The 142,400-nt window shown below is 30.9% G+C and overlaps 16 protein-coding genes, 1 long non-coding RNA gene and 2 other non-coding genes across 23 annotated transcripts; 12 read left to right on the top strand and 7 right to left on the bottom strand.

The window, feature by feature from the left end:
* Positions 1-5,804: 5,804 nt before the first annotated feature.
* LOC115698767 (uncharacterized) lies at positions 5,805-7,973 on the top strand. The gene is made up of 3 exons (XM_030625941.2): positions 5,805-6,108; positions 6,667-6,964; positions 7,721-7,973. The coding sequence occupies exons 2-3, from the start codon at positions 6,691-6,693 to the stop codon at positions 7,798-7,800; spliced, it is 354 nt and encodes a 117-aa protein (XP_030481801.2). The 5' UTR covers positions 5,805-6,108; positions 6,667-6,690; the 3' UTR covers positions 7,801-7,973.
* A 95-nt stretch (positions 7,974-8,068) lies between these two features.
* On the top strand, positions 8,069-14,905 carry LOC115698963 (SNF1-related protein kinase catalytic subunit alpha KIN10). Its single transcript, XM_030626178.2, has 11 exons — positions 8,069-9,252; positions 9,346-9,536; positions 9,629-9,811; positions 10,047-10,178; positions 10,253-10,438; positions 10,700-10,789; positions 10,875-10,949; positions 11,034-11,138; positions 11,450-11,614; positions 11,777-13,546; positions 14,707-14,905. The coding sequence occupies exons 1-10, from the start codon at positions 9,072-9,074 to the stop codon at positions 11,888-11,890; spliced, it is 1,422 nt and encodes a 473-aa protein (XP_030482038.2). The 5' UTR covers positions 8,069-9,071; the 3' UTR covers positions 11,891-13,546; positions 14,707-14,905.
* On the top strand, positions 13,395-18,551 carry LOC115699018 (SNF1-related protein kinase catalytic subunit alpha KIN10). Its single transcript, XM_030626228.2, has 11 exons — positions 13,395-13,546; positions 14,707-14,905; positions 15,406-15,590; positions 15,677-15,859; positions 15,957-16,088; positions 16,410-16,595; positions 16,892-16,981; positions 17,052-17,135; positions 17,264-17,401; positions 17,591-17,833; positions 17,931-18,551. The coding sequence occupies exons 2-11, from the start codon at positions 14,710-14,712 to the stop codon at positions 18,042-18,044; spliced, it is 1,551 nt and encodes a 516-aa protein (XP_030482088.1). The 5' UTR covers positions 13,395-13,546; positions 14,707-14,709; the 3' UTR covers positions 18,045-18,551.
* Positions 18,552-19,618: 1,067 nt separating this feature from the next.
* LOC115698954 (ethylene-responsive transcription factor ERN2-like) lies at positions 19,619-21,388 on the bottom strand. Its single transcript, XM_030626168.2, has one exon. The coding sequence runs from the start codon at positions 21,067-21,069 to the stop codon at positions 19,813-19,815; it is 1,257 nt and encodes a 418-aa protein (XP_030482028.2). The 5' UTR covers positions 21,070-21,388; the 3' UTR covers positions 19,619-19,812.
* Positions 21,389-27,342: 5,954 nt separating this feature from the next.
* LOC115699469 (CSC1-like protein HYP1) lies at positions 27,343-33,893 on the bottom strand. Its single transcript, XM_030626896.2, has 10 exons — positions 33,444-33,893; positions 33,198-33,350; positions 32,037-32,100; positions 31,738-31,947; positions 30,878-31,063; positions 30,007-30,305; positions 29,377-29,653; positions 28,807-29,085; positions 27,904-28,137; positions 27,343-27,778 (listed from the first exon to the last, which is right to left on the bottom strand). The coding sequence occupies exons 1-10, from the start codon at positions 33,722-33,724 to the stop codon at positions 27,617-27,619; spliced, it is 2,145 nt and encodes a 714-aa protein (XP_030482756.1). The 5' UTR covers positions 33,725-33,893; the 3' UTR covers positions 27,343-27,616.
* An 874-nt stretch (positions 33,894-34,767) lies between these two features.
* LOC115698851 (pentatricopeptide repeat-containing protein At5g15340, mitochondrial) lies at positions 34,768-36,898 on the top strand. The gene has a single exon (XM_030626051.2). The coding sequence runs from the start codon at positions 34,907-34,909 to the stop codon at positions 36,815-36,817; it is 1,911 nt and encodes a 636-aa protein (XP_030481911.2). The 5' UTR covers positions 34,768-34,906; the 3' UTR covers positions 36,818-36,898.
* Positions 36,899-37,464: 566 nt separating this feature from the next.
* On the top strand, positions 37,465-37,537 carry TRNAA-UGC (transfer RNA alanine (anticodon UGC)). Its single transcript has one exon. It is a non-coding gene; the product is annotated as a tRNA-Ala (tRNA).
* Positions 37,538-38,751: 1,214 nt separating this feature from the next.
* TRNAA-UGC (transfer RNA alanine (anticodon UGC)) lies at positions 38,752-38,824 on the top strand. Its single transcript has one exon. It is a non-coding gene; the product is annotated as a tRNA-Ala (tRNA).
* A 147-nt stretch (positions 38,825-38,971) lies between these two features.
* Positions 38,972-42,154, bottom strand: LOC115701150 (pectinesterase 31). Its single transcript, XM_061102231.1, has 7 exons — positions 41,920-42,154; positions 41,623-41,880; positions 41,431-41,535; positions 40,668-40,745; positions 40,331-40,518; positions 39,986-40,159; positions 38,972-39,353 (listed from the first exon to the last, which is right to left on the bottom strand). Exons 2-7 carry the CDS (start codon positions 41,869-41,871, stop codon positions 39,191-39,193), a joined length of 957 nt encoding a protein of 318 aa, XP_060958214.1. The 5' UTR covers positions 41,872-41,880; positions 41,920-42,154; the 3' UTR covers positions 38,972-39,190.
* A 3,192-nt stretch (positions 42,155-45,346) lies between these two features.
* LOC115701425 (uncharacterized protein At5g39570) lies at positions 45,347-47,539 on the top strand. Its single transcript, XM_030629223.2, has 2 exons — positions 45,347-46,498; positions 47,159-47,539. The coding sequence occupies exons 1-2, from the start codon at positions 45,530-45,532 to the stop codon at positions 47,345-47,347; spliced, it is 1,158 nt and encodes a 385-aa protein (XP_030485083.2). The 5' UTR covers positions 45,347-45,529; the 3' UTR covers positions 47,348-47,539.
* A 779-nt stretch (positions 47,540-48,318) lies between these two features.
* Positions 48,319-51,342, bottom strand: LOC115701031 (transmembrane emp24 domain-containing protein p24delta7). The gene is made up of 4 exons (XM_030628714.2): positions 50,906-51,342; positions 49,666-49,875; positions 49,025-49,101; positions 48,319-48,645 (listed from the first exon to the last, which is right to left on the bottom strand). The coding sequence occupies exons 1-4, from the start codon at positions 51,113-51,115 to the stop codon at positions 48,501-48,503; spliced, it is 642 nt and encodes a 213-aa protein (XP_030484574.1). The 5' UTR covers positions 51,116-51,342; the 3' UTR covers positions 48,319-48,500.
* A 4,913-nt stretch (positions 51,343-56,255) lies between these two features.
* On the top strand, positions 56,256-56,868 carry LOC133030084 (uncharacterized). Its single transcript, XR_009683978.1, has 2 exons — positions 56,256-56,464; positions 56,578-56,868. It is a non-coding gene; the product is annotated as an uncharacterized LOC133030084 (long non-coding RNA).
* An 875-nt stretch (positions 56,869-57,743) lies between these two features.
* LOC115699756 (phosphate transporter PHO1 homolog 9) lies at positions 57,744-76,932 on the top strand. 4 transcript variants are annotated; one of them, XM_030627298.2, is made up of 12 exons: positions 57,744-58,502; positions 58,731-59,085; positions 59,288-59,336; positions 59,422-59,493; positions 59,589-59,718; positions 59,783-59,903; positions 59,978-60,236; positions 60,316-60,420; positions 60,748-60,942; positions 61,511-61,786; positions 61,900-62,036; positions 64,669-65,269. In XM_030627298.2, exons 1-12 carry the CDS (start codon positions 57,890-57,892, stop codon positions 64,769-64,771), a joined length of 2,415 nt encoding a protein of 804 aa, XP_030483158.2. In that variant the 5' UTR covers positions 57,744-57,889; the 3' UTR covers positions 64,772-65,269. The 4 variants fall into 4 exon arrangements, with proteins under 4 accessions (XP_030483158.2, XP_060958213.1, XP_030483156.2 ...); XM_061102230.1 differs by lacking the exons at positions 58,731-59,085; positions 59,288-59,336; positions 59,422-59,493; ... (6 more) ...; positions 61,900-62,036; positions 64,669-65,269 and adding exons at positions 73,154-73,523; positions 73,908-73,956; positions 74,041-74,112; ... (6 more) ...; positions 76,315-76,451; positions 76,536-76,932 and having other exon boundaries at positions 57,763-58,502; XM_030627296.2 differs by lacking the exons at positions 57,744-58,502; positions 58,731-59,085; positions 59,288-59,336; ... (7 more) ...; positions 61,900-62,036; positions 64,669-65,269 and adding exons at positions 71,865-73,019; positions 73,154-73,523; positions 73,908-73,956; ... (7 more) ...; positions 76,315-76,451; positions 76,536-76,932.
* Positions 76,933-77,686: 754 nt separating this feature from the next.
* Positions 77,687-79,850, bottom strand: LOC115700481 (SPX domain-containing protein 4). The gene is made up of 3 exons (XM_030628023.2): positions 79,380-79,850; positions 78,675-78,840; positions 77,687-78,465 (listed from the first exon to the last, which is right to left on the bottom strand). Exons 1-3 carry the CDS (start codon positions 79,674-79,676, stop codon positions 78,008-78,010), a joined length of 921 nt encoding a protein of 306 aa, XP_030483883.2. The 5' UTR covers positions 79,677-79,850; the 3' UTR covers positions 77,687-78,007.
* A 5,725-nt stretch (positions 79,851-85,575) lies between these two features.
* Positions 85,576-88,872, bottom strand: LOC115698867 (cystathionine gamma-synthase 1, chloroplastic). Its single transcript, XM_030626074.2, has 11 exons — positions 88,123-88,872; positions 87,909-88,012; positions 87,644-87,717; positions 87,366-87,534; positions 87,225-87,284; positions 86,927-87,130; positions 86,745-86,831; positions 86,446-86,553; positions 86,243-86,338; positions 86,003-86,121; positions 85,576-85,898 (listed from the first exon to the last, which is right to left on the bottom strand). The coding sequence occupies exons 1-11, from the start codon at positions 88,601-88,603 to the stop codon at positions 85,775-85,777; spliced, it is 1,626 nt and encodes a 541-aa protein (XP_030481934.1). The 5' UTR covers positions 88,604-88,872; the 3' UTR covers positions 85,576-85,774.
* A 1,852-nt stretch (positions 88,873-90,724) lies between these two features.
* Positions 90,725-92,743, top strand: LOC115725716 (uncharacterized). The gene is made up of 2 exons (XM_030655313.2): positions 90,725-92,239; positions 92,542-92,743. The coding sequence occupies exons 1-2, from the start codon at positions 90,943-90,945 to the stop codon at positions 92,574-92,576; spliced, it is 1,332 nt and encodes a 443-aa protein (XP_030511173.2). The 5' UTR covers positions 90,725-90,942; the 3' UTR covers positions 92,577-92,743.
* Positions 92,744-100,171: 7,428 nt separating this feature from the next.
* On the top strand, positions 100,172-102,802 carry LOC115700505 (probable protein phosphatase 2C 38). Of its 2 annotated transcripts, none has more exons than XM_030628049.2 (5): positions 100,172-100,658; positions 100,950-101,499; positions 101,593-101,975; positions 102,071-102,307; positions 102,407-102,802. In XM_030628049.2, the coding sequence occupies exons 2-5, from the start codon at positions 101,169-101,171 to the stop codon at positions 102,611-102,613; spliced, it is 1,158 nt and encodes a 385-aa protein (XP_030483909.1). In that variant the 5' UTR covers positions 100,172-100,658; positions 100,950-101,168; the 3' UTR covers positions 102,614-102,802. The 2 variants fall into 2 exon arrangements, with proteins under 2 accessions (XP_030483909.1, XP_030483910.1); XM_030628050.2 differs by having other exon boundaries at positions 100,212-100,658; positions 101,608-101,975.
* An 18,898-nt stretch (positions 102,803-121,700) lies between these two features.
* On the bottom strand, positions 121,701-124,084 carry LOC115701410 (transcription factor MYB106). Its single transcript, XM_030629198.2, has 3 exons — positions 123,717-124,084; positions 123,476-123,605; positions 121,701-122,712 (listed from the first exon to the last, which is right to left on the bottom strand). The coding sequence occupies exons 1-3, from the start codon at positions 123,847-123,849 to the stop codon at positions 121,806-121,808; spliced, it is 1,170 nt and encodes a 389-aa protein (XP_030485058.2). The 5' UTR covers positions 123,850-124,084; the 3' UTR covers positions 121,701-121,805.
* A 7,594-nt stretch (positions 124,085-131,678) lies between these two features.
* On the top strand, positions 131,679-136,312 carry LOC115699123 (transcriptional regulator DEF1). The gene is made up of 4 exons (XM_030626367.2): positions 131,679-131,901; positions 133,155-133,463; positions 133,877-134,155; positions 134,890-136,312. The coding sequence occupies exons 2-4, from the start codon at positions 133,158-133,160 to the stop codon at positions 136,039-136,041; spliced, it is 1,737 nt and encodes a 578-aa protein (XP_030482227.2). The 5' UTR covers positions 131,679-131,901; positions 133,155-133,157; the 3' UTR covers positions 136,042-136,312.
* The last annotated feature ends 6,088 nt before the right edge of the window (positions 136,313-142,400 follow it).

The following is a 142,400-nucleotide window of genomic DNA, read 5'->3' as shown; positions in this document are numbered from 1 at the left end:
AAGTGTGCCTATATAACTAAAATTCTTGGTTTATGAGAAATTCATGGGTGACTTTTTATTTATATTTAATAAAATAATAAAATATTATTTATATATAATAAAATAATAAAATAAAAATAAAACAAATCCCATTTAAACTGATATTTAATATTTGAACTGATATTATTTATATATATATATAAATAGATATACAATATTATATATTGTTCTCATGTGATATTATTTAAACCATAAATTTTCGCTCTCCCTTCAATTTCAAAAGATTAATAAAGATTAGAAGCTATAAACTCAGTGTTATTAATATAAATGTGATACATACATATATACATATAACTGAATTCCTTTCTGGGTGTTACTTCCTTCACTTTTAATATATACATATAAAGTTAAAAGATATATAATAAATTCATTTCAATTATAACCTTACGTAACTATCTCTCTATATGTACCACAAAAAATAAAACTTACCATAAAAAAAATGAAAGGTCACAATATTTATGAATGATTTTTTTTTTTTTTTTGCATGTGTATACAATTTATAATGAGAGGCTTTTAATTTTACCTTCAAACTATATATATATATATATATTCTATATAAAATGTGCCTATATAACACAATTCTTGGTTTATGAGAAATTATTGGTGCCCAATAATTTAAAAGCCTAAATTTTCTCTATTACTATCCTATTTTATATTTTTGTACGTATATCTCTCATTTTTTCTAATTTTTTTTTATTAAAGTTAATTATTTAAGTAAATAAAATTCCATAATAAAAATCTAATTCCTAAATTTTCTCTATTACTATCTTATTTTGAATTTAATTAAAACCAACAAAATATAGGTACGTAATCTTGTACGTATATCTCTCATTTTGATTTTCTAATTTTTTTTATTAAAGTTAATTATTTTAAATAAATAAAAATTCATAATAAAAATCTAATTCCCAAATTTTCTCTATTACTATCCTATTTTGAATTTAATAAAAACCAACAAAATATATATACCTAATCTTGTACGTATATCTCTCATTTTTTCTAATTTTTTTTATTAAAGTTAATTATTTTAAATAAATAAAAATTCATAATAAAAATCTAATTTCTAAATTTTCTCTATTACTATACTATTTTAAATTTAATTAACAACAATAAAATATATGTACGTATATTTTTCATTTTTTTAATATAAATTTTCTATATACATATATATATTTATACAAAAAAATAGAGATAAAAAATAGTAGTGAAGAGATCCAAAAAATTTCACATAAGTTTCAAACACACTCTAAAAAAAGTATCATTTATAATTCTACATGCAACTAATTTATTTGTTTATTTGGATGATTTTAGTCTATATATCTCAAATTATACTTTTTAATTTTTATAATTCGGTTATAGCAAGTAAGAATATTTAGGTTGATGTAATCATAACAGTATATATATAGCTTTAGTTGAGCATGAATTGTCCATTTGATTTTATTTTAAGTTTAGATTTTACAATTGTATTTGAATACTTAGCTATAAATATATATGTGTGTGGATCTTGAGTTTATCGGGTTAATTTGTTGAAAATATATTTACTGATTTGCTCAAAACAAATATACATAAACACATATATTTTGTTGAGTCTATCAAGGAGTGCTATGAGATTGATGAGAGGCTTCAAGAGAAGAATGAGATTATGATGGCTGCAATTCAAGTTTCAAAAAAAAAAAAAAGTCAGAAGTGGCAACTTGCATTGTGAAGAAAGCTGGAAGCCCAACTGAGAAGAAAGTTGGCCTAAATCTAAATATAAGGTTATGATGTTATAGATAATATTAAGATAAATTTGGAGAGCATTGCTTTGTTATAATATTATTTGGAAGCTATCATATTTCTTGTTTTTTATATTCTTTCTTTCATATGTCCAGTTATATGTATGCTACCTCTATTCTTTATAATTTTATTATTACCGGCTCGAGTTAAGTATCCATAGTAAGTGTGTAGCATTATTATTTTTTAAATATATTTCAAGCTAATCTCCATTCTCCTCTTCTCTTTCTGCAAATTTTAAATTTGACTTTTCACTATTGATTTTCAAATAACCCCACACACTAATTAAAATTAGTTTTTAAACTATTTTAAATTATATGATTATTTATTAAATCTTTCTCAATTAAATTATAGAGCACCTAACATAAAACTAAGTATACGTGCTTTGCACGTAACTTTCTTCTAGTGTTCAAAAATATACATTAAATAATATATATATTTTTTTTAAAAAAAAATTATAGCAGTTACAATATTATTTTTATAAATTTTTTAAAAATTTCAAATCGTGGTAGATTAGAATATCAAAAACTCTATTTTTAGTATTATAATTTATTCAAATATTATTGTAACTATAACAAATATCGTTATGAAAAAAAATTAAAAAAAAATATTCTTCCACGTAATTTCAAAAGTAAAAATTAATTAAAAGATTGTAATTAGCAACTAGAATTGTAGATATTTATATACATATTTGTACACATGCTTTCACATGTATCTTGAATTGTATATAATTTGTTTTCTCAACTTTCTGTTTGATCCACTTTTTCTTTAATGAATTTGTTGAGATACATGCCCTGAAACTGAACTGACCCAAATCAAATATATATGTATATAAATAAGAGAAGTGTATATATTTATATATTTATATATTATATGTATGTGTGTTGTTTTGAGGAGAGACATAGCTCATGCAAATGGAGCAAAAAAGGTATAGTAGCTGAATAAATTTTGTTGATTAATATTAAACTCCTGCTGGGAAGCTTCAATGTTCATAAAATATTTAACTAATTTAGTTTGGGGCAACACACAAAACATCATCATATTATTTATAGGGTTTATATATCTATTCTATATAAAGTGTGCTTATATAACTAAATTCTTGGTTTATGAGAAATTTATGGGTGTGACTTTTTATTTATATTTAATAAAATAATAAAATATTATTTATATATAATAAAATAATAAAATAAAAATTTAAACTGATATTTAATATTTGAACTGATATTATTTATATATATACAATATTATATATTGTTCTCATGTGATATTATTTAAACCATAAATTTACTATCCTATTTTGAATTTAATTAAAACCAATAAAATTTATTAAAGTTAATTATTTTAAATAAATAAAAATTTATAATAAAAATCTAATTTCTAAATTTTCTCTATTACTATACTATTTTAAATTTAATTAACAACAATAAAATATATGTACGTATATTTTTCATTTTTTTAATATAAATTTTCTATATACATATATATATTTATACAAAAAAAAAAAATAGAGATAAAAAATAGTAGTGAAGAGATCCAAAAAATTTCACAAAAGCTTCAAACACACTCTAAAAAAAGTATCATTTATAATTCTATGTGTAACTAATTTATTTGTTTATTTGGATGATTTTAGTCTATATATCTCAAATTATACTTTTTAATTTTTATAATTCGGTTATAGCAAGTAAGAATATTTGGGTTGATGTAATCATAACAGTATATATATAGCTTTATTAGTTGAGCTTGAATTGTCCATTTGATTTTGTTTTAAGTTTAAATTTTACAATTGTATTTGAATACTTAGCTATATATATATGTGGATCTTGAGTTTACCGGGTTAATTTGTTGAAAATATATGTTTACTCATTTGCTCAAAATAAATATACATAAACACATATATTTTGTTGAATCCAAATATACTTAAACACATATATTTTGTTGAATCTATCATGGAGTGCTATGAGATTGATGAGAGGCTTCAAGAGAAGAATGATATTAAGATAAATTTGGAGAGCATTGCTTTGTTATAATATTATTTGGAAGCTATCATATTTCTTGTTTTTTATATTCTTTCTTTCATATGTCCAGTTATATGTCTGCTACCCTTATTTTTTATAATTTTATTATTACGGCTCGAGTTAAGTGTCCATAGTAAGTGTGTAGCATTATTATTTTTAAATATATTTCAAGTTAATCTCCATTCTCCTCTTCTCTTTCTGCAAATTTTAAATTTGACTTTTCACTATTGATTTTTAAATAACCCCACACACTAATTAAAATTAGTTTTTAAATCATTTTAAATTATATGATTATTTATTGAATCTTTCTTAATTAAATTATAAAACACATAACATAAAACTAAATATACGTGTCTTGCACGTAACTTTCTTCTAGTATATATATATATATATATATTTGGTGTCATAATTATTGTGGCTTAAAATATGATTCACATTTAATAGTCAGTCTTCCATTAAAAAAGCAGATTGTTTAAAAAAATATATGAAAACAACAAAAAAAAATTACAAAATATAGTTATACAAAATTTTAAATATTGTTATACTTTTTAAGATTTTATTTACATAAAATATATTATTTTGATATATTTTTATGTTGTACTCTTTTTATTTTATTATTTATATATTATTTTTATGTTATTTTATATAGTATTTTTATTATTTTTGTGTTATTTTTATGAATACTGTAAAAATGTAAAAAAAAATTGGTAAAAGTGTAAAAAATTTATTAAAAATAATAATTTATATAAATTTTCCTTAAAAAAAGTCAGGCCCAATTACAAGTACAGACCAGCCAACTAGTGAGTGGCCCAAGCTCCCTTAAACAGCTTTGAGCCATATCCCATTTGCTGACTTAGTAAGGCCCAATATGAGCCCATAATACAAGGGAAGGCCCATAGGAGACTTTAAGTCTTCCTTTAGTAATTGACAGTTAGAATTTTAGGTAAATGTTTACAATTTTATCCTACATGAAATTTTTATAAAAATACTATCTTTTTATAAAACAGTAGTAAAATAGAATAATTAAAAACAATCAACAACTACAAAACATTCGTAGAACAAAAGTGAAAACTTAACACAGTAAACATTCCAGGATTTAATCGAGTTCAAAGCATAAAATAACAAAAAAAGGGGGTGCATTGTAGAATACAAAATAGATATTAACCAGTAACAAAAATTGAAATTTAATATTGAGTGATTCTACAATGTACTTCCTTAAAAGGGATGTACTGATGCACCCTTGACTTGTTTCGGCATCCAGAAGAATTTTTTAGTTTATTTTTTTTCTTCATATTCACGTACGTTATAGCTATTTAAGATAACTTACAAAATTTTGAGAAATTCAAAATAATTTACAATATAGAAAACAATGTTCAAACAGTCTATTTTACACGCGTATAAAATAAAATAATTACAGGTGCAGTACACTGTTTGAACGTATTTTTCGGTGTGTTAAACTTTTCTAAATTTTTTAAAATTTTTCAAGATGTCTTAAATAACTATAACATACATAACCTTTAGAAAATATTTGACTAAAAAATTATTTTGGGTGCTAAAATAAATATAAATAAGAATGTATCAATATATTTATTTTAAATGGTGTATTGTAGAATTTTCATTTAATATTTAGGGAAATTCTATAATGCACTCCCTTAAAAGGGATACACCGATACATCTCTATCTGTTTTAGTATCCGAAATAATTTTTTAGTCAAATTTTTTCTCATGGTCATGTAAATTATACTTATTTAAGACATTCTGCAAAATTTTAAAAAATTCGGAAAAGTTTAACACGCCGAAAATTGCGTTCAAATAGTGTGTTGCACGCGTGACTAATTTATTTTATGCGCGTGTAAAATAGACTGTTTGAACATTGTTTTCTATATTGTAAATTATTCTGAATTTCTTAAAATTTTGTAGGTTATCTCAAATAGCTATGACGTACGTGAATATAAAAAAAAATTAGACTAAAATTTTTTTTGGATGCCGAAACAAGTAAAGGGTGCATTAATATATCATTTTAAGGGGTGCTTAGAATCACCTTAATATTTATACACTTTTGTTTATTTTTTATTTTTACATCCCAATTGAGTAAAGAATCTTCAAAACTTCCAACTAATTCTTCTTCTCCAATTCCATGATCTGCTAAACCCAAATATTGTTCTTCCCCAATTTCATACCAAACCCTAAATTTTTTCTCTACCACCGCTCCAATTGGCTTCTCCCCCCAACCCACTTCACCACTTCTCTGCTCTCTCTCCCATTCGTCGCTGCACGACTGCCAGGTATCTCAATCATTAATTTTCCATTTCTATGTGTTGATTGGAAATTGATAAATGTAATAATACCGAGCTTAGATTCTTGCAACTAAAAATGAAATCTTGATTGTCATTCTCTATACTTGTTTTTAAATCAAAATTCTTCCTTGGCTGTTGAAAAGTATGGTTTTCTTGTTTTGGGTGTTTTTATATGTATAATTGGTAATGTAAAGATCCATTCTTTCATGTCTTTGGAACATAACTACACAAATTCACATTCAAGAAAACATGATTACACAAAAAGAACTTTTATGGATTGAATTGTTATTGTTGCTTTATCCTGTTTTAGCCTTAAAATCTAACAATGAGTTTGCTTAGAATCTAAATGCTAAATTTTCACTACAGGTGTTACTTTACATTTTTATGGATTGAATTGCTGTTACACATCAACTTACACAAAGTCACATTCAAAAGAACATATTTACACAAAAAGAACTTTTATGGATTGAATTGTTGTTATTGTGCTTTACACTTTAACTTGTTTGTTTGAGCCTTAGAATCTAAATACTTAATTTTTCACTACAGGTCTTTACTTGACATTTGTTGGGCATGGCAACAAAACGCAGTGTTCCATATAGCCGTCTTCCTACTGATGACAATTATAATGATTATGGTATTGGAGGACAACGTGACCGTAGGTTTGATTACTCTCCAAAAGCATTTGACAAAATTCCATGGAAATCCATACTCTTGGCTCTTTTCCTGCTTTTTCTTGGCTCAGCCCTTCTTTTTCTTTCTTACTTCATTTTTACTGGTCACATGGGAGGAGAGCGGTCCCAAGCCTATGGCCTCTTAGCTCTAGGTATTCTAACCTTCCTCCCAGGTATGAAAGCAAACACTTTCTCTTTTCTTACTTGTTTCTCATTCTAATATAATTGAAGTGTGAAGCTAATTTAGTTTTGAAGAAATTAGTTGCTTGGATCTTTTTTGGGAATCCTTAAATTTGTATTATAGATATTCTATAGTTTGTACTTTTGAGCTGGTGCACACTAGGCTAACAATAAAAGAAGATTAAAAGGTCTTTATTCTATTATTCATTAACGTAAAAAAAGTGAAGGGTATTTAATTGCCAACATTACATAAAATGTGATGTAAAAGTTATATTTCGAGGGATATTGTTAATGAGCCGCATACTATAAGGAGCACAACTTGGTAGTCTAAAAAGTTTAGGGGCAAAAATGTTAATTATTCTAACTTTTTTATAGATTTGCATAATATGTCTTGTCAAAAAAAGATTACAAAATATTTTAAAGAAAGAGTTACCATAGTCTCACTGTGGTTGAATTTTATAAAAGAATCTGTACATGTGACATCATTGAATTTGTGCCTGTGAAATACAGCATATTTTTTATCTCTTGTAAAGGCAATGATGTTCTATTTGCTTTGTTCTTCAATGAATAAGCATTTGATTTTTTTCTCTAGTATCTTGCTTTATTTGAAGTGTTTTGCTTGTGGGGCTATATTTATACCAATGGACCATGTAGTACATATGGTTATGGATTCTTAGAAAATTTTGAACCAAACATAAGCTTGTTCAAAGCTTGATCTGACTGAAATGTTCCTCAACTTGTGGCTGCAGGCTTTTACGAGACACGAATTGCATATTATGCGTCCAGAGGTGCCAACGGTTATCGTTTTGCTTCCATCCCGGATTATTAGAGTTTTCCTCCTTTGTAATCATCCTTCTGTTTTTTTCTTTTTCATAACATGTAATGTACCTTTATAGCCATTTTTGGTTTTGTTTCTTGCATTTCTTATTCCTGATTTCCTTTGTTTTGCCTGTAAAATATGTTGGAATATCAAATATATAAATACTATATTTTGTTTTTCAATTGTAGCAAATTGGCTCTAGTAAAACACCACTTCATCATGGAAAAGTTAGCCCATTTTGCAAGCCTATCAGCCTTGTAGAACAAACACAGAGCACTTAAACAACTCTATATGTTTAAGGGTATAATTTCATGTATTTATTATTACACAGAAACTTCATGGTCACCAAAACACAATCTAAGGTAGCAACAAGGGAGCTAAATATAATTTGTATGTATTTGGGTTGAGTAGAGTAGTGCTGCAACTACCAATTGGGTATTTTGACATGACATGAACTTGGCCCGAGCTTAGAAGGTACGAAAAAATATAGGTATAAACATAATACAACATGATGCTAGAAATAAGTACAACACCACATAAAAATACCAAGTTTATGGGCTTAACTTTTAAAAATATTGGCATGGCTCGGTATGATTCATATTTTTTTATGGCAGGTTCTATTTTTTAAAAGTATAGAAAAATATGAGCCGAACTAGCACGACATGCATGAATTTAGAGCACTAAAGTAAAATAGACCTTTACGGTGAGATTTTAACTTCTGTTATGGAAAATGTTAAAGGGTACCTTAAAGTGTCAATCACCACAAGAAGTGGTATATCGTTATTGGTGTAATTCAATATTAGTCATACATATTTTCATTTAATAAATAGTATAAAAAACTGTTAATTAGTTACAATGCGCCACATTAGTATAATATTAAGCATTTTAAGTTACTTAATAGCCATATTCTTCTTTTATATTACAATACAAAAATAAGATACTAAAAAGTGAATAAATTTGAAAAAGAAATAATATACTCAATTGAGTTTCCTAAAGAATATATATATAAAAAAAACATAGTGGCTGTCAATTTTAGAATCCAAACAACTTATAATGTGGTCCATCATGTCATTAATCCTACTTGAGGATTAAGATAATCCCATCTTTGATATCTTTTTATTCCCATCAAAGACAACCCAAAATTATTGAAAAAAACAAAATTAACAACAAGAGGACGTTGCACTCGAAGATCATTATGTGTATAAAAAAGAAAAACCAAGTAATGGAAATATGTTGTTAAGTGGTCTTAAATAATCTTAGCAATTAAGATTAGTGACTAAATGGAAGGATCAAGTAAAAATGGAGATAATATGTTGTTACAAAATTACAAGCTTGGAAGAAGACTTGGTTTTGGTGCCTCTGCTACAGTCAACCTTGCAGAGCATGTGTTGACTGGTCTTAAAGTTGCTATTAAGATCATTAACAAGGCTCAAATGAGAAACATGAACATGGAACAAAAGGGTTTGTGTATATATATATATATATATATATGTTTAGATATGTATGTATGTATGTTTGGTTGATTATTCATGATATGAGTTATCTATTTTTCAGTGAGAAGGGAAATGAAAATAGGAAGATTGTTAGTGCATCCTCATGTTGTAAGACAATATGAGGTTATTGAAACATTTACACACATCTTTATTGTTATGGAGTATGCTGAGTTTGGTGACCTCTTTGAATATGTTACTCTTTATAAACAAAATAGGTTCAATGAGGACGAAGCTCGTAGTGTGTTTCAGCAGGTAATGAGTGGAGTAAATCATGTCAAATTTTATCTTTGTTACTTAATTAGTACTATTTGATTTAATAAAATTGATGTTTTTGGTTGAGGCAGATCATTTTTGGTGTGGAGTATATTCATAGAAATATGGTTGTTCATAGAGACCTTAAGCTTGAGAATTTGGTTTTGGATTCTAATTACAATGTCAAGATTACTGATTTCGGTTTCTGTAATGTAATGCGTGATGGCCATTTTCTTAACGCTCGTTGTGGTAGCCCTAGCTATGCTTCTCCAGAGGTACATATATTTGTATTAAGTAAGGAATATTTTCATAAATATCCAAAATAGTTCAAAAGACTTACAAAAATACGGTTGTACATAATTTTAAATATTTTTATGATTTATAAGTTTTTATTTACAAAAAATACGAATAATTGATATTTGTATATTATTTTTGTATTATAACTTTATTATTTGTATATTATTTTTCTGTTACTTTCATGTGGTTATATTTTTTTTCATTTCGAGCTAGATTTTATTTGGTAAGCTGTATGCTGGGCCTGAAGTAGATGTTTGGAGTTGTGGTGTTATTTTGTATGCTCTTCTTTGTGGAAAACATCCCTTTGATGAAGGAAATATTTCAGACTTTTATAGAAAAATAAAGGTATTGCTTAATCTACTTAGCTTAAATTCATCATTGAAGAAAATATTAGCTTATATTATATCTACATATTTCAGCATGGCATATACAATCTACCAATGTCTTTACCTCCTGGTGCAAGAGATTTGATTAGAAGGATTCTTGTAGTTGATCCAACGAGACGAATGACTATTCCTCAAATTTGCCAGCATCCATGGTTCAAGGCTCGTCTTCCTTGCTACCTAGCAGTGTTCCCACCGAGCACGAATCAGCTCGCGAAAAAGGTCACCTTTTATAGTATATCATGTGAATTGCTATCATAATCTGATATCCTATAATTAAGCTTAAATTGTTGTTATCACCAAACAAGTGGCCTAGTGGTAATCGTTGTTTTCCTGAGGCACGAGGTCAAGGGTTCAAACATGAGTGGCTCCCTCCAAAGACTCGTGATAATGCCTAGAGGGGAGCCACACCGGTAGCCCCCCTCCTCCCCTTTCTTCTACTGAAGAAGAAAGCTTAAATTGTTGTTAATTATGTCTATGCAGATTGATGAACAAATTCTTCAAAAGGTGATTGATAAGGGGTTTGACAAGAATCAACTGATTCAGTCTCTTCTCAATAGAGTTCAAAACAAGGTTTGGTTCTTGAAAATCACAGTTCTTTCTTATATAAAATCAACTACAATTCTTTTGTCATTGTCTCAACATATCATATCATCAGGCCACTGTTGCATACTACTTGCTATTGGATCATCAATACCGCAATTCAAGTCCATATCTTAAAGCTGAATTTCAGGTCTTTTTTTCTTCTTTTTTAATGCTTGGAGTTAGTACAATTTATACAGGACTTGATCAATTGCCTTCTGTTTGTTTGAATTAGGAAAGTGGTTTCAACCAAATACCATTACCAAGATATATGAATTATCAAGAAATAGGCCAAAGGCCAGAGTTTCCCCTAGAAAGAAAATGGTCTCTTGGACTTCAGGTTAAGTAATTTTGTACTATTTTTGGGCGGTGTTTGGACGAAAGTAATGAAATAGAATAAAACGAAATGTATTGAAATGTTATTTCAATGGAATAATTTTTCTATCATTCTATTTCGAAATGGAAGGAAAAACGATTTCAATGCATGATGAGAAAAAATTTAATAATTTTTTTTATGCGTTTTAAATTTGATTCTATTCTCATTCTCGTTCCTTCCAACCAAATATCACCTTATAGTAATTAGTTACTTACTTCTAAGCTATGAAGTGATTTAATAACGTTTTTATTATTTATTTCCTTGAATTTCAACAGTTTCAAGCCAATCCTCACGAAATAATGACAGACGTGCTTAAAACTTTGCAAGAATTGGGAGTTTGCTGGAAAAAGATCGGTTACTATAACATGAAGTGTAGATGGATACCTAGAATCCATGCCACTGCCATGAAGCCATCCAATGTGGTCAAGTTTGAAGTTCAAGTAACTCTCTCTTATACACTTCTTCTTGCCTAATTTACAATTTTACAAACACTACACTCAACTTTTGGACCCAATGTTATATGATATGTTGTTATAATGTACAAGTTTTGTTTTGATATGTTTTCTAATTTGGAAAGATGTTATGATGTTGACTGTATACAGCTCTACAAAACTCGAGAGGAGAAGAATCTACTAGATTTGCAACGAGTCCAAGGTTCACAGTTTTTGTTCTTGGATCTTTGTGCTGCTATTTTTGCCCAACTGTGTGTGCTGTGAAGGAATGGAAATTGTTTAGTGTGACAATGGTGAATAAAAAAAATGAAAGAAATAAGAATATTTGATGAGCTCCAATTGCAATTGGGGTTCCAACATTTTGTACATAGGCACTGGTTAGCTCATAGTTGGGCTTTTAAAGGTTGTTTTTGAGTATTTTAAGCTCCAAAAGTATTTTTGCTACTCGTTAGGTAACCAGTGAATTTTAGTTTTTAATTTTGGAAAAATTCTTTTAGTAGAAACCACTTTTAATAGTTTCTCAAGAAAGGCCAAACAAGTCATACTACACACTTTGTGATTTTTCTTTTGACATTTTTTTTATGGGTTTGTGTACATTAAAGTTTCTTTTTATGTGTTACTAATTGTTGGAAATTTTATGCAGCTTCCATGATATGCTAATGTAACTTTTTAACTAAGAAAATTTACATGTAATATAATATGCATATATAATGGAGTTTATATATTTATACTCCAAATATTATAAAAAGCTCTATTTTCAAACAATTTCTTATTACAAATTTATCTTTCAAAAAAAGAAAAAAAAACCATAATTCTCTTGAGAGCTTTAAGCTTGATTAAAAGAACAACAATGGCAGCAAGTATCTCTTGAGTTGAGACCAATTTTCGGTAGTTCAAGCATTAGGTAGTTAGTGATAATGGTTTCTTCATTTAGTGTAATTATTAATGATTACGAGTTTGTTTTTTCAGTTACAAAAGGTTTCTATTTTTTATTTTGTTAAATGATCATTAAATGGGGTGGTTTATAGTTTTGTTAGAGTATCTATTTTTTATCTAGGTGGTGAGTTAAGTTTAAGGCCTGTCGGTAACCTTTTTGCTTTCTATTTTTTTAAATTTCACTTAACAAAATCTTGTAATTTGTTTACAGTTTTTGATTAATTATTTAAAAAATTGATTATATAATTGTTAGCAAACAATACCTTAATTTGTGAATGTCTCAATTAATTTTGTTAATTTGTTTGGTAAACAATATTGATGTTTAATAAAAATTTGATTTTCATTAAAAGAAGTTTAGTTTATCCTAAAATAAAATTTAGTGGTTATATTAATATTGGATGCATAGCAAAATTGTTTAAACAAAATTTGCCTAGGGTTATTTTTTTATTTTTTTTTTGGAACAATTTGAGTAGAGTTAGTTGATAAAGAAAGTTTTAAGAAAATGAAAGTTCAAAAATTACCATAGAGTGAATTTATATAATAAATAAGTAGTAAATATTATTTTTTTTTTTATATTTTGTAAAAATTATTAATTAGATATTTTATTTTATCAAATCACAAAATATAACTTAATTAGATAGTTGAGAATCCGGACAATTTGATTTATTTTGATTGGCGCCTCGTCAGTGCCAACCAAGCAGTTATGATTATCCCACATCGGAATTAAGTTATCCTTTCTACGGATATATATATTCCCATTCCCATATATACGCACTCATTTTTTATTAATAAAAATAAATAAATAAATAAAAATAGATTAGAAAGCTTACGATGAGAACGATGTGGTCGAAGATCGTCTGATAACAACACTTGAAGAAGAAGAAGAAGAAGAAGAACAAGGAAGACACCTCATCGCCGTCGCCGGCTTCTCGCTCTTTTTCTTTATCCGGCGACTATAACACTCATTTCCTCAAATTCCTACTGGTCAGTTTTTTTTTTGTTCTTTTGCTTAAGATTCGTATTTGATTCTTTCCGTGAACCCTAAATCGTCTTTATTTTTCCAGATCGGTAATTATCTAACTTGTTTTCGGCTCCTACTGTTTCGGTTTTTTTTTTTTGCTATTGAGTTACGATATCGGATGTCGAATCTTTGTTTGTTGCTTTGCAATTTTTGTGAATTTGTTATTTTTTGTTGTTTTTGAAAAGGTAGATTCAGTTTCTTGTCTGGCTAAATTTCATATTTTGTTGATGTGTGTGAAATTATGTCTTTTTTCTAAATGAAAATTGAAGGCTTGCAGATTTGTAGTAATGGACCGGTTAGGTTTTAAGATAGAGCGAGTAAATTGCAGGATTGGATTTTTTGGTAACTTTCAATGGAAAAAAGAAGCGTTTTTTAATGAAACAAAATTGGATATCTTAGTGAGCTTGTTTGACCGAAAATTAATTATTTTTTAAAATTATTCTGGTTGGTGAATTAGAACAGTCCTGCTGTTAAGCAGATGAAGTCAGAAACCAAATTACGGAGAAGAACTTAATAAGAACATGTAATGAATGAGGAACCAATACTTTGTACTAGTTAATAATGGAGGTAGCTAGAATAAGAATCAACGAACTGTTTCCTTTTACTATTCATTCTGATATAAGTTTTGGGAATCTTTTCTCATAATTAGTGAAACTGTGAAAGGGATGATCTTTATTTTTTTAAGCATTTCATTCTCATTTATCTGACAGTTTTCCTGCACGATTTGATTAGTTACAGATAAGTGAAGATGCCCACGATTTTATCTTTTTTCTTTTTGGCCTTCTTTTTCATATGCATGTTTTCTCTAAGTTAGGTACACAATGTTGGATTTTAGAATTGCTCGAGCTCATTTGTTTCCTGTTTTCAGATGTTTCTATCTAAAACCGTGGGATTTGGGATGCTGCTTCCATCTTATTTTAAACCCAGATAAATAATATTTTTTAGATGAATTTATATGCTTGAGTATTTTTTAGTAGATTTCTAACATTTATTGGTTATACAGACTCAGATTCATTCACTGACTAAGATTCCAGAAAGTTAAATTCCAAATCTGTTTGTGTTGTTGAATGCATCCAATCTTATATTTTTTTTAATTTAATGATAATTATTATTATAATTTCAGGTAATGAAAATGGATGGATCAACTGGCAGAGCAGGTGGCAATGTGGATATGTTTTTACCAAATTACAAGCTGGGGAAAACACTTGGTATTGGTTCCTTTGGGAAGGTCAAAATTGCAGAGCATGCGTTGACTGGTCACAAAGTTGCTATTAAGATTCTTAATCGTCGGAAGATTAAGAATATGGAAATGGAAGAAAAAGGTTTGTATTATTTCTCCGATGATGGCCAGTAGTCTATATGATAATATATGTCTCGGTTAATTGTTTGTGCTTGTGATGTCCGTTTTATTTGACATTCATATTCTAGCATGGTCATAATGTCTTCTTATTTTAAATTACTGGATTAGGAGGAGCATTCTTTTTTTATTGTTAAATGTTAAAAATAATTCTTTTTATGAAGATCATGGTTTTCTTCGACAATCATATTTTGGTATGGTCAGTTGGTCACTGCTAATAAGTACTCATTTTTATTCATTCTATTAGGAGTGATCTGTTTGGAGTTTTAAATGTTAAGAGTTTTTTTAATGATGACCAAGAGTTTTCTTCAAACAAAGAAAGTCTGCCGTAGAGAGTAAAAGTAAATTAGTTATGTATGCTTTCTATATGGTTATTGCTGCTTGATTGCTGATAAGCAGTCTGTGCTTAGTTTGGTAGTGGGTTACTGCCTTCCTTTTTTATTTTTTCCCTTAAATTCTATGCAGTGAGAAGAGAAATTAAAATATTGAGACTGTTTATGCATCCTCACATTATACGACTATATGAGGTCATAGAAACCCATTCAGACATTTTTGTGGTAATGGAGTATGTTAAGTCTGGAGAACTCTTTGACTATATTGTGGAGAAAGGTCGGTTGCAGGAGGACGAAGCCCGTAACTTTTTTCAGCAGGTACCTTTTAGTTTTCCTCACTTGACTTCACATTATCTCCTTTCTTCTCGCAAACAATTACATGGCCAATCTTTTGCCTGAGGCAGATAATTTCTGGCGTGGAGTACTGCCACAGAAATATGGTGGTTCATAGAGATCTTAAGCCAGAAAATTTGCTTTTGGATTCCAAATGCAATGTGAAGATTGCTGATTTTGGTCTGAGTAATATAATGCGTGATGGCCATTTTCTGAAGACAAGTTGTGGAAGCCCAAACTATGCTGCTCCAGAAGTATGTAGTTTTTGGCATTTTCTGATTGTAATAGATATATTTTTGTAGTTTTGCCTTTAATTAATCTCCAAGGTAACATTTTTTGTCATTTGATCAGGTTATCTCTGGAAAATTGTATGCTGGGCCTGAAGTAGATGTCTGGAGTTGTGGGGTTATATTGTATGCTCTTCTTTGTGGCACACTTCCCTTTGACGATGAAAACATTCCCAACTTATTTAAGAAAATCAAGGTATTGTTATTCAGCTCGGATTTAACATCAAGCTTTTCTGATCTGATCTACAGCTGGTAGTAGATTCTGTTATTCATTGCTGATACCTAGTTAGGAATACATAAAATTATAATGATAACTATGCTTTTGTTTTTCTGACCGGGTAATATTTACTATATTTGATGTCTTCTTTCTTTTTTTCCCCTCTTTTCTTACCAGGCCAGTCCAGGACACTTATCACTTTTCTTTTTCTTTCCTGTCTATTGTTTTGCTTCTGTCTATATTTCACTGTATTTGAATGTGCACTAACTCAACTCACATAAATATATATTTGTTTTCTAGGGTGGGATATACACTCTGCCGAGTCATTTATCACCTGGGGCAAGGGACTTGATCCCACGGTTGCTCATTGTTGATCCAATGAAGCGAATGTCCATTCCTGAAATTCGCCAGCATCCATGGTTCCAGGCTCATCTTCCTCGTTATTTAGCTGTGCCCCCTCCAGACACAATGCAACAGGCGAAAAAGGTTTGTTGCCATATCAATTGCAGTTTTTCTTCTCTATATGCCATATGGAGGTAGCTGTGCATGTGTGGTTGTCAATTTTATAGCAAGTGAAAGTTAGGAATTATCTTATTTGCGTCTGATGCATGTTTTGTTCCAAATGAAAGTTAGCTATGTTTTATTCCTCCTCTAGCCCATCCTTTTACTGTTTAATGTATAGAGAACCATGTCGATTTCTTGTATGCCACTTTTATTTTATTTTCATATAACATCGGCCTTTATTAACATAATCAGTTCAATTTTTTGCCATGCTTACACAGATTGATGAAGAAATTCTTCAGGAGGTGATTAAGATGGGATTTGACAGGAACCATCTGATTGAATCTCTTCGCAACCGAGTACAAAATGAGGTTTGAACCTTGAAACCACTCTCTCTTAGTTGTTTGCAATGTTTTTCTCATTGTGTGAAGCATATCACAGGCCACTGTTGCTTACTATCTGCTATTGGATAATCGATTCCGCGTTTCCAGTGGTTATCTCGGAGCCGAGTTTCAGGAAACAATGGTATGTTTCATTTAGCATTATTTTTTTTTTATTATTTTAAATGTTTGGTATTGACCATAAGTATTGTATCAAGTCCATTTGTTCATAGTTGGGAGTGATATTAAGTAGTGTTTTTTTTATTTGAACAGGATAGTGGTTACCGAATGCATCAGGGCGAGCCTGCTTCTTCTCCTGTTGGGCATCGGCTTACAGGATATATGGATTATCAGGGGGCAGGTCTGAGACCACAGTTCCCCGTTGAAAGAAAATGGGCTCTTGGACTTCAGGTCAACTTCTGTAATCTTAAGTTGTACTGTATTTTTAGATGCCTATATGCTTCGCTATGCTCCAAGTCGGTATCTTATACAGGATTGGTTCTTTAATGATTTTTAATTGTTTTTATCCATAAATTACTTAGTGTTGAATCCATTAAGGTACGAAATATTGCTCATGTTTTTTGGCCTTCATTTCTGCAGTCTCGAGCCCATCCTCGTGAAATAATGACAGAAGTCCTAAAAGCCCTGCAAGAACTGCGAGTGTGCTGGAAAAAGATTGGGCACTATAACATGAAATGTAGGTGGATTCCTGGAATTTCTGGACACCACGAGGGCATGAGCAACAATGCTGTGCTTAATAATAATTACTTTGGTGATGAATCCACTATTATCGAAACTGATGGTGTAATGAAGACACCCAATGTGGTCAAGTTTGAAGTGCAGGTAAAGTTGTTTCTGCTACAGTTTATTTAGCTATTCTAAAAAGTTATTTCGAAATGAGCTAACACTGTCACTGCTTTTTTGGGTGGGGTATTAACAGCTCTACAAAACTCGGGAGGAGAAGTATCTTCTCGATTTGCAGCGGGTTCAGGGACCACAGTTTCTCTTCTTAGATCTTTGTGCTGCATTCCTTGCCCAACTGCGTGTCCTATGATAATAGGGAAGTAGCAATGCCCAGACTACTGCTCATTTCTTAGTTAGTGGAAATTACTCTCACTCTTTGTGAATAAAAAAAAAAGAAAAAAAATGAAAAATGAAAAAAATTGCTATGTAAATATTTATCCATCCTTTGGTGTCAGGGTTTTTTCCAATATTATTACCTGATTTTATATGGTAATAGTTGTCGAACTGACTTTCGACGCTAGCACTTGGTTAAATCACTTTCTCTCTCGCTTGGTCGGTCGGTCGGTCTGGGTTTTACACACACATCTTTGGTGCTTTTCTGGTGTTTGTGGAAATGAATTTCCTTTATACAGAAATTGACAGCCTTTGAGATTATTTTATGTTGTTATGATAACCAACCTTAGTTTCAATTTTTATTGCTCTCTTTGACTGTATCATGATGTATTTTGTTCAGTTGATTAGCTTTTTCCATAAAAGAAATATCTGGATATTAATTAGAGTCTTATAATGTTCCATAATTAGGGTTTATTATTGTTCATTCTCAAATGTCTTTTGATTTTATGTTTACTAGGACTGGAGAATAAATGAGCTTGAATTGATATTATTACATTCCTGGTAAAAAATATTTTTGATACTTTATTTGTTTGGTAAAGTTCTTTTTGCACTATAACCAACTATTGCAACTGTAACTTTTCTTGGATTGTATTTTGTTCATTTTTCAATTTCTGGCATAAGAAGTTAGGGATATAAGGAATGTTCTAAATGGCCTGTTTAAGAGTGTACTACAAAATTGCTTATGAGCTTATTAATACTATTTTTGTAATTTGGGTTCTTTCTTTTTTACAAAATCAATGAATTTTGGCAAGTGAAAGAAATTTGGGGTTTGAACTAACTTCTAACAAGCTGAAGCAATATTAAGGCTAATGGTTATGAATGTAATATATTAAGGCTAATTAGGTTTTTATTTTTTAAACTTTGACATGAATTGTACGCTATAAATTTTTTAGCTCGTTAAAAATTTACCTTCAACTTTTGAGATTTTTGAATTTAAAGATTTCTATCAAGTTATGTTCAATTTTATTAACGTTGAGGTTGTCCATGTATCAAATTGCGCTCACAAACTTTGATATGTGTCATTTTGTACCACTGAACTTTGACATATACCACATCGTACTCATTAAACTTTTATCCACTTTAGGCATCCAATAGCAAAATTAGATGAGAGTTTTTAAATCCAACATTCTCAATAGTTAGAGAGAATTTTTAACAACTTAAAAAATTTGGCGCATGATTTAGTATATGCAGAGCCGACCCTGGACATAGGCGGGTTAGGCCCGCGGTTAGGACCTACTCATTTTAGGGCCTAAATTAAAAAATTGCCTTATAAAAAAGATACATATTTTTAAAATAATTTTTAAAAATACTATTTATCTTTATAGTAAGAGTCTAAAAGTTTTTTTTTTTTTGCCTATAGTCCATTTCAACTCAGGGACGACCCTGAGTGTATGTCAAAGTTTCGAGGACAAAATTTCTAATTAGCAGCATATGAATGAAAGTTTTAACTTTCTTTCCTTCCTCTTTTCTTTTGTACCAAACATAAGCTTAAAAGAACAAGTAATTTCATTAAGCTGTATCGTAAATAAAGTTTCTAAAAGAAAAAAAGTGTACATTTTTCTTATTTGCTTAGCATATATAAGAAAGAAAGATCATGTTGCAGAAATAATCTTGAATTGTATTGTAAAGCCTTAATTTGAATGGAATAATGGAATGAAGATGTCAAAGGTGAAATTGAATGATTACTAGTTGACAAAACAGATAGGTGGAAGATCAAGTGAGGTCCAAAGTGACATGAGCTCACCATCATCACTAAAATCAGAGTCAATAATAATATTTGAGCCCTCTAGTTCTTCATGATCATGATCTTCTTTCTTCTCCATCATTACTTGTACATGTTCTTCTTCATCCTTGCTCATAATAATCTCTTCTTTGTTTTTGTTACAAGCATTTTTAAGGCTCCTTAGTTGATCAGAATCAGACATTGCTCCAATCTTTAACTTTAAACACTCTGGTATTCCATTAAAGGCATAGAGAGAAGCAGAGAATTTCCTCTCATATTTCATTCTCTTCATGGCCTCTCTAAGCATTGAAGGCTCATCCGAAAAAGTCTCTGCAGCTTCTTGATCCATTGGCTCCTCTATCACCTCAGCAATCTCAAAAGGAGAATAGTTACAAGCTTTATCATTCATAAATTGGAAATCCAAGGCACTAAGTTCATGGTAACAAGTTCCATGTTCCTCTCCATCTTCTTCTTCTTCTTCTTCGCCACTCGAAGTCTGTCCTGTCTCATCATGCTCTCTTTCACTGCAATCTTCCCTTTGGTGATCAGTTAAACATGACTCAAAACTTGATGTCATGTAGTCAATGGTGGCTGAGCTAATGTTATTGTTATTATTGGTTGTGATGTAATAATCTTCAGTGTCATTGAGAAAATCAGTGAATTGGGTATCTGAGAAATCCATTGGTTCCTCATGATGATCATCAATTTGCTGTTGATTTTGTTGTTGATAGTTGTTGTTGATTATAGGCACAAAACAAGAAGAAGAGACTAAAGTGTTATTGTTGCTGCTGTTGTTATTGTTGTTAGTGTTGTTGTTGGTGATGTTGTTTCTTGCTTTGAGTCTTTGGAGAAGAAGGTTTGTGATCTTAGAAGGAAGAGCTGGAGATGAAGAAGATGAGGAAGAACAAGGCCAGAAGTTTGTTCGAGTATTGGCCCCGCGAAGCAAGCAAGCAGCCTCATCATAGGCTCTTGCAGCTTCCTCAGCAGTATCAAATGTGCCTAACCACACCCTTATCTTTTGTATGGTGTCCTTAATCTCAGCCACCCATCTCCCTGATGGTCTTTGTCGAACACCAACAAAGCGCTTTCGAGCTCTTCTAGCAGCTCCTCCTCCTAGTGCAGCAGCTTCCTTCACCATCTCATCCCAAGCCATAGTTTCCTCACTAGAGCTTTTGTCTTCCACTCCTTCACTTGTAGTTGCTTTTCTCTTCCTTCCCATATCTCTTTTCTTTTAGTGTTTTTGTTTGTTTATTTATTTGTAACTTTAATTTATGTTTGAAGATGTTGTTGGAGATTTAGGTGTTGTGGTTGTGTTGGTTGTGTTTGAGTGTATATTTATATGAAGATCCCTTTAAATGAAAGTGAACCTTTGAAATGGTCTTAGTACTTGTTCTTATTTCTTTGTTGTTTTTAATTTGAGCTTCATGTCAACCAAAGCCATATGGAGTTTAGCAATTAAATTAAGTTTTCTTTGACTTGGCCAAAGATGCCTTACCATCTCTCTTAGTGCAATCATTTACATAATAATATTTTAATATAGGGACATTTGAGTAGTAAGTCTTTTAACTTCTCTTCTCATTTATATTTTGTCAAGTTTATATGATTCTTCTTATGCAAACAAGTAAATTTTTGTCAAATTTCTTGTTTTATTAACAAGAGCATGAAAACTATTGAAAGTATTTATCTACACACACCATATTGTATACTACCAAGAGAGTTAATATTAGGGTTGTATATAATTTTTTTTAAAGCGTCTAATTCGAATAACTTGGTCAAATTAAATCGAAAAATTCGACAAAAATGTAACTCACCCAATTTTTATATCGAGTGAATTGAAAATAATACCAACCCAAATTAACCTAATTAACCTAATTAAGAGATTATATATACATTTGTTTTTCTTTATATGTAATATAATTTATATGTTTCTTTCATAATAGTAGATTTAAAATTTTGAATTTTATCATATATATTTATCTCATTATCACAATTAATTAAAATTTAATAATAATTGAATGTATAAAAAAAAAATATTAGTGTCGGTTTGAGCGAGTTAACTCAACCAAACAGACTAATTCATTGGGTGGGTTACTATTTTTTTTAATTGGGCGGATTGCACTTTAATTTTTGCAACCCGATCTTTATATTAGATAAATAAAATGTAATATAAACCGACCAATATATATATATATTCCTAATTAATATACTTATATTTATATATATATATATGATAAAAAGTAATTTTTTGGATTCCTAAAACTAAAACTAAATATGAGAGATAAGTGGCTTAAGTACTTTTTTATAGTATTCCATGTGGGGTTTTCATATCATACCAACCTCCTTAATTATTATTAGCAACACAAGTTACACAACAAACAATCACATAATTAGTTTGTGTCAAATTTTGGGGTAAAAAATGAATAATGTATTATCAAATTATAGCCTTTGTTTCTTTTAGTGAAAAGCATGAAAAAACGGCCTTACCTTTTTTTTTTTCTTTCTTCATAACATTGTTAATGTAAACAAACCAAAAACCCTACAAGTACCTTTCACCCCAACCATTTAAGAAAGGTTAAAGAAAATGTTCAAATAAAGAAATGCTTTGCATAATTAACCAAAAAGAGTCTATTTATCATTATGTAGTTGTATTCAATATGACCAAATAAGCAATTACACCGATTTCTCCAAAGCACCCATCCAAATGAGAAGTCTATTCCAGCTATATATGTGATGCTCTATATAACTATTTTAATATATAATCTTTCATCATTTGTTTACTTCCAAAACCATAAATAACATATTCTATTAATCCATTTGTTACTAAAATATTTATTTCATTTAAGTTTATTTGTTGTTATAATCTTCCTTTTGGTTTATTATATTTGGTGAGTATTATGTCACCCTACAAAGGTTAGACAATAGACAATGATATCCTTGGACTTTAACTATGATTGCTTTTCTCTTGTTAATGTTTCTAATTATTACTTTCAATAATGGCTATATATATTAACTCTCTAGCTAGCTAGATAGCTTTGATAATTTCCAACTTATTTTCTTCAAATTGTCCTAAGTAGTAACAAAGGGTTTTGATTTTGATTTTTATTTACTATAAAGATGTTTTGATATAATCGCTTTGGCATATAGTATAATTTTTAATTAATTTATTTTTCATAATTATAAACGCTGCGTATAATTTTTTTAAAATTTTAAATAATTTATAAAAATAAAAATAAAGTTTAAATAACTTTTTACCACTTGTACAAAAAAAGACAAACATACATGTAATAGATTATTTAAACATTTTTTTCTACATTTTTTAAACTATTCGGAATTATCTAAATATTTATATGTAGTTTTAAATAACTACAACATCTATTATTATTAAAATATTTTTTTTAAATGTTAAAATAGATAAAAAAAAATGTACTAAACGTTCATTTAAAGTGGTGTCTTACAAATTTACCATTTCTTTTTGTTTAATTATGTGTGAAAAGAAATTCTCCTCTCTTTCTAGAATAATAAGACATGGAAGAAGTCATAATACAATATTTGTGGTTATTATTATATTAAAACAGTCTTTTCGGGAATGCATTTTTATAATAGATTAAATGTATCTATTATACATATATATTATAATATTAGGTTGATGTTATAATTGGTTTTATTTTTAGTTAGGTTTACTAGATGATATTAATTGTAATGTTTTAATTTTTTTTTAATTAGGTAATGGATTTTTTTTTAGCTATTGCGGCTATAATAGTGTTCTCTTTGAATCAGAGCTGGGTGTGAGCTAAGGCAGGCTAAGCCTGCGTCTAGGGCCCACCCAGTCTAGGGTCCAAAAAAATATTTTTCATTTTTTTAGTAAATTTTTAAAAATATCACATGTTTTTTTAATAAAAGGCCCAATAATTGTCTTTTTCTAAGGCCCACCCAATCTGCCTTGCTTTGGATGCGATTTTACATGTACAATAAAACTCAAGTGGGATATCGTAGTGAATCGTTGTGTGCCCAATTGAGCGAAATTATCTCGTATTTTAATTCAAAGTTAAACCAACAAACTTAAAAACATAGTTAAAAGTATCTATAATATTTTAACTATTTTTAAATTTAAATTAAAATTTCCTTATATAAAATATTTACATAATTTAAATATATATAATAATATTATAAAATTAATAAAAATATTTTGTTAACTAATAGTATATACATAGATAATTAAAAAACCATAATTAAATTAAGAATTCCATTACATAACTACATTTTATATAGATATATAAGTTTGTTAAAGTATATTACATTATTATTATTATTATTATTATTATTATTATTATTATTATTATTTCCAAAAACTTCATGTATATTACATTTATACATTATTGAGTACCATCAAATGAGAAAAATCAACCCTCCCGACAAAAAAATTAATAAAATCAGAAAATTTAACCCCAAGTTTACTAGCTAAGAAATATTTAAAAAAATTTATTGATTAAATTTAAATAACTGTTACGAATGAGATATCTATAAACTAGGAAAAGTTTATAGAGATGACAACATCATGGAAGACAAAGTTAAAATAGTTAAAGATTAAGAGAACAAAAAGGAAGAAACCAAAAATGGTGTCAAATAATATGATGAGAACCAAAATCTAATAATAGAGTTTGCACGTACGGCTGCAACAACAACAAAAGAGACAAAGATGTACAAACGGTGGTGTTACTCTTTCTAGGAATTGCTTAAAAATAGGATACCCCATTATGCTTAACTCAATTATTATGGGTGTAATCAAGTATCTATTTTTTTTTAATTATTTGTAGTGTTATGCTATTACAAATAATACTAATGTCTAATAGCAATACCTGTATATATATGTAAATGTGGTGATTAATACTTAAGATAATTACTCCGAAAAAATTCTTTAAAATTAAAGTTATCAATCGATACTTAATTATACTTAAGATAATTACCTGTATCTAATTTTTTTTTAATTATTTGTAGTGTTATGCTATCACAAACAATACTAATGTTTAATAGCAATATCTTTATATATGTCAATGTGGTGATTAATACTTAAGATAATTACTCTGAAAAAACTCTTTAAAATTAAATTAATCAATCAATACTTAATTATATTTGAGAAATGCTAAAAATTTTAGTAGTGACCAACGCTACCATAATCATCACTATTGATCTAATTAAGTATCGAGTCTCACGTATTTTACATTATTAGATCTCATTTGGTAAATCATATAAATGTTATATTGTATTAAATAACGTAACACTCCGCTCGGATAAAATATTGTATTGTATTAATTATTACGACCATAAATTTTAATTCAATATGAATCATATTATTTAATATATAAAAAAAATGATACGTATTAGCTCGTATTATAATATTTATAATGAGTCTAGAGTTGGAGACCCGACCCCAGACTCGGCTCTCGTCCTGAACCCCAACCCAGCCCCGGACTCTGACTCGATCCTGACCCCGAAACTCGGACTCTGGCCCCAGACTTCGAACCTAGCCTCGACCCCGAACTCGGACCCCAGACTCGAACCTAACCCCAAACCCTAAACCTGAACCTAAGCCCCAGACTCAGACCCCAGACCCGAACCCGGACCTAGCCCCAAATCCCAAACCTAACCCGAACTCTGGACTTTGGCCTCGAACCTGAACTCGAACCTGGCCCCGTCCTCAAACTCAGGCCCCGGACCTCGAACCTTAAACCCCAGACCCAAACCCAAACCCAAACCCCAACCCGGCCCCGAAGCCCAATCCCAACCCAGACCAGACCTTGACCTTGGACCCGACCTCGAACGTTGGAGTCTTGGACCCTAAAACCTAAAGTCGGACCCTTGACCTGGACATGAATCCCAACCCGAACTCGAACTCAGATCCCAACCCCTAAACTAGACCCCAACTTAAACCTTGAACCCTCAAACCTAGACACAGACCCTAGACATGGACCCCGAAACTGGACCCCGGCTTGACTCCAGACCTTAGACCAAATCCCGAACCTGGCTCTAATTCCCGAATGGGAGAGAGTTGAGGTTGAGTTTATGATAAAAGATAATATAATTTTACACACCCTTTTTTTTTTAAAAGAATTTACACAAATTATCAATACAAATTAATACCAAATATAATATAATATTAAATAATATCTAATACAATACAATACAAATCTATTTACCAAAAGAGGCCTTAGTGCCTAATAATAATTTGTGTAACTTACTATTATGAAATGAAAAACGCCGGTGGGTATGTACTATGTAAGCCTACATTTCGTTTTTATTTACCTTCTAGTTTAGATTTTGGAATAAAAAGCTCAACATGGATTATAATTAATGGGTGTAAGCAATAATTTTTTCCAAACCATATTTATTTTATAGATAAAAAGAACCCATTATTTAAGAAAACAATATCAGTATCACACATCACTTTCTCTAAAATTTTAGTGCATATGCATAAATCAATCACTCTTTCAATATATAAATAGCTCTTAAATTAAACTTATTTCCTTCTTTTGGTTATAAAAAAAGAATGGACGTTGTCTATTGTGTAGCTTGATGTTTGTGGTGCTGCCATGTGTGTTTGAACTCAATAATTAGTTTTCAATTCTTTTGTCTACATAATATAACATACAATAAGTATCTTCACTAGCATAGGCATTAGCCAAAGAAAATTAATATTCAGAGACTAGGCAAGGCAATTTTTCTACCTGGAAAATGTCAATCATCATTATGGTGACTCCACGTGGAGGTTTAACTACAACATAATATGTATTTTCTGATTCAGCAATATATATTTATAATATATATATATATATATGTGTGTATTTCTGATTTTTTAGTGTCGGTAGAATAAGTAACACAAAATGATATATGTATATTCTAATTTCTTTTGTCTGTAGTGTAGGTAGCATTGTCTAGACAATAAACAAACCAACCCTATCTATCTAGCTGAATAAGCTACAGTAAATATAAGGTTTGAATTGATTAAGTAAGTCAACTAACTAGTTAGTCTTTAAAAAAATAGGGATACATAGGTTTATTATATCATCAATTAGAGCTTAATCAAATGCCATTTGTTGTATAGGTTATAATATATAATATATCTTATAATAGATGTTTGTTTTGACCCAAGTAAGACCCAAATAGCAGAAGTATTATATTATCAACATTTCTTAAACTAAAATGAAGATTAGGACTCTACTATGGCAAATTATATAAATGAAAGTAAGAAAAATTTAAAGTGCTAATTAGGATTTTTGCCCTAAACCCTAAACCAAATCAAAGTTTAGAAAACTTGATTTGATAGATATCAAAATTCAGAAGACATGATTTAAAATATTAACGTGTTAGTAAAATTGATCATAATTAAACAGACGTCCTTGAATTTAAAAATTTCAAGGGAATAATTTTTAACGGCTTAAAAAATTTAAAAAACATTATTTGATACATGTTAAACTACGGGGCACAAAAATTATAATTAGCATAAATTATAACAAATAACTTATCTGCCATGAAAGAGAAGAATCAAACAATGTGTTATCTGAGAGCAAAAATCAAGTCCTTATGGAGAACTTATGACCTAGACAAATACAATGTTACACAACAAGCTTCACTCTAATGTTAAATTTTGTTTCTTTGGTATTTCTGGAAAAAAGAAAACTCATCAACAACATAGCACACTGTACAGTAAGTATAAATAGGTAGTAGAAAATCATATAATGATACAGTACCGTAGGGAATATAAGCTCTTTTCAGGCTTCGGCAGAATGAAGTAGAGGAGAGGTGTGTTCATCGCCATTTCGTGTATATCGAGTAGACGACATAGATGGATCTTTGTATGCATCTACTAGCTTATCATAAAATTCGTCCCTAGCAGGATTATTCTGGTCCTCTTTATCTTTCTTAACCAAACTCTGCGTAGTACACAAAGTTTGAAGTGCAATAAGATATTTAAATAAAAAATACAGTGAAATTCTGTTACTAGAAAAAGAAAAGTGCTAGTCATATAATGAATTCTGCTGTTGTTATATTGCAATACCTCAACAGGATAGGCTTGGAATATTGGCACAAATCTTTTTCGAATGTACTCGTTGAAAAGAAGTGTTAGGATTGGAAGAGGAACAATCAAACTGGCAGCCAGTGGAACCTTTTTAAGGCCGAATAGACCAATTGCAATGACATGCATAAGTATCAGAGAAAAAATTGTTGAGTAGTGCATGATTGGCCAAAACTTGCCTCCAGTTTCATATTTGGGAGAGTATACATTCAACAGCTGCCAAAATAAGAAAAAAAAAGGTTGAAAGTTATCAGAATGCTAATAGTCAAATCTGATAAAACGAGGGACAAATTCTGTTTTCAAGTTATAGTCTATAAAGATACCATAGAAGCCTCGAATCGGTTCAAATCAAGTTCTCTAATCAATTTATTATTCTCCTGATCAAACATATTAGCCTCGAATCGGTTCAAATAAGTGTTCTGTTGTTTTTCTCAGTTTACGTGTGATAAATGAAGTAAGAGACCATACAAATGCCCTTTTATCCTTCGTTGTATTAAAAATCATGAAGACCAATCGATTATAAGTCAAACACTTTATCCTCAGAAAATGACCAGATCAATAGACTACCCATAATTCATTCAATTTATACAGAGTTATTATAAGTCAAAACACATCTATCCTCAAAAATGACCAGAACAATTAACTACCAATAATTCATTCAGCTTATAGAGTTGGGCCTGTCCACGTTATGTGTGAACTAACATGGGAACCATTTGTGTATATCTAAAGATCCTAACATGCTTTCAATTTTCATGAAAATGCCATCACCAAATGGAAAGCATTAATAAACTAGGAAGATTCATCTAGAGACGTTTTGCAGAAACTGAGCCTTGTTTTCATCCAAAACAACATCAATGATCAGCCAAAATCAGGCACATTACTAACCTGGTTTCGGTAGATGACGTATCCCATACAATAGTAAACCAAAAGAAATGGTAGAATAAGTGGAGCTAGGAAGAAGTATGTCACACCCAAGAGTCCAAAGAAGAGGAGTCTGGGAATTTCACTGTGATATGAAATTGATGGAACCTCAAATTCATCATCAGACTTTCCTGCTGCAAATACTCTCTTTATATAACTGCAAAGCAGGGGCATCAGCCGGAAAAGTTCTGATGATACACTGGTCCATCCCGAAGTAACAACATACGCAATGAAAAATGCCGCCTGCAGTCAAAACACATAAACAATGGTTACAATATTTGAAAAAATCATTTTGTACACATAAACGTAGCGTATCCATTATATGGTTAAGAGTATGCTAAGCCTAATTTGCATTCTATTTAGTTTAATTTCCTCAGGAAATCTAACACTTAACTCAGTATTATAAAGGGACCCAGCATAGAAATCATAAAGCAAAATACTTTCTTGTATGTATAAAAAAAGGGAAATTACATTTGAGAATTTGGGGTCCAATGGAAGTATATCGGAAAAATGTTATAATTGCTTAAAACTCACCTGGGCTGGTACTGCTTCAGCAAGTACTTTAGGAATATTTTTAGGCTCAAGAAAGACATTGACCTGATAGAGAGCTGATCCAGATAGTACATTGGCAAAGAAAATGTTCCATATAGTAAACCAGAGTACCTTCTTACAAGCACTATTTTCTATCTGACTAAATGAAATATATCCTTGGATGGAAGATAAGATTATCATGGTAGGTGGCACAAAAGATAAGAACTGCTGAAGAATAAGACTGGGAAGGTATCCTGTAATGACTTGACTAACAACCGTTCTGCAATTTGAAATATAGCACAGATTAATATCATGCTTTACTCAAGAGCAAGCTGCATAAAATCAACAAATTCAATCTACACTGGCACAGATACCTACAACTTGCAATTTAATCAATACCTACAGCCTGCAAGGAAGAGTAAGAAGGAAACTAGCAACATATAAATCTAAATAAAAGAGACACCTCCTTAAACCCATTAAACCCATTCTACACAAAGATATCAAATTTCTATATATGGTCATCTTTGCCAGTATCTTTAAAAGAGTCTTTGTTGAGGATCTCATTGCATGGTTTTGATGAAAGTATAGTATAGTTTTAATTAAAGTCAAAATGAATTAAAATCTTCCACTTACAGTTTCAGTATGCCTTTTAGAAAAGGGAACCAGGTTTCTAACTGGTCAAGATGAGTGAGACCTTGAACTAAAACTACAGGAATAAGGAAAAGAATCGTAAGGGCAACACATGCGACAATCACCACAAGCTTGCTGATCCATCTCTTTAGGAATGATGCAGAAAAAAAGGGCCAGTGAACATCTTTGGGTTCTGGAGCTCTCTCAGTGATCCATTCAGTGGGATTTTCACTTTGTGGAATGTGCAGAGCTACTGCAGCACCCAGTCGTGACTTAAATGAAACGAAAGCAGCATGAACTTCCTGTTGGATTCGGAAAATATGTAAAAAATCAAAATGCCCAATAAATAATGTCTACTATACAAAATCAATTATTTCAGTAATAATAGGTAAATTTAATACAAGAATACATGTCTAATTTACAAACTTCGAAGGTCAGAAAGTTATTGAGTACTGCAAAAGAAAAAAAGAGAGAGCTCTTAATGTGAACTTCTATGTATCATAAGTATATGTAGATTTGGGACATTTATAACACAAGTAATTCTAGAGAAATTAGATTGTGGAGTCCACATGTGCATTTCTCTACTACAACAGAGCAGAGTTTTTGGGATGAGTAGTGAAAAAGTTCGCATATTTTTCTGATCATTACATTTATATTAGTTTCTTTATGTTTAGATTGAGTACCATTTCTAGCATAACTTTAATTTGAAGAAAACAAAACCACTAATAGCATTCTTATATATCACACTCTTAGAAAGAAAAAACAAATTAATTAAAAAACAAAACCACTAACACTATGTTTGGTAGAAGGGAGAGATGGGGGAATGGAGAGGGGTGGAGAGAGAGTGATGGAAGGAGAGATTAAAGTGTCCCACCTTTCCTGCCAATGAAGACTGCTCCATTCTTACGTTATCTTCCAAATCTTCCAACTTCTTTTCATATTTATCCAACTGGTCAACTTTTCTTCCAAATATCCCCATAAAGCCATCGCGCTTTAACCTGTGCTCAGGTTGAGTGAGTTTTAGATTGGCAAGCTTTTTGTACATCTTCTCAGCGTCACTCTACAAAACAAAAGAAAAATGTGTTGTGACATCTGACCTGTGAGAGACAGTATGAATAAATAAATAAGTGATTGCAACTTAATTACCCAGGTAACAACTAAACAAAGAACTTGCAGTTTGCAGTACTTGTTACTATTATGAGCCCTCTACAGTACATGCCAGAGCAAAATCATGAAATGCAATATAACATACTAATTTTGCCAATATCAAGGTGGAATTCTTTAAGCTATTTTCTACGATAAACAAGTTTTTAGAAGATTCATGGAAAGAAAGAACATATAATAGAAGCATCTAAATTTTCATGTACCATTGTAGCAACGGTATGTAGTCCAAAGAGATAACTTATGTGATATATTGTTACGCTTATGTTATGATAGTTCATATGTACACAGCACTGTTAAGGATTTCCTGGTAATGAACTTCAATATTGCGAAACCCAAAGCCCTACACAATCAGGCTCAATAAACCACACTGAAAACCTGATCCAATAAAACGAAAGAGGGAAGAAGCCATATATAAATCAGGAAAATATTATATCATATATATTCCCCTATCAATATAGTTCCGGCGAAAATGCTGATGAAAATCAAAAAATTCCCACCTACATCAGATCTAAAACCTGCACATTCCTCCCCCACCTCTAGAAAAGATAAAAGTTCATACGAAATGCTTACTATGAGACCTTGAAGTTTGCCAGTTCGACGAACTACTGCATGTGAGAGATATGTAGAAGGATGATACTCCGTAAAAAATCTCTCAACAGTTTCACTACAGCTGCTCTCAGATGATACAGGAATAGCTCGAACTAAGATTGTAAATTGATTAGGCTTAGGTTCAGATGAATAGAAGTAAGCAATCCTTTTCGATGAAATATAACAATGCTCCTGCATACATATACACATTAGTCAAATTTTATTTGCTAATATAATATATATTACATTAGTGATGGATACAGAGACAGGGTATTACTTACATCATAAAGAAAGTAGCAGACAACTCCAGTAAAAATATATGCAGCACAAAAGTGAACCCATAACCTTGAGAGAGAAAAATTAGAAGAAACAATCAGAGTTTCTACACTAAGCACACTTGCTTGCTTAGAATTTAAGACAATAAAGGCACAATACAAACATATTCTAAAAAGGATTTCAGAATAGGCTGTTTGTAAAATCCACGGTAAACTTAGAGCATAATATACACAAGAAGACTAACATAAAGTCTTCCAAACCAAAAAAGGAAAAAAAACATCTTTCGACCATTTACAAGTATATTTAGAAGATCGTGATAGGATAATCTTGGAGTAGAAATATTCTATCAAATATTTCCCAAAATAAACACCAGTAATGAATTCCTCAAGTGATCTTTATTCTGAAAAACAGACACAAAGTTACAATATCGAGCTTTCAAGAGGCTCGTCTCTCTAAATTCCCAATCTTTCAAGAGGATTATTCTCTCCACAAAGAGTCTACTGTTTTCTAATTCCAAGCTAGTTGAAACTTGAAATGAATACCTCACCCCTATATTTATAGGGTTCAGTCATAGTACAAAAAGACAACTCAGCCCCCTAACTTAAAACAACCTCAGAACCGCTATTACAAGAATAGGGAAAAATTACTAAAAGACCAGAATACAAGATAACTCCCTGCCAAAGCCATTCCCTCGGTCTCCTAGAGTAAACAAAGTGTATTGGGGCTTATCAGATCATCTTACCAACATTAAAATCCAATGCATTCAAATTCATTTGGCAAAAAACCAGCAACTTCAGTCCATCAATTATAATATTATTTTACTCATTTACTGGTCACTTGCAGTATGTCATAGAAATTAATGGGTATCCCTCTCTTCTAATTTGAACTTAAAAAGCACAAAGAATAATTGATATCCCTCTCTTTAACCTCAACTCTGAATCTGAGGACCACAGAGGGCAATGGGAATCCTTCTCCATATATTGGCATTTCTGTCTTTAACTTCAATTTTCAGGTCAGGGCCATATAGAACCACATTTACAGATCAAATCTACTGTATAAATAACCAAAATAAGAAAGAAGAGAACGACAATTTAAAGTTATCCATCCCTTAGTTCTGTGCTAGTATTTCAATACTCATTATATGAAATCAGCTAAAACTCACTCACCACTTTGAGCCATCATTGACATTAGAAATACTGAAAGAATCCAAAGACTTGTTCCCCAAGTCAGAAAAATCATACTCAAGCTGATTCCCCAAATAATTAACCGGAAGTAGCACAAAAATTCCAACAACAGCCGCAAACGTAAACACTTTCAAACTGCATTTTCAGAAAAACAAAAATCCCGATCGGTTTCATTTCAAACAAAAACTGAATTGAAGAAAACAAGACAAGACAAGACAATACACTAACCTGAATACAAAAATACGAGTAAAAACGACAGCATCCAATCCCAAAGTGGAGATGAGTTGTTGATCGGAAGGCTCCCATGCATTTCTGACCCAACCAGCAGTAGGTAAGAGCCTGTCGAAGTTGAAATCATGAGTTTGTTGAGATTGACCTTGAGAAACCAATCTTGGAGCGTAGACGGCGACATTCCATGGTTGCTTTCGAAGAATAGAGTAGAGAGTGAAGAAGAGAAAGCAGAGACCTAGATTGATTCCGACGGAGGTTAGCAGAGCAGAGAGAATCATAATGAATTGAAGATCAAAGAAGAAGAAGAAGAAGAAGAAGATTAATAAATGGAAGTGGTGTGGTTTGGTTTTCGTTATGATTTGATGAAATTGAGTGTGGTGTGGTGAGTCAGTGTGGTACTTTTTCTTGGGATTGGTGTGACGATAATGCCCTTGAATAGATTCATGCTGGCCAACCACGTGGCGGTGGTGCAATCGGGTATTATCATTTTGGGAAAGGAAGACAAAATACTTTCCTAATATATATACACACATCATAATCATATTTGTTTGTTCCTCAATTTTGACAACTTTGAATATTTTGAGATTTTCTTTTTTTGTTGGACAAAATCTTGTTAATCTCCTGAAAAAATAGAATAATTTGCGGCGGAGCGTGGCTGATAGTGTCGACTGATTAAGTTAAATTTAAATATTTATACCATAAATTAATTTAAAAAATTACAAAAATATAATTTCTTGTAAAACATAATATATTTACGAGCTAGTTAAGCTTATACTGTTTTTTTAACTTTTTTGTTTTTTTTTTAAATAACTTTTTCAACTTTTTTATTACAAACTCGTGCCTTAAAAATCATAAAGAAAAAGTAAAGTATAAATACCTTTATAAAATATAATAATTATAATAATAATGTTTTCTGATTTTATTGTACACCTTCCTACTTCTTTTATCCACCATTATATAACAATAGTAATTTATTTTCTTACAATGTAGCCTAACATGGATAAAATGGAATTTTGTTTGTCTAAAAACATAAACCAAATCTTATTTTCTAAACTTTTTAAATCATTAATTTTTTTTTTTTTAAATATTAAAATTGTCACATTCAATTTAAAAAGTCTAATGTAAATAAAAATTCACAAATACAATTTAGTACACATTAAAATTTAAGAGTATGATTTAATAAATATTAAAATTTAGAAATATGATTTGGTACCTAAACAATTACCTGTTAGTAAAATTACCAATCTCAATTATTCAAAAAAAAAAAATTTAACGACTAAAAAATTCAAAACATGATTTAATATATATTAAAATTTAAAAAACAAAAATCACAATTAGTCCAAATTTACCTTGAATTTCTCAGCATAAGATGTGCTACAAAGTATAGTGTTAAAATCAAAATCTGAACTATGTTTTACTTTTCATAAAACAAAGTCAGCCTTTGGTATTTGGTAAACCTCATGAGATGGCCAATCAACTATGCCTTCTCTTCACTCTCTATTCACCGCTTACGTCATCTTATTCGACAATGCTCACGCCATCACTCCTCTCCCGACCTCGCCACCAAACTCCACGCCCTTCTCATAACCACCGGCCTCCTCGCCTTCCGAGACACTTTTCTCGGCAACGCCCTCCTTCACCTTTACGCAGCTCGTGGCAGTTTCACCTATGCGCACCAACTGTTTGATGAAATTCCCAACTCACACAAAGATGCTGCTGATTGGACTGCCCTGATGGGCTGCTTTGCTCTTCATGGAATTCCCCAAAATGGGCTTCGTTTATTTGTTGAGATGAGAAGAGAAGGAGTGAGAGTTGATGATGTGGCCTTGGTTTGCGTTTACAAGACTTGTGCTTTGTTGGGTAATGTTGAGTTTGGTAAAGGAAGCCATGGTTTTTTGGAGAAGATTGGTTTGAGTTCTAGTGTTAAAGTTTGTAATGCTGTTATGGATATGTATGTTAAGTGTAGGCTGTTGAGTGAAGCCAAAAGGGTGTTTGAAAATATGGATGAAAGGAGTGTTGTGTCTTGGACTGTAATTTTGGATGGTGAGGTTAGTTTGGGAAGTGTTGGAAGTGGGAGAATGGTGTTTGATGTGATGCCAGAGAAGAATGAGGTTGCTTGGACTATCATGCTTGTTGGCTATATTGCCAATGGATTTACTCGTGATGGGTTTTCGCTTCTTGTTGAAATGGTTTTCGGTTGTGGTTTGGAACTGAATTATGTTACACTTAGTTCAACATTGTCTGCTTGTGCATTGTCAGGGGATTTAATGATGGGCAGGTGGGTTCATGTGTATGCACTTAAAACAATGGAGAAGAAGGTAGATATAATGGTGGAGACAGCTTTGCTTGATATGTATGCAAAATGTGGTAGAGTAGACACTGCAAGGAAAGTTTTTGATAACTTGTCAATAAAAAATGTTGTGGCATGGAATGCTATGCTTAGTGGTTTAGCTATGCATGGTAGGGGTAAAGCTGTCTTGGACTTGTTTCTTCATATGGTTAAAGAAACCAAGCCAGATGATTTAACCTTTACTTCATTGTTAAGTGCTTGCAGCCACTCAGGCCTTGTTAAAGAAGGTCAATATTACTTCTATAATCTTGAATTACTATATGGCATAAGGCCTAAGATAGAACATTATGCCTGTATGGTGGATCTTTTAGGCAGGGCAGGTCATTTAGCAGAGGCTGAGGTTTTAATTCGAAAAATGCCAATGCCTCCAAATGAAGTTGTACTGGGTTCTCTTCTTGGATCTTGCAGTATCCATGGAAAGTTAGAGCTAGGTGAACGCGTCATAAAAGAGCTAATTCAATTGGATCCTCATAACACAGAGTACCATATATTGCTTTCGAATATGTATGCTTTAGAAGGAAAGCGAGACCAGGCGAATTGCCTTAGGCATGTTCTTAAGAACAAGGGTATAAGAAAGGCTCCAGGAATAAGCTCAATTTATGTTAAGGGCCAAGTTCATCAGTTCTGTGCAGGAGATAAGTTCCATCCACTGATCACAGAGGTTTATGCCATGTTGGATGAGATGATTCGAAGATTGAGATTGGTGGGTTATGTTCCCAATACCGCTTCTCAAGTTTTTCATGGTTGTGATACTACTGGGAAGAATAACACATATGATGAGGTAGAGGAGATAGAACAGGCATTGTTCTCTCACAGTGAGAAACTGGCTTTGTGTTTTGGGCTCTTAACCACAAGAGCTGGCTCACCACTTTATATCTTCAAGAATTTACGGATATGCATAGACTGTCATTCAGCTATGAAGATAGCTTCCACTGTTTACAATAGAGAAATTGTTGTGAGAGATCGAAACCGTTTCCATTGTTTCAAGCAAGGTTCTTGTTCTTGTTCTGATTATTGGTAACTAACTTTTATTATACTAATGTAAAGCTTGGTTATGTTGATTAATCCATGGTAACTAAATTTATTTCCAATGAATCAAAAACCAGAAATTCAAATGTGTTTATATGTAGAGGATGGCCTTATATGTATGGGCTTGGCTAGGGCTGTGGATCATTGTACCGCTTCATTAATTTATTTTGATTCTCAATACTGTAATAAATGTAATAGCACTAAAAAATAATGAAAAATTAACTAGCACTACAGAAAATGTAAGAGCAAAAAAAAAAGTCATGTTTAACTTAGCATTTGCAGTTCGACTTTTAAATTTATACAATTCTTAATTTACTCACAACAGATTTTTCATAATGATATTCAAATATTTAAGAAAACTATATGCATATAAAAATAAGCTGTGCAAGGCCAAAATAGATTAATTTGTCATATCAATTCTTCTATTGGTATGATAGAAAATCTCCACAGTTTTCTAAATGAAGTGGCACTTTCTTTAGTGATCTTCACCATAGACTTAATTCAATGCTATAGCATATAATTGTTCCAAGTTTCTTTCAATAATATTTCCATCGTTGGGAAAGTTTTATAAGAAAATCAAAATGTATATATTAAATGTTTTTAAAATAATTAAATTTAAAAGTGAGAACTAACACAATAGGGGATGTAGCTCAAATGGTAGAGCGCTCGCTTTGCATGCGAGAGGCACGGGGTTCGATCCCCCGCATCTCCATTTGCTTATAATTTTTCAGTTGACTTGATTTCACCGTTAATAAATTATGTGATTATTGATTTTATGCATGTTTACTATCAAGTATTCGGAATCTCCATTTACTTATAATGAGTTGATTTTACCATAATTTATGAGTACTGATTTTACCGCATATTTACTAGAAATTAATAGTAAGATAGTTATTTATTTATATTTACTTATTTATTTTATTAGAAAGGGAGAATTTGATTAAATAAAAAAAAAATACTTTCTCTATTAATTTTTTTTAACAAATATGATTAAGGGTAATAAATTTTTGGAAAATTCTATAATACACCCTCTTAAAAGGGATACACCGATACATCTCTTTCTTTTTTAGTATCCGAAATAATTTTTTAGTCAAATTTTTTCCCATGGTCATGTAGATTATTGTCATTTAAGACATCCTGTAAAATTTTAAGAAATTTGGAAAAGTTTAACACGCCGAAAATTGCGTTCAAATAGTGTGTTGCACGCGTGACTATTTTATTTTATACGCGTGTAAAATAAACTGTTTGAACATTGTTTTCTATATTGTAAATTATTCTGAATTTCTTAAAATTTTGTAGGATATCTTAAATAGCTATGACGTACATGAATATGAAAAAAAAAAATTAGACTAAATTTTTTTTCTAGATGCCGAAAGAAGTAGGAGTGCATCAGTACATTTCTTTTGAGGGGGTATATTGTAGAATCACCCTAAATTTTATTTATTTTTATTTTATTTTTTATTATTAAATATATAGTGACAATTTTATCCTTTAAAATATATCTATACAAAATAACTGTCATATACTATAGTTTAACTCAAAAGGATAATTTTTTAATTAATTTAAGTATTTCGATTATATTTTTTGATAAAATAAACAAGATAAATTAATAAGATATTAAAAAAAATTAATTCTAATTATTCTTATTTATTATGTTACATTTCTCTATTAATTTATTCAATATTTGTAATAGACGTGCCATTAATATATATACACATTTACTTTGTCACAATTAAGTTGATTTTACCATTTATAAATTCCAAGTCTATCCACAATGCTATAAATACAACTATATATTGTTTCAAGTTTCTTTCAATAATAAATATAATATTTCCATCGGTGGAAAAGTTGTGTAGAAAAATGTATATATATTAAATGTTTTAAAAACATTATAATTTCAATTTAAAAGTAATGAGTAACAAAATTGGGGATGTAGCTCAAATGGTAGAGCGCTCGCTTTGCATGCGAGAGGCACGGGGTTCGATCCCCCGCATCTCCATATAAGTTTATTATTTTTTGCACTATTTTTGAAGACCATCAAAGTCAAAAACCATTACTTTCTATCGATTAAACCCCATTTTCTCTTATTAATTCTACTTTATTTTTTTATGAATGAATTCTGGGATTTAATAAGTAACAACAGATGTAACAAAACAAACAATAGTTGCCTCATTAATCATTATTTAAGTAGTAAGATTGAAAGCATTATTTTAAACATTACCAACATATTTCTATGTTCCAAGTGCTAAAGGGAGCTTTCATGTATAAAAAGGGCTCCCAAAGTTGAGAGAACATATTATTCACACTCTATAAAGACAAGCTTTCATTCAATAGCATCGGTTCTATCCATCCTCGGTTGAAACATTTAAGCCGAATATGGTATCCTCAACGCCATTCTTTGTGCAAGCCAAGGCCTTTCTGCATTTGGATCAATGAATGAGTGCATAAGGAACTGTCCTGCTTCATCGTCCATTAGCTCTCTACACCATGTCACTCGCTTTGGAGGGCAACTACCAGGTCCGAAACACCTGCAAGTTAACCAATTCAAGCTTTAGTTTTGGCTGCAATTCAACATAGGCTCTTCCTGTAAATGTGTTCTAATGAACCAGCAAAATGACAAGGTTTTCAAGTCTGCAAACTCTTGACCGAAACTTTAGACAAATAAACCATCTAAAATGACTAACAAAATATGAGATAGAAAAACAGAACTTGATTAAGAAAGAGTTCACTTCAAATTACTTGGAATTAAGAAATAAAATAGACTATTATATAGAATATTGTTTTCAAATATATGGATATAGCTTTTCCACCGGAAAAAATACCTAATATTTACAATGCTCTGATAATTAAGAGTCAAGATACTGTTGATCAACAAATGCATAACCGAATATATAACCTACAGAAAAGTGGGCTAAATACGTCTAATTATCTATCTCTTGACTCGAAATGGGAGCAAGTTTGAAAAAAGATCTTAGAGTGTCTAGGATTGGGCTAGAATTTCATAACAAACAAGTAATTTCAGATAAAAACATGTTAAAAGAGAAAAAAATGATTGATATGATGCAAATGAAATTGTGTTTTGCTCTCCTTTTTAGGAACCAACACTTAGATCTCATCAAAAGTTTCATCAGAAGATAGCAGATGGAGATTAAGAGTATACCTGTACTCGTAAAAGCAAGCACTTCTTTCATTCTCTACTTTATTCCAGTTATGCCACCCGACATGTTTGACACATCCATCCATATATGTATAGGCAAAAACAACTCTTCCGAAAGGTCCCCATGGCCGTCCTAGATATGCATACGGAGTTCCTCCATTGCCAGTGATCACACATCTACATCAATCCGACACAATTAGATCGGTAAAGAGCATACAAACCAGTTAGCGGTTGCAGCAAATGACTGAATGAGAGAAGACCGAAATAGCTTATAAGATTGAAATACTTGTTCCAATACCAAGGAACTTGATAACATAAAGCAAAAAAGAATTTTCCAATATTACACACCTCAAGAACACATAACCAGTTTCTTCTTGAGAGGACTTCCTACTCTGAGCAGTTATGAAGCCAGCTGCCTTGCAATGTATATGACAATGCTCCAAAAGGGCAGTGCTATTCCCAAATATGAAATCCACACTTCCTTCAATGTAACAATCTTTGAGATACTGCTTTCCATAATGCAAGTACAGAGTATCCTGCCATTATTAAGGTTGCATAAATTTTCATAACCTTTCACAAACCATTCTTGAAAGGGTTTTTTATATAATTGATCATAAAAGCAATCTAGTCAATTGAACCAGCAAAACTATCTTACTCTCCCAATGAAAACAGTGGACATACATACCTGCCATCCAAGGAATCTGCAATTGTAGAAGGCACATCTGTCAGCTGTCACTCTAATCGCCACAGCTTGACCTGAACCCTTTGAAGCATAAGAAAGGAAAATTTTGTATTAGAAAATAAAATAAAGCATGTATTTCAAGTTTGAACAAAGTCAGAAACTTGGATTAATGCTATGTGCAATTGAAATATATCCAAAAAAAAGAACAAATTTGTGTGTGTTTTGTCTCACATTACTTATTGGATTTATATTACACTCATAGAATTCCCCATCCCCTTCTCATCTCCATTTGGATCAAGACATAACTTTTACTAGTTCAAATAACAATTAAGATGAAACAGAGTCAGGAACAACGAATCTCTTTATCTCCACTTGAATCTATAATTCATTTTGAAATTCGTTATTACATGAAGTTCCTACAAAGAAAATGATCGGACTAATGACGTATACAATACTTGCATTCTCAATATAGATGCTACATAATTGGTTAACTCAATGATAAAATTTCGATAATTGAATTAATACGGCGTTTAGTTGGAAGTAATAAAATGGAAAAGAAACAATTCCTATTTCCTATTTCTATATTTTCATTCCTCCCAACTAAACCCGAAAATCCAATAGAATCAGCCAAAAGGAACACCCAAAAAGGTACAATTATTTTCTTTCTTCATTTTAGTACTCAAAAATCTAAAACTACCAGCAAACGAGTTCTACACAAACACCAAAGTACACAAATTTCCTTACCAAAAAAAAAAACAAACTTTACCTCAGGAGAAGAGTTCTCAAAAGTGACATTTTCAGCAATAAAGTCCTCGCCTTCAACAATAATGCTGCCACACCCAAAAGTCCCAGTACCAATCACACGAGAACCCTACCAAGAAAAAAAGATTAAATCCCACCCAAGAAGAACCCATGTGAGTAAGAAGCCAAAGATCAGATTTTTTTTTTTTCTTCTTACCTGGTGGTGTTCGATTTTGGTGGCGGTGTTATTCCAAGTCAGAACAGTGTCCTCCGGGCAGAGACCAGCGATGGTGATGAAGTTCTTGGTCTTGGGTACGTACACAGGCTGTCGATAAATCCCCGGTGAAAGACGAATCAGAGTTCGACGAGTGTTCGAAAGAGGAACAGAGTCAATTGCCTCCTGAACTGTACGGAAGTCACCGGAACCGTCTTGTGAGACTCTGAAGATAACAGGGGTTGTCGCCATTGAAATGGGAGTTGGGTCTTCGTTTTCTCGATCTGGAAATGCAATGGGTGATGATCAGATTCGATGAGGGGAAAGGAAACGCAGAGTTTAAAGGCCGAAAAGTAGTAGAAACGAGAATGAGAGAATCTAAGTATGTAAATCCAAAAGTGGAATCTTGTTAATTGTGTTGGGCTGTCTTAAAGATTTACGCGGTACGAGGGAGATAATGTTTGGGTGCCTGCATGTCTTTTTTAACATGTTCGGTTCTTCTGTCCTTTTTCTTTCCATTTTCTTTTTCTGTTTTGTCTGTCATTCTTTTTAGGGTATCCCTTAAAGAGAGGTTGGTGGTGATTGGTTTAATGTCATAAAATGGTAATAGTAATATAACATTCTATTAGTATAACTAGTGGTGTTTAACATTTTTCCGACATAGCGCGTTGCGATTGGCTAACGATATTCTCTAAAAGTTATTATATTAAACTTTATGGGAGCCGATACTTAGTTGTACCAATAACGATATTGACACATAAGAGGGTGTTAAGCACCAGTAATGCTCTTTAGCATTTTTTTATAGTAAAATAATAATTGAATAAATGAGAATAAATATGAATTTGATTACATGTTTAGTTGTTGTTGCATTGAACATTATAATAAAAAATTAAGTGTTTAGTTTGGTGTACAGTTCTAAACCTTAACTAATTCGCACTAACTATTTACATTTGGTGTCAATTTGAATAATTTATATTTATCTAATTTGGTCACGGTTTTAGAATTTGGTTAAAACTAAATCAATTTACATAATTCTTTTATATATACTTAACATGCATTTTTTTTCATACAAAATTAATATTCAAAAACAATTTTAGGAAAAATATTGGTATTGATTCTATATTGTTTTGACAATATTTTTTCATTGATATTTATGTATTATAAACTCATTAAAAGTAAATAAATTTACAAAAAAAATTAGAACAATTGTCAAATACAAATACAAACTATAGTTTTGAACCAAATCAATTTGTTATTAAATGGTTGTGTTTGATCATTTATTTGGTATGGTTTAGTTCTAAATTAAAAAATTAAAAATTCAGACCAAATCAATCGATAAATAACCCTAGCAGAATGTAAACGAATGAGTGTGCGAGTATGGTTGGACAATAATTTTAGTGACATGCTCTTTCTCGACAAATTGTAGTGCATTTTTAGATTCGACTAGTAGCATTTTTTGATTTGGACATTATTTGAAGGTTTATAAATGAAGAGAGGAGAATACAGGATATCCTCATGTCGTACTGTCTCCTTTATCAGGTAGATACTATTTTCATGTAGTATTTTGCTCAATCTTGCTTGTTTGGTAAGATTTTCTTTTTAATGCTGTTAAAGTTGTATTTATTTTTGTTTGACTGGTTTGTTCCGCTTCTTTTTTGTCCATTTTGTTATAATATTAGAAATTTATCATCCTTGTTCTTTGTGACGTTAGCTTTACGACATTTTTGGTAAGTCTACCCAATAGTGTTTCTCTTAGTTGTGTGCACCTTTTTGTAATCAACATAGGTTGTTGTTGTTTAGTCATCTTATAAATTTTATGCAATTTTACACTATATTTGGTAGGAGAAAAAGGTGAAAAGATAGAGATGAGAGCTCGGAAAATCAAAGAAGATTACAAGTCCTTTTATTTAGCAGGAGAAATTAAAAGAGAAAAAAAAAAGTGAGAGAACAAATTTACTCAGGGCCCGTTTGGCACAGCTTTTGGAAAAGCTAAAAGCTGCTTTTCAAAAAAGCTGTGACAAAAAGGTGTTTGGTAAGCAGTTAAAAAACAGCTTATTGAAGAAATTATGGAAAAGCTACTTAAAAGTTTAAAGTGATACAACCCAACTTTTAGAAAAAGCTGTTTTGATTAAAAGACTTTATAATAAATTATTTTTACTAAAAATTTATTTAATTATTTATTATATATTATAAAAAATAAAAATATTTTTTAAATGAAAAAATATTTAAAAATAAATAATATTTAAATTTCTAATTTTTTTATTTTATTTTAAAAAATATTTTATATTTATATTTTTATTATTAACAAATAATATCAATTTATGTTTCTTATAAACTACAATTTTATCTTTTGCAAGTGATAAAAATATAATTTAAAAATATTAAAAATTATTTTTATCAAATGCATATAAATTTATACTATAGAAAAAAATAATTAAAAATATATAAAAAAATAAAAAATTTATATAACATATTTTTTATATATATTTGTAATTATAATGAACTAGATTAAAATATTATCATTATTGTAATAGAATCTTAACAACTCACAGCACTTTAAAAATTATAATTTACCAAACACTCAAATTTTTTTTTCCACGCTTCTGCTACTGCTTTTTCCCACAGCACAGCTACAGCTGCTTTTCCCCACAGCACAACTGTGCCAAACTGGCCCTCAAACCTTCAATTTAGAATTCATCAATTAATAGAAGGATTAGTCTTCCTTTTCAATTATTGTAAATTATAAAAATACCTTAAAATATATTATTAAAAATAAAATAGTAATTATATATACTTCCCGCACTCATCCTTCCTATCAAACATAGATTATTACTCTTCTTTCCCTCCATTATATTCTCCCTCATTCCCAAACATAGTCTTACTTTCTCCAATCTTCATAAGCTTGTTTCCTTTACACCTTCCATTAATATTCTTCATATTCTCTTTAAAAAAATATCATATATCTAGGTCCTTGATGCATATTTATTTTAATACAAATTGAAATTTTGTATTAATTTGTTAAATCAACTAAAAAACATAACTCAATTAAAAAAAAAACATTACATCTATTGAAAACTCCATAGTAAAAAAAACATAACACTCTAACAAAACTATGACTATGAGCAACATATTAGTAGAACCTTTAATAAAACAAAAACATATTATTTGAGTAAATAATAAAGTTACCATAAAAGAAAAATGATAAGTTTCCAATAACCACTAAATGATAAGTTTAGGTTACCAAAAAATTCAGACTCGGATATAAAAGGGTGTAAATTAAATTTACTTTAAAAGGAAAATTACATGACAATCACATCACGAGGTCGGTCGACGGTCACGTGTAAGATTTTTTATAATCCCATTAATTAGTAAATCCGACCCGGAAATCAACAAACCCACTTTCCTTTTCATAATTTCCATGCACATGTCCTCCATAAACGACGTCGTTCAATACAGTAAACGACGTCGTTTTCGTAAGATTTTACATAGAAAACATTGAACTCGGATATAACAGGGTGTAAATTTACTTAAAAAAGGAAAATTACATGCCGACAATCACATCACGAGGTCGGTCACGTGTAATAATCCAATAATTAATAAACCCGACCCGGAAATCAACAATCCCACTTCCATTTTCATAATATCCTTCCACGTGTCCTCCATAAACGACGTCGTTCAACACAGTAAAGGACTTTATTGCGTGATCCGATAATATCTATCTAAGATTTTTTACAATCCATTAAATAATAAACCCGACCCGGAATCCCACAAACCCACTTTTTTCATCCATAAACGACGTCGTTTTCATAAGATTTTCCAGTATATAACTACAGTTCCCTTTCGTGATCCGATATTATATCTTTCTAAGAAGATTTTCTTCCAAACATTTCTCATCACCGGAATCGGAGCAATGCCTTACTACAGAGACGAAGACGCCGTCAATGACTTCGACGAGTACGATCCGACCCCCTACAGTGGCGGATACGACATTCACCTCACCTATGGTCGTCCCCTCCCTCCCTGCGAAGAGACATGTTACCCTCCATTGACTGATGATTTCGATTACGATCGTCCACAGTACTCTTCCCACAGTGAACCCTCTGCTTACGCCGATGAAGCTCTTGATGTTGAGTACAGTAGCTATGTCCGCCACAAGCCACGTCCTGGACCAGCTTATGGGTTTAATCCAGGTGGTGGTCATCCACAGGGAGAGAGACCTGAACCCGCGCCTTATGGGTTTCAGCCTGAAGCTCAGTATGGCTCTGAGAGACCTGGATCTGAATATGGATCTGGCTACGGTCGTAAGCCTGAGCCTGAACCTGAATCGGAATATGGATCTGGCTATGGAAAGAAGAGTGAGTTTGAACAGTCGGAATATGGATCTGGCTACGGTCGTAAGCCTAAACCTGAACCTGAATCGGAATATGGATCTGGCTATGGTAGACAGCCAGAACCTGTGTCGGAGTATGGGTCTGGGTATGGGAGACAGCCGGAACCTGTGTCGGAGTATGGGTCTGGGTATGGGAGACAGCCGGAGCCAGTATCGGAATACGGATCTGGATATGGTAGGAGACATGAATCAGAGGAACCGAGTTCTGAATATGGATCTGGTTACGGTCGAAAGACAGAGTATGAGAGTTCTGGGTATGTAGCGTCTGAGTATGTTAAGCCCTCTTATGGTGGTGATGATGAGTCACCGAAGAAACCAAGCTATGGGAATCCAAGTTACGGGAGTCAAGAAGGAGAATACGGGAGATCAAGTTATGGGAGGTCCGAGGAAGAGGGTTATCGTAAGCCTAGTTATGAGAGGCGTGATGATGATGATGAGGATCGTCCCAAGTACGGTTACAGCGAGGAACGCCATGGTCGCAAGAAATATGTGAGTCTAATCTTCTAACTTCTATATGCTTATATTATATATCATATTCATTCTCAGATCATTACTTTTATGACACAAATATTTGACCTTTGATGATTAGAAACTTGTTTTTTCTTACATGTGCTGCATTAGTACTTACTAATCAAATATAGAATTCGTCGACGTGTTTATACACAGATTAATTTCTTCCTGTGGTCTCTTAAAGCTTCATAAACATGAGGAGGTTGTATTAGAAATACTATTACAGATAGTCCCGCAAAATTATATTTAAATTCTAATAATTTGTGTCAGCTAGAATAGTGTTTTAGATTCCTCTCCTTTTTAACCCGACAGTCCTTTGTTGTTGTCACTTATTACTCACATTTTCTAAGCCGAATCGTTAGGCGGGTGTATTAGAAATAGCCTAACATTGTTAATGTGTGATAAATAGAACTCATTGTCAAGTAATTTTGAGGTAGAATTATGCACATTCGTACTAATTCTAACAATTTGCGTCACACTGTTTTGAGCTAGAGTAGTGTTTTAGTTCCTGTCCTTTTTATCCCGACAATCTTTTGTTGTTGTCACTTATTACTGATATGGATAGATAAAAATTGAATTTCAATCTATGAAATGCGTCATTTTTACATATAACTGATGATCATGTATGAATTTTTGCAGGGTGGTGATGGCTCTGATGATGATGAAGAGAAGAAGCAATCTCGCTATAAGCAGGGTTCCGATAATGAAGATGATGAAGAGAAGAGGCGATCTCGCTACAACAAGCAAGGCTCTGATGATGATGAAGAGAATAAGCATCCTCGCTATAAGCACCACCACCACCACCGCAAGAGCTACGACGACGAATGATCTTGTTGCTCATCGATTGTTTGCTTGAATTGGAGGAGTAACCCCATATAAATATAGCTACTAAATAAAGGGTTGTGTTGAGTCTTTCAGTTCTTGAGTATCTTAAAAGCTCTTGAAAACTATGTTCTAAAATGTTACGAGTGTTTGTGTTCTTGCTTTTAATAATATACCAGTGTTTGAATTGTCTTGCTACCTGCATTTTCATATATTTAAGGGCCATTATCAAGAACTCTGGCATCGTTTTGGTTACCATATCAATCTTTTAGATTGGAAGCCTTATATCTAATTTCCTTAAACTTCACAAGATCCAATTGCCTCATCCAATAGGCCTTAGTTGTGGAAATTTACAAAACTAAGAAAGTGAAATAATAAAATTTGCAAAATGATCATATACTCCATTTACGAATTTAATAGTGTTTTATGCTCCATGAGGGCTACACTTGCATGGTCCTTTTTCATGCTCTCAAATAGTTTATATGTGTCCAAATAAATGAAATGCATCATCTACATTGGTGTTATTGGCAGAGGCTGAGATAATTATTTACTAATTTTAATAATTCAAAATTATATATTTTTACTAATTTTAATAATTTATAAATAAATGTGTGATAATTATTTCATTTAAATTCTTATTAAATTTTTTTTAAAAAAATAATAAAACTAAAATTAAAAAACGATAAAAAAAAAAAAAAATCTCACCTACATGGGATTATTTATCCCACCCTGCTGGATGGGATAAATAATCCCAGACAGATGAGGTTAGCTGGATTAGTAATCTAGACTTCTAACATGTCCAAACACTAGATTGGACAAATTAACATGTCTAATCCAATCCAGTACTGCGTACCAAACGGGCCCTTAATAAAGAGTGTAACAATATTAAATACCCCATCTTAATTTCATGTGACAAATTCTTTTAAAACATGGAAAAATGATGAGCAAATTTTAAAAAAACATATTGCAGTTAAGTGTGTAACAAAGTTAATTAAATAAATAAACTTAAAACTCTTCCTTGTAGATAGAGTAGATGGTAGATAGTAGTAGTTCTTAAACAAATCACCTTAAATATAAAATTGATAAATACAAAGTTGCCAATATGCAACAAGTGACCAAAAAAGAATATGAATATGAAAATGGTGGAAGAAGTATTGATCTAGACAAGCTTCCTTTTTTCAAAGTAAGTCTTCAAATGCCAGAACTGCAAACCAGCAACCGATAAGCAAACCAACAGGGAAAGAAGACTAAAGGTAGCCATTTGTGAGTTAGTCTTTCTATTAAGTTGTTGCATTTCATCCTCCCTAAAATTCACATCCATAAAAAAAAAATAAAGTGAAAAAAAGAACGTCAAGTAATAACGATAAGAACACTGCTATTAAGCACTTAAAGGTGCCTAACATCATACCAATGTAGCACGTTATAAGTAATTAGTAATTTTTCATATCATTTATTTAATCAAAATGTATGGAAGTCGATAATAAATTACATCAATATCGACATGTCATCTCTTATAGTGCTTGACACTTTAAGATAGTTTTAATTATAGGTTTTGATTATTAAATAGAATTATAGACCTTAAATAAGTGCACATGCATGAATCAAATCTCATCACATCATTCTAAAAAATGCTAAATAATTGTAAATTATTAAGAGAAGATGTTATGTTTGACTACTAAATACCTCTCACGGAGAGTAAACATCTCATCATGGATGTGTGTCACAGCCTCATACATTTTCTTCAATTCAACTTCAAGTATCTGTTATAATAACACATCACAACACTATTATTTCAATAATGGAATGGAATACATTAAATGAAAACTTTGATTGACCATGCACGTCTAACTAAAGCTTAATCAAAACGAGTGACTGGAATTTTCAAAATGTAGCAATTAAGATTATAGAACCACCAAGAAATGTTAAAGGGCATTTTTCTATAAATAAATCTAATACTAAATTGCATCAATATATGTCACATCTTACTAGAGACTTATCACTTAACATTTTCAACGACTATATTGTTTCAATTTGGGTAATTTATAATTGGACAGAAATTTACATTTCTAAAGAAACTTCAAACATGAAAAGTTGTGTGTGACAACTCACAACTCAAGACTCCAAGGGCAATAAGTAGGCCATTATTTTATTCCATGACTTCCTTACATGATGAATATTTTGATCTAATTACGAGGCCACGTTACTGAGAACAAAGAAAGAAGGAAATATCCTATAATGTAATGTAGTCACTCCCACGATTCACAGTGAATATATATATAAAAATAGGCAGAGAGAGAGAGAGAGAGGGAGAGTTGGTTGCTTACATCAACTTGGCCTTTCTTGGCAACATTGGACCAGTCAGTAGCAGCCACACCAGTGGTCCATTCAAACTCAATGGTGAGAGTGGCTGGAGGGTTTTTCTCAGGTGCCCAAAAGCAAGTTGTATAGTCACCCTTCTCAGGTGCAGTGAAAGCAAAATCACCCGATTTCACGTTGTCCAAGTAGTGATAATTGTTCCCTTTAGGTGAACTTACCTACAATACAAATTACAACTTCTCACTATTGAACCCTTAAATACAAAAATTGAAAAACACAAACAAAATTATGTCCAAACTACCAAGAGCACCCCACTAAAAGTGTCATTGAAGTAATTAAGTATCGGGTCTCACATAATTTAATTTAATAACAATTATGGAATATTACAAACTATTTACAAGATGCCACCTTTAGGTATGCTAGGCACCATTGATGCCTAATAGAAATACTCTTAAATTTAAGAGAAATGCTAAAAAGTACCACCTAGAGGTTAATATTGTTACTCGTGTAATTAAGTATCGGGGCTGACATAATTTAATTTGATAACTATTATAGAATATCGCAAACTATTTACAAAGTGTTACCTCTAAATAGTACTAGACACCACTAGTACTTAATAGCAATACTCTTCATTTTAGTACCTTGACACACAATACATCATGTCAACTCATCACATTCATTTTTAATGAGTTTCCCATTTCCAAAATATATTATTTTACCATGTTTAAAACAAAGCAGTGCTATTAGGCCACCATAGTTAGCGATATTTTATAAAAGAGAAATGCTAAAAGGTACCAGTGGTACCTAATATTTTCTTCAGGATCATATCACTATTGGTGCAATTAAGTATCAGGACACATAATTTAATATAATAATTTTTATGAATTATCGCTAACTAATCGTAAAGAGACATGTCTTCAAGGTGTTAAACACCATTGACGCCAATAACAATGCTCTTTATAAAAATTATTACATTAAATTATCTATATGAAAATCAATACTTAATTGTACTTAGGTACAATTGGACACCATTGATACCTTATAAATTTCTCATAAAACATTCAAACCTGACCCCAACCCTGGATGATGGTTGCAGTTGGGGGTCGAGTTTGTAGTAAAGATACAAATATTATACAATGATAAGCAAATTAATTACCCCCAAATTAGATTAATTAACCCAAATGTTCAAAATGTAAAGAAAAAGAAATATTAATTAGAAATGGAAAGAGAGAAATAAAGTAAACTCACCCTAACATTGACCTTGTGGATATCAGAAAGAGGAGATTCATCGTAAGGGTTTACGACTACGTATCTACCCAAAGACATGGCATTGGCCTTAATATCCTCCGATACGCACTTACTGGTCCCCGATTGTAGGTCGAACCTCATTGACACAACCCCCCTCATCCTCACACCCACCAAAACAACCATCAAAACAACGGCGGCGCCGCCCCACATGGTTTTTTCTTTGTTTCTTTGTTTAATTTCCGGTGGTGAGTAAGTAAATGGAGAAGATTGGATCGGAAATATGAGATGGAGATATGAGAAGATTGGGTTCTTTGGTCTTTGCTTCTAACGTTTTCCCGCGAATTAACTGCCTCTTCACATGTATCTCTCCATATTACTTTTTTTAAAAATTTACTATTTATTATTTTTATGTCAAAATTTATAGTTTTCGATTCCTCAAAAACTAAATTATAATTAGAACTGAATATTTTTACCGGATTTGACCCGTACTTGGCTAATCTGAAAATGAAAAAAAAAAATTCGTTCTATGTGGGCGGGTCTGGTTCAACCCGGTGGATCTTTCGGAAGGGTTGAGAGTTTGATTTTTAAGGTGATCGAATTTCGGATTGGACCAGACCAGCCCATGACATACATTGGACCTCAAATATAATAATATTAATTATTTCTTAAAAAAGAGTTACATAATACAATATTAGGGCTTTATAAAAAATTTTATAAACTGTTCAACCCGAATAACTCGCTCAAATCAAATCAAAAAAATCGATAAAAATACAAATTGAAGTTTCCCGACCAAATTATAAACCACTCAATCTGTTAATTGTGCGGGTTAAAAATAGATACAACATGCCCAATAAACTCGAATTAACTCGATTTGTATCATTTTTTTTAGTTTTTTAGTTTTGTATTTTTTAATTTTTAATTTTTATTATAACATAATATAATATATTATTTATAAAAAATAATAAAAAACCAACGACCTGACCTCTTAGATACTCTCTCTCTCTAATATTTTATGTGTTGAAATTTCATTTATTTTGAAACTAAAAAAAAAAAAAAAACTTAAGTCGGTTTGGACGGAAGGGTTAACCCGACAAAACTATTGGTCGGGTTACTATTTTTTTTAAAAAAAAAATTGGGTGAGTTGCACTTAGAATTTCGCAACCTGATATTTACATTGGCTTAGAAAATATGTACTATAAACTAACCAAATCGACCAATGTACAACCTTACAGTATATATCATATGACTATAGGGTTGGCACAAGACATAGATAGACTACGTCTGTGCTTAGGGTCCACACTTTTTTGGAGGCCCAAAATAAAAAAACTAAAGGTCTCATTAGGCTTTATTTATGTAAAATTGTGTACATTGTATACAACGAATATTGATAGCATGATTAGTTAGGGTGTATGACACATTACACAATAGTGTGAGTTTGAGTCTCATAACATTTTTTTTAATATTTCTTTTTTCATATATTCTCAAGACCAATTAGATGTGACTCAAACTCTTAATTATTTTTTTTTTTTGAATGGAAAATGCATCTTTATTAACCATTAAAATCCGCTACCAAAGAAAGTAGCAAGTCGAATAGAACAGATTCCATATCGAAGATACAACCAGCAAATATGGTAGCTCATAACTGTGCAACTCTTAATTATTTGATTGTTATTTATGAGTAACAAATTCTTGATTTTGCAGCACAAATTAAGTTAGTCATATTCAAAGGCAAAATCAAATCAATGGTAAAATGATCATTTTTCCAAACTTGTCAAAATTTCTCCACCATGGACTTAAAGACCTAAGAAACTTAAGACAAGTCTTAGTCTTGTAAAATGATTATAAGTTCACTTTTTGAGGTTTAAGTATAAGTTTGGTGCACTAACTTGTGCAACAAGTTATTACACAAAAATAACATCTAATTTTTACAAAATTAATTTTTAAATTCTTGAACACTTAACTAAGAGTACCCCATTTGGAATTTCTTAAAAAAAGTAGCTCGAGCATTAAACAAAATTGAAATGAAAGAGCATTACTTAACAAGAGTAGCTCGAGCCTTTATTTATACAAATAGAGAAGAGATACAAGTCCAAAGCAAAACCAGTAAAATACAAACAAAAAAACTAACTAACTGAAAACACTGTCAAGTAACAGAATCAAGAATATGATTAACATAGTTAAACTATGAACTCTTAGCAAGTCATCAAAAACTTCATCACTTTGATTTTGAAATGTTTTTAATTGGGTTAGGTGAAATGTCATATTCGAATAAATGTGATGATGAAAGCTTCTTTTTTCCTACTTTGTTGTTTCTCACTATCATTCTATAAATAGAAAACTTAAAATAAATAATTTTATTTATTTATTATAAGAAGATTTTCACATATTGACAGCTCTCTCTCCCCGAGATTTTAGTTGCAATTTGTTTCCAAATTTCTTATTCTAAGCTAATTTTGTTTTAATATGAATATTAGTGGAGTGATTTTGACCCTTTATATTAATTATTAATTCATATTCATTTTCTTTATTTATAGGAAAGTGGTAATTTGTTTCTTTTAAATCACATACATCACACGTACTTGTTGGGTTAATGAAAATGATTCAATCAAATTCATAAATAAATATTTAATTTTGCCCCCAAATTTTCACATGAATCAAATGATGAATTTTTAAATTTTTTAGGCTATTAAAAAATTTTCTCGAATTATTATTAATATTGTTAGATATAACGATTTTTGTCAAATTCTGTTTAATTTTACTAATGTGACGATTGTTTATGTACCGAATCAAGTTCCATGAATTATCATCCACGTCAAACGTCCGTTAGTAAAATTAGACGAAAATTCTTAAATCTAACAATTTCAATAGTTCGAAAACAATTTTAATGACTTAGAAAATATATCAAAATTTAAAAGTCATAAATTCTAATTAGCTTTTATATTATGGTAATAATCTTGGCTTATAATATGGTGAGCTGCTCACTCTACAATCATCAAAATAATAATTTAAACTAGATTGATGAACCGGTTGTTAAGTATTGAAAGTCAAAACAAATAAAATGAAATGAAGTTCTATAATTAATACACAAAATTAAGTTTGCACATAAGCCCATATGTCAACATCTAATAATATATTGTTTATAAATAATTTGACAAGAACAATACAACTAGCTAGATTGACCTCGTACGTCCGTACGTCCGTACGTGTTTAGACTATGATGAATTAGATTATTATTAACAAGTTGTCCTACCTAGCTCATCAACATTGCCTTTTTGTTAAAATGTGGAAGTTTGTACATCTTATATATGATATTATATATATGCTAGAATTTATGAAAGTGTGCATGTTGAAAATGAAATTTAGAAAGTAAGATGAAGGTTGATCAGTGTTGATTGGTTAGTTTTAGGTGCATTTTATGAAGTATTTCAGAGGCATATTTCAGTTGATTATATTCAATTTTGTGCATAATTATATTTGTTTTCTATTGTTTTAGGTTTAAATGGAATAATTCATAATATGAATTAAAAATGAGAAAAACATGTTAAATAAGATGAATATATCATGAAATTTAGAGTTCTAAGATATAATAGGTGACAAACTCTAAGTTTTGGATACTCAACACTCTCCATTTGTGATCGACGACTTTAGTAATGCAGCCCATCTTGAATGGGGGAGAGCGTACGATTTGGGTCTTGGCAAACATTCCAGCACAGGGTTAAAGCTTTCTTAGTAACGCCCAAAGAGGGGAGTCATACTAGTAGCCTCTGGTCCCCTTTTTTCTTTCAATATCAATTGCTCATTTTATATATGGGATTATGTTTTCATATATTATCAATGTGAGATTCTTTAACACTTTTAACGAATTGATAATGAGAGAAGTAACTCATGCATATATATGAGATTATTTACCTATATCAATATGAGACTCTTTAATACTTTTAACCATCAATATTATTTGTTGAAACTTTTTTACAAAGTGAATGAATTTTTTATAAAATAAAATAGTGTCCTAGTGTGCGTATATGTAATATAAAGAGTCCCACATGAGACATGAGTTTTTGTTTACAAGTGTATATAAGGTGTAATTATGATACTTGAAATAGGACTACAAGGGGTATCCAATTTTGTGTGAATGAGTGAGGACACAAGTGCGCCGTTCAACCAGACCGAGTTGGTTGGTGTGATGTGACACTTTATTTTTTTACGAAAAATTTATATAATGCGATTGAATTAACAACTCCCCACGATTCAGAACAAACATGTAATTCTTCTTGTTATGTTTTTTCAGTCTATTGATCTATATAATGCAATTGAATTAATGGAAGAATCACGTCTTTTTCATACCGAAAAAAGCAAAACACAATTTTCTCTAAAAACTCCATATGTATATATCATATTTAAGGATGCATTTGACAGTTTGCTATAATGTAGTGGTATTTCGATACAATGTACGACGACTGGGTTGTTTATCTTCGGGACGACTGACAATTTCCAACTACTTGCACATTTTTAGTTAGTGTGGCCTACGTTTAAAGAAAGTAACCTAGTCCGCAACTCTAACCTAAATTTTTCATTCAATAATATTGTTTCCCTTTTACTACCATTTACTAACGTGTAAGGAAAAACAACATGAAGTAGGACTACAAGTGAAGTTTGGTAATTCTCTCATAGCTTTCATCAGTTCTAGTAGATAGTGTCGGCCAAAATGCAACTTGCTCACATACAAAAAGAAAAGAATTAAGAAGAAATTAAGTAGCACATTAATTAACAATCATTTAATATATATTATTATAGGATATAACATATTATAATACAGTCTCTATGTTAATTTCTGACCCTATTAATAATTTTCCAACTACTCTCACGCTTTAATTTAAGTATAATAACTAATAATAATATTAAGTCGTCCAATATTAAAGAAGGTTGTTATTTTATTTAGTACTTATTTTATGTTTATTATCCTTTCTTTTCTATCTTGATAAAAATAAAGTAGGTGGGTGTACACCCAAATGCAACTTCCTCTAGCAGTGATTATAGTATAGTTTAAGCGATCGATTCCATAAGAAGGTGATTACTGTAATACTTCTTTTAAGTAGTGTAGGATTTTTACCAATTTAACCTACACCAACAAAATGTCAATTATCAGTATTCAAGGTCAGTTTTGACCTTTCCTTAGTCTAAGTGTAATTAGACCAAAACAGCAGGGTTTTGATTCCACACGATAACAATACTAGTGTCGTTTTAACACACGACTAAGGACTTTTCAAGAAAAGTCTAGATGCCTTAAACAATCAAACACAACACACAATCAACACGAAACTGGAAACCCTAGCAAAGCAAGTTCGCACGAACCCAGAATCCTACTCACACACACACAGATTAGTTTAAGCAAATGAAAAACAAGAGATAAAGGGAGAGACACACCAAGAAATATTTCAGAGTTCACCCCAAATTAGGGCTACGTTTCTGTCAAGCTCATCTCAGAGATCTAACTTGATATCCACTATCAACAATGGTGATTTACAATGCTTTGGAGCTTCCTGTCACAAGATCGACTAGGTAAGACTCGATTTTATGTATTTTACAGCTCTGTTTTTCTTTCTCTCTTCAATAGTTGAATCTGACTTTGTTTTTTTTCTTTGTGCATGTACTTCTCCTCCTCCAATATTAAGCACGAGAGTTTTACTCTCTGTTTGGACCTGCACTCTCTGGATCTTGGAAATGGAGCTTTAAACTAGGGTTTACACTTCTACTCTTTCTCTTTTTATGTTCTGTATTTTGTTTGCCTTTGATTTACTGCTTTTATACTGTGTTGAAGTCGGTTGATCAGATCTGGGTGATCTTGTAGAGGCAAAGCCACCTAAGATTGAGTCTTTGTTTTTCTGTTAATTGTTGTTGTTGTTGTATGCAGATATGGATAAGTGTATAAAGACTGGTTATAAGTAGAATTTATTCAACAAGTAGTATATTATAGACTTACCCTCTAATTTTATATTAAAGTAAGCAAATGATATTGTTATAATATGAAAAAGCTAGAGTTTGATTCTAACTCTCAACGTTTGACACTTATATACAAATTAAATATATAGGATAAATTTTTGGGCTATACTAATTTTTGGTATGCAAACACTTATATATATAGGATGTACATTATATAAGTGCTAAAAATTTAAGATGAGGCAGTTGCCCCTTCTTGATTAGATTCCTTAAAATTCATTTAAGAATCTCTTTTCTAATACCGACCTCTTTTAATGGCTCTGACTCCAAGGCAAAAAAAGAGAAGAATTTTTCTCAATCAAATTAATTATTCTTTTCTTTTTATATATATATTTCTTATTAAAGTTTATATATATATATATATATATTTCTTATTAAAGTTTTGACTAATTAGTAATTTTTTTTCCTGAACTTTGACATAGACTAAATCATATTATTTGAATTTTTTTGGCCGTTAGAAATTCCCCAGAATTATTGAGATTGTTAAATTTAAGGATTTTTATCTAATTTCATTCAATTTTACTGTTTCAGTGATTGTTATGTACTAAAATATGCTCTCCAGACTTTGATATTTACCAAATTATGCCCTTCAAACTTTGATATGTACTAAATCATGCCCCTAAACTTTTATCCATGTTAGAATTTTTTTACTAAAATTAGATAAAAATTCTTAAATTTAACAATTTTAATAATTTATGGGAAATTTTTAACAGTCAAAAAAATTCAGGGAGCATGATTTAGTACATGTCAAAGTTCGGAGGGAAAAATTAATGATTAGCCTAAAGTTTTCATTATACATTACCTATATATCTATATATATTATATTATATCAATGTATCATTTCAGCCATAACCACCAATACGTACCCAAAAATATTTAAACTTTCTTCACTTTAATCCATATTATACATATATGGTCATTGATGTTAGTTAAGTACCATATTTCTGATCTGGGAATTCATTGTTTTGTATTGAAATCCAAAAAAAGATGAAGTTTGAGAAAGAATTTGCATCTCAAATGGTACCAGAATGGCAGGAGGCATATACGGACTACAAGTTTCTGAAAGAAGTCCTCAAACAGATTTTGAGGTTTAGACAAAGAACCTCAACAGTTGTAACTGCAACAACTCCTGAAGGTAGTTTGAGTAGAAATGTTTCTCTATACAGAGAATTTAGTGGTCTCACAAACAGGTACAGGAGCAATACATTGAAGTTAGATGAAGATCAGGTGATTTTAGTGAACCCAGTTCATCAACAACATCAACAACAACAACAAGGGTCTGAGTCTGAGTTTGAGGAGTTGGAGTTGGAGTATCAGACCATGTTTATGATGTCAACAGATGATGGGGGAGAGTATGAGGTTGTGTTCTTTAAGAGGCTTGATGATGAGTTTAATAAAGTTGTCAACTTTTATAGGAAAAAGGTTAAACAAGTTTTGGAAGAGGCTGATGAGTTAACTAGACAGATGAATGTTTTGATTGCTTTAAGGATTAAGGTAGAGAATCCTGTGTTTAGATTTGGTGAAGATGATGTAATAAATATTGCTTCAAAAGGGGTTTCTTTGTCTGATCATCCTCAACCTTTAAATGACCAAAAACCAGGTAACAATCACAAATGCCCACTTTTTTTATTGTTCTTGTGAGTGTTTTGTAAAAATATTCTGTATGAAAAATTTTATTAGCAAAATAATCATGTATGGTCGCGGTTTGGAACCATAGATTTACACTGTGTAATGGTTGAGTAAATTGAGTAAGTTTTACTATTTCACATTGTTAGTTTGACAAATTTAACTCGGTAATTTTGACATGACATTTCCTTTTGAATTGAAGAACGACAGCATATGGATGCTATTCAAGAAGTTGAAAGGAGTTGTGAAGAAGAAGATGAAGAAGAAGAAGGTAGAATAAGCAATGAGTCAAAAGGAAGCAGTGGATCAAAAGAGAGTAATGAGAAAAAGGAGCATAAGAAAGGTGTAAAGGGATTTAGACCAGCTTCATTAGATGTTTTGGATAATGTAAAGATCAATGTTGCACCTGAAACTCCAATCTCTACTTTGAGAGGAATCCTCATGACTTCAACCTCTGACTTCTCATTCAGCAGAGAAGAGCTAAAAAAATCAGAAGAGTTGATGAAACAGGCCTTTACAGAGTTCTATCAAAAGCTTAGACTGTTGAAAAGCTACTGGTAAGTATATTGGCTTTCTCTTATTTATGCAGAATGAAAATTAGTATAACATGTTGTGTGGTGTAGTAGTAGGGATGTCTTATTTAAGAGTTCAAATCCCAATTTTTTTTCAGCAAAAAAAAAATAAACAAAATTAGTATAAAGTTAAGTCTTTTGTTTTGAAATGTTTTGACAAACTATGTTTCTGTGATGAATGTGACAGTTTGATGAATCAATTGGCATTCTCAAAGATCATGAAGAAATATGACAAGGTCACTAGTCAAACTTCACTTATAATTTATCATTATAGTATGGAATAAGAACTAAGTTGTGAACTAAAACTGTGTTAAAATGCAGATAAGTACAAGGAGTGCAGCAAAGGCTTATCTAGAAATGGTGGATGAGTCTTATCTGGGCAGATCTGATGAAGTTAGTTCTTGTTCTTTGTTATATAACTTACCTTACAAAACATACTTAATCTCTCTTAAACTTAGCCTTTCAGTCCATATCTGTTGCACACACAGGTTAGTAAGCTAATGGAAAGAGTGGAAGTCACCTTCATAAAACACTTTGCAAATGGAAACCAAGCAAAAGGAATGAACACATTGAGGCCAAAGACAAAAAGAGAAAGGCGCAGGACTACATTTTTATTGGGTAAGTAAGATTGATGAAAATATCTTGTTTTCTATTAGTGTCTGAGCTTGTCAAGCAAATGCAGGCTTTCTCTCTGGTTGCTCAGTTGCTCTTGTGGTGACCATCATTGTGCTTGTACAAATAAGAAATCTTAGAAAAAGTGAATACAGTGGTCAATATATGGACAATATATTTCCTCTTTATAGGTAAGTTCTAAAAATAATGAATGAACTCTTATTCATAGTCCTACAATTGCATAATGTTGAGTCTGTTTTTGCAGCTTGTTCGGATTCATAGTCCTACATATGCTTATGTTCTCAGCAAACATATACTTTTGGAGGAAATACCAAATCAATTATCCATTAATATTTGGTTTGAAACAAGGAACAGATCTTGGCTACAGACAAGTGTTTCTTCTCAGTGCAGGTCTTTCTGTACTCTCTTTAGGTGCTGTCATATCAAATTTGGATATGAAAATAGACCCGAGAACACGAAGCTTCGATTTGTTGCCTGAATTAGTCCCCGTGGGACTCGTCGTTGTGAGTATTTGCACAAAACTCATTCAACATATTAAAAATCTTTTGTTATGTTCACTACTAAAATTCAAAATCTTTGCAGGCTCTGCTTGTGATGTTAGTCTTGCCTTTCAACATACTATACCGGTCTACTCGCTATTTCCTTATTGTATCTGCTTTTCATTGTCTCTTTGCTCCACTCTACAAGGTAATAATGGGACTAAAATCTTCAAATTAGCAGATAAAATTTAGGGCTCGTTTGGTAGACCGATAAGAGTTATATTGTATGACATAATAAACCTGGACGTGGATCCAGCCGTTCGAGGCAGGGTCGGGATTGGGGTCAAATTTATGAAAAAGATAGTATAATTTTAAACAACATACTAATACAAGTCAATATCAAACATAATCTTGTACTAAATAATACTAATACTATACAATACAATGCATTACAACATAATGTACCAAACGAGCCCTTAGTGTATTCTTAAAGCAGGATATACATATTAAAAACTCTTTTGTGTATCGTTTGTAGGTTAGTCTTGCAGATTTTTTCTTGGCAGATCAGCTTACAAGCCAGGTTCAAGCCTTCAGAAGTTTAGAATTCTATGTCTGCTATTACTTCTGGGGTGATTTCGTAAAAAGAGAACACAAGTGTCTTGACAATGATGTGTATAAAGCTTTCAATCTTGTTGTAGCTATTATTCCATACTGGTTTCGTCTTCTTCAGGTATTCTAATGTCAACCCAAGTTGTTGTTGCTTTTTCTTTTTTTTCTGAGTAAGATCATTTTTAAGACACTAAATTTTAGAGGTGGCAATATGTGTTCGTACGTACTCGTGTCGTGTCGAGACTTAGGTATTACAAGCAAATACTAAATCCAAATTCGACTCATTTATTAATCGTGCCATAAACTAAAACTAAAACCCAGTCCATTTATATAAAGAATCATGCTTAATTTTGGTTAACTTGTCAACTCATTAACATGTTTACAATATTGTTATGACACATTTTTGTGCAATTTAACATGTTTATGTCTTATTTATCTAAAAAATATAATTTACATGTAATAAATATAATAAATTTAAGAGAGTATACTCTTACATGAGTCATTATCGTGTCATTTTTGAATTAAGCATGTTAACTCAAAAATGTCCTGTTTAATAGACGGGTCAGTCGTATCAATCCGAAAATGACCCGAACCTCTTTATTTCGTATGAGTTTCGAGTCGTGTTATCGTGTCTGACCTTAATTACCACCCCTAGTAATTCTTATGCAACCGTTCTATATATTTTGCAGTGCATGCGACGGTTGCTCGAGGAGAAAGACGGAATGCAAGGCTTAAATGGTCTAAAATACTTCTCAACCATAATAGCAGTCTCAATGAGAACACTTTTTGATTCCAAGAAGGGGCTGATGAGATTCTTGACTATATCTAGCTCTGTAATTGCAACAATAGCAAGCACATATTGGGATCTTGTCATCGATTGGGGTCTTCTAAGGCGAGATTCGAAAAACCCCTGGTTGAGGGACAAGCTAATTCTACAACAGAAAAGTATTTACTTTGTGGCCATGGTAAGAAAATAGAATGGAACCTTAAGGTTCTAATAGTATAAAGATTAAGGGCTATTAGCTTCTTTGGTTATGAATATGATCATTCAATCAATTTTGGGTACTTGACAATGTAGGTAGTGAATGTTGTGCTGAGACTTGCTTGGATGCAGACAGTGTTGCAATTTAATGTGGATTCTCTTCATCCAAATGCCTTAATCGCAATCGTTGCCTCGTTAGAAATCATTCGTCGCGGCATTTGGAATTTCTTCAGGTTCTACTATGTTTCATTTTGTCATTAGTATCTTATCTTTAACTTAAGATTATTACTAACAATAATACATTGAAAAATTTATAATAGACCAAAAATTTGAGAAAAGAATTACAAAAATACATAACACATAAAAAATTTCATTTTATGCTTTGAACTCTTTTATTTATCAAAATACTTCTTCACTTAAAATAATAAATTGTTTTTTAGTTGTTTTATAGTTTGTTTATAGTTGTCATGAGGTTATTTTTAGTTTATTTCTAATTGATTTATAGTTGTCATGTTTTAACTCAAAAATTTGGATTAGACTTCTAAGTCACACTCGCTCGCTAGATTGGTGAGAATGAATAAGTTGTTAAGTTATTATAAGAAAGACACAATAAATTTATAGTAGTTCACTTCTTGTATCACGACAGTAATGGAACTATGCTATTTCGAGTTTTTATTTCTCACGAGATGGTATTACAGAAATAGGCTAAGTGTCAGAAACTCTGAATTCTAGAGAGAGAAGCTCTAACTTGTGGATAGTTTTTTAAAAGGAAAAAATGAACTAAGGAAGTTCTCCTTTTATAGGTGAAGGAGGTCCACAAAAATAAAGAAATTAAAAAAATAGATTATATGTTTTTGACCATAGATGATGATCTAACAGTAAAAATTAGCTTCTGGTGGTGATGACTAATTTTTGGAGCCCAGCGAGTCCCGCTCCGAGTAACCCAAAGTTTATTATTGTAACTTTCTTGGCGTGAATTTTGATGTTGATAACTTCAGAATTGTGATTGGGATGTGAGACATGACTTGATAGAGCATTGAAATAGCTTCAAAATGCAAGTTTAATCACATCAATTGGATCAATATTGAGTGAGTTATAACCGTTTTACTAAAGGTAGTTCATGATCCAACACCTAGATTGACATCCTAATGCCCAAGTTGACATCTGACGTCAACCTGGACGCTGAATAAGTGTAAAAACGTCCAAGGCAAGTACTTTAAGATGTCTAAGTGATATTTTGACATCACTTAGTCTGTTTCTGTGCTCTGGCAAAGTTGGTCACTAATTCTTAGAGATGTTGTTCTGTGAAAATGAGAGACTCGAAACTCTTTATTTCCAAGTGAGTTTCCCATGTTGAAAATGAGAAATGTGAAGTTGTGAATTTGACTTCTCTGACATTATAGATCTTAGTTATTGTGAAAAACTAGACGAACGCTTGAAATAGAATCAAAATCGAATAAACAGAACTTAGCGCACTAGACCATTTGTCAACCTCAGCACTGGGTACCCATTCATGAGCTTTCAGAATCTTGTTTTGATACTTCCAAGACTTCTGAACTTGAGGACAAGGTCTCCTACCCCAATTTGACCATTCTGGATTCAATGGTTGCATCAAATTTGGAATTTGAGCAATTGAAGGCAGCGTCCCAGATTGATGGTCAACTTGGGCGTTGGGCCCAACACCAGGTCAACTTGGGGGTTGGGCCCTATTTCTAGGGGCTCAAGTTTGTGGTTTTCTCCCCGAGTTTTCTTGAATCTTCATTATTTTTATACGAAAAAAATGCTCATAACACTTTTTGGTGAACTTGATCGATAACAACCTAGTTATGGCCCTTCAAAAGCTCAATTTCGTCCCCAAAAATAGTTGAATCTCAATCTTTGCTGAAAATAGAGAAGATGGTCAGAAGAGTTCTCGAAAAACATCATTGGAATCAGCTTAGGTTAACAAAATGTCAACCTGCACGTTGGGCTAGGCCTAGGTGTCAACATGGGCGTTGGGCCTTGCTTCTGGCACACAAGAAGTATTGTTTCTTCTCCGAAAAGATCTATTTCCTCATTTTTGATGAAGACAAAGAAGATGCAAAAGTCGAATCGTCGATCTAATACTTGGAAGGCACCTAGATTGATGAATTGTTAACTTGGGCATTGGGTGCTCGGGGCTCGGGGCTAAAAAAATGAACTTACTCTAAATCTGATTTCGATGCCTCAAATATGTCTGTGGTATATCTAGTTGATGTTCCAATACAAGTTTTGACCCATTTGCACTAAGACGGTTCCAAAAACTGAAACTCTAGTTCGGGATGTCAACGTGGGCGTTGGGTGAAACCTTAGGTGCCCAGGTTGGCTTCTGGGCTGCAGATTCGTGTAATTTCAGCTCTCGGGGGTTTGGATTAAGTTGCTCCATGTCTTCATGGTACAAAATACTAAAAGATAGTGAGTTGGATTCAAGTTATTAAAGTCCGAACTTCCATCCCAAAAATCCCGAAGTCAACTTGAGCGCAAGGCTAAGGACTCCTCCCAGGTCGATTGCTATGACTCGGTTCTACTCAACTTTGTGACTTCATCCTTCTTGCCACGTGTTAAATATTGATGTCTACGTTATTAGAGAAGTTTCTGGGTGAATATCGTGCAGTTGATTTCTAATTATTTTTTAAGTTGTTTTCTTACTTTTTATTGAAAAAATAGTATTGTTGTAATTTTAAAACTTTAAAAACGTATTTTTATAAATAAAAACTTTACATAGTAAAATTATAAATAAAATATAAGAAAAATATTTTTCAAAATTTCCTTTAAGACATCTTAGTAGAGATTATATATAAATTGATGTGAAACTAACAAGTATTTGATGATGTTTAACTTTGTTAGGATTGAAAATGAGCACTTGAACAATGTAGGCAAGTACAGAGCATTCAAATCAGTGCCTCTACCTTTCAACTATGATGATGAGAATGATGAGAAAGAAGAGTGAAATAGTGACACAACAAGAATATGTCAAGTCTCAACCAATTTTTTTTTTAATTTTTTTACTAGTGTTTTATGATATAATGTATTTGTACAAAAAAAAAAAAAAAAAAAAAATCAATTAGTTGGGTTTGTAATAGTAATAGTGGCTTGTGGATCCTCCATGGTTCAAGCCCTAAATTTTATTTTTGTATTTTTTTGTTTCCCCTCTTTCGAAAAAAGAAAACATATCCCTCAAATCCCTAAAATCAAAATAGTTACTAGTGTGGTGGAGAGCTTAGTAGCGGTGGTGGTATTTCAGTGGTGGTGATGATTTTTCTAACAAAATAAAAATAAAAATAGGGAAGAGATGGGGCTTAGGGGTTGATGAAGAGAGAGAGGTTGAAGAAGAAGAGAGAAGAAAAAAATAGGGAAAGGGCTTGGAGTGTATATAATGAATTGTATCAATATTGATATATGTCACTTTTTACAGTGCTTTGACACTTTAAGATACGATTAATTATGAGTTTTGATTATCAAATAGAATTAAAGAGGTTAAACAAGTGCACATGCATGAATCTAATTTAATGTCATGTCATCACAACATTGAATTATATAGAAGAGAACTAAACAATGCTAAATAATTGTAAAGAGAAGATGTTATGTTTAATTAATTTGAGTACAAATACCTGTCACGGAGAGTAAACATCTCATCATAAATGTGTGTCACATCTTCATACATTTTCTTCAATTCAACTTCAAGTATCTATTATAATAACATATCACAACACTTGATTATCATTTCAATAATGGAATGGAATTAAATGTAAACTTTGATTGACCAATTCTAATTAAAAAGCTTAAGATTAGAGACTACTCATCACTTAAACTCACAACTCACAACTCAAGACTCCAAGGGCAATAAGTATAGGCCATTATTTTTATTCCATGATGAAGATTTTGATCTAATTATAAGGCCACGTTAATGAGAACCAAGAAAGAAGGAAATAATATCCTATAATGTAATGTAGTCACTCCCACGATATTCACAGTGAATATATATAATAGTATATCAAATTAGGCAGAGAGAGAGTTGGTTGGGCTATAGGGTAAAAATTATTTTTTGGGCTCTTATTTAAAAAAAAAATGGTATTTTTTAAAATCAGCAAAAAAATTATATAATTTTGAAAGGCAAAATTTTTTTTTGGGCCCCTGAACTAGGTGGGTCCTAGGCACAGGCCTAGCCCGCCTATGCCCAGAGCCGCCCCTGTTGCTTACATCAACTTGGCCTTTCTTGGCAACATTGGATTTGGACCAGTCAGTCCATTCAAACTCAATGGTGAGAGTGGCTGGAGGGTTTTTCTCAGGTGCCCAAAACCAAGTTGTATAGTCACCCTTCTCAGGTGCAGTACGAAAGCAAAATCACCCCATTTCACATTGTCCATGTAGTGATAAAGATAATTGTTCCCTTTAGATGAACTTACCTACAATACATATTACAACTTCTTACTCTTCAACCCTTAAATACAAAATTGAAAAACACAAACAAAATTATGTCGAATACTCTAAAGTGTTCTAAGCTAAGCATAAATCAATTTCCACAAAATTAAAATTGACTAAGCATTTAATACACATACTCTAAAGTGTTCTAAGCTAAAGTTTGATTGATTTCTTTTAAACACTTCAACCACACAACCAAATCTATCTTAATTCTCTTGAGTATTCTTGCCGATCTCTTTAAATTTTCACATTGTATTTTACACATTTACTTGTATTACTTTATATTGAGGTGAAATTGATACCAATATTAAAATAACTCAGTTTAAGTAAAATTGTCATTATAAACAATTTGAGTTAGAGCGGGATCAGTCTTAAAGTTTTTTTTGGGCTATAGGAAAAAAATTATTTTTAGACCCTTATTTAAAAAAACTATGATAGGATCCTTATTTAGAAAAAATATAATATTTTTTAAAATAAGTAAAAAAAAAAAAGTGTAATTTAAAAGGAAAATTTTCTATTTTGGGTCTCTGGGCTAGGTGGGCCCTAGGCATAGGCCTCGCCTGCCTATGCCTAGGACCGGGCCTGAGTTAGAGGTTGATAGTCTTTGTGTGAAAAATTATGGAAAACTTACAAAAATACTAGAATTTGGGTTAACTATTACAAAAATACTGTCACACGGAAATCTTTTTAAAAATACTGTGTTTTTATAAAACACCAGTAAAACACAAAGCAGAACAATTCAAAACAACAATAGGACACCTAAAAAATACCAGTAAAATACTAGTGAAAACTTAACACAGCATACTGCAGTATGAAACTTATAAAAAAAATACAGTAAAAAAGTAAAAAATATCGCTTGGCAGTATTTTTGTAAAAAAATGGCAAAAGTTAGTATACCATATAAATTTCCCAAAATTATTGTAAGAGATTTAGGAAGAACCTTAGTAAAAATTCTCTAATTGAAAAATTACTTAAACCTATTAATTTGACTCGATAATTAAAATTAAACATAAGTTCATTAGTTCTTGAAAAAAAAAAAAAACTTAGGTAGCCTAATTCTATCTATTATAATTCACCTTATATTTTGGAAAACATAATTAATATTCTAGTGCCATCAATTCTATATATGATGACAAAACTTGAAGTTAACATTGACATTGGTTGACCAATGACTTTAAGAAATATTTTCAAAAAATTATAATCTCAAAATTCACAAGACTAACTTTACATTTTATAATTAATTTGCTTCTATTTAATTTTTCCTTTGTCATCATACGATTTCCATAATAAAAAGCCACTATTTGGAGGTAAACTATTAACCGTTGGCAAGTCATTAAAAACTTCATTTTCAATATATATTTAAATTGTATGAAAAATGATTTTGAAATATTTTTAATTGGGTTAGGTGAAATGTAAATATGTATATTTTTTTAATTAGGTGAAATGTTATTTAGGAATAAGGAAATGGCATATTCGAATAAATGTGATGATGATTATACCAAAGCTTCTTTTTTCCTACTTTTGTTTGAAACTTTCATTGTTTCAAACTACCAATTGTTTGTATGTATGTATATATAGACTTTTCCTTACTATCTTTCTATAAATAGAGAACTTAATTAAAATAAATAAGTTTTTTTATTTATTTATTATAAGAAGATTTTCACATATTGACAGCTCTCTCTCGCCGAGATTTTAGCTGCAATTTGTTTCCAAATTTCTTATTCTATCTAATTTCTTATATAGTGATTAGTGGAATGATTTTGACCCTTCATATTAAATATTTATTCAATGAGTTGTTGAAAAATGATTTAATTAAATCTACAAATAAATACGAAAAAATTATATTGTATATCTACTTTACTTTATGTAACGTCACCACTTCAAGATTTCATTGGGCTCTTACACTCGCGAAATAATAGTTCTTATACACGAGTACGTCACTCTGGCTCATGGAATGACGACTGACCCTACAAACCAACACAAGTATTTCCAGCGTATTTTATCCTCACTCGCACGCTTATTGAGAAAATTTCTCAGGAGGTAACCCATCCTAAAATGATTTCAGGTCAAGCACGCTTAACTGTGGAGTTCTTTCGTAGTGAGCTACCGAAAAATAAAATACACATAAGCCCATGTCATCATTTAATAATATATTGTTTATAAATAATTTGACAAGAACAATACAACTATAGCTAGATTGACCTCGTACGTGTTTAGACTATGAAGATTAATTAGATTAGTAACAAGTTGTCCTACCTAGCTCATCAACATATTGCTTTATGTTAGAATGTGGAAGTTTGGCGTGGAGAAACTATGTTGAGGGTTGGTAAAATGTACATGGTTTTATCTTAAAACTAAAAAAATAAAATGTAAGGGAGTCACACTGGTAGCCCTCTCTTCTTTCTTTTCATTAAAAAAAAAAAAAAGAAGTTAAGTTTAAGACAAGATGCATAGGGTTCAATGAATCAATTTTATTTACTTAAAAGGGACATATTTTTGAGATCTTGATACTAATTAAGCAGGATCATAGCTGATATTTCAAGAAACTCCTTAAGCTTAGAAATTTTGTTGACGTTCATGATGTGATAGTTACTATAGTAGGGTTGGCCCAAGTAATTTGGAGGTCTTGAGCGAAAAATTAAAGTTAAACCTTTAGAATCATGTGTATTGGGACTACAAATTTTGATGAGGCTTTTATTTTTAATTTTGTAAATACATATTTACTGTTATAAATATTTATTATGTATATATTATATAAAAATATTTATTATATTGCATATATAGAAGAATGATAAAAAAAAAATAGGCCTTTTAATATAAGGGACCTCGTGCAATGACCCAACCTAATGCTTAGGCCGGCTCTGGGTGTTGGAATAAAAGGCAAGTTTAAGGTAAAGTATTTTTACCTTTCGCTTATTACTTCTAGTAAAATTAGATATTACCAAAGCTTTTTGGAATAAACTTTGTATCCCCAAGCATTGTTTCATAGCTTGGCAAGCCATTCACAACTATCTCTTGACAAGAGATCATCCTACTGCCCTGTGTGTGAAATTGAGATTAAAACCCATCAAAATCTATTTTTTGATTGCATCTTTACAAAGAAGCTTGTTCAGTAAATTTGAAGTTGGTTTGGTCTCTCTTTTTGGCCTGCCAATTTGGAAGATTGGACAGCTTGGTGTATTTTGCTTCTGACTGATCTTGTTAAGAAAATCATTAATGCTACTATAGCTACTTACTTTGTATTTCGTGTGGTGTAATTGTAATAGATGTGTATTTGATCTAACTTGCAGTGTGGTGAGGATTGAGGAGCATTAATTAATAGTACTAATGTTAAGTTGTCCATTAAAGTTAGAGTTAAAAGCTAGATGCTTATTGTAAGAGAAATGCTAAAGGATACCGTTGGTGTTTAGTACCTTCTTATATGTGAGTATTGCTATTGATCAAATTAAGTATCAAGTCTCATATAATTTAATATAATAATTTTCAAAGAATATCGTTAACCAATTAAAAGGCGACACGTTTAGAATGTGATAAGCACTACTGATGCCTAATAGCAATGCTCTTTATTGTAATTACATTGATAAACTCTTTTTGAGTTTTTGGTGCTTCGTTAGTCGGAATAAAATTTTTCATTTTTGTTCTTCAAAAAGAAATACATAGGATACATCTCAAAGCCAATTAATTATATTATCAATGTGAGATTTTCTAACATTTTTTAATTAATTGATAATGAAAGAAGTAACTCGTGCATCTTATATATGAGACTATGTTATTGTATTATCCCACGTAAAATAAATAGTAAAACGATAAGTGATATATAAGAACATGAATAATTTTATTTTCTCAACATGGTATCTAAGACTCTTTAACACTTAAAATATTTAAGACCTAATATCACATTACAATACATTTAGATAGTATTGAGTAGTATTAGAATTGCTATACGTATAATTAATGTTGTAATTAAGTATTAAGTTTCATATATATAATTTTAAAAAATAATTTTTCAAAAATATCACTAACTAATTTTAAAAGAACACTTATAAATAGTGTTGCATATTATTAATTTTTAATAATAATGCTTTGAGTAGCATTGATACCATTTATCATTTGTCTAGCTATCTACTAACGTGTAAGAAAAAACAACATCAAGTAGCTAGGACTACTAGTACTAGTGAAGTTTGGATGCAACTTTCTCACATACAAAAAGAAATGAATCAAGAAGAAATTAAGTATCACATTAATTAACAATCATTTAATATATATTATTATAGGATAACATATTATATATATAATACAATCTCTATGTTAATTGCTTGGTCTTTAGTCGATAGACCTATTAATAATCTTCCAACTACTCTCAGTCTTTAATTTAAGTATAATAACTAATAATAATATTAACAAGTCGTCCAACATTAAAGAAGGTTGTTATTTTATTTAGTACTTATTTTATGTTTATTACCTCTTCTTTTCCATCTTGATAAATGATAAAGTAAGTGGGTTTTTTCTTATTTTGGCTCAAAGGCCAAAGCATATTGAGTAGTAGCATAGCACTCGAAACACCACAAGTATTATTACATAGGCTAATTAACAAAATTTCTTCTCAACTTTCACATGTACTTATACAGGCCTTATCAACTCAGCTAAGGATATAGCTTTAATACCATGTTGAGAATCATGGGGTTCCATCTCAAAACTAATTAGCAATGAGTGGAGTAGTCCATGTTCTTATATATGGCTCAATACTTTTACATTTTTTTTTAGTGTAACGTAATGGTATTTTATAATCATGTATTAGCTTAATAGCTTAAAGGTCCTGAGTTCGAACCCATGACCTCTCTCTTTTTCCCATCCCTCCCTCACCACTAAACTAGCTTTAGTGGCTTCAATACTTTTACATTTAATCCATTGAGACAATATTTTCCAATATGTACTAAATCATGCCCCTAATTAATCTATGGTAGTAAATAAATGAAGGCGTGTTTTTGGTTTTGATTGTTTGTTTGGGCAACCCAAGAGCACAACTATGATTATATATGAGGGTATGGACCACGTAGTCTAGTAGTACGGCCACAATGCATGTGAATGTGATGTGCAGTGCACCACCCCCACACATATAACTCCAAAATACTTTTTAATTTGGGTCTCAATCAACAACTAATATATTCTTCACAACATCTTCATACTTAATAAATCAAAAACAGATTTACCCATATATCCTTTATATATACTACAAGTTACATGAAAATTTGACCAATTTCTAAAATTAAGATTGGAGAGAGAAGTTGTTCATTAGCTGGTTAAGAGCTTTATTATATTTTTCTCAATCTAAAAAAAAAATTATACATAGTTAAAATGGCCAAATATTACTACTTTACTTAGTGTAATATTAATTTGGTGCATATATCATTATTGTAAACATATTTTGATAGTAATATTTCTTTCTTTTTTTAAGAATATTTTCCCTTAATTTATCACTATTTTTTTGAATACATATATATAGCTAACTATGCATGTGACCTTGTCAAAACTTAAAAATGGAAAGTCTTAATTAAGATGTATATAACTATATATATATTTATATATGTGTCAACTGTCGATTTCGTTTTGATTTTGAGCCCTTCATACATGCAATCATCTTAGTTGTCTAATAACAATCAAATTAAATTAAATAAAATCAAATTGTTCTTCAAAATATGATATGAAATTAGATCTCACTCTCACCACTTATCTGTAATCTCAAAACAACAATATCAAACCAAACCTCTTTTGTTCTTTTGACTTTGTAGTTTTGTTTTTTTTGTTTTTGATAAATTCATTTAAGAATCTGTTGTCTAATATTTAACTGGATACCTCAGACCTCTTTTAATGTCTCTGACCCCAAGATAAAAGAAGAGAAGAACTTTTCTCAATCAAATTAATAACTCTTTTCCTTATATACATATTTTTTATTAAAGTTTTCATTATTCACTACCTTTTTCCTATATATATACATATATATAACATTTCAGCCATAACCATTGATACATACCCAGAAAGATTTAAACTTTCTTCAAGTTAATCCATATTATATATGTATGTTCATTGATGTTAGTTAAGTACCATATTTCTGATCTGGGAATTCATTATTTTGTATTGAAATTCAAAAAAGATGAAGTTTGGGAAAGAGTTTGCATCTCAAATGGTTCCAGAATGGCAGGAAGCATATATGGACTACAAGTTTCTGAAAGAAGTCCTCAAAGAGATTTTGAGGTTTAGACAAAGAACCTCAACAGTGGAAACTGCAACAACTCCTAGAGGTAGTTTGAGTAGAAAGGTTTCTTTATACAGAGCATTTAGTGGTCTTACAAACAGGTACAGGAGCAATACATTGAAATTAGATGAAGATCAGGTGATTTTAGTGAACCCAGTTCATCAACAACATCAACAACAACAACAACAACAACAACAAGGGTCTGAGTCTGAGTTTGAGGAGTTGGAGTTGGAGTATCAGACCATGTTTATGATGTCCACAGATGATGGGGGAGAGTATGAGGTTGTGTTCTTTAAGAGGCTTGATGATGAGTTTAATAAAGTTGTCAACTTTTATAGGAAAAAGGTTAAACAAGTTTTGGAAGAGGCTGATGAGTTAACTAGACAGATGAATGTTTTGATTGCTTTAAGGATTAAGGTAGAGAATCCTGTGTTTAAATTTGGTGAAGATGATGTAATGAATATTGCTTCAAAAGGGGTTTCTTTGTCTGATCATCCTCAACCTTTAAATGACCAAAAACCAGGTAACAGTCACAAATGCCCCCTTTTTTTATTGTTCTTGTGAGTGTGGTTATTTTGTAAACTTTACTATTTCACATTGTTAGTTTGACAAATTTAACTAGGTAATTTTAACATGATATTTCATTTTGAATTGAAGAACGGCAGCATATGGATGCTATTCAAGAAGTTGAAAGGAGTTGTGAAGGATTAATGGATGAAGAAGAAGACGATGAAGAAGAAGGTAGAATAAGCAATGAGTCAAAAGGAAGCAGTGGATCAAAAGAGAGTAATGAGAAAAAGGAGCATAAGAAAGGTGTAAAGGGATTTAGACCAGCTTCATTAGATGTTTTGCATAATGTAAAGATCAATGTTGCACCTGAAACTCCAATCTCTACTTTGAGAGGAATCCTCATGACTTCAACCTCTGACTTCTCATTCAGCAAAGAAGAGCTAAAAAAATCAGAAGAGTTGATGAAACAGGCCTTTATAGAGTTCTATCAAAAGCTTAAACTGTTGAAAAGCTACTGGTAGGTATAAATTGGTTTTCTCTTAATTATGCAGAATGAAAATTAGTATAGCGTGTTGTGTGGTGTAGTAGCAAAGGATGTCTTTGCTGGCATCCTTCCTTGTTTGCGTCAAGAGTTCGAATCCTACCACAACCCTTTATGGGAGGAATTATGCTTGGCTGTTTGGTGGGCTAGCTTTCTGTGGCGATGCCATCCTTAATAGGATGGGAACTCTCGAGGTCCATATCGATGACCCAATCAAGGAAGGATGAGGTATAAGGACCAAATAGCTGACCGAAAGGATGGAGAAAGGATCAGTAGAAAAAAAGAAAAGAGAATTAGTATAAAGTTGTCTTTTGTTTTGAAATGTTTTGACAAACTATGTTTCTGTGATGAATGTGACAGTTTCATGAATCAATTGGCTTTCTCAAAGATCATGAAGAAATATGACAAGGTCAATAGTCAAACTTCACTTATAATTTATCATAAAAACTCTTGTTGTACTTAAGTTGTGTACTAAAACTATGTTAAAATGCAGATAAGTACAAGGAGTGCAGCAAAGGCTTATTTAGAGATGGTGGATGAGTCTTATCTGGGCAGCTCTGATGAAGTTAGTTCTTGTTCTTTGTTATATAACTTACCTTACTAAACATACTTAATCTCTCTTAAACTTAGCCTTGTAGTTCATATCTGTTGCACACACAGGTTAGTAAGCTAATGGAAAGAGTGGAAGCCACCTTCATAAAACACTTTGCGAATGGAAACCGAGCGAAAGGAATGAACACATTGAGGCCAAAGACAAAAAGAGAAAGGCACAGGACTACATTTTTATTGGGTAAGTAGATTAAAGAAAATGTCTTGTTTTGGATTAGTGTCTGAGCTTGTCAAGAATTTTAAAGCTTCTTCTTTATCATCTCAACTGTCTTAAAAATGCAGGCTTTCTCTCTGGTTGCTCAGTTGCTCTTGTGGTGACCATCATTGTGCTTGTACAAATAAGAAATCTTAGAAAAAGTGAATACAGTGGTCAATATATGGACAATATATTTCCTCTTTATAGGTAAGTTCTAAAAATAATGAATGAACTCTTATTCATAGTCCTACAATCGCATAATGTTGAGTATGTTTTTGCAGCTTGTTCGGATTCATAGTCCTACATATGCTTATGTTCTCAGCAAACATATACTTTTGGAGGAAATACCGAGTCAATTATCCATTTATATTCGGTTTGAAACAAGGAACAGATCTTGGCTACAGACAAGTGTTTCTTCTCAGTGCAGGTCTTTCTGTCCTCTCTTTAGGTGCAGTCATCTCAAATTTGGATATGAAAATAGACCCGAAAACACGAAGCTTCGATTTGTTGTCTGAATTAGTCCCAATGGGACTCGTCGTTGTGAGTATTTGCACAAAACTCATTCAACATATTAAAAATCTTTTGTTATGTTCACTACTAAAATCCGAAATCTTTGCAGGCTCTGCTTGTGATGTTAGTCTTGCCTTTCAACATATTATATCGGTCTACTCGCTATTTCCTTATTGTATCTGGTTTTCATTGTCTCTTTGCTCCACTCTACAAGGTAATAATGGGACTAAAATCTTCACATAAGCAGATAAAATTTAGTGTAATCTTGAAGCAGAAAATTCATATTAAAAGTTCTTTTTTGAATCGTTTGTAGGTTAGTCTTCCGGATTTTTTCTTGGCAGATCAGCTTACAAGCCAGGTTCAAGCCTTCAGAAGTTTAGTATTCTATGTCTGCTATTACTTCTGGGGTGATTTCACTAAAAGACAACACAAGTGTCTTGGCAATGATGTGTATAAAGCTTTCAATCTTGTTGTAGCTATTATTCCATACTGGTTTCGTCTTCTTCAGGTATTCTAATGTCATCCCAAGTTTTTTTTTTTTTTGAGTAAGATCATCTTTAAGACAGGATTTCTTTAAGGGTGGCAATTTGTGTTCATAAATCGTGTCGAGACTTAGGTATTACAAGAAAATATCAAATTCAAATTTAACTCAAAAACCCAACCCGTTTAACTTGACCTGACCTGTTTATATAAAAATGATGCTTAATTTTGGTTATCAACTCATTAACATGTTCATAATAAATTTAACATGTTCACAATCTTGTTATGACACATTTTTGAGCAATTTAACTTGTTTCTGTCTTATTTAACTAAAAAATATAACTTACATGTCGTAAATACAATAAATTTAAGAGTGTATACTTACATAGGTCATTATCTTGTTATTTTTGAGTTAAGCATGTCAACCCGAAAATAACCCGTTTAATAAACAGGTTAGCCATATCAACTCAAAAATGATCCAAACCCGTTTATTCCGTGGGTGTTTCGAGTTGTGTTATCGTGTCTAACCTAGATTGCCACCCCTAGTAATTCTTATGCAATCAGTCTATATTTTTTGCAGTGCATTCGACGGTTGCTCGAGGAGAAAGACGGAATGCAAGGCTTAAATGGCCTCAAATACTTCTCAACCATAATAGCAGTCTCAATGAGAATACTTTTTGATTCCAAAAAGGATCCTTTGATTAAATTCCTGGTTATATCTAGCTCTCTGATTGCAACAATAGCAGGCACATATTGGGATCTTGTCATCGATTGGGGTCTTCTAAGGCGAGATTCGAAAAACCCCTGGTTGAGGGACAAGCTAATTCTACAACAGAAGAGTGTCTACTTCGTGGCCATGGTAAGAAAATGGAATGAAACCTTAAGATTCTAATAGTATAAAGATGAAAGGGCTCTTAGCTTCTTTGGTTATGAATGATCATTCATTCAATTTTCGGGTACTTGACAATGCAGGTAGTGAATGTTGCGCTGAGACTTGCTTGGTTGCAGACAGTGTTGCAATTTCAAATTGCTTCTCTTCATCCAAAGGCCTTAATCGCAATCGTTGCCTCGTTAGAAATCATTCGCCGTGGCATTTGGAATTTCTTCAGGTTCAACTAATCTTCATTTTGCCATTAGTATCTTTAACATAAGATTATTACTAACAAGTATTTGATGATGTTTAACTTTGTCAGGATTGAGAATGAGCACTTGAACAATGTAGGCAAGTATAGAGCATTCAAATCAGTGCCTCTACCTTTCAACTATGATGATGAGAATGATGAGAAAGAAGAGTGAAATAGTACCTTTACAACAGATGATCATGATGTCAAGTCTCAACCTTTTTTTTTACAAGTGTTTTAGGATTAGAATCTATTTGTACAAAAAAAATCAATTAGTTTGGTTTGTGAATAGTGGCTTGTGGATCATCCATTGTTCAAAACCCTGATTTTTTTTATTGTTTACCCTCTTTTTGGAAAAAAGAAAGAAAAACTACACATACAAGAAATTTCTATAGAAAAAGAAAATATATGCTATACTTTGGGAAGGTTGATGCCTAAAAAAAAGTTATTTAAGGCATAAATACTTAAATATTTTTGGATTAAATATCTAATGTTACTTTCTAACGTTATTACTAATCGGTTATTTTCTTAAAATTAACTAAGGTGACACGAGTTAGCATATTCCAACATCATATTTATCGTAACAAATATGCTCTTTAAACTTTTAAGGTCATTAAAAGTTCTTTCTGATGTATTGAGATTGTTGAATTTAAAGAGATTGTTGTCTAATTTCATTTAATTTTGTTAATATGGTGATTATCCGTGTACTAAATCGTGCCTCTCAAACTTTAATATTTATAAAATCATGTCCCAAACTTTGATATTAATAAAATCATGTCCCGTAAACTTTGATATGTACCAAATTGTGCTCCTAAATTTTCATCCACGACTTTCTTTAGTAAAATTAGATAAAAATTTTAAATCTAACAATCTCAATAGTTCGAGAGACAATTTTAACGACTAGAAAAATTCAAAGAACATGATTTAGTTTAGTACATGTCAAAATTCAAGAGGTAAAAATTCCCATTCCTTAACCATTTTTCTCTGCCTTTCTTCCCGGCTGCCCAAACTAGCACACAAAAACTGAGCAATCTTGTAAGTTGTAGCTTTTGATTTGTTTAAATTTGAACAGACCAATGTTGCAGCGATTTCGGTATATGAACTTCAGAAATTTGAGCATGGTAGAAAGAATTGTTCATGTAAACTTTGATATATTTAAAACATAATTTGCAGCAATTATTTAATTAACAAAATGTTCTAGTTTCTATCAAAATGTTCCAAAATAAAAGACAAAATCAGAAATAACAATCTTATTATCCATGTAAACAAACATCACAAATATACAAATCCGTGTGTTTTAAGGAACCAAGATAAACAAACATGGAAATGTTGTAAAAGAGAAACTCCCACTGTAGTTAGTTTACTTTGTACACAAAGAGCACCACTTATTAAAGGGTTCATTTTAATGGTACAGGAGCTGTAAAGAACAGAGCCCCTGTTATTCAACTCCAACCTGCTAGAAGAAATTGAAATCAAATACAAAACAGCAACCAATCGATGAAAAAAAATGCAGTCAGAGTCATACAGAGCGGGAACTCTCTTGCTCAGTCTTCTTCACCGTTCTGAGAAGTGTTGGGAGTACTTGAAGCGGAGTTTTCAGATGTTACAGCCCCACTTCCCTCGTCTTCCTGGCTCCTAAACACAGATGAAAACGACAATGGATTGTAAGTAGAGCTTGCTTTTTGAAGACCTCGTATAGCTCTCATAGCAGCGATTGTGCTTCGATATAAGTACACTGTGTCTTCCCCGAGATTTGATGGTGTCTCGGTTATATTTGCATGGTTGTTCAATTGCTGGTTTGTCTTGTCTTGCAAGGGTGGGGTTGACTCAATGATTTCAGCTTCCAGCGGGAAGAGAAGCTCGAGATTTGCCTCACATTCACGGACTAGCCTTGTGAGAGGCTCGGTAGAGAAGGATGGTTGGCGAAGGGCCAGTTGCGTGAAGGGTAAACGCAACAGTCCCCCAGTTCGTTTATCATACTTCTTCAGAATTTTAACAAGTCCTATTAAAAACATAAAAGGAATGTAATTTCAGAACTTAACTACAAATTTCGTCTAAGCAATCTAACAATGAAATGAAGAACCTGTACCTGTATGATACAGGATTGCTACAATTTTAGAAGCACCATCTCCCTATGTAATGTGACAAAAGCTCTTACCAAAATTATTAGTTAGATGAGGAAGAAAAGAAGTGACGAAATCGTTTGTGTACCTGCAAAGTTTAGGGAGCTATAATTTTTGAGAAGGACCATCTCTCCATGAATGGCAACAAAGTCCCTTCGAATGTCCATAATTTCTTCACTGAACTCGCTTTCTGATGTAAAGGCTCTACCATTGTTGCTCTTCTCCTTTACTCGTTCGATTCGTTCTTTCAGCTCCTGTAACATTAGCATGAATGATAAGATTGTAAAGACCAGACAATGATTCTAAAAACAAATATTGGGTTTCTAAATTAGTTGCAAAATTGATAATACCATTTGAAACAGGCCATAACACTGACAGCATGAGAGTCAATTATTGAAAGAGAAAACATAACATGATTGAAATTTGAGCATTTGATTCAAAGGCAAACTTAATTACAATGCTGTAATGGAATCTATAATAGAAACCATGGCTACAAGTTTAAACATCTTCCAATCTGAATCACCTGATTTCTATCTCTGAAAAATTCAATTGACAATTGAATTTATTCACATCTGAAACAACCCTTTTCATAATTATTCTATCAATAAGACTAATTCTGTTAACCATTCTCAATTGGGAATAAAGTTTTCACTTTTCATAATTATACAAACCTAACTAAGCTATTAAAAGAAACACAAAAGAACCAAAATTTTCTATTAAATCCATCGAATTATATAATTATCCTAAATTTCTCATACCCAATTCAAAAAAAGGCAAGTAAAATTGTTCTCACCTGAAAACGAATAACGAATTCTTCCTCTTTATCAACATAGAAATCGTTGAACTTGTCGAGTTCTTCATTGAGAATTCTAATGAACCAATCTTGTAGTTCAGCCAAAGGAGGGTTGCCCTGATCTTCAAAGCCTTCTAGAGCCGCCGGAGCAACAGCCTCGAAGGGTTGATGTTGATCAGATGGGTTTGTGGGAAAGGTCTTGAGGAACTTCTTGAGAGGTTTGTAGCAGAGAAACTTGTCCCTCCATTCCGGGAGGGTATCTTCTAGATGGGTTGTGAACTCTTTCCCGAACTTCATTGAAACCAAAGAAAGAAAGAGCTAAGAGGTATGAGCTATGGCTTTGGCTGTTTTTGGTTGGAGAAAAATTAGCATATTGAATAGAGATTAGAGAGATATTTTTGTGAAGGAAAAGAATGAAAGAGAATCGACATGAGAATATATTTGAGTTGGACGATTGTGATTTGTGAATACGAATTCTTTTTAAAATGTATTGTTTCTTAATATTTTTATCGGAATTATATTAATATTGATATAATTAAATATCGAGTTTTATATATTAAAAAATATCACTAACTAATTATAAAGAATTAGTTATAAAAAGTATTGGGTGCTCACAAGTTCTAAATATTAATAATAAAAGTAATTTGTGATTTAAACTCTTAAATTTAATTCTCCATTGCACATACACGGTAGACATGTGGTTATTAACTTCACACTTAACGGTAAAAGTTTTAGAAATATAACTTAGATATTATTACCGTTAAAAATTAAATTTAAGTATTTATTTGCAATTAGAAGTTAAATTTAAGTAATTATATCACAAATTACTCTAATATTAATTAATTAAAAATTTTTAGTCAACCTTTGTGCTTAAAAATATATGGTAGAATTTTTTTTATAATTATATTTGTTATAATTATAATATTAGTTTTGAAAAATTTCGAATAGTTATAGTACCGAAATCAAAAATTATGTTTTAAGTATTGTAAACTATTTAGAATTTTTTTAAAAATTTACAAGAATACTATTGTAACTATAACATATAAGAGAAAAAAATCCACGTGTAATGTAAAAATTAATTAAAAAATAATAATTAACACTCATCATATATATATATATATCTAATAAAAAAATAAAAGAAAAGTTTTATTATATTTATTAATAATAAGATAAAACACAATTATTTTGTTATATGTGTGGATTTGGAAGTTTTATTCGTCTTTCATGTATGACTTTATATATATAGATCTCGATGCTCATGCTATGAATATGCCATTATATGCTTTTATCAAATATGTATGAATCATTTATTTATTTCTATAATAATAGTAATTATTATTATTATTATTTTTATTATTCGTAGTGTGACTTTTTTTTTTTTGGTATAATTTTGAGAATTTAAATCACTTCGAATGTAAGTATTTTATCACTATAAATCAATCAATTTTTATAGTTACTGTTTTCTTTTATTTTATAGGAAATGTGATTATGTTTTTATCATACTATTTTGTAATTTGGTACTATGGATTATAATTTAAATTCATAAAATAGTTTCAAAAAAATAGCATAATGGCACAGCTACAAGAGTTATATATTATACTATACAAATACAATAATGTATAAAATGATTAAAATAAATAAATGGTGGTATATACTTTATACTCAGGTATAAACTACGTCACTCACTATTCATATTCTAATTTTATTTTACAATAATTTCTGTCATAATATGTACTGACATAATGTTATTATATAGTTTTTTAATAAAGTGTACATACATGTATTATTTCTTAAAATATAAAAATAAAAATAAAGTATATGAATTAGTTGTACTTGGGTATATTTTATTATTTTTATTTTAATTTATTATTATCTTTTGTCTTTTGAAGTATAATTTGATCAAAGTTTTGTAGTATTATCCTAATTAATATTGTTATTTCAATATTAATTGTTATTAGTATTTGATTTGTCTTTTGACTTTGATGTATGGCAGGGTTCTTTCAACCGGTTTGGAGACTTTAGACAAAAAATTAAAATTTAATTTTTTATTTTAATAAAATTATTAATCAATAATTTATAAATTTAATTTTTTTAAAAGAAAATCATATAACATTAATTTTAGAATAAATAATAATTTTAGAGTCATCACAAGTTTTTATTATTAAGTTTTTGGAAATGCATGCTTAGTGTTACGAACAGTGTATACATTATAAAAAAAATTATTATATTATTATACATAAGGATGATTAAAAAAAATAAGTTTTTTAATATAAGGAGTCTTAATGGTTCAAACTGTCTAACTCTTTTATGCGAGTCATAGAAAAAAAAATGGGGTCTTTTTAATATTATACCAAAAACTGATTTTATTTATAAAAATACCTTCAACAAATTTTTTTGCGCATATACCGATGTGCCATGTCAGCATAAGTACCGAAATTCAAAATTATTACTGAAAATAGGAAAACCTTGAAAATTCTCGCTTCCAGAATTTTCAGTGTTTTGCAAGTTTTAAAAAAAGCAACGTTTTAGTTGCTTTTGATGTAAATAATATATCAATTAGTTACTTTTTATTATAAAAAAATTATATGAAATAATTTTTTTCTTATACACATTTTTAGTTGCTTATTTTAATCGGATAACCTTAAAACTATGATTTTTTTTTTTTTTAAATTTTTAGACTATATTATATGTTATTTTATTATTTAAGATACCTTGAGGTTACTTTTTTTTTAGCAATTTTAAACCATATTTTGAGTTGTGGGAAAGATATATTATTTTTGATATAAAAAAAAAAGATGAACAAGATAAAAGTAACCTTTCTCTTTCTTTTATAAATTATTAACAAGTAACTAAATATTATATTTGAACAAAATAAGTATACCATCTAATTTTATGGGTTGCTACAATAAATATTATAATATATGTTTCCCATATATTAAATTATGTGGTTGATAAAACTTTTAAAATAATAAAGAAAACGAAATAAAGAAAATGAAAAAAGAATATGCGTCCTTTATTCACATAAAAAAAGCAATTGATTGTATATCAATTAGAATATATAAAAAGAAAAACAAAACATGCAATTCATTATATATCAACTAAGAGAGAATAAAATGTAAAAGAAAACATCTCGTCAACTTTAAATTTCGGTAGACGTGTTTATCGGTATTTGAAACAATAAATTAGTCTAAGACAATTTTATAAATAATTTAAAGATGACGTTGATTTGTGCAATTATTTCAAAAAAAATTGGACTCTCATTTAAAAAAGAGATGTGGTATTTTTAGAATTAGTAAAAAAATATCTTAAGGATAAAAAAAAAAAAAATTAGACTTCTAAACTAGGTGAGCTCTAGACACAGACCTAACTTATCTATGCTCTTTGTTAGCGTCCAATTCAACATTCTTATTAGATCCTATATTTAAACTTTGTACTCAAGCAACTTGAAAATTTTTCTTAAACGACGACTAAAATAACTCTCTTATAGTGAAATTATTCTCATAAAACTAACTTTGTTTACTTTTCAATCTCAACCAATCAACTTTGTAGTAAAAGGAACACTTTAATAGGTTATTAAAGTTGTCACATTCTCATGAAAGGGTCATTAGTAGCATTATATGAATTTGAGGTACATACAATATTGATTCCTTTGGATGGAAAAACCCAGATTGCAACGAATATTTAATATTCACTATTCTCAGCCAATAATTTAACAATAACAACTAACAACCAACTCTTTTTTCTTTTCAACTAAAGGAATATATTGTGAACACTTTTTAAGATATTCCCATGGTATAAACTTCTCTATCCAACAAAGAAAGAATAAAGCTTTTTGACAAAACCAATCCTTATTGGATGGAATAAATTCTAATCACTCATATTGTTATTATCCACTACAAAATGCATTTGTTGCTCATTTTAATTGAGCTCCTAGCCTTTTCTTTCTTTTTTTCTTTTTCTTTCCTTTTGGGAAATTTTATACTATTACCATAAAATATCATTACTCATCAAACTAAGTGCTTACATTTTTGTTTTGTATCACAAACTTTCTTTCAATTTTGTAGTCCAATATACCCATTTTTTTGCTAATTAGTTAGGGGTTCTAACTAAACATTTGATAATAGGAACAAAAACAATATAAATATGAGGTTTTAGTATAGTGCACAATAGATATATATAATATAAATTATCAATGATTTTATTGGCAGCTACTATTAATTTATTTTATTATACAAAACTTATTACTCATCAACATTAGACATTTGCCTATGCTTAAGAAATTTTCTTTACATAGATAATTATAAAACTAATTATTCATACTTTTTTATTTTTACTACGTGGAGGTCTGGGATTTATTCTTCATGCTTATAAATTTATTACATTCTTCATTCATTTCTTTTCATCACCTCATTACTTCTCATACTTCGTTTACTCGGATACCATATTGAATTAAAAGAAAACGATTATTCATTATTGAATGTAAATGAATTCTCATTTTTGAATTAGAGCAATTGCTCTTTTTATATACAACATGTAGCTTTACAATACTGAGCTTAACAGACTGACTGAAATTAGTTACAGTGCGTTGTACAAAATGAATACAAACCAACCCAACTAATTAACATAACTAACAGCTCTTAACTAACACGAACATCACTTCTCATACTTGAACATGTTTTCAAATAAAATGTCACCTTGCCTTTCACATATGAATCCTATTATAATTTATTAATTATATTTAATATATTTGAGTTTTGTGGCTTATGTGGTGTTTTTGGACTAGTTTTGTACCACAGTAATTGTTTACCTTATACATATTAGGAATAGTAATGTGCCAATTTTGACAGTTTGTTTAGTAGTGTCTTTTAACACTAGGTTTTTTTCATGTTTTGTCACAATGGGTATTGCCCCTTTTGATGCTAGTTTTGTCTACCATTATTAATTTCAAAGACTTCAAAAAAAAAAAAGTTTTATTTTACCAATTTTTAGTTCACGTTGGTTTATTTCTTTTTTGAAAATATGTACAAATGAGTGAAAAAAATCCTATTTTATGAGGATGCCTTTTATAATTCTGATCCTGTGATTTTGACAAAAAAAAGATAATAATAATAAATAAATAAATAACAAAGTCTTCCCACTGATTAAGATATTTTACAGAAATTAAATAATGAGCCAATTATTTATATATGTTAAGCCCCAAAAATTGAACACTTTGTTTATGCCGACCACAAAAGTTGTTCTTCTTTATGCATGTGTTATAATGTTAAGTTTTGCTTTGACTTAGTGATTAGCAAAAGATATAATTAATTAATACATTGAAAAAAAAATTAAAAAAAAAGCAATCACAATATAAAATCGCTATTAAGGTTCATTAACTCTATCTTTGTTGAAATTAATCTTACAAATCATGTCATAGAGTTTAATTTATAGCTTTTACTCAATTCAAATTTGTAGCAAAATAGTTCATATAGATGAAATGTATACGAGTCATTATAAACTACAAAGTTTATATTTAAAAAAAATATATATCTATTAATTTTTAAAAAAATGTTGAACAATTTCTAAAATTAACAAGGAAAAATATTCCCTTTTCTTTTATTGAGGATTAAACATAGCTTTTGCTATAACTTAGATTTCCTTCTTTTTTTAATAACCGAAATCTACTATTTAAGACAAAATTGAATAGACAAACAAAACAAAAAGAGCTTTCAATTGAGTTGCTAGCTCTGATAGGTTAGAAATGGAATGGGCCTGGGCCTGGGCCTGAAAAACAAAACAAAAAGAGAACTTTTCGATTGAGTTGCTAGCTCTGATAGGTTAGAAATAGGGTGGGCCTGGGCCTGGGCCTGGGCCTGGGCCTGGAATTGATCTCTTCACAATAGTTTTTGGTAACCTTTTATCATTACTTAGACAAATTCCTTAGCTTAAAGCGTAAACTACAATTAAAGAAAAAAAAAAATCTATCTAAACACAACAAAATCCTATGACAAATCATTTAAGCAAATATATGAACTGATTTCCATGGTCCTAGATTAGATTTATTTAGTGATTTAACCAATAAAAGGGGGAATCAATCTAGGGACCACCACCAAAACCTATCCTATAAAGAAAAAGTTTGAATAAAAATAAGATAAAAGCAACTATTAAATACTCATTAGAAAACTATTAAAATACCATCACAGAAAAGTATAAAAAAAAAAAAAAAATCAAAGGAGCAATTTTTATTCATGGAGTGAAACATCATCATCATCATCATCCGCAACAAGATAAAGACAAAAGACTGGCAGAACGAAACATACGAAGAAACAAAAACAGTAGATGGAGACGAACAGCGCCCTTACATGATCACCGGAGCCTGAGGAGAAGAGTATCAGGTGTTATCAGGCTTCAAGTGTTCATATACAATCCAAAGCCTGGAGAATGTCCTTCTTCACGTCTTCGAAGTCTTCGACTCCAAAACTAAACCTCACCAAGTTATCCTTGATACCATACTTAAGCCTTTCTGACTCACTGAGGTCCCTGTTATTTAGCAAAGCAATTTTATCACTCTGCCTAGGCCTCACAGTAGCAATGATTAGAAAAGCTATCTAAAATCAATGTATCCAGAGTTCAAGGGTGTTTACCAGTATGACATAATTGCTGGTTGATCCACAATACTCTCACACCCACCAAAAGATGGGGCAATGTACGGAATTTTAAGTGCATCAACGAATTTTATGGTGGTATGTAAGTCGCCATCAATCTGCATAGTCAAGCAATACACCGATTCAGAATGAATATACCAATGATAAGAGGGTGTATAGAGCTCTTATCAAACTCACAAAAGAAAGCTAAATATATGAAAATTAGTCAGCAATGCTCACATCAAAACTGACGACACCACCAAAACCAGTCATTTGCCTCTTGGCAAGTTCATGCTCAGGATGGCTTTTCAAGCCAGGATAATAGACATGAGCCACCTGTCATAGATGTCGTGATACCATCAATTCACAATAAGTGATACTAACGAATAAGAAGACTTAAGTATTATTCATGTAAAGTAACCAAAAATTGTTGCATCCAGTACCTTAGGATGTGCCTCTAAAATTTCGGCCATCCTCGATGCTGTCGAATTCTGTTGCTGTACACGAAGATGCAATGTCTTCATGCCTCGAATGATTAGGTATGCAGCATTCTGCAGAGGAAAGTAGAGGTTAAATTGAATTTCATCCTAAAACAAGTTTCAGGGCATTTGCAAACAGTGACAAGTGAAAACAGCCCTAAAGAACATGAAATTCATCAAGTAACCTAACCTTCTGCAAAAACATCAAACAAATATTGAAATAAAGCACTACATGGTATCATTATATTATAAAGAGAACTCACCGGGTTGAGAGCACCACCCATGATATGATGCAAATTACGAATTTCTGAGATCAACTTAAGAGGACCACTAATGCATCCAGCAAGGACCTGGAATAAGATACAAGCTTGTTAGCACTCATTTCAATAATCAACAAATGATCATACTCTAATCTGTCATGGTTGACAAATACAAACTGACTTACATCATTGTGGCCGCCAATATATTTTGTAGCAGAGTGCACAACAAGATCAGCCCCAAGAGCAAGTGCCTTCTGGTTGATAGGAGTGGCAAAAGTACCATCTATACAAACCAATGCTCCTTTGCTGTGGCATAGCTTAGACACGAGCTCAATATCAACACACCTAAGGAATGGATTAGTAGGAGACTCGGTGAAGAACAAAGAAACCTGCATAAAGCGTAAAATGCCACTCACTTTAAATCCCCATGATTATCCCGGATAATACATAAAAACTAATTGAAAGCACTCAATTTCTACTGACCTTGTTCTTATCCAGTGCAGCCTCCAAAGCTCCAACATCTGCAGGATCAATTACCGTAGCCTACATATTGATTGATAACAAAAGTCAAGAACAAATCCACTACAAATAGTTCATCATTTCCAAATCGTGTATAACCCGTACCGATATTCCCATCTTGGGTAGAATAGTCTCAATGAAAATCCTAGTCTTCCTATAACAATCTGTGGTTGTTACAATATGCCCACCAGCTGGAACCAGTGCCATAAACAAGAGTGTGCTAGCGCACATCCCAGATGCCACTATCATGGTTGACTCAGCTCCCTCAAGCGCACTGATGAAAAAAGATAAAGACAATAATACACAGTGTAATTAGTATCCAAAATATTGAAGTACTGGAATCAGAAAAGGCATCAAAAAAAGTAGATGTATCATAATCAAACCTTATCTTCTCCTCAGCCACAACCGTCGTTGGGTTTCCATAGCGACCATATTCAAAACTTACAGCTCGTTTCTCCTGCCATAGCATTAAGAACATTAAGCCACCAAACCATTAAATATCCATTCAACAAAGAAAGATGCCCACTAATTACTCTTCTCTTATAAGCTACTAAATTTCAACCAAACGAAAATGGGGTTTCAGAAAATTTATCAATAAACCAAAAAACGATTTCAGTCCTAAAATCGAAACACAACTTAAGAGATTACCTTGAAATCAATGAGGTCGGCAGTTTTCTTGAAAAAATAAGCAGAAGTATTGACCACTGGGGTAGTAATTGCATCAGTAACTATGCCGCGACCCAATCGTTCCCCTTGAAAATTACAAGAACATAGATATGAAAATAATCAGAAGCTAAAAAACAAACATAATAATAATTTTTGAAAAAATTGCAGAAAACTTGAAGTTTTGATTTATATATACCAGCATGAATAGTGAGACTCCCATCGGAGCTCAAGAACGAGGACTCCTTCAAAGCAGGAAAGCCCTCGTCAACCGGTGGTAAGCCCCCATTTCCAGGGACCACCACATCATCACCGGACGCACCCTCCTCAACTGGCGCAACCGGAACAGCTGCGGTGGTGGCAGCAGAAGCCGCCGGCACCGCCGGAACACCGGAAGAGGAGTTGTTCGACCACGAAGCGGCGACGATCTGAGCAACGCCGATGTTGCTACAGTTCCTCCGTGCCTTGGTACTGAGCTGGCGCACGAAGTTAGGAGGAAACCTTAGGATCAGAGAAGAAAGGCCGTGAGAGCCGCGAGCCGAAGCCGATGGGTCTACACGCATTCGGAAGCGAGCCGAAGCCGGTTTTTCATGGCATGGAAAGCCGGTGAAGTCGGGATCTGAGCGACACTCGAAGGAGGAGGAGGAGGAGAAAGCCTTAGGACACGTGGAGACCGCCATAGCTGAGGTTCTCAACGATTTTTTCTCTCTCTTCTCAGATTTTTTGTGGTCTCTGCGATTTCAAAGAGAGGAGAAGACGAAGAAGAAGAAGAAGCAGTGTTCTTTGCCAGAAACCACTCCTTTTAAATAATAACAACCCCTATGCGATGTCGTTTTCTATTTTTGTATTTTCTGTTTATGTTTATTAATTAATAATAGAAAAAAAAAAACATAAATATATACTAGGGTTTTCTTTTTTTTTTTTTTTTTTTTTTTGAGGTAACACAAAATATATACGAGGGATATACGTGCTTTTTTTTTTTATTTATTTATTCTTTTGAAAGAGAGTTATAAGGTGCTTTTAGGATTCATCCAAAGGTATAATGCATTTTTTTATAGTTTTGGCTTCTACCAAAAAAATTGTCTTTTTTTCTGTTATTCAAAATATTTTAAATTTTGTTTAAATAATTTATTTTACACGCGTATAAAATAAAAAAATTACGTGTACAAACTCTGTATAACGCACAAGACCATAAAAAAATAGATATATGGTGCATCAATTTATCCAAGAGCAGATCCACGTAAAAATGAGAAAACAGTTGCCCCTAAAAAATTAGAAAAATAATATATATATTTTAATTAATTATGATATATATTTGTAATAAAATATGATATTTATAGATATAATATTAGTTTTAGTGCAATAATTAACCTACATTACAAATATATAAAATAGAGGTCGATTCAGTATTAATTTTATTTTAAGTTTAGTTTTGTCTTTATCTTAAAAACAAAATTAGGCCCACTAACTTTAAACTAGTTGGACTTGGTGGTGATGTGTGTCCTATGTAGTTTGAAAGAGTGAGGAGTGTAAAACCACATCTTGCTTAAGCTATTGGTTTGAAAGAAAGAGGTACTTAATTGAATCAAAGAGGGCTAACTTGGATACTTCAATTGGCATCTTCACCAACACTCAAATTAGTGTACACAATGATTGTTTAGTGATGAAATAAGTCTTAGAAAGCTCTCTAATTCTATGCTATCACCCTTGGACTTATATTTATGATTGTAAATTTCTATTGTAATTGGTTAGTCGATCTACTAGCTCTTTACCTAATCCAATTTCTAATAGGGAGTTTGAACTTGTTAGTTTGACAATTATTTTATTATCTAATATTAATAATTAATGAAATTATTTGATTTTCATTCATAAAAAATAAAATAGAAAGACAATAAAAATGAGATGTATATAAGAGTATCTTTAATGATGGAGTGTGTATATGTATTTTTTAGTTTATATTTATAAAATTAAAAATAACATCCCAACAATTAATTTAAGGTGTAATTTATTTTTTACAATTAATTACTAATATAGACTGCTTATGTGTACACTTTTGTACATGTGTTAAATTTATATTGGTACATCTAATATTATTATTTTAAAAGTATATAAATTATTTCAAAATTTATAATTTTTTATTTTTTTTAAATATTTTATTTATATTTTTATAATTTTATTTAATTTTATAGTGATTTTAAAAATAATTTTTAAATAATAATATTATGTAGACCAATATAAATGTGTCATGTGTACAAGAGTGTACACATAAGCAATCCATAATGACAGTTAACGAATGACATCTTAAATTTACTACTATTTCAATAGTTTAGAGGATTTTACCGTCAAAATTTGAGTTTGGATGGTTTTACTACAAAAAATTCTTAAAAGAATATGAAATGTGCACTTAGTGCAGATTAGATTGGATGATACCCCTAATTATTTAGTAAAAAATTAAAAAAGAAATGGTGGAAAAATTTATGTTGATTATTTCTAATACCATGGTCCATTTCTATAAATTTACCTAACAAATCACTTCATAATTGTATTACTAGGGTACCCTCTTCTAATTATTATTTTTATTAATTGAAAATAGGACTTTTTTTTTTATAAACTATATAGGCCCTCCTCTAAAACTTGTGAAGATCAAACTCAATATAAAATACTTTATTGACCAAGAAAAAAATCAATAGAGGAAGAAAAAATAAAGGCTAACAAATGTATCCAAAAGTGAGAAACACTAAAGGAACTTTTCTTCTTTCGTCATTTGGTTTTTTTACTGATTATTATTAAGACTAAGATGTTAGTTAGTTATTGGTTATAATTCTGTTAAGACAAGTTGTAGGTTGTTACAACTTGTCCACTAGGCTTCTTGATATTTAGTCTTCCTATTCAAGACTAACCCTATATAAATAGCTTGTTGTATCATTTCATTACTCACTTTTTCACTATAATAAAAATACAGTACAGAGGATTCACTCTGTTTTCTTCTTCTACCTTCTTTGAGTTCTTTATTTCTCATATGGTATCAGCAGACCACCTTGACCATCCTTCCATGGCGAGGCCTTCCACACGCTCCCAGGATGGTGTTCCTCCACCTGCAAATGAGCAAACCCAATCGGCTTCTCATCCCGATTCGACTTCCGCACCTCTCGCCAGCATCCCCATGGCTTCTCAACGAATTCCCCCTTCCAGATCCAGATCCAGATCGCAGAATGAGGAAGAAATCCTTGAACCTGTCCACTCTTCTCCAGCTCCTCCCAATGACAACATCTCCCAACCTGTTCGTCGATCCCTTCAAGATCGATTAGCTCATGAAGATGTTACCAGTCCATTTTTTCTCAGCACAGCCGATCATCCAGGGCTAGTTCTTGTCTCTACCATTCTCAATGGCGCCAACTACCAGTCTTGGAAAAGGGCTATAACTATGGCGTTCACAGCCAAGAACAAATCCGCTTTTATTGACGGCACTCTTCCTCGACCTGCAGCTGGTAACCCCCTTCTTAACTCTTGGAATCGTTGTAATAACATGGTAATGTCTTGGCTCATGAACTCTGTATCTCCTGAAATAGGACAAAGTATCATGTATTTTGATCTTGCTACAGAAATGTGGCATGACCTTCAAGAAAGATTCAATGAAGGCAATGGCCCTAGAATCTTTCAGCTGCAAACACAACTCACCCGTTTGCAGCAAGGTGACCAATCCGTCACCACATACTTCACAAAGCTCAAATCCATTTGGGATGAGCTAAAAGAATTTCAACCTAATGCTGCCTGTTCTTGTGGTGCCATGAAGGTATTTCTCACTTACTACAACCAAAACAAGGTTTTACAATTTCTAACCGGCCTCAATGAATCATATGCCTCGGTTAGGGCTCAAATCCTTCTCAATGAACCCATCCCTAATCTTTCTAGGGTATTCTCCATGATAGTTCAAGAAGAAAGGCAAAGAACACTTGGTTCATCCGATGTTTCCTCTCTTGCCTCATCGGTTCGACCATCATCTTCCACTAATCCCTCTCGTGGCAAGAAACCCCGACCTTCTTGCACTAATTGTGGAAAACCAGGGCATTATGTGGACAAATGCTACTTTCTTCATGGGTTTCCACCCGGCTATGGCGACAAGAAAAAGAATGACAAAGCCAAAGCTACTGCCAACAATGTGGCTGCTTCATCTACCTCCGATGTTGCCCCAAATCACCCTCAAATTGATCTTTCGAGCCAATGCCAGCAGCTGATTTCCCTCCTCAGCCAGCAGCTCAGTCACGGCTCCACCCGAGAAGAACCAAACAACAATGCAGCAGCTTCTAACATGGCTGGTAACACCTCTTTTGTTCAAAAATTATCTTGGATAGTTGATAGTGGAGCTACACATCACATGTGCTCCACCAAGTCTTATTTTTCCAAGTTTACTAACAATACTTTTCCATCTAAAGTATTACTTCCAAATGGCAGCCACATCCCCGTTCAAGGAATTGGGACTGTCCAAATAAACTCACAATTAACAATTCATAATGTGTTATTTGTTCCTACATTTCACATTAATTTGTTTTCCATTCCAACATTTCTTCAAAATCCCACTAATATGGTTTTTTTCAACCATGATTTATGTCTTCTACAGGCTCATTCTCCGAGTGTGGTGATTGGGACAGCTAGGAGGCTTGGACAACTCTTTGTTCTTCTCCAAGATTCCCTTCCACTAGCTAGTTCTACTTGTATTTCTGTTTTTACAAATAATGGAGACCATTGGCATAAACGTCTTGGTCATCCCTCTATGTACATCTCTAACAATTTCAATAAAGATCATGGTTTTGATTCACATATCTCTAAGAACCATTTTTGTCACATTTGCCATCTTGCAAAACAAAAACGGCTTCCTTTTATATCAAACAACAACTTTGTTGAAAATACATTTGATCTTATCCACATGGATATTTGGGGCCCTTTCAACATTATAAGTATTGAAGGTTATAAATACTTCCTTACAATTGTTGACGACAAGTCTAGATTCACATGGACTTATATGTTAAAAACTAAAGCCGAAGTACAAACCATCATCCCCATGTTCTATAATATGGCATGTACACAATATTCTAAGCCTATCAAGGCCATTAGATCCGATAATGCTAAAGAGTTCAATATGCAATCTTTTTATGCATCTAAAGGCATTCACCATTACCATTCATGTGTTGAAAGACCACAACAAAATTCCGTCGTGGAAAGAAAACACCAACACATCTTAAACATTGCAAGAGCTCTTTGTTTTCAATCTAATTTGCCTCTCTCATATTGGCCTTACCTCATCTATACTGCCACCTATCTCATGAATAGGACCCCCTCACAACTACTTCAAGGCCATACATCTTATGAGATCTTGCATAATAAACCCCCCATGTATGACCATCTTCGATCATTTGGTTGCCTTGCATATGCATCTACACTTCCCTCTAGTAGACATAAATTCTCTCCTAGAAGCCGTGCTTCCATCTTTATTGGATACCCGCAAGGCATGAAAGCCTACACATTACTCGATATTGAAACAAATCAAATATACCACTCTCGCGATGTAATATTTCATGAAGACATCTTTCCCTTCACCGGTCATACATCTTCTCACAAGATAAATACCTTTTTTAATTCATTCATCAAACCTGTGTTTGAACCTGTCCAAAAACATCATGCTGCTGCCACCTCCCAGCAGCCATATCGTGTTGACAATTCCTCAACACATTCTGGTGTCAATCCCACACCAATATCTCCCACAAGTGATAATCAATCACCCCCCATTTCACTTGTCCCCTCCAAGGACCATAACCCACTACCTGCTGCCGATATCACCCCAGCAACATCACCAAAAACCAGCTCACAACCTGGTTTTTTTTCACAAACAGCCCCACAAACTGGTGTTAATCCAACACCAACTTCAGTTTCTACTCTCACAACTGATACCACCAATTCAATTCCACAATCTTTGCCTCTATCCAAAGCTGGCAGACCCGTGATTAAACCAAAATACTTAACAGATTATATCTGTCATACAACCTCCACAGCTTTTCCAATTGATAAATTCATTTCCTATGCTAAGCTCAGCCCTCACTTTCGAGCTGCTGTCCTTGCAGCTTATTCTCATGTTGAGCCTAAATCATATTCTGAAGCCTCACAATTCAAACATTGGCTTCAAGCAATGGATATTGAAACCAATGCATTGGAAAAAAATAATACATGGACTGTCACCAAGTTACCTCCTGGCCACAAGGCCATTGGTTGCAAATGGGTATACAAAGTAAAGTACAATGAATTCGGTGAAGTTGTTCGCTTCAAAGCTCGACTTGTAGCTAAAGGATTCAATCAAAAACAAGGCATAGACTATGATCAAACCTATGCTCCCGTGGCTAAGTTCAATACACTCAAAGTTTTCCTTGCACTAGTTGCCATGAATAATTGGGATGTCCACCAAATTGACATCAATAACGCTTTCTTACATGGCGACCTCCATGAAGAGGTCTACATGAAACTCCCTCCGGGATACAACGCTCCTCCCGACTCAGTTTGCAAACTCAATAAGAGTATATATGGGCTTAAACAAGCCTCTCGACAATGGTACGAGAAACTAAGTACCACATTAAAAGCTGAAGGATTTCGTCAATCCCTTTCAGATAATTCATTATTCATCAAACAAACACCCACCCTTACTCTTGCTGTCCTAATTTACGTCGATGACATAATAGTAGCTAGCAATAACAAACTAGCTATAACTCATTTCAAACAATTCTTGGACAACAAGTTCTCCCTTAAAGATATAGGGCCACTCAAGTTCTTTCTCGGCTTGGAAATTGGGCGAACAAAACATGGGATTTCCATTTCCCAAAGACCGTTCACCTTACAACTCCTTGCTGACACAGGTTATCTTGGTGCTAAACCGGCTTCCACTCCAATGGAAATAAACCTTAAACTCAGCAAAGACAAAGGGAACCTCCTTCCCGACCCTACTATATATCGAAGCTTAATCGGCAAATTAATATACCTCACCATCACGAGGCCCGATATTTCCTATGCCGTTAATCATCTAAGCCAATTCTTAACATGCCCGCGAGTGCCCCATCTACACGCTACCCATCGAATCTTACAATATCTCAAGCGCACTCCCGGACAAGGCCTTTTTTATCCATCAAACACCACCCCACATGTTTCAGCATTTGCTGAAACTAGCTTATCATCAACAAATGTTCAACTCTCCTTTTTTGCAGACGCTGATTGGGGATCATGTCAAGACACACGTAGATCCATCTCCGGCTACTGTGTCTTCCTTGGCCAAGCTCTCGTTTCTTGGAAATCAAAAAAACAACAAGTTGTTTCTCGATCATCTGCTGAAGCCGAATACCGCGCCATGGCCAATGCCACTTCCGAAGTAACTTGGATTGTAGCTCTCCTCAAAGATTTTGGCATATCACTCACCAAACCTGCGTCTCTATACTGTGACAACACTGCTGCCATCCACATCAGCGAAAACCCGGTCTATCATGAACGCACCAAACATGTAGAAATTGATTGCCACTTTATCCGCGAGAAGATTCAGCAAGGAACACTCAAGTTACTTCATGTCCCATCAAAAAACAATTTGGCCGACATCTTCACCAAAGCTCTTCTCCCCTCATCATTTAATTATATTGTATCCAAGATGGGTGTATCTGATATATACAATCCATCTTGAAGGGGGCTATTAAGACTAAGATGTTAGTTAGTTATTGGTTATAATTCTGTTAAGACAAGTTGTAGGTTGTTACAACTTGTCCACTAGGCTTCTTGATATTTAGTCTTCCTATTCAAGACTAACCCTATATAAATAGCTTGTTGTATCATTTCATTACTCACTTTTTCACTATAATAAAAATACAGTACAGAGGATTCACTCTGTTTTCTTCTTCTACCTTCTTTGAGTTCTTTATTTCTCATAATTATCAAGTTGTTGCTTTGATTGTTAGTGCTCATAATGTTTTTTCCTGAAAATTTTACAATGTTTTTCTATAACTTATTAGTAGCTTAGATGTTTTTAACTGTGTTAAGGTTATTTAAATTCCAAGAGCTAGCAATAGAGTTGATCACTATATTGGTGTCTAGGCAACCTTTATGGATGCTTTTGGATTAATTCTTCTTATGTTTGGTAGGAAGAAAAGAGAATGAGATAAAAAATTATAAAGAAGCAAAAGGAAAGTAATAATTCTTTCATTGTTTGGTAAGAAGGATAATTATTAATTTATAAAATTATTATATTATTTTTAATTGTAATTTAATGTTTTTGAATTTGTATAGATGAGTTATAATTAAATATAAAAGTATATAGACAACACAAGTATATAACATAACATTAAATAATTCCTTAATACTTATCTTATTGTAATAAGCACTATTAATATATGTGTGTTGAGCAAGTGGATGGGCATGTGGGTTGGGTTTCACTGTGGTTCCACCATATGGATTTATGTGCACCCGGGACCCAATGTGGTCCTATTATCCTATTCTTGTCAAACAAGATTTTTATTTTTTTTCTAATTTTTCTTATTATTTTTTTAATTTAAGTTTGATATATTAAAATAACAACTACACCAATTGGTTGTTATAAATCAAGTTCATCGGAATAGATGTGACATCAATATTATCAGTGATATCTAGTCTTAATTATAATAAAGGAATGAGATATCTTACAAAAATTACATCCCAACAATAATTTGGAAGAATTCAAACAAACAGTAATCTAGTTTTATTGAGATGATACTCTTGATAGCACTTATAACCACTTTGAAATCACTTTAGACTTAGGCATGTGCATAAATTAATCCAATTTAATGATAATCGACTGCCAAATATTGAATATCTAATTGTGATTGGATGTTATTTTTAAATATTCAATTGGATCGAATCGAATGGTAGATGGAGTGTCTAAAAATCTAATACATTCAACATCCAATCGAAATAATTAGTATTTTTATTTAGTTTAGATAAGTAATTATATTACATAACATCTATATGTATATATGAAAATTAACATTAAAATTCTGTTCTTTTTTTCTTAGATAGGATGGATCCAGTCTAATCTAATACATACTAGACTTAAAATATTGGATAGATCTGATCCGCTCCAAAAAAATACTAAGTATAAAATATTGGGTAAAGCCAAATTAAATTAATAAATATATAAGAAATACATTCAGTGAATATAACCGATCCAATTCAACATTTAATGAATGTTAGATTGATTAGATGACTAAAATTAACTGGATCGGATCAGATAGTAAAATTTAACATCCAATATATAATTGGATCGAATCTAAATAAACTTAAAAACACTAGATGTGATCCAATAAACAATACTATTCGCCAAAATCACAAATGAGTTGCCATTAGCAATGACAAAGCTCACAAGCTGCCACTTCTCTAAATGGGTATGTGAACATAAATTTGTTTGTAGCCACCCAAATAATATTTGAACAATGTTTCTTTATTCAATAGATCTTTCTTTCTATATCAATTTCATGGTCCAGTTGACAAAAAAAAAATCATTGTCTAGGAGTGGAGTTGGTTGTATGCCTTTACATATGCAATAAGAGAAGAGTGTTGTCCTTGTTAGTAGTTCTAGGCCCTAGTTTGTTACACTCATCCCATTTGCTTACCAAAAAGCAATCCACTAATATTTAAACACGTGTACACTCACACTCAAATCTTAGTTTTATTATTATTTGTTTAAAAGAATTGTTAAAAGTCGTGCTTAGCACCGTCCTCAATGACATACTGCTATTGATGTAATTAAGTATCGAATCTAATATAATTTAAGAAAATAACTATTAAGAAATATCGCTAACTAATCGTAAGACGCCACCTATAGAAGGTGTTGGGCACCACATGTGCCCAATAAAAATGCTTTTTTTTTTCTAATAATTAGTTCTATTATTTTATTTTATTTAAAATGAGTAATAATTAGGGGTGCTCATTAGGTGGGTTTTATGGGTTTCGAGTTTTTCTAGTTTGGGTTTCGGGTGTGTGGATTATGTGTACAGAACTCGTCCACGTGAGAAAACGGTTTTTAGGTTTCGGGTTTGGGTGGGCAAATGCAGGTTAGGATGGGATCCAGGTGGGTTAGGGCCAAGTTTTTTGGCTGGGTTGGGGCACTTTTTTTTTTTTTGAAAAAAAACATTTTTTTTTTACCATTCTCAAGCACCAGCGTCCCAGAGCTTTTGCTGCACATGTCGACCGAAAATCGAGGGGAAGAAGAACTAAAGAATAATAAATTCAAAAAAAAGAAATAAAAGGAAGAAGAAGAAGGAGAAGGAGAAAGACAATAGTAGAAACTGTTGCAGCAGGTTCATTCAACCTCATAGTTTGAAAATTTAACTATTGTGCAAGGTGCGTAAATGCACTATTAACAACTCCTTCAGTCATAGAGAACTTGTTATTCTTAGCCATTAGTAGTGATTTGATGGCGACCCATTAAATAACAAAGAAGAACTAACAACAAAACAAAACTATGTCACACAAACAATAATAAAACACTCAAACCATGTCATAGAGATGATGAGCATACATTTGTACACTCATTCCTAGTTAATTATTAGATGAATTAGTATTTATTTCTTAAAGTTCTGTATAGATTTGATTTGTTTTCTCTAAGTGTGCATGTTTTTGCTTAAAAGACAATTTTATGATGGATTGAGATCTTTAAGCTAATTTTTGATAATATTTTCTCTACTTTCTTGAAGAGCTTATGAAATCCAAAATGATAGAGCTAGTTCACAGCTTTTCAAAACAAAGGGTCTAATTGGTAAATTTTGCAAAACACAGGGTCCAAAATGGTAGCTACCCTATATTATTTGAAAATTTTACAATTCGCTTTCTAAAAGTGATGCATCGATGTACTTTTATTTTATTTCAACATCTAATAGACAGTCGTGTACATTATAGTTATTTAAGTCTCCCTGCAAAATTTTGAGAAATTTAGAAAATTTTAACACACTAAAATAAGATTTAAACTATTAGTTACACGCGTGACTTTTTTATTTTATACGCGTATGAAATAGTTAGTTTAAACATTACTTTTTATATTATAAATTATTCTGACTTTCTTAAAATTTTACAAGATGTCTTAAACAACTATAACATATAACAAAAATAAAAGCAAATTTTACAAAATAAATATGAGTACATGGATATATTTATTTTTAAAAAAATACATTGTAAAAATACTTTATAATATTTATCCAATTACTAAAACTCGAAAGTAAAAAATGATAGGAAGCTTCGTAATACTATGAGGGAAATTTGAGTTTCTATGCATTTTTTATACCTAAATTAATTATCTAAACTAATACTTATAACTCTTTAAAAAATAGGACTACTTTTACCTAAATCCCAAAATACCCCCCTCATTATTCTCAACCATTTCTCTCTCTTCCTCCTTTCTCTCTCAAATCAAACCCACCAAAACACACTGCCGATCCACCTCCCTTCCACCCAAAACCAACCATCGCAGAACGGCGAATGCCACCTCCGACCGAGACGCCGACGGAGAGCCAACCGAACCCACACCTCCACCACCTCCGACCCTCTCTGAAATCTGAAGAAAAACAAAAAAATTCTGAAACTTTTTTTTTTTTTTCCTGCGATTTGAGAGAGGGAAGAAGACAAAGGTCCGATGGTCGGACCTTGGGGGTCCGATGGTCGGACCTTGGGGGTCCGATGGTCGGACCCATCGGACCCCCGAGTCAGGCCATCGGACCTTTGAAATTTTTTTTTTTTTTTTTTTTTTTTTTTTTTGCGATTTTGGAGAGAGAGGAAGAAAGGGTCAGATGGTCGGACCTTCGGGTCCGATGGGTCCGATGGTCGGACCCATCGGACCGAAGGTCCGACCAGGACTTTAATTTTTTTTTTTTTTTTTTTTTTTTTTTTCTGCGATTTGAGAGAGAGGGGAAGAGAGAGGTGCGATGGTCGGACCTTGGGGTCCGATGGGTCGATTGGTCGGACCCCATCGGACCCATGGTCCGACCATCGGACTGGGGTGTGGGATTATTGGGGCCAAGCTAGATAGAGAGAGAAAGAGAGATAGTTTTAGTTTGGGGGTATTTTTGGGGTTTTGAAAAAAAAAGTATAGTTTTTTTAGGGTTTTAATTATTGGTTTATAAATCAAATTTTTTGATTTTCTAAGCATAGAAAATCAAATTTCCCTACTATGATTGGCAAATGGCTAATGAAAATTTCATTCTATTAAAAAAAAATGCTATTGAAAATAATTTTAATTAGTTCCCTTTAAAAGAAAAATAGTTGTTCTGTATATTTGAAGAAGAGAAGAATGGAAGGAAGCTTCGTAATACTATATTAAGGTGAAAAGAAGAAGATGAGAAAATTTTGCCTAAAATGGTGGTTTGTTGAAGGTCAAAGTCAACACCTCACACCCCTCATATATATATTAGAAAACCCCAGAACCGAAAATCCAACCTAAGCTTTCCTCCAAAAATAAAAATCCAACCTTTACCTAAGCCAAAGCCCTCTTCTCTGTCCGTCTCTCTCTCTCTCTCTCCTCCAATGGATTTTGAACCGAGGGCTTTGCTGTTGTTGCTATTGTTATCGTCTCTATAAATTCCCTGTCTTTGTTTTGGTTTGGTTTCGTTTTGTCTTATCCTTCATCTGAGATCGCAGTCGGAATTTCAATTTCAAGGAATAGGGATTTCCTTTTTCGCTTTTGGATTTGAGGTATGATGAATGTTCCAGTTTTGGGATTATTTAATTAGGGAAATGTATATTTTGATGCTGCTGATTCAATTAGGATTTAGATTTAGACATCCAAATATTTGGATTGCTAAAGCTTTGAACTTTGATGTTGTCACATATTTATCAAATTAAGTGTTTGTGCTTATATGGATTTTGTGTTTAATTATAATTAATGATCTAAACTTGTATATCGATTTTAATTGTTTTAATTTTCTATTTTTAGCACAAGTTCTTATTGGGTGGATTTTGATTTTATTCTAAATTTATTTGCAGGCTTCATTATATATTAATTGAAGTGTTTAATGTCTTACACCCTTGCAAATTAATGGTGTCTGCATTCATTGTCAATGAGTATTTGATTCCTCAAACTTGTGAACCAGTTTTCCCACTTGTGAAGAAATTAGAGCGAAAGATAAGTTTAGATATATTAGATTGTTTATGTTTGAATAATCCCATTGCTGGTTCATTTGGTTGAGTGAGAATATGTAAGGGATGATATCTGCTACAATATTGAAGATTGTGTCACCCTGTTTTAAACCTTCGGTTGAAGGGGATAGAGATAGTTCAGGTAAAGCCGGAGATGCAAATGGCAGGGTTGATGGTTTACTATGGTATAAAGACTCAGGACGACATGTTAATGGAGACTTCTCAATGGCAGTGGTTCAAGCAAATAATTTGTTGGAGGATCAAAGCCAACTTGAATCAGGACCGATGAGCTCGTTCGAGTCTGGCCCTCAAGGAACATTTGTTGGAATTTATGATGGGCATGGTGGTCCTGAAGCGTCTCGGTTTGTAAATGAACACCTGTTTAAACATATCAAAAGTATGTTCTTTTGTATCACACACTGTTAGTTTCTCTCATGTTTTGGTTCTCTCTTATTTAGATACCTAATTCATATTTTTACTGACTTCACAGCTATTCATGGTGCAGAATTCACATCAGAGAATCAAGGAATGTCTGCTGATGTTATTAGCAAAGCATTTTTGGCAACTGAAGAGGATTTTCTCTCTCTAGTTAAGAAGCAGTGGCAAATCAAACCACTGCTTGCTTCTGTTGGCTCATGTTGTTTGGTAGGCATAATATGTAGTGGGAAGCTATACATTGCAAATGCAGGAGATTCCAGAGTGGTGTTAGGAAAACTAGAAAAAGCTGTTAAGCAAGTCAAAGCTATTCAGCTTTCAGTTGAGCACAATGCAAGTTATGAATCTGTGAGAGATGAATTGCATTTGTTGCATCCCAATGATCCGCAGATTGTGGTTTTGAAGCACAAGGTTTGGCGAGTGAAGGGTATAATTCAGGTAAATTCGATATGTGCAAGCCTTGCTTTATTCGATATGCATTGCTTAAGCCCCCTTGACAAAGATGACACCTTAGCTTGATTTTATATTTGCAGATTTCAAGATCCATTGGTGATGCATATCTGAAAAAAGCAGAGTTCAATAGAGAACCTCTACTGTCAAAGTTTAGACTGTCCGAAACATTCCACAAGCCAATCCTTCAAGCTGAACCGGCAATATCAGTGCAAAAGCTTTTCCCTGAAGACAAGTTTCTTATATTTGCTTCAGATGGTCTATGGGAGCACTTGAGCAATCAAGAGGCAGTTGACATTGTCCATAGTTGTCCGCGAAATGTATGAGCAATCAATCCCTTTCGTCGATTTATTATGTTTTTTTCTAGATATCCATATTTTCACATGAATTATGTTTGAAACTTCACACAAACTATGCAGGGCATTGCAAAGAAACTCATTAAAACCGCCCTTCGGGAAGCAGCTAAGAAACGAGAAATGAGATACTCGGACTTGAAGAAGATTGACAGAGGGGTGAGGAGACATTTTCACGACGACATTACTGTAATAGTGTTGTTTCTTGATTCGCATCTGGTTAGTCGCAGCGTCTGGCGTGGACCTTTAATCTCAGTAAAAGCTGGTGGCTGAAACAATCATTCATCATCTTGTATCAAATCAAAGACAATTTTACAGGAATATTTCTTTTCTTTTTTATTATTTGTTTTTCTTTGATCTTTTAAATGTATAGCCATGATTTTTTAATTTGTTTCTGCATCTTGTGAAAACAAGACATTATGGTGATTACCACCACATAAATCTATCATTGAATTTATCTTCGCTCCTTTGTGTTTACTTCATTATATATTATTATACAAAAGTTAGGTTAATATATGCATTAATAATATTCAATTTTATAGATAACCATATTACATATAATTATAAGTCTATAACCATAGATTTAAATAATACATTTGTTGATTCAAACAGAAGAAGTCAAATAGAGAAAACGTACCTTAATCCATAGATAGTGATAATCTTAATTCATAGATAGCGATAATCTTAATTCATCTTGTAGAGGTAATCTTTGTGGTGATTTTAGGTAATGATCTTTCAAGAAAATAAGACTTAGGGTTTTCTAATTTTCAATAAAAATTTGGCTCTTGTTTCTTGGGACCACTACCTATTTATAATCTGGTTATTAATTTGAAATATTTCTTATTTAGCCCCTCAATAAATTATAAATATGGGTAAGTTGAAAAATATCACTTTTATTAATCAATTAATCAAATTTACCTCTAATTTTATATTTAATTAAAACATACCTCTTTTTATATGTATTGTACCCAAAATACCCTGACATAAGAGAGTCACATTAAGAGTATCTTGAAGTGACAGGGGCAAAATTGGTATAATGTTTTAAAAAAAAATGAAAATGATAGACTTTAAAAAAGAGAGTAAAAATAAAAGAGGATAATATAAAAAGGGTATAGAGTGTAATTTCCTCTTAGAAATATCGCTTAAGGTATCTACACGTTTAACACACTTTAATACCCAATCTCTCACAACTACTAAACTGATCACTTTATTTTGGGCTAAATTTCAAATACCAATACACTAATATACATATGAGTCCATATTGAGAATTTTAATCCAAAAACAGACCCTTAAAGCAATTGCAGTTGATAAATGTTTTCATTTATAATAAATGAATTGAATTATTGTGTATATAACTTATATATTATGTGTTGATAATATTAAGTAAATATTGAAAAATTCTCAAATTTAAAATTTTTGTTAATTAACCAAACAAAAATGTGAGTATAGATATTAAGAAGAATGAATTAGTAAGAGAAGAACACAATTTTTACGTGGTGGGGATTGTACAATAGCCACGAGTCATTGTATTAGGATGTTGTTTGTGTTAAGCCTTATAATGCATGTAAGGACATTTTAATTATTAAACAAAACGAAAAATTAAATGATAAATAAGCAAGAACTATTATGACAACATTGAAAGCCAGCATTACAAAGTTAGCTTGGAGACTAAAGTTTGAAGTCAGAGAGAGAGAGAGCCTAACAACTTTGATTCTACCCAAAGAAGCTTCGAGTCTAGAGAAATAAGCTTTGAACATCATAATAAGAGTGTAAAAAATAAACTAAATCAGCCTCCAATTTATAGGAAAAGAAAAGATGACTACATATTTAAAAGATTACAAACACTAGAATATATGTTGAGAATATTTATTTCGAGCCAATCTAAGATCATTAAATGATGTCACGCTTCTAATGAAGGGTTGAGATTGCTCATCTTGATCTTGAAATCATAATCATTAATTTAGTAGATCGAACTTAATTCTTTTGATCAATTTTTGATCAATTAAAATTTTAACATCATAATTTATATATTAATCATTAAATTATTATATTGAATTATCTTGAAAAGAAAAAGACAGATATTTTTTTGTAAAAGTTTATAATTTTGTAACATATAATGTGATATGATTTGAACTACAATTATTAAATTTAAAATCACATTGTATCGTGCGATCAGACAATTGCAAACTATAACTCACCAAGAAAAATTTAAAATTGTATTTTTATGCATTGTAGACGATTTGATAAATACTCCTAATTTTTTCTAAAAAAAAATATTAAAAAAAATAATAATTTATAATTATTATAAGAATTTGGACATTAGTGGGGGAGCTAGCGACCAAGTAGCATGATGAGTCATGATTTGTCTTGTCTCTATTATCAACCCCATTTCATTTTCTTTTCTTTTTCCTTCCTTTTCAAAAAAGATCCCTTTATGTATACTCTTTCTCTCTCGTTGCGCCACTTATTATTTTATCGTAGATTTTCTTTAAGTCAATATATCTTGTATTATTGTGTGGGAGAAATGTTAAAGGGTACTTGTACCTTCTTATGTATTAGGATTATTATTGGTTTAATTAAGTATCAGGTACTATATAGTTTAATATAATAATTTTTAGAGAGCATTGTTAGTTAATTGCAACGTGACATGTCGATAACGTACTAGACACTACTAGTGTCTAATAGCAATGCTCATTGTATTGTATTGGGTTCTAAACAAATTTGTTTTTCTTTCTCTTACCCTATATTTGGTATAAGGAAGGAAAATAGGAGAGAAAGGAAATAGGAATGAAAAAAAAATTAAAAAGAATATATATTTCTTTAGAATTATTTCATAGATATACAAAAATAATAAATTTTTTACATTTTTAAGTATTTAATGTTTTTTCTTTTACAAAAATACTGAGTTATTTTTTTTGTTATTTTTCAAAAAATTATTATTTTAACGTTGATGCTATTACGAGAAAACAACATAGTTTTTTTTGGGTTAATTTCACAAATGCACAAAAACAACAAAAATATAGTTTCACGGAATTTTAAATATTTTTACGATTTTTTTAATTTTATTTACATAAAATACGGTCTTTTTATGTTAAAATTTTGTTCATTTGTTGTTAATTTTTTGTTATTTATATGTTATTTTTTGTTGTTATTTTTATGTTGTTTTCTTGTTGATTTTATGTTGTTTTCGTGTTATTTTTTGAAAAACCGTAGAAATGTAAAAAAACATTCTTTGAACATAAAAATGTAAATATTTTACAAAAAAAATAGAGACTTATGTAATTATTATTTTTTTTTTGTCATTTTGTCCTGTATTCCTCCACCTCCAAAAAAGAATAATAAAAAAAAAAACAAGAAAATGTAAATTTTCTTTCAGTCCTTTTCTTTTCTTTTTCTATTATTTTCTTTCTTGTCATTTTCTATTTATTTTCTTAAAAGAAGAGTCTTTTTCTCAATCTCACTTTCCTACTAAAATATAAAAGGAGGAAATTATACTCTATACCCATTTTATATTGTCCTCTTTTATTTTTACTCTCTTTTTTAAAGTCTATCATTTTTACCTCTTTTTTTAAATATTGTACCAATTTTGCCATTGTCACTTCAAGATACTCTCCATGTGACTCTCTTATATCAGGGTATTTTGAGTACAATACATATAAAAAGAGGTATGTTTCAAATAAATATAAAATTAGAGGTAAATTTGATTAATTGATCAATAAAAGGGGCATTTTTCAACTTACCCCAATATAAAGTGGGATCATTAAACCATTTGTCATAAGTGACAAATTCTATGGGCTTGAGCTTCCAAGTTTTAAATTTTGGAGTCTTTTTCTTTGTTTTCTCCAACTACATTTCGATGTTAAACTTCAAAATTCAAATGTCCACTCTGGATCATTATTTTTAAGGCATTATTTTTTGTAAGAAAATTATACTTTTACGTTTAAAGAATTTGTTTTACATTTTTACAGTTTTCTATAGTTACAACAAGAAAACTACATAAAAGTAATACGAAAATAACATCAAAACAACATCAAAAAATAACATACAGATAACAAAAAATCAACAACAAATTAACAAGAATTCAATATAAAAAAGACAGTATTTTCTGTAAATAAAATAAAAAAGAAATTGTAAAAATATTTAAAATTCCATGAAACCATATTTTTGTAATTTATTTTGTTGTTTTTGTGTATTTGTGAAATAATTCCAAAACAAAAGGTATTATCGAATTCTTCTTTTAAATGGATCAGTTAAACGGGCTTGAGATTGGGCCTGGGCTTTGATGTGTTGAAGGGCCCAACTCTATACCAAAGCCTGAAAATGCTGGGTTGTTGTTGTAACTCGTAAACCCTAAAGGACATTATAAATAGTGTTTTAAAACAGTTTTAAAGCTCATCAATGGCAGCTAGAATTAGGGTTTGTAAAAAACTCATACAAACACTACGAAGAAGCAGGTATTCTGTAAAATCATCAAAGATTTACTTTTTCTAACTAAATTATCAATAACATTACTCAACAAAGCTTTTTGTGTTGTGTTGTGTGTCTTCTTTTTTTGATATGGTGGTGCACTAGTACATAGGCTCCGTGTTCTTCATTATCGGTTTGCCTAATCTTTTTAAAGTGCAATAACAATGTTGGGATTCGCTTTGCAGCTTAACTTGATCATATTTTTGCTGCCTGTAATACCCTCACATCTACACTAACTCATTTTGATTTTGATTTTTAGATTGACAACTTTTTAGGGCAGATGTTCTGATTCAATTTTCTTTGGACAACATTACCATTCTTCTCTGTCATAACTTTGGCTTTGAAAATTAAGAGCTGTTTCAATGTGTTTTCAAAAAACTGTTTTTAATTTATTTGGCCAAACACTCACTGAAAATAGTTTTGAAGTTATTAAACCAAAAAACTCCTTAGCTCTATTGTTTTGAATTTTGATCTTAAAATTTGTATTGCCTTAGGAAAGAGTTACCAAATTGTTGCCATTTCTTTAGTTTATTGAAATTTTAGGTATCCTGTGTTTCCTTCTATAATTTCTATCTGATATGATTCTTAATTGATTTAATGAAAAAAGTTAATTTTTGGTTCTCAAGAAAGAAGGTTGGCCAATTTATTTTGAATTGGCAAGTTGAAACTTTGAACTTGTGTGGAAATTGAGCATTTATTACTTAGTTGAACAAGCTATTGAGGTTTGAATATGTAAGAGAAAGAATACAATTGTTGCCTGTTTTCTTTCAGTGGGCATTTCATATTGACCTTATTTGTCTTGTGAGTTTAATAATCTAAAATCTAAAAGATTGGTAAAAATGTTGGGGGCCTCACACTTATTCCTTCACATTTATTTGATCTAAAAAACTAGTTCCTCTATAACATAGAGGTGGAAACTTTGATCATTATCAAAGATCAATCTAAAATTATACTGCCATTCAAGACTACTTAGTACACTAATCCGTTGAAAAACTATCAAAATTTTGAAAGTTATTTTAAATTCCACCTTGAGATAAAATAGAGAGTTTCCTTGTGATTTGTCAACTCTTTCTCCATAGGAAATGATCTTAATCTACATTTGTTATATTTGTTATGAGTAATGAAGTTGCGCACAAAATTTACACCAAAGTATTCCACTAGTGTGCATAATTTAAGAGCACATATATGCCATGTGGCATTGTTTCTTTTGGTGGACATATATATTTTTTACCTAATTATTAATTAGTATTTTTATCTTTCAAACTTTGAGATATATCACAATTTTTTTATATAAATTTTTTTTTAAGTTTATTAAAATTATTGAATTCAAGACTTTTATATAATTTAATTCAATAAAATTGTCTCTCAAAACATTTTAATATTGCTCCCTCAATTTTCATCTATGTTAGCCTTTTATTAGTAAAATTGGATGGAAATTATTGAATCTAATAATCTCTTTTTTTTGGGAAGTTTTTAAACTCCTGAAAAATTCAGATAACATAATTTAGTAAATGTCAAAATTCAAGAAACAAAAATACTAATTAATATTATTTTGTTGTTTTTGTTAATCTCAGGAATAGTACTAACTACCAATAAAGAGACCTTAGCATAACATTATGGCATGTAGTGTGTGCTGTGTTTTTAGCTTAGCTCCACCAAAACATGACCATTAACCAATACCACATGTTTTTTCTTCCAAGAATATTTTCAAAGTAACTCAGAATTGTTTATTTACCTTATTCTTATAATTCATAACAAAAGTGACATATGAATCCATAACAGTAGTGAGTTCAAACTTCTCCATTTAGTGTCCATGTCTTCTTATCTGAGTGCATTGAATATGGCACAGTTGGGTGCAGGGTATACTCTTTAAGACCCATGTGAAGTTCATACACTGAAATAAATGTTCATGTGCAAAAATGAGAAGATTATTAACATAAAAGAAAAAGAAAAAGAAAAAGAAAAAGAAAAAGAACAAGCTTAAATGTGGCTAAAATTTCACCATGGCTATTTAGGCTTTCAACACAGCCTGGCTGGCTTCATTTATTAAAGGAAATTTTTTTCTTTCTTTATATGTTGAGAACAATATCATCTGCCATTACTGATTATTTAGAACTAATATTATGAAATTATGACATATTTGAATAGGGACGGCACTGAAATTTAGTGAGATATAGGAAAAAAATTATTTTTGAGCTCCTATTAAAAAAAATGTGTTAGTTTTTAAAATTAGTAAGAAAAATACATAATTTTACAAGGGAGTTTTTTTTGGTCCTTGGGCTAGGGCTAGGCAGGCCCTAGGTACAGACCTAGTCTATTTAGGGATATGTTGAAAAATACCTCTTTTATTTGTCAATTAACTAAATCTACCCATATTTTATATTTAATTGAAACATACCTCTTTTTATATATATTATACCCAAAATACCTTTACATAAAGGAGTCACATGGAGAGTATATTGAAGTGACAAGAATAAAATTGGTAAAATGTTTATAAAAAGAGGTAAAAATAATATACTTTAAAAAAGAAGATAAAAATAAAAAAGGACAATATAAAAAAAGTATAGAGTGTAATTTCCCCGTCTATTTATGTCCAAAAACAATTGTAAAGGTTTTTGGTGTGGGAGGAGGATACTTCTAATGCCTACACAAGTAAACATAAGTAATAATGTAATATTTAGTAATAATCAAAATTTACTTTTTACAAGTAAACTTTCACATTCCAATATATATTTTTATAATTTTTTATAAAATACAACCTGAAAACAACAAAAAAATCATATGAAAGTAAGTAATATAAAAACATTAAAAAATTATATTTTTTATAAATAAAATTTTGACAACCGTAAAAATATTTAAAATTATGTACAACCATAATTTTGTATTTTTTTTTTTTGTTATTTTTGTATATTTTTAAAATAATCACGAAGAAAAAGGATAAAAATTCTACCGACAGCCTAGCTAATGAGTGTATATTTTGAAAGAAAAGAAAATGAAAAAGTATGATTGACCATAATAAATTACATTGTTTGTGGTATTAAAAAATTTGAAACTGACTTGAATAGAAAGTGACATGTTGTATTTTACTCTTATTTTGACACATTTAGTGTTGATTTTTTTTTTCCTGTCCTATACTACAGTCTGCCTAATATGCATTTAGTAGCCCTTAAATTCACAAGGCATTATTTTCAAACTTAGAATTTTAGAGACTGCATTGTAATCAGTGGTTGTATAGATTTTAGTATTTTACTACTAATTCAAATGCATACAAAGACATATAATGTTGGATTTTGATGTTTAAAAAAGCCAAAGCATTATGTTATTATTACTTTAGGGCTAGAGTACAATATATACTCAAGTGTTTTATAATTCTTTGCATTACCCTTCTTGTTTTTTTTTTCTGATTTCTTTTCACAGGTACATTCATGGAAACTGGTAAGAATAATCATGTTGTATCTTTTTTTTCACCAAAGTGGTAAGTTCCCAATGATTGTTTCAATACCATCAACTACCACTACCAATTCCCCGCCAATTATTGGCGAGTGTTTTTTTGGGGTATCAAGATGTCTAGCATCATTATAAGGTGACGCCTGACCTTAAAATTTAATGGTTATAAAAAAAATGAGATAATTACAGAAATTACTATTTTTTTTTTGTAAATTTTTGACATTTTTACGTTTATTTTTTATATATATATTTTTACGGTTTTCTATAAAAGTAATATATAAAAAAAATAAGAAAACTATATAAAAGTAACATGAAAATAATATACAAATAATATCAAAACAACACCAAAAAATAATATACAAATAACAAAAAATCAACAATAAATTAAGAATTGTACAACATAAAAATATTTTAAAAGACCGTATTTTCTGTAAATAAAATCATAAAAAATGTAAAAATAATTAAAATTTCGTACAACCGTATTTTTGTAATTCTTTTTGTGTATTTGTGAAATGATCCTAAGAAAAATATTTTTAAACTCTTATTTAAAAAAATTATGGTATTTTTTGAAATTAATAAAAAAAAAAGTGTAATGTTAAAAGATTTTTTTTTTTTGGACTCCTGAGCTAAATGGGCCTTACGCCTAGTCCGTCCATGCCCACGTTGGATTAGTGATTTTTTATAATCTTCATTATAGTAAAATAATTAAATAATTTTTTACATTAAATTGTACTAATAATAATATTACACTTTAAAGTTTGTGATTGAAGTAAAGGAAGCTCCCCCCACAACTTTGGACTCTGCATTAATACGTTTTGATTGCTACAAAAGACCCACAGTGTCACTACTGATCACTAGTTACTAAACCTTCATTAGACTTGAGATTGTATAATGAAAAAGTTATACAATAATATTTGTATTAAGGTAGGTGGTGACATGGTGTGGTGGGAAGTCTTTTTCTGTGTTTTTGCAAGAAAGTGTAATCTAATGAAATTAAATAGTCATTGTGTGTGGATTGTAAAATATAGACCATTCATATATATATATATATATTTTGTATTTATTGCTTTTCAAATACAGACCATGATTTGGCTTGTCCCCCTAACATTGTGTGTTGCATTTAAAAGTATATATTAAATTCTTGACACGTTGAAGATCATTGAGACATACAATTAAACATGACTTATTACACTATATATTATTATTGAGCAAGAGCAAATGGTATTATGGTAACCTGAAATGGTGAACCATTTTTGAATATTGGTTGTGATGTGAAGAAGACAGTGCAAATTGGATAAAGCTTTCTTAACAAAAATCCAATTTTATTTTAGATCTAAGAATCGAATTTAATGTTAGTGTATAAAAGCATGGACTTGAGGTAATTATATTATGGGATATTTATAGTATAAGTATTTAAAATTTTGAGTTTTTAAGCGGTATAAATTTAATGATTTTTTAGCCGTTATTATTTTAAATTTGTTATTGCATGTTTTTAATCTAGTGTTTGGAAGTAACTGTGTAATTACTAGGTAGGGTAATTACTAGGGTAGTAATTACACAGTTTAGTAATTACACTATATTTTAAAATGCAAGGTGTCTTCGGATATGAGGTGGTAATTACATATGAATTCCTAATATCTTGTTTGGCAAAATAGTTAGTAATAATTACACGAGAAAATAATATTTTTTAGCAGCTAATGTTTAATATGAAAAGTTTTTAGTAATTACACAGTGTAATTATATCCAATTCTCATGGGGGGCATGAGAATTAGAGAGTGTAATTGAAACTCCTTAATTACTTCCAATTACACAGTGACAGTGTAATTACATAGTCAGACGAACATTTCAAATTGTGTAATTACCTTAAATTACATACAAATCCAATTATATTGTGGCATTCCAAACGCACCTAGAATTTATTTTGAGAAAACTAAGAAAATTATAGTTTTTGTTAAAAAAATAATCCTCCACTTAAACTGATATTTAGACCAGATACAACCAGATACAAAGGACAGAAAAGGAAATACATACAAAATCCCTAAGTTGGCCTTCGGCCTCTAATTCCCTAACTGAAATTAGTTAGAATGGATTAGGAAAATCCATACCTAACTAATATCAGTAACTAACCAAAATTAAACACATGCTGAAATTAAAATAAAACCCTAGATCTATAAATATACCTCAAGCAAAATAACCAGATTAAGTTGGTTGAGGGTGTTCTTCAAGATCCAGAACTTTGAAGCTTGAAGAACCAGAGATTGAAGCTCGTACATGCAAAGAAAAACAACAGAGGGTTAGATCTAGAGAGAGAGAGGGATTAAACACAGAATAAACACATAAACACTTGTATTAAACTTAAGATTACCAGTCAAAATTTACCTGTGACTTGGAATCTTCATGATTGTACTTCAGATCAACTTGATATAGTGGAATCGAGCTCTCATATTTGAGGAGCAGCTCAAACGGAGACGTAGCCAATTTATTGGTGAACTTCGGGAAAATCTGGTGTTTTCTAAACTTAGATCTTTCTGTTTTTTGTGTGTGTATGGGTGTAAAGATCAGATCATTTTAGATCTGATCTTTTTTCTGGGTTTGTGTTTGGGATTTCTGGGTTTCTAGGGTTTGGATTCGAGTTTCTCTTTGAGAAACTCTCTGCTAGGGTTTCTAGCATTTCAGAGAGAAAGGAAGGAAATGAGAAGGTTCTCGATCCATTCCTAGGTTTTGTTCAAAGACAAAACGGGGTCGTTTTGGGGTTAACTTTGAAAAGTCAAAGTGAACAGAGAAAGGTCGAAATTGACCTTGGTATTTGATTCGTTTGTTTGTTGGTGTAGGGGGCAAGATAGTAAATTCCTATCTTAAAATTCCTACAATGGTATCAGAGCTTGGTTGAAGCTGGAAAAGATCAACACTCAAACTAATCAAGAAGGAGAAGAACTCAAGCAAGAAATCAAGAAACACAAACAAGAAATTCAAGAACTCAACAAAACCAATCTGAAATCTTTAACAAAGGATTTCTGGGACATTTTCTAATAACCATTATAACTGAATTGCCTATTATTATCTATTTCATCTGATTTTACTTAATTTCATTAATTATGAGCAATTTAAAGGTTGACATTGACAAATTTGATGGTTCTGGTGATTATAGGATTTGGAGGAGAAAGATTAAGTCACTCTTGGCTCAACAGAAATTATTGAGAGTACTTAATGACCCTATAGAATGGCCAGAAGGGACTACCAAGATTCAACAAGAAGAATACTTGGAAACTGCTACTGGTATCATGATATTTAACTTATCAGATGCCATTATCAGGTTAATTGATAAGGAAGAAACTCCTGCCCAGATTTGGAAGAAACTGGAAGAACAGTTTCAACAGAAATCCTTAACCAACAAGATATTCTTGAAGGAAAGGATTTTTGGGTTTAAAATGAGTTCATCCAAATCTCTTGATCAAAATTTGGATGAATTCTTAAGGATGCATATTGAACTTGCAAATTCTGGGGAAAATGAGGCACTAAGTGATGAAAACCAGGCTATCATTATCCTAAATTCACTACCTGAATCCTACAGAGAAGTCAAGACTGCTATTAAGTATGGAAGGACATCTATAACCCTAGAGGAAGTGATCTCTGCACTCAAATCTAAAGATTTAGAAATGAGGACAGAGAAAGGTGGACACTCTAATGGTGAAGTCAACCTGAGTAGGGGCAGACCAGGTCCAAGAAAACCTTGGAATAACAGAGGTAGAAGTCAAGGCAGAGGTTCAAACAAACAGGGAGGTTTTCAAAGAGGCAGATCAAGTTCTAACCCTAGAAACTCTGATGAAACTAATGGGTGTTACAACCGTGGTAAACACAGGCATTTCAAAAGAGATTGTTATTTCTTGAAAAGAAATAACAAACAAAAACCACATGGACGGGGAGATTCTAAATATTCTAACTCTAAACCTAAATCGATATGCATGATGCTAATATTGCGATGGTTATGAAAGTGGTGAAGTGTACCAAGTTGGACCATCCATCAAAGATGAATGGATCCTTGACTCTGGTTGCACTTTCCACATGACTAATAATAAATCTTTCATGTTTGATTTCAGGAAATCAAATGGGGGCAGAGTTATACTTGGAAACAACCAGACCTGTGATATACAAGGCTCTGGATCTATCAGTTTTAAAATGCATGATGGAATGGTCAGAACTCTAAGTGAAGTTAGATATGTTCCTAACCTAGCTAGGAATCTAATTTCACTAAGTGTTCTAGATGACCAAGGCATAGTTAGCAAGATTGAATCTGGACAAATGAAAATAAGCAAAGGAGCCCTAACTATCATGAAAGGACACAAAGATGGAGGCTTATACTACTTAAAAGGACAACCAGTTGTACCTTGCAATTACACTGCTCACAGCAACACTGATAACTCAAATGCAATGCTATGGCACAAAAGGCTAGGACACATAAGTGAGAAAGGACTGCAACTAATGAGTGAACAGAACCTACTAGGTAAGGACAAGGTATGCAAACTTGATTTTTGTGAGTGTTGTGTACTTGGAAAGCATCATAGACTGAAATTTTCCACTGGCACACACAACACTAAGAAAATACTAGAGTATGTTCACTACGATGCGTGGGGACCGAGAGAAAACAAGTACTCATGGTGGGCGTGTCTATTTTTTATCTATTGTTGATGATTTTTCTAGGAAAGTTTGGATTTTTACGTTAAAACATAAAAATGAGGCTTTTTCTAAGTTTACACAGTGGAAAACACTTGTGGAAAATTTAACAAATGAAAAATTAAAAACTCTGGGGCAGCAATGGATTAGAATTTTGTAATGATGAATTTAACAATTACTGTAAAGAACATGGCATACAGAGACACAGGACAGTTAGAATAACACCCCAACAGAATGGAGTTGCAGAGAGAATGAACAGAACCATTCTCAACAAAGTGAGATGCTTACTGTTGCAATCTGGACTATCACAAGGTTTCTGGGGAGAAGCAGCTTTAGCAGCTGTATACTTAATAAACAGGAGTCCATCCAGTGCAAATGGATTCAAAACTCCTGAGGAAAAATGGTCTGGTACAAAAGACACTGAAAATGCAGGTAACACTGCAGATGAAGGAACTGGATCTATTCAGGTGGAACAAACAGTGAACACACCTGAACAGAACCAGGGAGATCGAGTTCGAGTGGAACACAGGAATCGAGCTCGAGTGGAACCTGATGAGGACAACACTGACATTGTTGATGAAGGCACTCAAGAAGACTTGGGGGATTATCAATTAGTCAGGGACAGGGGCAGAAGGGTACCAAGACCTAATCCTAAATATAGTTTTAATATTTGGGATGAAGACATTGCATATGCCTTTATGAGTGAATTGGAAATGGCCAATAATGAACCTCAATCATATGAAGAGGCCATTAAAGGACCAAATTCCAGGAAATGGAAAGGTGCAATGGATGAAGAGATGGAATCTCTTAAGAAGAACAGAACCTGGATTGTAGTACCTAAACCTAAAGATAAGAGCATAGTGGACTGTAAATGGCTATTCAAGGAGAAAGAAGGCAGAACTAAGAGTGAACCTATAAGGTACAAGGCCAGATTAGTGGCCAAAGGTTTTACACAGAAAGAGGGTATAGATTTTAATGAAGTATTTGCACCAGTTGCAAAATACAAGACTATAAGGATAATGCTAAGTCTAGCTACTCAATTCAACCTAGAAATTGACCAAATGGATGTTACTACTGCTTTCCTACATGGTGAACTAGAAGAAGAGATCTACATGAGACAACCTAAAGGATATATTGAAAAAGGGAAGGAAACCTATGTATGCAAGCTAGTTAAGTCACTATATGGGTTAAAACAGTCTCCTAGGCAATGGAATAAAAGGTTTGATGGATTTATGCTAAAACTAGGTTTTTCTAGGAGTTACTATGATCACTGTTTGTACTACAAAGGTACTGATATTAATAAAGTCATATATCTACTTCTGTATGTAGATGATATGCTTATAATCAGTAAAGAAAGGGCAAGAGTAAACACAATGAAGGGCTTACTCAAGACTGAGTTTGAAATGAAAGACCTAGGGGAAGCTACTAAGATTTTGGGAATCTCAATTAAGAGAAACAAAGCAGAAGGGACACTTATCCTAAATCAGGAAGACTACATACACAAGATTATTGAGAAATTCTCAATGAAGGGATCTAAAATTGCTAGCCAACCTATAACTACACAGTTCACACTATCTAAGAAGCAATGCCCTGAGAGCAAAGCTGAGAAGGAGGAAATGAGTAAAATTCCTTATGCTAATGCTATTGGATCTGTTATGTACCTAATGGTAAGCACTAGACCTGACCTTGCTTATGCTATTAGTGTACTTAGCAGATTCATGACAAATCCTGGTAAGACACACTGGCTTGCTATGAAATGGTTACTAAGGTACCTAATTGGGACAACTAAATTGGGACTCAAGTACAAAAAGCAACAAGGAAGCACAGCAATAGAATGCTTCAGTGATGCAGACTATGCTGGAGATAGAGACAGTAGAAAATCTACATCAGCCTATATACTACTACTAGGGGGGAATTGTGTAAGTTGGAAAGTCCAATTACAATCTGTTGTGGCATTATCCACAACTGAATCAGAGTACATTGCAACTACAGAGGCCATTAAAGAAAGCATATGGGTTAAAGGAGTCCTAGAAGAGCTAAGATTACTAGACACAAAACCAGTAATTTACTCTGATAGCCAGAGTTGTGTACACCTATGCAGAAACCCTATGTTCCATGACAGAACCAAGCACATAGAAATAAAGTACCACTTCATCAGAGATAAAGTGACACAGGGACACATAAACATTGACAAGGTGCCTACAGAAGAGAACCCTGCAGACATGGGAACTAAAGTGATCACCCTATCTAAGTTTAAACATTGTTTAAACTTAATAGGGTTGGATCAAGGATAAGGTGATCCTTTGGATCACAGAGCTATGACCCTCAGAAATGACTCGACCACTATAATATCAGCTCAGTGAAGGATTAGGTGGAAATTGTTAAAAAATAATCCTCCACTTAAACTGATATTTAGACCAGATACAACCAGATACAAAGGACAGAAAAGGAAATACATACAAAATCCCTAAGTTGGCCTTCGGCCTCTAATTCCCTAACTGAAATTAGTTAGAATGGATTAGGAAAATCCATACCTAACTAATATCGATGTAACCAAAATTAAACACATGCTGAAATTAAAATAAAACCCTAGATCTATAAATATACCTCAAGCAAAATAACCAGATTAAGTTGGTTGAGGGTGTTCTTCAAGATCCAGAACTTTGAAGCTTGAAGAACCAGAGATTGAAGCTCGTACATGCAAAGAAAAACAACAGAGGGTTAGATCTAGAGAGAGAGAGGGATTAAACACAGAATAAACACATAAACACTTGTATTAAACTTAAGATTACCAGTCAAAATTTACCTGTGACTTGGAATCTTCATGATTGTACTTCAGATCAACTTGATATAGTGGAATTGAGCTCTCATATTTGAGGAGCAGCTCAAACGGAGACGTAGCCAATTTATTGGTGAACTTCGGGAAAATCTGGTGTTTTCTAAACTTAGATCTTTCTGTTTTTTGTGTGTGTATGGGTGTAAAGATCAGATCATTTTAGATCTGATCTTTTTTCTGGGTTTGTGTTTGGGATTTCTGGGTTTCTAGGGTTTGGATTCGAGTTTCTCTTTGAGAAACTCTCTGCTAGGGTTTCTAGCATTTCAGAGAGAAAGGAAGGAAATGAGAAGGTTCTCGATCCATTCCTAGGTTTTGTTCAAAGACAAAACGGGGTCGTTTTGGGGTTAACTTTGAAAAGTCAAAGTGAACAGAGAAAGGTCGAAATTGACCTTGGTATTTGATTCGTTTGTTTGTTGGTGTAGGGGGCAAGATAGTAAATTCCTATCTTAAAATTCCTACAGTTTTATTATTAATATTAAATGCGCTTGATACTCTTAGTATTTGGTAATTGAGAACTTTTCTTAAAAAAACCAAATTATGAAATTTATGTTGTACAAACTCAAAATTTAAGGCAGTAATTATATTATAAAGGGATATTGGTGGCTAAATTACTTAAACTTTACGGTTTGTAACAGATAACCACAAAAACCAAAATTTTAGCGGCATAATTACCTAAATCCTGGTTCCGTTTTGTTCTGTACCCCTCCGTCTAAAAATCACAGTTAAGTGTCACAGTAGACTGTCCACATGATAAATTTTTAGTGGTCCACATAATTTTAGTTTTAAAAAATAATTATAAATAACTTAAAAATTAAAAATAAAAAAACAATTTATAAATATAAAAAAAAAAAAATTCTCTTTCTCTTTTCTTTTCTTTCTTTTTCTTATGAACTAAACAAAAAATTCTTAATCTTTTCACTCTCTCTCCCGATTTCTTCTTTCCACCTCTTCATCTTCTCCATGAAACCTAGCTACTGCCATTGCAACATCTTCGTGAAACCCCACACCAATTCTTTGGTTTTGACGGAGAGGGCTTCGCGACGGATCCTCAGCAATGGGGAGAACTTCGCGACGTCAGAGATGGCTTCGTGGTGGTCGCCGGAGGTTGGTCGAGAGATTGGGGAGAGGAGGAGGTCGGGGTTTTGGGTTTCGGGGCTTGGGGGTTTTGGGTTTCGAGGATTTGGGGAGAGGAGGTCCGTTGGTGGCTCCGACGCCGCACAAGGGGGTCGGGGGTGTCGGCGGCGTTAGGGTTGGCTAGGGTTTGCTAAGATTTTTTAGTGAAGAAGAAGAAGAAGAAAAGAAAAAGGAAAGAGAAAAAAAATAAAAAAAATATATATATTTTTTTATAATTTTTAAATTATTTTAAAAGAAAAAAAAAGTTAAAAAAAATATTTTAATTTTTTTTTTCTGATTTTTTTAAATATTTATAATTATTTTTTAAAACTAATATTACATGGACCACTAAAAATTTGCCACGTGTACAAGTGTGTACACGTGGATAGTCTATTGTGACACTTAACTGTGATTTTTGGACGGAGGGGTACAGAGCAAAACGGAACTAAGGTTTAGGTAGTTATGCCGCCAAAATTTCGATTTTTGTAGTTAACTGTTACAAACTGTAAAATTCAGGTGGTTTAATTGCCAATATTCCTATTATAAATATCTTTTATATTATTGCTCTAGAATAATGATACACAATACTTGTAACGTCCATTAAGTCCTTACACTTACGGAATAATGACTCTTATACACGAGTACGTTACTCTGACTGCTTCATGGACTGATGACTGACTCTACAGACCAACACGAGTGTTTCCAGCATGCTTTATCCTTATTCGTACACTAGTTTTCTCAGGAGGCTAGGTCACCTATCCTGAACTTGTCCCAAGTCAAGCACGCTTAATCGTGTAGTTCTTTCGTGATGGGCTACCGAAAAACAAGATGCACATTGATATAGGTGATACCAATCAATCTTTTAAGCCCTCTTCAACTGTGTAGTGCTATACCTACACAGTCTCAGAACCATCTCACTTGACATTTCTCAAGCGAACAACTTACTTAGTATTTCCCTTGCGGATCACGAAACTACTGGCTGTCACATTGTAACTTTACAAAATTAAGCGGAACTAAAATTTATGCTAAGCAGTAGTAGCTAGGCCACAAGGCTTGCTTAGATTTAATGTATCATATCATAGAGTACTACGTACTAGCTAGCTTCTTTGTTGTTCTTCTTCTTAATAAAAATATCATAATTACCACCGCTTCATTAATATCAATATTTGAATGGCCGCCAAATTAGAAATTTGACTTCGTTTTTATGTCCATAACAGTTTAAATGTTGAGAAAGGCTCAAACATATCGGTGGTGACTAATTTTCTTCAGTTTTTTTTATATTTTATTGATACAATTAACTAAATTATAAAGAACTATTTTTAAACTTATTCTAAGAGTTCAATTAAAAAAATATCTTTTAATAAATATACGTATTTCTTTTCAGAATTTATAAAAATATTTAATGGTAATGTTTTAACGTTTGAGATAAATACTTAATATATTATAGTAAATTTTTATATTTTTTACGTTGAAATATTTTTTTTTAATAATTTTACAATATTCTATAAAAAACAACACTAAAATAATTAAAAAATTATAACAAAAATAATATATAAATATATAAAAAATTAACAATACAATATAAAAATACATCAAGATTATATTTTTTATAAATAAAATTAGAAAAATATTTTTATTTATTACTAAAATAATCCCTTAAAATGTTCAATGACGATCTATTCAAAAGTTTATTTTATTTATTTATTTATTTATTTTTTTATTTTCATTTATGGTGGCCTTTTTGTACGACTGAAAATCCAAAGCAGAAATCAATTTATATTTTAAAAAGAAATGAAGATAAATATCTTTGCATTAATAAAAAGATAGTGACATGAAACTAAAAGCAATAAAGTCTATAATAAATGAGTACATCTCTTATAGGACCATTTCATATAACATTATCAAATTTAAATGAGGAAACAAATAAAGGAAGTAATTATTTTATTATAAAGAAAGAAAAAGAAAAAGGAAAAGGAAAAAAAAAACTTGTAAAAGGTTCACTCACTTCACACAATCTAAATCAGAATTATATATAGTTATTTTCAAACAAGAGAACAATCAACATGTCTCCAATAATAATAATACTTCTAAACTGCTTTCACAAACTATATATATTCACAAAAATACTTACTTACTTAATTAATAATTAGAATGTGTATCGAGTGTAATTTGAAATAATTATAAAATTTAAAGTGTTTACTTGAATAGATAATTATATAATAACTACGTAATTAGAAGTAATTAAAGGATTTAATTACACTTTTTAAATGTTAATTATAAAATAATACGAGAATTGCTAAAAAGTATTATTGGTGCTTCACATAATTTTTAGGTGTCATTATTCTATTAGTATAATTAAGTATCGCGTCATATATAATTTAAGAAAATAAATTTTAGTGAATATTTCTAATCAATCGCTAGACGTCATTTTTAGAAGGTGTTAAACACTACTAGTGCCAAATAACAATGCTCAAATTATTGTGAACATTGTCTCACATGGATTAAATATAAAAGTATTGAGTCATATATAAGAACATGGGCTACATAGTATCAGAGCTATATCCCTTGCGGGCAAGTCACCATGTACTCTAATACGATTCAAGATTGATGAGCAAAAAATAGCCATCATCTTAAGGGGGAATATTGTGAACATTGTCCCACGTGGATTAAATATAAAAGTATTGAGACATATATAAGAACACGGACTACTCCACTCATTTCAAAACGTACCAAACTAGCTGATAGAAATTAAATTTGGTTGGCATTATCATTAATTAATAATTATATGCACACCTATTAATGAATTAATCTAACTATTATAACAAATTAATCACAATATAATAATTAACATTAAAATTAAAATTAAACAAAGAAAAAGTGTTCTTTAATTTAACTAGGGTTCTTATAATATAGCTACTACATACTTAAATATTAGAACATAGGAGAATCTGATGGAGAAGAATTCACCAAATTGAGAATACTATTCCAATAATTCTCATTATCTCCATAATTATTATGTTCACTACTTCCACTTCCACCACCACCACTACCATTTTCGGCGCCACCGCCACCGGAACAGCTAGGCTCCTCGGAGATATTATTATTAAGCAAAAGACTAGTAAAGCCTTGATGATCTCCATTAATATTAAATGACAACATTAATGAATTATTATTATCATCTAACCCATCTTCATCTTCCTCTTCTTCACAATTTTTATTATTATTATTACCTTTCCAATTTTGTTCTCCCAAATATTCTTCTTTAAAGATCTCACCATTACTCTCCGAGGCGGTGGCGGTAGTAGTATCTCCGGCAGCCATGGACGGCGGCGCGTTCTCAGAAAATGTTAATGTAGATGTGGGTGACTCAAGGTCACTGCGGACCCCACCACCACCACCACTAGTATTGTTCCACGTGGCAGACTCAATAAACACATGGGAAGACGACGTCGTTTTGTCAATAAGGTGAGTTGAAGCCGAAGCTGATGAAGCTGAAGCCGAGCCGATGGTAGTGTTGTTGTTGATGAGATTATGATGAAGGAAGAAATGATTATGATGATGAATGATATTGTTGTTGGTAGTGGTACGAAGCTTGGACTCTCTAACGAGCCGAGCTTCGGCTTCGAGCCGAGCGCTTTCCCACTGAGCCATGTGGCTTAAGTTAGCGGCGTTCTTGGATTGACCACCGTCTTGTTGAGAGAGAAGATTGTCGTTCTTTGGTTTGTGGGTAATTGGGTCAATTCCCATTTTGGCTAAACGTTTCTTTAGATGTGTGTTCCAATAATTCTTTATTTCATTATCTGTTCTTTTTGCCAAATGAGTTGCTATAGCCGACCACCTAAAATAAAAAAAATAAAAAAATTAATTTAAGTTAAAATAAAAGTAAATTATTATTATTATATACATGGACCATTTGATTATGTAAAAAAATAAAATAAATAAAGTTGATGAGTTTCAAAGAAAAAGATGATCATTTATTATTGTATGATGAATTTTCTGAGAGTATGACCAGAAGTATAATAAATATTTTAAAAACAAAAATGGCAGAAAAATGATCCAAAATAAGATGGTCAGAATTATGTAATTAATATATATAATAAATAATTTTATATAATTTTAGGTCAGAGGAGAGTGACTATATATATACTACATTTAAAGCGTATCACGAAAAAGAGTATAGTAGAGTTCAATGTATTAGTACTGTTACTCGATTTATATGATAAATTTCATTTTTCTAAAAATAAATATGAAACTTTATATTAATTATATATTTATAAACACTACATGCTGTAGTCTGTGTAAAGCCACATTAATAATAATTCCCCATTTGTCAAAGAAACTTATTATTATTAGTTGAAAACTTTGTAATATTATTACTTTATTATTTCTTATATATATATAATATAAACAATATTTATTATTTACATATATCTAAAATGTTGAAAAATTATATAAAGCTAACTAGGTTTTAAGATGATTGATTAACTAGTACACAAAACTATAACCAAACACGTACAATACATGCATATACCCATTTGATAACATATTGTAGCTTGAAGAAATGTATAGATTCATACATATATATATATATATATGTATACCTGTTGCCTAGTAAAGCATGGAGTTGAATAATGGTTTGTTCTTCTTGCAAACTGAACTTGCCTCTCTTTATATCAGGTCTTAAATAATTAGTCCATCTTAGTCTACAACTCTTTCCACATCTTTGAAGCCCTATAATATATAAATATATAATAATAAAACACACTTAAATCTGTTTGTAACAGAATCGGTAAGTTTGAGAAGTTAGTTAGGTAAAAAGAGAAAGCAGAAGTAGTAGTACACCTGCTTTAGCGGGTAAAGCTCGCCAACTTCCATGGCCATGTTGTTCGATATAAGCCAAGAGCTTTTGGTCTTCTTCAGGTGTCCATGGCCCTTTCTTCAATCCCACTTTGTCGCAGCATGGTGACCGACCCATATATATATATATATATGATCGATCTATATGTATTATAATAGCGATGATGATGATGATACAATATAAGAAAATTAGACAGAGAGAGAAAGAGTATATGAGTTTTTTTTTTTTTTTGATGAATAAAAATGAAAAATGAATAGAGATGGGAATAGGAAGAGGAAGGTCAGCGATTTAAATGGGATAAGAAGGAGACATCAATTTTCATCACTGATATATATTTTTTATATATATACATGAATTTATTATGTAATTAATATATGTATGTATATATATACGAGTTATGACTAAAGTACCCCTATCATCATTTTTCATTTCATATATTTTTGTCATATATATACATTTATATTTATTATATTTCTACAATATTATGCTCTTTTTTTGCTAACTAAAATGGATTACGTGGTGTAACAAAATTTTCCACCCTTCGTTCTTTTTATAATTTCAGAAAACACGTGTTAGTTATAATAATTTACTTATCTGGAGGATTCTAATTTAAAATAATAGTAAATTAGCCTTCAAGTTATTTCATAATTAATCTCTTTGAAGAAAGGCTGTAGTGAATTTTGAACCATTAACCAAAACAAGAATGAATGTCATGAGTACACCACACAACAACTGAGTATGCTCTTTTATATTTTTTCAATGAATAAAATTATACTATTTTTATTTTTTTTTTTAAAAAAGAATAAAACTATATATATAGACTACTGTACTATATATTATAAGTTTGTCTTTTATGAATAATAATAATAATAATAATAAGGTGGAGATGTTTTGGGAGATGACACCAAGAATAATTGCATAGGATCATCAGCTGTTGTTTCTCTAAATTCTTAAGTAGCACCTACATTTTATTTTATAAATAAACTCGAAAGACGGTTCCTTCAATATTATTCTTTAATTTTATTCATACAATTTAATTTAAGTTTGATGGGTAAATAAATAATATTATATTATTGAGTGAGATCATCTGTGATTTTACATTTATTATATAATATAATGAACTAATGAAACTTTCATAATCATAATTACATATATTTGATATATCTCAGGGTAAATATTGAAATCGATATCTTTTTATATATTTATATATTGAGATAAATAGTAAACTATGAATATCTAAAAATAATTCAAGTTTATATAATAATTAGCAAGAATATATATACTAACTAAAAGTAACATATGTTTGCTAAGTACATATACATATATATACTTAATTTTTTAAATAAAATTTTAATATATTTTTTTTTATATATATATATTATTTTTTTTTTTCAAATTTACGGTTGCTACAGTAATTTTTATATAGGGGATTATATAAATTTTAGTTGCGATTTAGATTATCCCATTAATTAATATATTGTAAATTTCTATAAAAAAACAAAATTAAAAAAAAATCCAAAAAAAGTATAAAAAATGAAGTGATGTGCATAAAATATTTACAATTACCAATTACGTACCAAAATCTAATTAGATATGATCATATTATATTGTGATAGTAAATAATGAGAATAAGCTATAACAAAGAAGTGATGATGCCTAAGGTTTATATATATTGACTTGCACTGTTTCATTTGTCAAATGAATATGGTACAAAATATCATAATAACAAAATGCAGATTATACATTTACTGATGATCAATGAAATTTTGAAAAAATAATCATCAAGTATATTTAATTTGATATCTTAGGTTGTTGAAATATATCAATGATGTACATATATATATATATATATGTTATATGTATACATGAAAACTTAAATATATGATATTAAGGTAGGTTGATGATATTATTAAGGCTTCATCTGAAACAACAAAAATTCTTCTATATATGTCAATTAATAAAGTAACATTACTTACATTACCAACCATTTATTCACATACATATATAAATAAATAAATATATAAAGCTGAATATCATATTAATATAGACAAATTGTTTTAGCTACTTCTTGCAAAGTCTCATAATGAGTCATGATGAATTAATAATTATAGATATACATAAAATATATGTAAATTAAAAATTATATGTATATGCTATATAATTGTGTGATTGTATACAGTTACAAAAATTATATAGTCATTTTATGAAATTTAGTGTGAATATTATTAATTATATAGTTAATAAATGTGATGTATCATATCCAAACAATATTATAAGAACCATTTTTCAAAAAATGCTTCTTATTATATAATTATATTAATAATATTTTAATTGCAAATATGCTTCTGAAATTAATATTTACAAAAATGTAAAATATGCTTATAAACTTGTAAATTTTAAAAAATTAACTTAATAAAGAAATTATTACAAATTTATAAATATTTAGTTTACAGAAAAATAATTTTATATTTATGATTATATTTTTAGTATTTTCTAAAAAAGTTGAGACATTTTTTAAAATTCTGCGATATAAATTTATATATGTGTGAATTCAAATCAAGAAAATTAAATAAAATACTTAAATTATTTTACATCAAATTTTGTAAGGGTAGTTTAGTACTTTCGGCAACTATATATTATATATAGAGAGAGGGAGAGAGAGATGAATTTATTGAGGTGGGCTCTATACTTGTGATGAAGGGGTATCTATCTTGAATGCATGATTTTGGTACATCAATAAAAGACAAATTAAGAGAGATTAATTATATATGTATATAAATAGACAATACAAAGTTATAATTCCAAAATTGATTAATAATATAATTATGTAAAAATATTGCTGAAATAAATATATATATTATATTATTGTGTGTAGTATAATTATATGTGGAGTGGAGTGGAGAGTGGAGAGTAGTGTAGAATGATGAGGATGAGTGTTGATTATTAATAAATACCACATATATATATATATAAATCTTTTGCCAGCTCTGATCATCTATGTCTATGGTCCAACCAAGCTCTTAAATGACCTTATTTAATGAATGAATGAATAAATGAATGTCCAAAACCAAAGTCATGCCGGCCTCAACCTCATCCGCATGACCTTCTGCTATGAGTATTTGGGTAATAGTGTTGTTTAACCTTTTTTAGATATGTTATTTTGTGAGTAATTAATAATATTCGTTAAAAGTTATTACATTAAATTTTATAAGGTGCACTAATAACAATATTAACACAAAAAAGTTATTAACGCTTTTTAACACTCCTTCTTCTGCTATGTTTATATTTGCATCTCCGTGGCCTACCTAACTAGTTAGGAATAAAATCCTATGTATATTCTTTTAGTATTCATCATATACCCGGTTCTAAACCCTGACCCAATTTTGATCCTCGATCTTGGACCCACACCCAAATCTAGCCCTAGCATTGATCCTATTGATCTCGGACTCTGAACTCAGACCTTAGACACGGACCTAAACCCGACCCCAGACTGTGAATCCAAATCCAGACCTAGCCTTAGCCCTAACCCTAGCCCCGAAACTAAATCTAGAATCAAGGTTCAGGTCTGAGGTTGGTGATTGGGATGGGGTATGAGTTCGACTTGTGGTTGTGTCAAGTTTATAGTATAAACAGTATAATTTTATACAATCTATTAAATATATAAGTTAATACCAAATATAATATTGTATTAATTAATAATTCTAATACAATACAACAAAGTGTGTATGTACTAAACAAGTCCTAATATAGATATATAAGGGCTCCTCTTTGTATCTAATCTCCTCTTAATATATATTATATATGTATATAAGGAGGCGCATAACTATTTAGTGATTATGGGGACTTGGCTTCTCACATAATATAATTTTTTGAAATATTTTTTAATTATAATTTGTTCTTTTTTTTATTTTTATTAAAAATGTATTTAACGACCCTTCTGAAATAATTTTTTTGCCCATTTTTTTCTTCTTATAAACCATTTGTCTCCGTCCCTAAGTAAAAAAAAAAAAAAAAAAAAAGATGGCTGGTGAGCTAATTTTTGCTAGATCATATATATAAATATATATATATATATATATTCTCTTAGGAAAAATCAAAATGACAAGAATCAATTTGACAAATGTAAAAATAGTGAGTATATCTGAATATTAACAAAATATAGATTTGTTATTATATTAAATCGATATATAGCATTCAAATAATCACTCAGGTCAAAGGATTAATTAATTAGCTAGTGAGCCATGAGTAGTATACTACTATATTGTATATATACACAATTATGCACGATAATAATTACATGCATACAATTATAGTAAAGTAATAATTGTAATAATAACGTGTTGATTTAGATAACAAAGTGTTTATATATCTATTTAATTATAGCTGTAAGCAATTTATATAAATATATATATATGTATACATATATATATCTTAATTAATAAGTACAGGGACGTAAAAGTATTTATATATATATATAAATATATATATATATATATATGATGGGATCAGATATATAATAATTAATGATGTTTAAGTGCAATAACTTAAAGTTGAAAATCATATTAATACCATGATTTTCTGATATTTTCAAATAATTAAATATTATGTCTATATATGCAAAACTTAGCTTTCATCACATATAATTATAATTGTTATATGTTTAAAGCAAAAGTCCTTTTCTTTTTCATTTCATTTGATAATATTGCATGATTTAATTGACCACCCTAATTAATATTAATATTAATATGTTTATTATTTATGTATCTTTCAATTAGAGCATGCAATTAATATATGGCTATATAACTAGCTACAACTACGTTTTAATTTCCATTTCACGTACATTTCCTATAAATATAGATATATCATATTATATCTTAATTATTACCATAAAAATGAACAATGTTTGTAAGTTTCGTGTCAAATATATTGCACTATTTACAAACAAAAATTCAAAACAAAATGAGTCATTCATATGTGTAAATGATATACGTTATAATTATATATGTGGCATTGAATACTTTTTATTAATTATTTATAATGTCAATAAAAAAGGAAATTACATATATATATATATAATTTTTTAATTTTTATTTTTACAGTTTGAATTGCTCCGTTGTTTGTTTCGATAGTTTTAACGTGAGTTGTTATGTGAATTTGGATTGCGATTTAGTTTATTTTGTTGATTGCTATGTGAATTTTCGTACAAATACAAAAAAAAAACTACTTTAAAGTGTAAAAATAAAAAATCTCATAAAAAATTTAATTTTAATAATATTTTTTTTCGAAATAGATTTTATAATATTTATAATATTAATTAATGAGTAAAATAATTTATAATATTTTTCTACAAAATTTTTTCCACTTTATTATGTTTTGTAAAAATTATTAATTAAACTCTCTATTATTAAATGATAAATTGAACATTATATTTTTTAAAATGATACAAAATAGTACAATAAATTTAATTTTTATCAAAATAAAATTTAATAATTAATGTAACCTAAAAAAATGGATGAGATTATATATATATCTATATATATATTTTTTTTTTTTGCATCTATTTACTAAAAAGTGATTTTCAAATTTCTGTATAAATACTAAGTGTTAGTACTAAATAGTACTATAGGGATTATTTTTTAAATACCTAAAAACAATCAAAAAATTATGTTTTTACGGAATTTTGAGTTTTTTTTAAATTTTTATAGACTATTTTTTTTCTTACAAACTATTGTTGGCAAGTTGTCCTGAAAAATTATTATTTATAGTATAACATTGCAATAACATAAAACAACGTTAAAATAATATAAAATTGTAAAAAATATAAATAAGAAAATTGTAAAAATGCAAAAAAAAAAAAAAAAAAAAAAAATCTAATATTTAAGGCCTACGTGTAAATTTTAAAATGTATGTTATATATATTATTGGAGTTTTTGCACCACATAAATTTCTAACTTTTTACTTTTTTTATTATGGGGCAAATGTTTTTTTTTTTTTTTTAAATACTGTGTTTTTTTTTTTAAAAAAATACTGCGTAAGTTTTATACTGTGTATGTTAAGTTTTTACGGTTGTTCTATGGTTATTTTTTAGTTGTTTCACTATTGTTTTAATTGTTTAGTTTTATCTTTTTACGGTTGTTTTATAAAAAGACAAAATTTTTGTAAAAAATTTCATATGACCGTAAAATTGTAAACTTTTGTCTAAAATTCAGTATTTTTGTAAAAACCCCTATATTAAAAGGCTTTGCTCATCTTTATTGAATACAATTAAAATAAATAAAAGTTTTGGACCTTTAGGGCTGAAGTGAAGTGCCTTATTGGGTAACTGCCCAAGCCCATACTTCACTGTCAATTCATTTATTTTCATGGGTCTCTCCTGGTTTTTCCTTTTCTCCAGGCCCAAGGCTCCCATTTACACTCTTTTTTTATTTATTTTTATTTTTTATCATAATTAGGTGTCAATATTGTTACAATGACTTTCATTCTTACTTTGACATGTTTATACTGTTCTTCTAAAGATTTGTTCTTCGAAGTCTTATATAAAATATGTATTATGCATTATTGTCATATTTATATTTTCATCATTTGACTCCATTTCCATAAATCAAGTGTATAAATTCACTATAATGACCATTGTACGTAATATATCCTATTTGGGCTGGGCTGGGCTGGGCCTTACCAAGTGGAGGCTGGCCTGTTATTTATCCTCAAAGAGCTACTTCTTCTTCAACAATACACACTTATTCTTTTATAATTATACAAATACGACCATTAAACTTGGTATGAATACCATTTCTCTAATGAATATATGATACTAAAGTACAGGAATGTTAATGAAAAAAATATAATTATTAATATAAGATAAAATGGGAATAAATTAAAGAAAATAAAAAGAGTCCTTTGAAAAAACTCTAATTATTCTTTTTTTTTAAAAAAGAAATAAAAATACTAATCATCTATAATCTTTTAAATAGTTCAAATTAATACAAAAATTTGGAATTATGGCTAAAAAAGAAAAAAAAATTATTAACTGATATAGTATTTCTCAAATTTGCACGTTATACAATTGCCTTCTTCATTTTATAAATTTCTTTTAACTTAAATGTTTATTTAATAATTATTTATTTAATTTCAAATTAAAATTGTAAATAATTGTGAATGATTTGTAAGGTAAATATTTTTTTATATTAGGAATGTAAAATTTATCAAGCAAAAGATATATCATTATTGGATAAATAGTGACATAACTACTCAAATTTTTGTATTTGTTAGCAATATAAATTGAATAATTTTTTTAGCGGCATAGATACATAATATTAGTAAAAATAAATTTTTTAAATTTAGTAGTATAAATTTTGTTAGTGTCTTTAAATGACACTTGTAACTATGATCCAAAAGCTAAATCATTAGGTCAACATATAAAATGAAATACTTTGAAATCTTCTTTTAATAAAATGATTATTACAGAAATAAACAAAAAAAAAAATTACAATAATACCGTTGTACGAAATTTTAAATATTTTTACGATTTTTAATTTTTTTTTTTTGTAAAAAATATGGTCTTTTGATGTTTTTCATATTATTTTTATGTTGCTATTGTTATTTTGTTATTAATTTTTGTTATTTGTATATTATTTTTTATTATTTTTTATTACTTTCATGTAGTTTTCGTGTTATTTTTATAAAATACTGTAAAATATATATATAAAAAAAAAACAAATATTTGAATACAAAAATATAAATTTTTATTAAAATTAATATTTTGTATAAATTTTTTATTTAATAAATTCAAACCGTAATTTATATTGACGAAATTGAATGAAAAGTATAATTTTATATACATTTGATACTTATGAAAATTATTAAATCTATGCCAATTATAAACATGAGTGCAATTATCACTTAATAATTTAAATTTTTTTGTTTGCTTTTTTGAATAGAGTTGGATTAGGAATTAAGTCTTTTAAATATCAAAGTCTATAAATTCTTTTTCTTCTTCTTTTGACAAAAGAAAATTCTATATATATTCTTCTTTTCTCTTCTCCCAAACAGACACAAATCTCTCATTGCTAAAGTACCCTCAATTGTTTCTTTATTACGATCGTGCCCCTCGGATTTCGGTGGCGGTGCCGATTTTCCAAGTTGTTGATAGCATTGGCTGCCTCAAATCTGGTAATTATTCTGATCAATTTTGCTTTTTTAAGTATTTGGATGTTTTTTGATGCATACTTTAATGGCTGAAACCTAGATAGATGATCGTTTTATCTTCGATCAGTGCTCCACTGTTAGGGTTTTCAGTTCATACAATTATTGGATCAGTTAATTTTGCAATTGAGAGACAAAAATGTTTTCTCTTGCGTTCAGTGTTGATTTAAAGAGCATGAAATTGTATTTTTGATATGAAACGCGTCGTTGAGACTTCCGTTGGGTTTGGGTTCCTTTTGAATTACTTCATCTTAATTTGGGATTCAGTTGATTGATGACAAGTATTTTGAAATTATTCTGGAATTTGTTTGAGGTGATAATGCTTGGAGTGTTCTTCTAGCATTATAATTTGGGGAGGAAATGAACTCCTCTTTGTGATCATTTTGGTGAACATTGTGGTACTTAATTTAGTTGTTTATATAGCTTGTGTGTTTTGATTTCATTTACAGTCCAAATTTATCTTTTGATATAGTTCTATCCAATTTCTTTGACATTGAAGATTTCTTCATCTTTTCTACATACCAAGTTCTTGGAACTTGGCACACTACGAAAGCTGTGGTTTTCTCCCCCATGTTTGCTCAATGATGTTATTATAGGGGAACTATGACTTTAGCTGTGACCACCATAACTATGCCGTATTTTAAAACATGTATCATGCAATGTTTTTAAATTAATCAACCAAAGATTTGACCCCCACTTTTTTTTTCTTGTTATTTATATATATTGGCATTTGGATTTCTTTTCATTCATTTTTTCTTATATGTATTGGCATTTGGATTTCTTCTCGTTCCTTTTCCAACTTATATGTTTTGGCATGTGAATTTCTTCTTACTTTTTTTTGTCTTCACTTCTGTGCCACTCTTTTATTTGTCCTTGAAGAACTTTGAAGAGGAAGAAGATCATTAAAGAAATAATTGAAAATCATTTAAAATGTCTTTGTATAAGTTGTCAAGTACAGTGTACAGATACATAAGCACTAGTTTTGTCAACTTTTTCTTGTCAAGTAAATATACTAAACTCTCTGAGCCCACAATCTACATTCTACCTTTACCTTGCATATTCTTCTATAAACTGATTTTGGAACCAGAGTACTTGAACCTTCAGAAGAACAGCTAATGTTTATTTTAATTAAAATACATATTATTAACGTTAGAAATGATGTTGGATTATTTAAAGTTTACAGCTTGTCTGATATGTGTATACTGTATTTTGACAAGCAGATAATGGATCTATCTCACCAGGCATCATCTCCACAAAGAAAAGATTTTATTAACCTGATGAACCATCCTCAGGAAAAAGAAGAAAATCTCAGTGGTGGTGGTCATGGTGGAAATGAGAATGGGCTTAACAAGAACGATGATATTTTCCCAAGCTATGATTTTCAGCCAATTCGCCCTATTGCCGGAAGCACACTAGGAGGAGGAGCTTCTTCTCACTCTCAGAATTTCGATGCTACACCCAGTATTGGTGGAACCACTCGGGCTTGGAGCTCAGGTGATTTCAAGCCCCAAACTGGCTCTCCTATCAGGGTAATTACTATGCACCCTTTATAAATATAGCTATCAGCTGAAATTGGCTTTTTTGATCTATGGGATGATAGGTAAAATTTTGGATTGTTTTATCATGTTTTGAAACTGTAACGGGATAATGGGTCTAATATATATTGTAATGTGCTTTAGCAACTGGAAAATCTCACCTGTGTTTATTAGTTTTATAAGTATAGTATCCTTGATAAGGGTTAGGCTTCTACAAGTATAAAATTGAACTAATTTTAAAAGTTGTGCGCATTGATCATCTGAAGACCTTGATTTTTCACAGCTTAGTATTCTTTTTATATTTGTACTTTTTCCTCGTGATATATTTGCAAGTTTTGGACAATGTGTTATATCAACGTTTTTGGGTTCAATTTAATGTGAATTTTGTTTGTGATTCTTCGGTACAGAATTATGGTTCTCTAGACTCTCTTGAACCAACTAAATTCATTCTAGAGAAGGATCAAAGTGCATGTAACTCAACAATTGTGGCTGAGATTGATAAGACCATGAAAAAACATGCCGATAATTTGCTACATGTTCTGGAAGGTGTTAGTGCTCGATTGACACAACTAGAGAGCAGAACAAGACATCTGGAGGAATCTGTGGATGATTTGAAGACATCAGTTGGGAACAATCATGGAAATACTGATGGGAAGATGAGGCAGTTGGAGAATATTCTGAGAGAGGTATGCATTTCTATTTTTGTTCCATTCGATTGAGGCTAAAGCATACAGCCATAAATTTTCTTGGTAATATATTATACTCTTGTTGATGTGGTTACTTATGCTAGTAGCATTGTCATAACATCTGATGAGTGATGCATAATAAATTAAGCGTCATTTCCTTTTTCTATCCCCCCCTCCACTTTATCATATGCATGCTCAGTTAAACTGCTTATCAATCTTTAGAAAAGTAAACTACAGCATGATACGATTGTCGTTTTTTCTTTCTCACTTGCTCTATCATTTGTTAAATTTTACAGAAATGTGAATTTGGCTTCTTTTTTTTTTTTTTTCTCTTTCAGTGGTGGTTGGCTTATTATTGAGTGTCTTGTTTATTCTTAAAAGCTTTTCTTTCTGATGATTTTTACTTGTGAATGGATGGTCTGAGATTTGAAATTGATCATGTAAGAGCAAATGCCGTGGAATCCTCTTCATGTTTCCTTTTTCCATTATTTTACTTTTCATCCTTGGTGATAAATATTTGTTAAGAGTTAAATCTGTGTATTTTATGAAGGACATCACCATGACTATTTAAACAGATGCTGTGGTACTGAGGTCTTTTTATTTTTTGTTCATTTACTTAGGGAAGCGAATTTTCGGGTTCTTTTGCTGTGTAGATATTTTGTTTATTTTTATGCTGTTTTCGTGATCAATATATTCTTACTGTGCTCTTTTACTTTTGTTAACAACCATTGCAGGTCCAATCTGGGGTATTCGTTTTAAAGGATAAACAAGAAATACTCGAGGCCCAGCTACAGCTAGCGAAGCTACAAGTATCCAAAGTAGATCAGAATTCAGAAGCCCAGAATACGGCGCATGTAGATTCCATGCAGCATGCAGCATCAGCTCCTCAACAATCTCACCAACAGCTTCATACTCCTGTTAACCTTCCATCATCACAACCGTCCTTCTCTCCTCCAAATGCTCCTCCGTCACAACCTTCCTTCTCTCCTCCAAATGCTCCTCCTCAGCCAAATCCGCAGCAGAACCTGCCACCCCAAGTTCAACATCCACATCAATTTCCTCAGAATCAGATCCCTCCTCCTGTTCCCCAGCACGAGCCTTATTTTCCACCTCCTGGTCAAACTCAAGAACCACAAAACCAGCAGTACCACCAAATACCGCCTAATCAGCAGCAACTTCCCTCCCCTGCTGTACCACCCCATCAACAATTTCAACCTGCCATTCAACCACAGTTCTCTCAGCCACCAACACAACCTCCACAGCAGCTCCCGACTCTTCCACCTGTCAATTCCTCTCAACTCCCTCCTACACTTGCCCATCATTCCGAAGAGCTACCATACGTTTCTTCTCAAAACTACCCACCCAACCTCCGCCAACCACTCCCTCAGTCACCAAGTGGACCTCCTCAATCTCAACAGTTCTATGCGCCACCCTCTCATATGTACGAGTCACAATCTAGTCGACCTAGTTCAGGTTTTCCATCTGGATATGGCCCACCAACCGGCACCCTTAATGAACAGTTTCACTACGGTGGTTCTCCCTCTCAATATGGAAATCCTTCTGCGGTTAAACCTCAGCAGCTCACTTCAACCTCAGCTCCAAGTGGTGGAAGTGGTTATCCACAACTGCCTACTGCTCGGGTTCTCCCACCTGCTGCTGCTTCTGGTGTTGGCAACAGTTCAGGTTCTTCTGGGACTGGAAACAGGGTTCCTGTTGATGATGTGATCGATAAAGTTTCTACCATGGGGTTCCCGAGAGACCATGTAAGGGCAACCGTTAGAAAGCTCACTGAGAATGGCCAGGCGGTTGACTTGAATATTGTGTTGGATAAGCTGATGAACGAGGGAGATGGCCAGCCGCAAAGAGGAGGTTGGTTTGGTCGGTAGTTTTGACCGCTGATGTACAGAAGTATCTCGCTTATTCCTGGATCAACATTGCTGAGAAAACAAAAAGAAAAGAAAAAAAAATCATAGAGAAAAAGAAAAGAGAGAGGGTGCTACAGTGATTCGATTATGTTTAGTCACACATTTGTGTTGCTTATTTGTGTATATTCAAAATAACTTTTAGGTGGATACTTGGGATTTTCTGGGTGATGTTTTATTATTTTTGATGTTGTTGAATCATGATTTGTTAATTTTGATGTTTTTGTTTTTCAAAGTGTTCTTTGGTTTTCATTTATCAAATTATATAGTGATGAAATGGAAAATTGGTAGTGACTTAGATTTGAGAGGTCAAGTTAAGACCAATAATTATTGGGACGGCCTTGCTTTATTGTTCCACTTCTTGAGTTGGGCTCAAACGAAAGATCAGGAAAATGAATTTTAATTATTGGAATATTATTAGTAAAAACAACCTAAAAAAATGACAAAAAGTCTATAAAAGTATGGAATTATAGTTTTTTAAGGTTTTTGTTAATTGTAAAGTTTATTCAACTAGATCAATTCGGTATTCGGTCTCAACAATGTTAGTGACATCAAAAGGAAGATTAGACTCCTAAAAAATACGATCAATATATAAACGAGACACTCTAAGTATAAGATAAGCAACTTAATTAGCAGATTGTTTGACAAAATGTAAAGAAACATCACTAAAAGAAGATTAAAAATATTTACAATCCTAAATGATATTTTTTTACAGTTTTAGTTTTTTTTAACAATGATACTATGATTGGTTTTTTTTTTTCTTTTGTTATTTTCATGTTGTTGTTATATCAAAATAACTTAAATCTATAATTTTTTTTTTTTTTTAAAAAAAAATTGCAATTAAAGTTAGTTGTGTAACCGGCAGCCTTTGGGGTCTTGTGCTCATTTTTCCTAGGTGAAGTAGCGGTGGCTTCTGCTCTTTGGTACACGGTGGTGGTGGTGGTGGTGGTGGTTGCAACTCGCACAATGGAGATATATCTCTTCCTTAACTGTGGATAGTGGTTATCGGGGTTCCATGCTTGCGTTTGCCAACCTTGGGCACCCAATGGAGGTTGCAATCGGTGAGGGGAGGGCGCGAGTTTGCTCTAGGCTATGCACCCTCGTGACGTTGTGTCTCCTTTTCGGGTGGTTCCCGTATGATGGCCTTTTGTCTTAATAATTTTGTTTGGAAGATTGTGTTTGTTTAGGGGGTTTAATTATGTGATTGCTTTGTTTTGATTTTTTCTTTTCTTGTTGTAATAATGGTATTAATCATCTTGTCTTTTGTAACTTTGGCTATGGGCGAGTTTTAGGGTTTTTTTTTTTATTAGGGTGCCGTCATTAAATCATTTTCTTGTGAGATTTGTGCGACTTTATTTTCGTCAAACTTGTTAAGTATTATTCCATTCACTGTTAAATTATATTCATTTTTTTAACAAAAAAAAATAATTAATAGGTGTAAAAATGTATATTAATTCTTCTGAAATATATGTTGAAGAATTTGTTAAAATAATAATAATAATGTAAACAATCATGTTGGCCCAAGTAATTACTTCTAAAAAATGTGTAAAAAGGCTTAACACTATGGTTGACATTGACTTCAAATTTGTCCTCCCCCTAAGAAAGTTAGCAAAAGGCCAAGTTAGATAAACTTTGTTATATATATAAATAGGAATTGATTTACTATTTAATCTTAACTTTTAGTATTAGCCTTCTTCTAGTATATTTTAGATATTTTAGTGAAGATAAAGACATAAAGTAATTTCTCACCAATTTTCCATCTTCTCTCATTTCAATTAACTTAATTACAAGTTTAAAATATAAAAGGAAAAATATATACATTAGCTAAATGTCATTTTCTAAGAAATATTCCCTCTTGCTAGCATTGTTGTAGGTTTTTGAAACTTGCCCAAAATATGTATTTATCCCTTTAATTTTATTTAAAAATTTTAAATTTCTAAATTAGACACTACCTTATTTTTATGGTCATTTTACCCAATTAGCTAAAAGACAATAGAGCAATAATAATAGGATGACCAAAGTGAGAGATGAGAGGTTTTGTTTTTTGTTCATATTTCATTAAAAGAAGATTTCTACCTTCTCATACTTTCCAAAAACCAGAAAGATTTAAAGTGAAATGATAAAATTGTAGGTAGGAATTATCATTATAATCTATACATATGATGATATTTATAAATAATAAAATACCTCTCTTAATATTTCCAATTAATTAAAATTGATTTTTTTTTAATTTATTTAATTAAGTAATGAGATGACATATAAATATATATACATCCAAATAGTGTTAATCGTCAGATTTACCAAATTTTTAGGACAATATATAACTAATTTAATTATTGATGATGATGTATATATAGTGTTTTTATTATTTTACGTGCGCGTAATTATAATTATATTTCTAAACTTATGTTCATTAATCATTAATGCCGTTACAAGTAATAATACTTAGTGATTTTTAAATGATAATATATATACATATATTTATATATTCGAGCTGCATGAAGACAATAATGAAGACCATTTGAGTAAAAGATACAGTGTAACAAATTAATTAACAAAATGATGCATTTAATAATTTTTAGGAGTTTGAATGAATCTATTCAAGCTACGAGTTTAAATGAATCTGTTGTTATAATAATTTTTGACATAATTAGAATTTTTATCTTTGAACTTTGATATGTATTAAATTATACCCTTAAACATTTAAGGTCGTTAAAAATTCTCACTGAACTGTTGAAATTGTTAGATTTAAGCATTTTTTTTTTAATTTTAGTAAGAAAAATCTAATATATATAGATGAAAGTTCGGCGAGTATGATTTGGTACATATAAAAGTTCGAGGAGCATGATTTGGTAGATATCAAAATCTGAGGAGCATTTAGTACATAAACAATCATCGAATTGGTAAAATTGAATGAAATTTGACAAAAGTCTTTAAATCCAATAATTTCAATAGTTTAGAGAGAATTTTTAACGGCTAAAAAAGTTCACAGGACGTGATTTAGTATATGTCAAAGTTTAGGGGGCAAACATCTTAATTAGTCTAATTTTTACCATTGTATCTTCTGAGTGGTTGATGAAACTGATTATAACTATTTCTTATGATTAACTGTGATGTTGCACTCTTTTTAATTTGATTTTAATTTTTTTTTTTGTCAAATGATCTAGGAATGAGGAGGGTGATTATTTAGTTCGTTTTTCTTAATCCTGGTCGTGTTTCCAACAAGATAAATGTCTCGACTGAATTGCAATTTATTATTTTAACTCGTTGATATTAATAAAATTACATGATTTATTTAAAAAATAATGTGAATACAATTAATTATGTATATTATTTATATATTATTCATAAATTTAACTTTAATATACAATAATATATGCTACTAAATATTTTTTTTAATAAATTATGTAATTTTATTAATAATAATCAGTTAAAATTTATCTAATTATACTTAAATAATGGTATACTTAATTTTCTCCTAAAAACAATTATGATATATTTCTTTTACAAATTATTGCCATTAATGAAATCATCTAATTATAAATTGCAGTCTTTGTGTATAATTTTTTCTAATAATTCAATGAAGTTAACTCATTCACCAAAAAAAAGTAATTATCAAATTGCAGTCAATCTCTTAAATTTTTAGTCTCTTTTAAAATATTAAAAAATAGATAAGGGTCAAACATATTTCTATATTTTAAATTGTTAAAAAAGTTCATTATGACAAATGATAACCAAAAAAAAAAATCAAAAAATAATTTATAGAAAATAAAAATTTCTCACAATATTTATATAGTAAATCCTAGACTACTACTTAGCACTAAAAATAAAATAAAAATAATAAACCTAGCTTCATGATGACCATATTGATCATGATGCCATAATAATAAATATTACTGTAATTAACAAAGATTTATTAATTGAATAAAATGACCCCATCAAGTTAAAAATAGAAATATAATTATTTATGATGTATATATGTATAAATATAGAAATAAATAATATATTGTAAAGCAGTGTCTATGTCTGTCATTAATATTTACATGTAGATAAATTTGACTGGACACCAACTTAATAATAATCACCATTATATCAACCCTAAGAATATATATATGGTAGGAATTAGTTAAATGTACCAATCTGATAAATGCTTTAATTAATTAATTTGTACTTATAGCTTCTATACTATAGTTGTACTACTTTTTTCATTAATTATCAAATTTATTTAATTTTCTTCATTTTAATGCCGATATATATAAATAAATTTACTATATATATATAATCATATGTATTATTAGAGAATTTTAAACTTTTATGTTTCATTTTGTTATTTAATTAAAAGAAATATTTTTGTATTATATAACTGAAGTTGTTCTATTAAAAGAGATAAAAAAATATTGAATTTGAGTTAGAAAGAGATAAATAAAAGTAATGTTAAATATAAATATATTTTTAATATGGTGTAAAAATAGATATTTTTTTAATTAAATAGTAAAATTAAGTACAAAAAGTTAATTTTTTTTATTATCGGTTATTGGATTAACCCTTTAAATTATTAAAAATTAATATTTAATTATACTTAGTTTTTAAAAATTCTCAAGATAATATACATTAAAAAATAATATAAATATATATAGAAAAATCTACTGCTTCATCATAAACTTAACTAAGTTCTCAATTTGAGATATATAAACAATATAGCAAATGGAAGAAGAAAATATGGATGTGGGTGGAAATTGTGATTCTATTAATTATTTTAATTATCATAAAATTGTATGTATATATTTTTTATTTTATTATTAATATTAATATTTTATTTTAATAAAATAATAATAATATGAGAATTTCCAATTTTTAAATTTATAGTTACAGAAAATTATTTTTTTTCTCTAGCCAAGTCTGCAAGCTCTTTTCTAGGTGTAGGTGCAGCTTGGTCGGGGTTGTGTTTTGCTATTGTAATTTGATTTTTGTTACTTCTATATATTAGTATTGTCTATGTGACATAGAGTATTTTAGTCTTGTCTGTATGATATAGTTTTCAGTGTTTTGGCCTTGTCTGTGTGACATGATTTTGTTTTAATTTGTTTCGTTATTGGTTATTTTTTATTCGTCGATGACTCGCTATCACATCACTGTTAATGGTTAGGAATAACAAGTTCTGGATTGAAAGGGTTGTTAGTAGTATAATGACTTATCTTGCACAATAGTTGAGTGCTCAAGCTATGAGATTGAATGAACTTGTTGTAATAGTTTCTAATGTCATGTCTTCTGAGCGGTAGATGAAATTTAATATAAGTGTTCTTAAAATTAACTGTGATGCTGCAATCTTTTTCATCTGATTTATTTTTTCAAATGATCTAGAAATTAGGCGACTGATTATTGGGCGATCATTTTTCTAATTGTAATCTTGATCGTATCCCCAATAAAAAAGATATCTCGATTTGATTGCAAGTTATTATTTTAGCTGATTGTTATTTATAAAATTACATTATTTATTAAAAAAAAATTATTAATACATTTGTTTCATTTAATTTTATTGTTAAAATTATTTATTGGGAGGGATTAAATAATTTTATTTCTTTTAGAAATCATTGAATAAGATTTTATAAGAATGAAATAATAATATGAAAGGGTGATAACTTTATATTTTTTTTTTTTTGTACTTAAAAAAAGTACCATATAAAAATAATAAAAAAATAACATAAAAAAAGTAATATACAAATAACAATAACAAGAGTACAGCATAAAAATACATCAAAAGACCGTATTTTATATAAATAAAATCTTAAAAATTATCAAAATATTTAAAATTCTATACAATTGTATTTTTATAATTTTTTTATTATTTTTGTATATTTTAAAATATCATTTTTTTTTTAAATTTATATGGGTCAAGTTTAATTAAAAATATATAAGTCCATATGTGTGTATATATATATATATATATATATAGAGAGCCTAATGTACTATAGTACTTCTCATCGTAAAGACTAAAGAGTACCAAATTTATGATCCTGCAATGTTAAAATTTGAAAAGTACACTATGATTAATTAAACATGATTAAGAACCATATTTAGTAATTACAAGAATGAAATGATAATATAAAAAATAAGATCAACATTTATATATATAAATAAATTTAGTATGATTTTTTGGTAAAGGGGTGGTGTAATATATACGTACTCACACAATAAGAGACAACCTAATTAAGGTGAGAGAGTTTACACATAATTAATTTTTCTATCTAACACAACACGTGTTCAATTATCTCTTAATTAATTTCCCAATAAAAAAAAATAATACATAATTTTGTGTACGTAAT

This window comes from Cannabis sativa, chromosome 8 (genome assembly GCF_029168945.1).
Source record: "Cannabis sativa cultivar Pink pepper isolate KNU-18-1 chromosome 8, ASM2916894v1, whole genome shotgun sequence".
Lineage (NCBI taxonomy): Eukaryota > Viridiplantae > Streptophyta > Magnoliopsida > Rosales > Cannabaceae > Cannabis > Cannabis sativa.
Note: the sequence above shows the minus strand (reverse complement) of the source record. Positions and strands in the feature narration are given on the sequence as shown.

Excerpts from the sequence above, each read along its gene's own strand:
- LOC115701410 (XM_030629198.2), bottom strand. The coding sequence starts at position 123,849 with ATGGGTCGGTCACCATGCTGCGACAAAGTGGGATTGAAGAAAGGGCCA. Across the intron at positions 123,606-123,716 it reads AGCTTTACCCGCTAAAGCAG|GGCTTCAAAGATGTGGAAAG; the intron begins GTGTACTACTAC and ends TATATATTATAG. Across the intron at positions 122,713-123,475 it reads CATGCTTTACTAGGCAACAG|GTGGTCGGCTATAGCAACTC; the intron begins GTATACATATAT and ends TTTTTATTTTAG.
- LOC115699123 (XM_030626367.2), top strand. The coding sequence starts at position 133,158 with ATGGATCTATCTCACCAGGCATCATCTCCACAAAGAAAAGATTTTATT. Across the intron at positions 133,464-133,876 it reads AAACTGGCTCTCCTATCAGG|AATTATGGTTCTCTAGACTC; the intron begins GTAATTACTATG and ends TCTTCGGTACAG. Across the intron at positions 134,156-134,889 it reads TGGAGAATATTCTGAGAGAG|GTCCAATCTGGGGTATTCGT; the intron begins GTATGCATTTCT and ends CAACCATTGCAG.
- LOC115698851 (XM_030626051.2), top strand. The coding sequence starts at position 34,907 with ATGAGATGGCCAATCAACTATGCCTTCTCTTCACTCTCTATTCACCGC.
- LOC115698867 (XM_030626074.2), bottom strand. The coding sequence starts at position 88,603 with ATGGCGGTCTCCACGTGTCCTAAGGCTTTCTCCTCCTCCTCCTCCTTC. Across the intron at positions 87,285-87,365 it reads TACCCAAGATGGGAATATCG|GCTACGGTAATTGATCCTGC; the intron begins GTACGGGTTATA and ends ATCAATATGTAG. Across the intron at positions 86,122-86,242 it reads GTGGTGTCGTCAGTTTTGAT|ATTGATGGCGACTTACATAC; the intron begins GTGAGCATTGCT and ends TTGACTATGCAG.
- LOC115701425 (XM_030629223.2), top strand. The coding sequence starts at position 45,530 with ATGCCTTACTACAGAGACGAAGACGCCGTCAATGACTTCGACGAGTAC. Across the intron at positions 46,499-47,158 it reads GCCATGGTCGCAAGAAATAT|GGTGGTGATGGCTCTGATGA; the intron begins GTGAGTCTAATC and ends GAATTTTTGCAG.
- LOC115698954 (XM_030626168.2), bottom strand. The coding sequence starts at position 21,069 with ATGGGAAGGAAGAGAAAAGCAACTACAAGTGAAGGAGTGGAAGACAAA.
- LOC115698767 (XM_030625941.2), top strand. The coding sequence starts at position 6,691 with ATGGCAACAAAACGCAGTGTTCCATATAGCCGTCTTCCTACTGATGAC. Across the intron at positions 6,965-7,720 it reads TATTCTAACCTTCCTCCCAG|GCTTTTACGAGACACGAATT; the intron begins GTATGAAAGCAA and ends TTGTGGCTGCAG.
- LOC115699018 (XM_030626228.2), top strand. The coding sequence starts at position 14,710 with ATGAAAATGGATGGATCAACTGGCAGAGCAGGTGGCAATGTGGATATG. Across the intron at positions 15,860-15,956 it reads CAAACTATGCTGCTCCAGAA|GTTATCTCTGGAAAATTGTA; the intron begins GTATGTAGTTTT and ends TCATTTGATCAG. Across the intron at positions 17,402-17,590 it reads AATGGGCTCTTGGACTTCAG|TCTCGAGCCCATCCTCGTGA; the intron begins GTCAACTTCTGT and ends TCATTTCTGCAG.
- LOC115699756 (XM_030627296.2), top strand. The coding sequence starts at position 72,395 with ATGAAGTTTGGGAAAGAGTTTGCATCTCAAATGGTTCCAGAATGGCAG. Across the intron at positions 73,020-73,153 it reads TTTAAATGACCAAAAACCAG|AACGGCAGCATATGGATGCT; the intron begins GTAACAGTCACA and ends TTTGAATTGAAG. Across the intron at positions 74,338-74,438 it reads CAGGACTACATTTTTATTGG|GCTTTCTCTCTGGTTGCTCA; the intron begins GTAAGTAGATTA and ends TTAAAAATGCAG.
- LOC115699469 (XM_030626896.2), bottom strand. The coding sequence starts at position 33,724 with ATGATTCTCTCTGCTCTGCTAACCTCCGTCGGAATCAATCTAGGTCTC. Across the intron at positions 30,306-30,877 it reads AGTCTTCATTGGCAGGAAAG|GAAGTTCATGCTGCTTTCGT; the intron begins GTGGGACACTTT and ends CGAATCCAACAG. Across the intron at positions 28,138-28,806 it reads ACGTCATCTACCGAAACCAG|CTGTTGAATGTATACTCTCC; the intron begins GTTAGTAATGTG and ends TTATTTTGGCAG.
- LOC115698963 (XM_030626178.2), top strand. The coding sequence starts at position 9,072 with ATGGAAGGATCAAGTAAAAATGGAGATAATATGTTGTTACAAAATTAC. Across the intron at positions 9,253-9,345 it reads CATGAACATGGAACAAAAGG|TGAGAAGGGAAATGAAAATA; the intron begins GTTTGTGTATAT and ends TCTATTTTTCAG. Across the intron at positions 11,615-11,776 it reads TGGTCAAGTTTGAAGTTCAA|CTCTACAAAACTCGAGAGGA; the intron begins GTAACTCTCTCT and ends GACTGTATACAG.
- LOC115700481 (XM_030628023.2), bottom strand. The coding sequence starts at position 79,676 with ATGAAGTTCGGGAAAGAGTTCACAACCCATCTAGAAGATACCCTCCCG. Across the intron at positions 78,841-79,379 it reads AATTCGTTATTCGTTTTCAG|GAGCTGAAAGAACGAATCGA; the intron begins GTGAGAACAATT and ends CTAATGTTACAG. Across the intron at positions 78,466-78,674 it reads TAGCTCCCTAAACTTTGCAG|GACTTGTTAAAATTCTGAAG; the intron begins GTACACAAACGA and ends TGTTTTTAATAG.
- LOC115700505 (XM_030628049.2), top strand. The coding sequence starts at position 101,169 with ATGATATCTGCTACAATATTGAAGATTGTGTCACCCTGTTTTAAACCT. Across the intron at positions 101,500-101,592 it reads CCTGTTTAAACATATCAAAA|CTATTCATGGTGCAGAATTC; the intron begins GTATGTTCTTTT and ends CTGACTTCACAG. Across the intron at positions 101,976-102,070 it reads GAGTGAAGGGTATAATTCAG|ATTTCAAGATCCATTGGTGA; the intron begins GTAAATTCGATA and ends TTATATTTGCAG.
- LOC115701150 (XM_061102231.1), bottom strand. The coding sequence starts at position 41,871 with ATGGCGACAACCCCTGTTATCTTCAGAGTCTCACAAGACGGTTCCGGT. Across the intron at positions 40,160-40,330 it reads ACTGGTTATGTGTTCTTGAG|ATGTGTGATCACTGGCAATG; the intron begins GTGTGTAATATT and ends GGATTGATGTAG. Across the intron at positions 39,354-39,985 it reads GCTTGCTTTTACGAGTACAG|GTGTTTCGGACCTGGTAGTT; the intron begins GTATACTCTTAA and ends GTTAACTTGCAG.
- LOC115725716 (XM_030655313.2), top strand. The coding sequence starts at position 90,943 with ATGGTATCAGCAGACCACCTTGACCATCCTTCCATGGCGAGGCCTTCC. Across the intron at positions 92,240-92,541 it reads AGCAGCTTCTAACATGGCTG|GCTCATTCTCCGAGTGTGGT; the intron begins GTAACACCTCTT and ends TGTCTTCTACAG.
- LOC115701031 (XM_030628714.2), bottom strand. The coding sequence starts at position 51,115 with ATGTGGGGCGGCGCCGCCGTTGTTTTGATGGTTGTTTTGGTGGGTGTG. Across the intron at positions 49,876-50,905 it reads TCCACAAGGTCAATGTTAGG|GTAAGTTCACCTAAAGGGAA; the intron begins GTGAGTTTACTT and ends TTTGTATTGTAG. Across the intron at positions 49,102-49,665 it reads CCAAGAAAGGCCAAGTTGAT|ATACTTGAAGTTGAATTGAA; the intron begins GTAAGCAACCAA and ends TTATTATAACAG.